Genomic DNA, 140,208 nt, shown 5'->3' on the forward strand with positions numbered 1-140,208 from the left:
GGGCTCCAACCCAGGATTGAACCCGTAGAACCAAATGGGGCTATCTTCTGTATACCACCCCTACCTTGTCACAAATTAACTTTGAACAAGGCACACCTGTTAATTGAAATGCAAGCTAGTTGAGAGAATGCCAAGAGTGTGCAAAGCTGTCATCAAGGCAAAGGTTGGCTACTTTGAAGAATCTCAAATATAAACATATATTTTGATTCGTTTCACACTTTTTGGGTTTCTACATGATTCCATATGTGTTTTTTCATAGTTTTGATGTCTTCACTATTATTCTACATTGTAGAAAATAGTAAAAATGAAGAAAAACCCTTGAATGGGGCTTGAATGTTTTGGTACACTTACTGGAGAACTCATCTTAGTCTTTTAAAGCCATGTGACACAGGAGGTTGGTAGATCCTTAATCGGGGAGGGCGGGCTTGTGGTGATGGGTGGAGCAGAATAAATGGACTGGTATCAAATGCAACATTTCCATGTGTTTGATACCATTCAAGTCACTCCATTCCAGCCATTAATATGAGCCGTCCTCGCCTCTGCAGCCTCCACTGTGTAGTGTACTAAACATCCAAAGGTTTCAAGACTAAAGGCTGGTTTATACCACGTCTATCACATGTCTGTAGACAATTGTAGCAGTGACATCATGTACATTCAATTGTTGTCCGACATTAAACTTGTCATTGCCGCTATGAAAAAGTATAAACACAAAAACGACAGGTTGCATGACATCAGCTGCCTGGTTGTCCAAAATAGCATACCTGGTGTATTTTAACACCAATAAACCGATCAGTTTAAAAATAAAAGTAGTATATGTCAATCTAGCAAACCAGGCAACTAAAACTTTCTAAACAATGTTTTGGTTCACTTCTAGCTTGTTACCTAACTCGTAAAGGTTCAATTATATTCAACTATATGATATAGCTGACAACATCTTAACTTTAGCTCATTTATATTCGATATAAGAGGAAAATAAATTCACAACAAGATGAATATTTACAAATGAATGGCGAGCTAATTACAAAAAATTATTTGCAGTTGTGAGTGTGGTGAGATAAAAGCTGAGCATTATATCAGAGAATTTTAGAACTTGGACACTGTATCGTTGGCCAAATATTATATCCTAATTTGACTTCAGTGCAGGTCATGTTGTTATTCACATTACCTTCTCTGGTATAAAAAAAACACCTTATCAAATAAAATCGAAGTTTATTTGTTACATGCACAGAATACAGAAGGTGTACAGTGAAATTGTTACTTGCATAGTGGATTATTTTGTTTAGACATGTAGCTAGTTAGCTAGCTAGCTCCACTACAGCCCCGCTGATGTTAATGGGGGCCTGTTCGGCCCTCCTTTTCATATAGTCCACAATTAGCCTCTTTGTCTTGCTTATATTGAGGGAGAGAATGGTGTCCTGGCACCACAATGCCAGGTCTCTGACCGCCTCCTGATAGTCTCATCATTGTCGGTGATCAGACCACTGTTGTTTCGTCAGCAAACTTAATGATGGTGTTGGAGTCGTGCTTGGCCACAGTCGTTGGTGAACAGGGAGTACAGGAGGGGACGAAGCACGTGTTGAGGATCACGTGACAGAGATGTTGTTGCCTACCCTTAACACCTGGATGCGGCCAGTCAGGAAGTCCAGGACCCGGGTTGCAGAAGGAGATTGCGTCATCTATGGATCTGGGGCGGTATGCGAATTGGAGTGGGTCTAGGGTTTCCGGTATGATGGTGTTACCCCCCCCCTCTGTTCACTTATTTTGAATTCAATATAAAACCTTCTGTGTTTTCCATAGAAATATCCCAGAACTAGTTTACGTGGATGCGAATAGATTTCCAGAGTTGTGCTTCGTTTCACAGGTGCCACGTATTCATATATTTTTTTTGCCAGGAAGTGACATGCCTTTCAGCGACTGAAATAGGCAGAAAATAGGAGGGACATTCCAGTCTCCAGTGGTGGTGGCTTTGTAATGTAATCTGACACCATGTCATAAACTAAGACCACTCGCTGGCTCAGGAGGCTGAGATTCAAATGTGAGTCAACATTGATAAAACAATTCAAATACATAGACAGTCCCTCAATGGACCTTTAACAGAGAATTATTAAGCAATTATTATGCATGAAATCTGTGTTTCATTGTTAATACATGACGACTGGTATTTAATAAAAAGCAGTATCACTGTATTAAATGTCAAACAGATGACTATTGGCTTACATGTTATGTGTCAATCTAATGACTTTTTAGGGTCTTGCAAGTTAGTGCCTGTCATACGGTGCATTGGTAAAGTGTTCAGACCTCTTCACCTTTTCCACATTTTGTTACAGCCTTATTCTAAAATGGATTGAAATTGTTTTTTCCCCCACCCGTCAATCTACACACAATACCCCATAATGACAAAGCAAAAACAAGTTGTTGTTTTTTTGCACATTTATTTAAAAAATAATCTGAAATATCACATTTACATAAATATTCAGACCCTTTACACTGAACTTTGTTAAAGCACCTTTGGCAGCGATTACAGCCTTGAGTGTTCTTGGGTATGACGCTATAAGCATGGCACACCTGTATTTTGGGAGTTTCTCCCATTCATCTCTGAAGATCCTCTCAAGCTCTGTCAGGTTGGATGGGGAGTGCCGCTGCACTGCTATTTTCAGGTCTCTCCAGAGATGTTGGATCGGGTTCAAGTTTGGGCTCTGGCTGGGCCACTAAAGGCCATTCAGAGACTTGTTCAGAAACCAGTCCTGCGTTGTTTTGGCTGTGTGCTTAGGGTCGTTGTCCTGTTGGAAGGTGAACCTTCGCCCCAGTCTGAGTTCTTGAGCATTCTGGAGAAGGTTTTCATCAAGGTTCTCTGACTGGTCTCCCAGTCCCTGCTGTGGAAAAACATCCCCACAGCATGATGCTGCCACCACCATGCTTCACCGTAGGGATAGTGGTATATCTTGGTTTCATCAGACCAGAGAATCTTGTTTCTCATGGTCTGAGAGTCTTTAGGTGCCTTTTGGCAAACTCCAAGCTGTCATATGCCTTTTACTGAGGAGTGTCTTCTGTCTGGCCACTTTACCATAAAGGCCTGATTGGTGGAGTGCTGCAGAGATGCGCCTCAAACTAATAAACTTTAACAGATGCACAATTGAGAGCATTCTGTCGGGCTGAATCACCGCCTGGTATGGCAACCGCAGGGCTCTCCAGAGGGTGGTGCGGTCTGCACAACGCATCACCGGGGGAAAACTACCTGCCCTCCTACAGCACCTGATGTCACAGGAAGGGCAAAAAGATCATCAAGGACAATCCAGAAGGCGAGGTCAGTACAGGTGCATCAAAGCTGGGACCGAGAGACTAAAAATAGCTTCTATCTCAAGGCCATCAGACTGTTAAACAGCCATCACTAACACAGAGAGGCTGCTGCCTACTTACAGACTTGAAATCATTGGCCACTTTAATAAATGGATCACTAGTCAGTTTAATAATGCAACTTTAATAATGTAATAATAATAATAATATCTCTTTATTACTCCTCCCATATGGTTATACTGTATTTTATACCATCTATTGCATCTCGCCTATGCCGCTCGGTCATTGCTGATCCATATTTATGTGTATATATTCTTATTCCATCCCTTTACTTAGATTTGTGTGTATTAGGTAGTTGTTGTGGAATTGTTAGATTACTTGTTAGATATTGCTGCACTGTCAGAACTAGAAGCACAAGATTTTCGCTACACTCGCAATAACATCTTCTAACCATGTGTATGTGACCAATAACATTCGATTTGAATTTGATTTGATTTGATATGGTTGTCCTTCTGGAATGTTCTCCCATCTCCACAGAGGAACTCTGGAGCTCTTTCAGAGTCACCATCGGATTCTTGGTCACCTCCCTTCCCAAGGCCCTCCTCCCCTAATTGCTCATTTTGGCCAGGTTGCTAGCTCTAGGAAGAGTCTTGGTGGTTCCAAACTTCTTCTATTTGAGACTGATGTAGGCCACATTGTTCTTGGGGACCTCCAATGCTGCAGACATTTCTTGGCACCCTTCCCCAAATCTGTGCCTCAACACAATCCTGTCTCGGAGCTCTAAGGACAATTCCTTCGACCTCATGGCTTGGTTTTTGCTCTAACATGCACTGTCAACTGTGGGACCTTATATAGACAGGTGTGTGCCTTTCCAAATCATGTCGAATCAATTCAATTTACCAATCAAGTTGTAGAATCATCTCAAGAATGATCAATGGAAACAGGATGCACCTGAGCTCAATTTCAAGTCCCATAGCAAATGGTCTGAATACTTATGTAAATAAGGTATTTCTGCTTTTTTGTAAATGAGCAAATGTTTTTTTAAAGCAGGTTTTGCTTTGTCTTTATTGGGTATTGTGTGTAGATTGGTGAGGATATTGTTTTATTTCATCCATTTTAGAATAAGGCTGTAACGTTACAAAATGAGGAAAAAGAGAAACGGTCTCGATGCTTTCCGAATGCACTGTATGTGTTCCCCTTAATCCCCCTTCCCTAATTAGGCCTTAGTGTTAGTTAAATACTCTTCAACTAGTGTAGATAAAGGGGAGGAGAGAGGTTAAATAAGCATTTTTAAGCCTTGAGACAATTGAGACATGCATTGTGTATGTGTTCCGTTCAGAGGGTAAATGGGCAAGACAAAATATTTGAGTGCTTTTGAATACGGTATGTATGGTAGTAGGTGTAGGATGTTTTAAAAAAATGTTTTTTTTTGACCAGCCCACCCAACAAAAATATGGTCTGACCCATCTGGCATTTGCCAGAATTGCCTGATGGCCAATCCTCCCATGCTTGAGAGATGTACATAGAGGAAAGCTCCCTCTCTCTGTATGGATGTGAGGTGCCAGCCAATTAACTTTCACTCAGCATCAAACAGATTCTCGGGTAATGAAATGAGAGACAGAGAGCAGATCGCAGTAGCCCCCACCTTCAACAACAGACCATTTCTTATTGAATTGAAATGAACATTAGACTCCTATTGTCACGCCCTGACCTTAGAGATCCTTTTTATGTCTCTATTTTGGTTTGGTCAGAGCGTGAGTTGGGGTGGGCATTCTATGTTTTCTATTTCTGTGTGTTTGGCCGGGTGTGGTTCTCAATCAGAGGCAGCTGTCTATCGTTGTTTCTGAGAACCACACTTAGGTAGCCTTTTCCCACCTGTGTGGTGTGGATAGTTTTCTGTTTTGTGTTTCTGAACCTGAATCATTTTTTAAATAAAAAACTAACATGAACACTTACCACGCTGCGCTTTGGTCCTCACCTTCTCCATACGACGACTGTTACACCTATCTTAGACTGTATATAATAAACTGGTATTTTTTTCCCTCCCCACTCTCTCTTTCTCCCTCTCATTCATCGTTAGTAAAATAAGCAGAAATAATGATTCGTGAGTGTACATATACATTCATAGAGTCCTGCGACCTGGTTGTATCTGTAAGAGAGAAACAGTGAGATCTGTAAAAGGTGGAGAGTCAATGGGCATTAGTTACTGTGTTTCCTAATCTCAGCACCCCTTAGAGAGTTAGAAAACAGTCATAGAAGAGCCCTACAGCACTTTACATCAATTTAACCAGAGGAGATACATTTATTATTTATGTCAACTTATCCCTTTCACCCAAAACACTGCCACTGGAGACATGATTGTACATATGTCTACCGTTGCATGTGCGAAATTCCACTTTACGTCCCTTTGAATCCCTGCCAAATGTATGTTCTATGCCTGTAGTAAGCTGCAAAGGTCTTGCGTTCTACTTTCGCATTCCCCAAGCGACACTTAAATGTATGAACTGTCACTTACCAGGCATTATCTTTGGTTGGAAAAAGGAGTCAAACGCATATAAAAGGTAAAGTGACAAGGGATGATGTGTTGGCATTTTTATAATTCAATTTATTACACATTGATAAAAATGTCAACATGACTTTTTTCCACTCTTTTATTTAAAGACGTATGCAGAGAATCAGATTCTACAGAGGGCCATATCATAACAAAACCAAACATTTACAGAAGGTATACCTTTCCACCCAATCCAACATAATTACTACCCCATCTCCATCATCGTTTTGGCTTGTATCATACATTATATACCGCAAACACATATCAGTGAGTTGTGGATGTGTTTTACCCCTCACCCATTATATATCTTCAACATTTGTGCTTTAAAAAAAATGAGGTTTTATTTCTAAATTAATAGTTTTTTTTAATGCCTGATAAATAAAAACACAAGAAAACGAAAAAACTCCCACAAGTACCTAACATTGATCAAAGACCCAACTTTGAAAAGCAAGTACTGTCCAGAACAACAGTTCTAAATGGGGGATAACTTGGTCTCCAACATAGGGGATCGGTTTGCGATGCATTTATATACATGTTACAGCTGCTGTATGTGAAAGGAGAAGGGGTTGGAAGCTCATGTTTGCAAATGTGCCACAGATTCCACAGCCAGTGCTCTGAAACAGATACAATGCCTCCCTAAATGAGTATGAAAAAAAATAACAACACTGGTGGAGGTCCACTTTCCACTCTGAATGGCAGGAAGTGTATTTTAGCTGAGGTTTTAATTAGCAAACAATATATAGAAACTCTTCTTTGATTTTGCTATCTTAAAAGCTAAAGGAAAAAGGGAAAAACATTGATTTATCCACTTAGCAATTTATCATCACTGATTATTAGCAAATCCTCAAATATAATTATTCATGTGAACTTAAAATACAGTACTTTTCTGGTTTTTCCATTGACTCCATTTATTGCCATTTAAAAAAAAAAGCCATCAAAGCCATCTCCCCATCAATAGATCGACCTGTACATCAAAAATAAAGAAGAGTAATTCACGATTACCCAGCAGAAATATGGTTAAAAGTCTAAGGATGCATGGTTGATTAAAGAGTTAAGCTTTTTACAAGACCTTGTTCATTTGAAAACACAGGGGTCGGGGAAAGAGGCTAATTAACGTGTTTCAAAGCTGTCCTTGGATAGCACAAAGCTGACTACATAAATGTAAAGGATGCTTCTAATGTGAAAAATGCCTAACAATAGGTTGGTACAAACAATATTTATTATCTTGGGTAGTATTTTTCTATTAAATAGTCATATATGCATTATGTATATTATTTATCCTTTTTTCGTCATGATAGTAAACATCCATACAATAGGTTTAAATTGAAATATCTAAATATTTATATTTATACATTTCACACAGGACTTGTGTGCACTTGCATACTGAAAGCCTTCTATCTCCAGCAACAGATCCTCTCAATCGGTCATAATGCAACCGACTCTCTCCTTCTCCCTCTGGGACGCTCTAACCTTCTCATCCCTGTGCACTGATCTACAATACACACTCGTCAGTCTACACAGTCCAGAGATATCGTCACCACTGCACAATGTCCAGTAGTACAATACCCATTTATTGTAAAAACACCACAACCCATGCCATACAATGCCCCCACCCTCAATTTGGATCATGGTTTTCTGAAAGCAAATTGGGTGCTGACGGCTTGAAAACAAGAGAGACATGAAGCCCGTGACCGTTATTCCAAAGAGTTTTTGGATACCGACGCTGCACATGGAACTATGATTACTGAGGTCAACATAAAGCTATGGATATCACCCCGGAGAATGCAGATTTTTTTTTAAAAGCCCTTGCTAATCGATATTGCTACATTAACATAATTTGAGGACAATTAACTTCAACTTTCCACATCTGAGGAAAAAAATGAAATCAATAAAAAGAAAGCAACAATATTTTTTGAAACATGTTCGGTTTAGTACCCGTTGGGTCTCTCGGAGGAGGGATTGATATCATGCTACAAAAATATAGGTATTCGACACTATCATAGAACTACAAGACATTTCCTGTGTGTAGGACACAGCACTAGCCCCATCACATTTAATGCCTCTGTGTTCTCTCCCATCAACATCAAGCAGCAACAAATGCAGTCAAAAATGAACATTCCCCCGAACGGCATGTGAGACTGAAGGCAGTGTAGCTGGTACTTTCTGAGTGTTGTCTAAAACATCGTCAACAGAAGATGGGAACCACGGCGCCTTCACAGGGTCACGGAAATAGAGCAGGATGTAAAACTTAGTGCCATGAATCAAGGGAGTAGCCAATCCCTAGTTAAACCCTGAAAATGTAAAAGGCACTGCTCTTCACTCTCAATGCATTTGCCACCGCCCGCCCGTTGCAATGCTTACTGCTGGCAGCCCTCTTAGAAAACTAAACAATGCTGCTGACAGTCCTCTGGGCCCTGTAGAAATGACCCTCTAGGGGCTCTTCTATGCCATAGAAACCAGAAACCATAGTAAATAATAATAATAGTGTTCTAAATATAAAATGCATTCCGACATTTAGATTTGACAGTTTTACATTCTTACTCATTTAGTAATTTAGCCCCAGACTTTGACACGTTGTTGTTGTTCGTGTGTACATACCTATGGGATTTAGTTGAATAGATATGAACTTATATTTCAATTATAACCACGGGCAATGTTGACCAGCCATCGGTGGAACACTGACTTGGTAAGGAACTGTCACTTAGGAGTGAACCAGTGAATTACTCTTCATACAAACTTTTTTTTAAATGTTTCATAAACAGTAAAAAAAGAAAGAAAGAAAATGTTCTCTGCCACATGTTGAATATTAATACCCTTTAGTTACACTTTTGCAAAAGCTTAAACGTAATATTGACATCTCTAACACTTGATACTATTTACAATAAAACAAAATAAATTGTATTCATAATGTTGCACATACATGATTGAATCGTTTCTATCCTCTTCCTAAACCCATGAATGAATGACGTTGTTTCCACTGAGACATGTTTTATTGCTATTGCTGAACCCCTATCTTGATTCTTTCAACAAAGGAAATGAACAAACCCCAAAACATCAACGACAGAGAATGGAAGAATATTTGACAGAGATTGCAGGTAGCATTTTGTCATCAAACAAACTAGGCCATCAGTTGATTGGTCTTTGAGAAGAAAAATTCCCAGTCCATGCAAATAAAACACAATTTTCTTTTACAGTGGCAATGATCTAATGCAAAACAACAACTGAACATATATCAGAAAACTAAAACAAAGAATAGATCTTTATAAATTGTTGGGCTATGTGAATTTGTAGAATAGCATTCTCTTGCGTAATATCATGTATTATTTATAGCATATTTTCTTTAGTAGCATAATCTCTCCCTCCCAAAAACAATTCCCATTATAGTCATCACATTGCTCTGATCCTAAAACCTTTTCTCTTTTTTTACATTTTGGAAGGTACAGTATGTGACATTGAAGCAATGTGGCGACTGGGAACTCAACCGGCTTTGGACACCATGTTTTCTGAAAATAAACATTCGGGAAAAAAGAGAAGGGGGGATTGGGATTAGTGGGATCCCGGGGTCATCCCCTGTAACTTGGGCTTTTTATTCAAGTAAGTTGCCCAGTAGACCAGGTTAAAGGTTCCGAAGAGTAACGGGAAGGCTATTCTGGCGATCCTGTCGATCTTGCTGACGCTGTTGAAGGTCTTCTTGGCCTCTGGTGGCTTGGGCTTGGGCTCCTCCTTGGGCTCGGTGGGGGGAGGGGGGGCGCTTTTGGCAATGGTGGCCAAACCAGGGTCCCTGGCAATGTTTGGAGCGAAGGCTGTGGCAGTGGCGGCGGTGTAGGCGGTGGTGTTGTTCTTCTTCAGGAGGGACTCCTTCTTCTTCTTTTGCTGCAAGGAGGGTAAACAAACAGTGCCTTGGATTATCTCACGAGAAACCAACCAACAAAGCACATTGACGAGCTAACAATTCAAACTGGGGACATCCTTTATCGATAAGTATTGATGTCTGATAAAAAAAAAAAACATGGCAAAACAGTGTGTGATAATGGCAAGACATTGTGTAAGAGTTTGTCTAATATTTTGTCTCAATTTTGTTTAGGAGCAGGTAGAGACCACACAGTAATGTACTGTACGTCTAACTGCACCAGAAGACTGCAGGAACTCTAAACTATTCATGTTTTTGTCATGTCCCAAGAATCTCATTTGCATTGAGATGAGTTTGTGACATAAAACTAAACCCTCGCTTGCTGTGCTCCACCGATAATGTAGAAGTAACTGCTCTGGTTTTGGGTGGAATACCCCTGATGATTATGTTTGAGCTTTGCTGTCTTAAAAGCTAGAATCCTTAATTGAAGCAATAACAAAGCTCTCTTCCTGCCCCTCTTTCACTAAAAAAGCTACGGGATGCGGCTGGTGAAATGTAACCACTCTCACATCCACAGACAGCTATTGATGCAAGGACTGACCATCCACGATATCAAATGTATACGTTTTGACGATGCCTGAGGCTATACAGTGTTTCTTTACATTTACGTTGGAGTAAAACAAGCAGATATTGTAGGTTCTGATTGGTTGTACGGAAGTTGAACTAAGCTCACGAGGCTTTTATTCATCATATTCATCAAGAATCAATGGATAACAACTAAAGGATTCTCGGATTAATATATCACAACACATATAATTTATGTGAGATAACACCACTAATACCTTCTCTGGCACCACACTTTTTCCGTCCCAGGCATAGCCCCTCTTTGTGAAATAGTTCACTGTAGCAAACTCAATGAGGGCAGAGAAGACAAAAGCATAGCAGACTGCAATGAACCAGTCCATGGCTGTGGCGTAGGCCACTTTTGGGAGAGAGTTCCTAGCGCTGATACTGAGGGTGGTCATGGTCAGCACAGTTGTCACTCCTGTAGGGACAGAGAGGGAAAATGAGTTACATTCTAGACGAGAATAGATAGACCATGTTCCTGCTGGTTTGGGTTTTACATTGTACGCTAAATAGGCATATTACGTCCTACAACTACACACTCTGTCCAACCTAGTCTAGGATGTGTGGCCATTTCCAAAATGGGGATGTTCTGGTGAGAGTAAAGCACACTGCTGTTGACATATGTAACTTTACGCATCTTGAATCAGTACCAACACAATTGGCCACTGGGTAAAATTGCTTAAATGGACGAAGCATAAGCTACCATTATGTTGGCAGCCCGAGCATAACATTTGATTGGCTGGTCGAAAAGCTTGCCAACTTCTCCAATAGCCTCCCTGATTCCAGCTTCATGCATTACATGAACAATGAGGCTCCAGCCCCAGAACAATAGGAATTATCACGTAAATGCCGGTGGAGGCACATTTATTTTGGATAAAAGCACCAAAAGACATGCGTTTCTTTTTAAGCCTGCATAATACCTGCACACAAAAAGGTTGTATGACTTTAAAAACAGAAAGGCGGTGGGTGTTAAAGCCTACAGGATTATGCAAGGTTGTCGTTCTGTACTGTGGACGGGTTTTGTTAAAGCAGGGGGGCATCTGAGAAGAGAGTAGGGGGGGATCTGAGAAGAGAAGCAGGTCAGGGGATGTCTGTCGGTGCATTGCTCATCCACGCGGACTGCTGCAGATGTTTATACCACAAAACAAAAACAGCCGAGCGGCTTACACAGAGATCTCGGCTGGAGCCAAAGAAGACAATTCAAGGGACAGAATGAGAGGCTGCTTATGAATTAGCCAATATAATATAGTATTCCTCCAACACCATAGTGTTGCAATGCAATGGTACTGGGTGTACAGGTTTAGGGAACGGGCAATGCGCGCCTCGTCGTCATATGTTGATAGACTACTGTGACGTTGTCTCTCCCTGCTCTGCTCTGCTTGGAAGACTTGGTTCACTGAGACTGAAGTGGAAAGATGAGACACACATCAGAGAATCAGCCTGATGCTGTATAGACTGCCACTTTGTGACTACTGCTTCTGGTCTGGACTTTGGTTGTGTGATGTGGTTTCTACACGACCATAAATTGCTACCGTGGGGCAATTTTCCCTCTAAAGCCACGTGGAGACATGAGAAATTGAACTTTGCCAAGTTCGCCACATTAGATTGCACTATATAGATCAACGTTTTTTCTGTGATCGAATCAACATCATATCAGACCCTTTTCAATGCAACAAAACAAAACAAATGTAACTTTGCAAGATTGGGTCTGTGATTTTGCTGCAGGCAGAGCCAGAGCGCAACGGAGTAGAATGATTTTGGTGGGGGTAGCCCACAAGCGGTCTTTCAATCATCGAAGAGTGAATGCGCTTTTCAGTTCAGTTCAGATCAGATCACAGAGCCTTGTGTGTGCGCATTTGTTGATATTCTTTGCTAGTGAGCGAGTTATTAGGCCAGTTATAGATACAGTGCATTTGGAAAGTATTCAGACCCCTTTACGTTTTCAATTTCTTTTTACGTTACAGCCTTGTTCTAAAATGTATTAAATTGTGTTTTTTTTCTCACACTACCCCATCATGACAAAGCAAAAATTGGATTTTAGACATTTTGGCAAAAGCATTAACAATGGAAAACTGAAAGGAAAAAAAAACTTACATAAGTATTCAGACCTTTTATTAAGTACTATGGCAGCAATTACAACCTCAAGTGTTATTGGGTATGACACAACAAGCTTGGCATACCTGTATTTGGGGAGTTTCTCTCATTCTTCTCTGCAGATCTTCTCAAGCTCTGTCCAGTTGGATGGGGAGGGTCGCTGCACAGCTATTTTCAGGTCTCCAGAGATGTTCGTTTGGGTTCAAGTCCAGGCTCTGGCTGGGCCACTCAAGGACATTCAGAGATTTGTCCCGAAGCCAATCCTGCGTTATCTTGGCTGTGTGCTTAGGGTCATTGTCCTGTTGGAAGGTAAAACTTTGCTTCGTTCTGAGGTCCTGAGCGCTCTGGTGCAGGTTTTCACTAAGGATCTTTCTGTACTTTGCTCCGTTCATCTTTCCCTCAATCCTGATTAGTCTCCCAGTCCCTGCTGCTGAAAAACATCCCCACAGCAGGATGTTGCCACCACTATGCTTCACCGTATTCGATGGTGCCAGGTTTCCTCCAGACGTGACCCTAGGCATTCAGGCCAAATAGTCCAATCTTGGTTTGATCAGAACAAATAATAATTTTTCTTATGGACTGAGAGTTCTTTAGGTGCATTTTGGCAAACTCCAAACGGGCTGTCACGTTCTTTTTACTGAGGAGTGGGGAAGTGAGGAGTGAGGAGTGCTGCAGAGATGGTTGTCCTTCTGGAAGGTTCTTCCATCTCCACAGAGGTACTCTGAATCTCCCTGACCAAGGCCCTTCTCCCCTGATTGTTCAGTTTGGCCGGGCGGCCAGCTCTAGAAAGAGTCTTGGTGGTTCCAAACTTCTTCCATTTAAGAATGATGGAGGCCACTGTGGTCTTGGGAACCTTCAATGCTGCAGAAATATTTTGGTAGCCGTCCCCAGATCTGTTTCCTTTGACACAATTCTGTCTCAGAGCTGTACGGATAATTCCTTCAACCTAATAGCTTGGTTTTTGCTCTGATATGCAATGTCAACTGTGGGACCTTATATAGACAGGTGCGTGCCTTTTGAATATACCACAAGTTGTAGAAACATCTCAAGGATGATCAATGGAAACAGGATGCACCTAAGCTCAATTTTGAGTCTCATAGCAAAGGTTCTGAATACTTTTATTTTTAATAAATGTGCAACAGGTCTAAAAACCTGTATTTGATACGTCATTATGGGGTATTGTGTGTAGATTGATGAGAAAAAAAGATGTATAATCCATTTCTGAATAAGGCTGTAACGTAACAAAATGTGGAAAAAGTCACAGGGTCTGAATAGTTTCCAAATGCACTGTAAGTGTAGATCAGTAATGGGGAGTTACTGCTTTCTACCAGAGTATAAAACAGGTAGGCCACATTTGAGTCAGGTAAAAAGCTTATGTCTTAATTAAAGGTGGAGTGTTGTATTTTAAGACAGGCTTGAATATATGCAAATAAGTCAATAGGCAGAGAGGTATCCTACATTGTCACATTATGTGTATGGTAATAACAATTGTTTTTCTTTTGTGAAATGGTTTCTTGCATCATACAAAACAATGCAATGCAATTTAAAGTCACATGTTTAGCCCATGTTGTTACAGACCAAGAAAAAGTATTATTACTATTATTACTATTGTCAAGCCCCCTTCATAATGTCATTTTTTTTTAAATGTAATGTAAGCCTGCATTGAACACCACATACAGTATAGGCTACTGTCAGCTAAATCATATAAATCAAAATCTATTTCCATGTGAAAATGTTCAGGGATTTGTTTATTGTCATGCCTGCTCCCACTCTCCTTCCCTGGCGCTCGAGGTCGCCAGACTGCCCTGCATTACACACTCCTGCCACCATCCTTACACACCTGCTCCCCTCATGAAGCGCGTCAGCATTTCATTACATTCACCTGGACTCACTCACCTGTGTTTATTTCCTCCCCTATATCTGTCTGTTCCTGAGAAGGTCCCCCGCTTCAGCATTAAAGTTCGTATGTCTTTGTATTACCCGGTTCTGACACTGTTCGTGTCCTGTTCCATGTCAGTGCTAAATTAAATGATCAACTCTCTGTACCTGCTTCTCATCTCCAGCGTCGGTTCTTACACTTAGTTGGTTTGTTCATAGGCCTACATTATGCTCAAATAGCCACAATATTCTATTGGCTACTGTCTAAAACTGTAAGTGTACAGCCTCAGTGTTCCCTGTAAAAGCGCAACGGAAGATGCACAACATTTTCACAATGTTTGAGTTTCCGCTCACAAAACCAAAAATTTGCTCACTGCCCCAAAAAATTTCAGGGAACATTACAGGGGAGTCCAGATTATTCTTATTAATTCTATTCCTTTTTAATTTATTTTGGAGAATAGAAGAAATGAAAATAAAATGTATTCTTTAAAGCTAAACTATCCATTTGAACCAACTTCCCTGGTTTTAAACGGCCTATGTGGCATTGATATGAGTCAGAAACAGAAACTCCTGTGCCATTGGAACACAGGAGTGAGGGTTGCAGACAATGGGCCTCTGTACGCCTATGTAGATATTCCATAAAAAATCTGCCGTTTCCAGCCACAATAGTCATTTACAACATTAACAATGTCTACACTGTATGTCTGATCAATCTGATCAAAAACAAGAATATTTCTAAGTGACCCCAAACTTTTGAACGGTAGTGTAAGTCAACACATCGCCAGTGTTATGTTGAAATATCCCTTGGCCCTAAGACCTTTATGGAGTGGGTACTTGCTGATATGTTTGATAGTGTCAACTACTTGAGAATGGAGATGATCAGAACGCACTTGTATCCCAACTGCAACTTGTCAATATTTCAAAACCCATTTGCGAGCATCTTGTGTCGCCCCACGACTTGTTTTGTAAAATGATTCCCAATGAAACACTTCCAAACAGATGCACACTCTGGTAATAGATAGTGAGAAAGTTATAAAAAAAACAAATGGCACCAAAGCGCACACGTCGCCACTCACCAGTGACCTGATTGTGGCCTGGCTGCTCAATGTGCCTGCTAGCTAATAACATTACTTTCTAGCATCATTGAAAAAGTTTAAACTTAGCTCGCTAGCAAGTGATTTTTTGGCACTGATAAACAGCATGTAGCTTGTACTTTATTTACAATAGTTTACCAGCTTACAAATCAGTCAGCATCACTGTGTGGCATGCATACAACTCCATTCGGTGCACAGCAAGTAATGCTTAACTTGGCTCACTAGTACTATATAGTATCACACTCAAATACAGATAACTGCAGCGCCATCTATTTTCTTGGCGACATCTCGTAACATCTTCCTTTGCGCAACACATGCAGATAACTCCTCCTCGACTCATGAACAGGAGAACTGGGTTAGACTCTTGCCAGTGACAACATTACACTGTTAACCAAAACATAAATCTGTATTCTTATTCAGGTACCTTCAATAAGCATGAACTTTAAAGTCAAGAAGCAGACTACCCGTTTTCCTCTTACAAATATAAATGCAAAAAAAATATATATAACGTTTTAGATGAAACAACATATTCTTTGGAGTATCTTATAGGTGGCCTGATATTTGCCTTGGTTCTGGTGTGTCTCAGAGTTATATTTTGAGGAGGTGGGGCTGCTTCCATATCACCAGCCTGTTGTTCACCACCAGCTTGAATGGCGGGTTGGTCCCATGGTCCCCAATCATCCTCATCCATATTTGTTTGATGGTCGTTCGGGGGGATCCTGAGTTGTTCAGTCACTGGCCAAATGTCTTTTCTGTTTCCCCCATATTGTTTCCCATTCACTATTACTTCATCCCTGAGTTGATCAGTGCATATGCCCAGCGTCCAAGTGCTGGCTGAGCTGTTTGAGTGCAGAAGAATCCTTACCGTTTGTCCTTGGACGATGTTGCGCATGTCACAGGTCATGGTGGTGTTTTGCTGTCAGTCCTTTTTGTCGTTTTCTTGGAATTCCATTTTGTACCACTTGGGGTTTGAGAAGTTTTGTCATGGTGGGTAGGATCGTGCGTGTGCATTTGGACATTGAGTAGCTGTACCGGAGAACTGTGAAGTCTCTCTATTGGAGTATTCCGCCATCGCAGCCTTTCATAGGAGCGTTTTAGCCATTTTCACAGCGGATTATGCTTTTCCGTTGCTTTGGCTGTGATACGGTGATGACGTCACATGTTTAAAGTCCCACTCATCAGCAAATGCCCCCAACCCCCCTTCTCATTCTGTGTGGACAATGCCATGTCTGGTGTGGTGTCCGTCAGCTCATCGAGCTCCCAGTAGTCCAAGTAATAATCGACCATGATGAGGTAGTTGCTTTTGTTGACTGTGAGTAAGTCCATCCCGATCTTGGACCATGGGAGGGATTTGGTGGAGGATGAGTGTCTCCTTTTTTTTGTCTCTTCTGGATGGAGTTGCAGGTTGCACATTTGCTCATAAAGATCTACACCCTCTGTCATCCTTTGTCAGAAAACAGCATCACATGCCTTTCTGAGACTGGCCAACTACGCTTCAGTGGCCAGAGTGTATTTTGTGTAGAAAGTTAGCTCGTAACATGTCAGGGATGAATATCACTCCATTTTCTGGGGTAAGCTCCTCTTTGGACGTCCACTGTCTTAGTTGAGATGTTGACATCACTGGTGTGATCCACCTGTTCCAGGTCAGTTGTGGCTAGACCCATAGCGTAGACCATGGCTGGTGTTGTCTGTGCTCTGTGGTTGATTGAGCTGTTCTGGAAAGGAAGTCAACTACACGTAGTTATTTGTATTGTATTTGTATTGCATGTGGAGTTGGTATATTTGTAGCCATAGCAACATTCTCTGCAGTTGCTTGGGTGCTGTGAGTAATAATTTCTTGAAGATCGTCTCAAGCGGTTTGTGGATGCTGTGTATTGTGATGAACTCTCTGCAGTGCAGATACTGGTCAAACTTGTCACATTCAAAAACAATGGAGAGACATTATTTCTCAATCTGTGCATATCTTTGTCCTGTCTGAGTCAATGTTCTGGAGGAAAATTCAACAGGTTGTCCTTTCTGTAGGCATCACACTGCAGTGTGACTTCAGGTTGTAGTATTTGAGCACTGGATGTTGTGTGACTAACTGTTTGATAGTCTTCAACTGCTGCGTCATGTTGTGGTAGCATGTCCATTCAATGTCCTTGTCAGTCAGTCTTCTGAGCAGCTCACACACATCAGATAGGTGGGGCATGAATTTTGCAAGAAAGTTCACAAACCCCAACAGCCGCTGTAGTGACTTGACGTCAGTCATTGTACCCATGTTCTGAATGGCTGTTATTTTCTCTGGGTCAGGGCGAAGGCCCTCTGTGGTGAGAAGATGACCCGTGTATGTCACACTAGGTAGCTTTAACAATAATGTATTTTTGTTCAGCTTCAGGTTGACATCTCTTACTCTACAGGAGAGCTGTAAGGTTTCTGTCATGATCTGCAATCGCCTCTTCGTGTCACCACATCCATAGAGTAGAATGTCATCTGCGATCACGCTCACTCCTTTTAGTCTCTCCAGTACTTCACACTGCCTGCGCTGGTATTCTTCATCTGCTGACTTGCTTCCAAATGGCATTCTCAGCCATCTATACCTGCCTACAGGTGTCCAGAAAGTTGTTAGATCGCTGCTCACTTCATCAACTTTGACTTGCCAATATCCATCTTGGCATCGAGTACTGAGAATACCTTTGTGTTGCATATCTCTGGTAAAAAATCTCTTCTGTTGTGGACATCTGGAAGTAAGATCTCAGTAAGGCTTTGTTGAGTGCACTGGGGTTCATACATATACATAGTTTATCAGGTTTCTCAATGACAACCATGTTGCTGACCCCGTGTTGGCTCTGTGAATTTTGTGATGATGTCTGCATTGTCCATTGAATGTATGGCCTTTTGTGATCCTTTCAATCAGTGGAATAGGTATCCGTCTTGGTTGCTGCTGCACAGGCCGGGCTGCATTGTCGACCTCAAGGTGTAGCTCTCCAGGAAGGCAGCCAAGCCCATCGAACACGTTCTTGTACTTGGAGATGATCTGCTCAGTTGTCATGATGACCTCAGTGGATGTGGTGCTCGGGGTGTCGACGTAATGTAACACATGGCTGTGGTTCAAATGTAGTAGACTGAGTCTTTCACACGTGTCAGCTGACAGCAGAGGAAGCTGGGATGTCTCCATGACCTGAAATTTGATATGAAACGATTTTCCATCATGATCTGCTTTGAGATTGCATTCTCCTGTTGGCTTTATCAGTGTGCCATCATATAGCGCTTGAGTGTAGCCTTGCTACTCTAGGTAGGAGAACTGGATTGGCGTCTTGTATGATTCACTGTAGGTCCCCATAGCTTATGACATTCACTGTTGATTCTGTGTCTAGTTGACATTTAATTGTATGGCTGAGGTCATATGTCAATGGCTCATCACTTAGTGGAGATGGCTAAAAAACCTGTTTGGGATAGGGGGCGGTATTTTCACGTCCGGATGAAAAGCGTGCCCAAAGTAAACTGCCTGCTACTCAGGCCCAGAAGCTAGGATTTGGATAAAAAACACTCTAAGTTTCTAAAACTGTTATCATTATGTCTGTGAGTATAACATAACTTATTTGACAGGCGAAACCCCGAGGACAAACCATCCAGGAAATGTGTTTTTTGAGTTGACTGTGTTTTCAATTATATTCTATGGGAATCTAGATTTCTGAGGCATCTGGTTGCAGTTCCTAGGGTTTCCACTAGATGTCAACAGTCTTTAGAAATTGGTTGATGTTTTTCTTTTGAGTAATGCAGAATTATGGCTGTTCAGACTGAGTGTCGAGTCTAGTGTACTGTTGTGTTTGGGGCGCTCCACTTTCATTTAATCCGCTATTGAATACAGTTTATTCCATCTTAAATTTGATTGATTATTTATGTTTTAAAATACCTAAAGTTGGATTAGGAAAGTTGTTTGAAATGTTTGGACCAAGATTATAGGTAATTTATTAGATAATGTGTAGTCATGTTGGGCGAGTTGGAACCTAATGATGTTCTGAATCAAACAAGCCAAATAATTTGACATTTTGGGGATATAACGACGGAATTAATCGAACAAAAGGACCATTTGGGTCTTTTTTTCGATTAAATCGGTCCATATATAGCCTAGATATCGATCTATGAAGACTGTGTGATCAAGGAAAAAAATATTGTTTTATAACGTAACGTCATTTTTTAAAATTAAAAAAGTCGACGATAAACTTTCACAAAACACTTCGAAATAGTTTTGTAATGCAACTTTAGGTATTAGTAAACGTTAATAAGCGATCAAATTGATCACGAGGTGATGTATATTCTATAGCTGTACGCTGGAAATAATGTCCGGGTAAATCTCAACCAAAATATCCGGTCGGAGACAGGAAGAAAGGCTCTGCCTTGCGTCCGATTGACCAAGAAACAAATCGTAGGCAAATGACAAGCCTGTTGACATCGTGTGGAAGCTGTAGGTAATTGCAACCTCGGCCCCATTTAATGTGGTTCACCTTTATCAATGGGTTGAAGTGGTGCATGGATATATTTTTCCATTTTCAGTGATCAGATTTTCCTGCACTTTTCGATGAAACGCACGTTCTGTTATAGTCACAGCCGTGATTTAACCAGTTTTATAAACGTCTGAGTGTTTTCTATCCACACATACTAATCATATGCATATACTATATTCCTGGCATGAGTAGCAGGGCGCTGAAATGTTGCACGATTTTTAACAGAATCTTCGAAAAAGTAGAGGGTCGACTTAAGAGGTTAACAAGACGTTAAGCTGTATTTTGGTGTATTGCACTTGTGATTGTATGAAAGTTAAATATTTTTAATCGTTTATTTTGAATTTCGCACTCTGCAATTTCACTGGATGTTGTCGAAACGTTCCGCCAGTGGAACAACCTAGCCGTGAAAGGTTTTAAGGTTAATTAACATTTATTTTTGTCTCGTCTTCCACAGAATTTACCTGTGAGATGTACCACATCGCAATGCTGTTTGGCCATTTGATTCATTATCTTCCTCTAATAGATTCAGTTGAGGTTCGTGCTGTTTACAAACTCTGGCAAAATGGTTTTGTTTGCCACATGCTTTACAGGTGACACCATATGCTGGGCATTTGGCTTTGGATGAACTGAACAACAGTAATGACAGTGTAAGTCGTTTGCATTCTATGTTTGTTATTATCCCCTGTAAACTCTGTCTGTTTACAACCATATGTTTGCCGTTTTGATTCTGAATGTCGCTCCCGGGAGGTATAATGTACAGTCTTGGGTTCAATTTTCCTGATTTGCATTTGTGCTTGTTCACTTTAACAACGCATGTCAATGGGTTCTTTGAGCATGTGCACTCACGCAGCTATATCTTTAGTGCCTATGATAAGCCTGTCACGGACTACTTCCTCTCGCAATACGCCAAATTCACGTGTCTGCCAGCTTCCTCAGATTTGCAATGCACTGCTCTGATGTTTCACATTGACTTTGTTGACAAGCATTAAATATGTAACTCTCGTAGATCACGTTCCTGGATGGCTCCAAGTGTTTCTGTAGTGCTTCTATCATTTTTTTTTACAGTCAGTTCTCTCTGCTTCAGGCATATGAAGATGCCTCTGTAAAGAGATGACATTATTTTCCCATCACGGTTAGCAGAGTTGCTATGCGTACTTCTGCTTCCTTTTCATCCAGACCGGTAGCTATCTCATTGTGCTGTAACAAATGTCCAGTTGTTGTATGTATCGCCCTTTATGTCCATAGGCTCACGTACTGAAATTACCGGGTAAGTCATTGTTGTCGTTATTCAAATGTTTTGATGCTGGTTAGCTAGTTTGGACGTCACGTCCTACTATGCGTTTATCCCTGATTAGTCAAGGATATACAGTACCTATTTGGTTCTGAATTCTGACACCATGTTTTGTATGGCGTTGATTCCATACAAAAGCAAGGTAATGTTGACTAGAATGTCTACTTCAGCCTCACTGTGTAGCACGCATACAGCTCCATTCAGTGCATAGTAAGTCATGCCTAACTTGGCTCACAGCGACTAAGACCTCTGCAAAAAAAAACTTGTAAATTAATAACAAGATTTCTTGATTTATCTGAGATTAATTCGGACTATTTTAAGGAAATTATTATTTTGAGGAAGTGGCTATGTTGTTGCTACGGTAACCAATGTTTTTTCTAAACTGTGCGTGCGCCGCCCCGAGACTGCCGCGCAGCTCCCTTGGACTGCTATGCATAAATGTCAGACCACAGAGAGAAGCACAAGATTGAACTTCACTCAACTTTCTAGAGCAGTGGTCACCAGCCGGAAGTAGTCGATCTCTAAGGCATTCCTAGTCGATTGCCAAACATTTCTGTTGAAAAAAAACGATAAAGCCTTTTGTGTCCCAATTTTCTTTTATTGGTCTCGAGCTGTTGGCAGTAGGTGCGCCCGATTCAGCTGCCCTGCATGCCGGGCAGGCAAACTGTTGACATTTTGAACCATTTCATGTGTCTGAAGGTACAAACTCAGCCTTCCTGATGGGCCCAGAGAGCAAATCAAGTGCACTATCGGTCTACCACTGGCAGATCGGATGCCTCAGATGACCATGTCTGCAGTAAATAGCAGGCATAAAAGAAAGCTACAGCAAAATTGATACTGTGAGATTTCAAAATGTTTAAAACCATTACTAGAGAGAGACTGTCAACGAACACAGTGAAGCATTGCTGTATTTATGATTGAGTTCATGTTTAAATTCATACTCAGCACTGCCAACACTTTTATAAGCCATAAAATGCACATTCTTCCTATTTCCACTACAATAAGCAGTGCAGCAGTAATGAATGTTTAGGGAAGTTTATCTATAGGCTTGTGTTGTTGATATTATTAGCGGCTTGGGTCTTTTTTAATATCGAGGAATATTTCACTTTCCCTGTTCATAGGAGTAACAACATGAATTTGTGCATGAGGCTGACATAATCTGGTGCGACTCGAGTTTCGCCATCCGCTGGAAGAGACGGTGTCCCTTTTTGGTCCGTGTCAGTGGAGGAAAGGGAGAGCGGAGGGATGTTGAGAGGTGGACCCTCAGTCTGCTGCTCTCTCCCTCCCCTGAGACTGACCATCAGATGCAGGCAGCATCAGCCCAGTAAAATAAAAAAAGCTCATTATTTAAATGTATGCTAACTCAGCAAATGCTCACTCAGCATTTTGACTCAAAGTGATCTTGACTCAGAAACGGTTGGTGACCACTGTTCTAAAGTTTTCCCTGTTAACACTATTAACATTTCCTTTTACTGTGGCAATTGCGATTGAATCAAGGCAATATTAGCCACTTTCAATGCATCATACCGAAACAAAACTAACTATGCAAGAGATTTTGTTGTAGGCAGAACGCATCGGAGTAGGATTCTATTGCATTGACACGCACTACTCAGCCCGTACTCTACACAGACCAGTGCGGCATAAACAACCAGAGCTGCAGTAAGCTTATATGCAAATAGACCATTTCCATTTATGGATCTGTGCCATTACTTTGAACTGGACTGTGTTTAAAGCATGAGCGGTCATAAGTAGATGTGCTTGTTTTTGAGACCAAAGCGAGAGCTGCATGTAGCCACGTGTGCAATTTTTTTCAAATCCTTTACTAGTTAGTGAGATATTAGCCCAGTTATAGATCATTTGTAGTCAGCAATAGGGGAGTGATTGCTTCCTACAAGAGCACAAAATGTGCACATTTCTAGACATCTTTGAAAAGTGAGTCAGGTAAAGACCTTTTATTTTTGTCTTAAAGGGGCAATGTTATATTTACAGACAGGCTTAAATAAGCTAAGTACTGTAGCATAATTGATTCACAGTACGAATGGTATGGGAATAATAATGCATTTGATTTTGTAAAGTGGTTTCTTGCATCAAACAACACAACAACATTTTCAGTCCCCTTCTTGTCTGAAGGACAAGTGGATAAATAGGTTAATGTCAAGCCCTGCATATTGTTTTCAAAAGTCTCATGGAATGTAGGCCTACATTGAACACCACACATTGGCTGCTAGTGTACGCTGAATGGTAGAACAGCTATTTTCATGTTCAAATGTTATGGGATGCATTTTCTCCATTGTTCTTGACGGTAGGGCACTCTGGTAGGCCAACATTATGATAAAATAGCAACAGTAGCCTACTTGACCACTGTTAAAACTGTAACTTAAGACGGGTACAGCCTCAATGTTCACAGTAAATGTGTGCTGGAAGATGCACAGAATTTTCACAACGTTCAAGGTTGTGCTCAGCGGAACTGTCATCTGCTCAGAGACAAAAAAAAAATTCTGAAGGGAACGTTGACGGTGACACAGGAGGGACAAACCTGGCAGGGTACATAACACCCACATCAAACCACACCGCCAAGACATCTCTCGTTTAGCTTAAGCATTTCTTTATGAGAAATCTTCAAAACGAGGCCAAATCACGAAGTACAGTCGCCCTTTAAACCTTCCTAAGGAATTATTCTAGACTTCGCAGTCTTTTGAGTGAAGTCTTTTGAAAATAATTATATCTGGTGGTGTGGGGCCTTCTGACATATATTTACCACTTAATGACCTTTCCTTGTTACATTAATCAAATTTTTAAATCACAAATCAGACAGAACTCATGCAATCTTAAAGCTATGAAAGCAACTAAGTGAAGCGATTCACTTTCTCCTCCGAGCTCTGGATGTCATTGTTGGCCACCAGCATGAACAGTTCTCTGTTGTTCCCATGATGTTTTTGATGATTCACAGTCCGTCACAACTCCTACACCCTATTCACACACATTCAATGCTGAGACCCTAGTGTTACAGAGAGATCATAATAATAAAAAACTAAAATGTCCCGAAAACATGCATGTTCAAACCTCTCCTCTCCATTTTAGAGGGAACAATACATTTTGCAGATAGGTCTAAAGGGAAAAGGGAAGAGATACCTAGTCAACTGAAATGTGTCTTCCGTATTTAACCCAACCCCTCTGAATCCGAGGTGCATATAGGGTCAAGCCATGTTGCCATTTCTACTATACCAAAGTACCATGACAGCGGTGGAATTTCTTTGAAAGGCCTTACTACCATCAATATTTATTTTCACAATCTTGACAATGAAGCAGTCCTCAGACACTTTCCTTTATTTTAGGGTGTCAAATCAGCTCCATCTTCTATTACTGTCATAAATTGGCGACGTCAAAGGCTCAGACTGTTCGTCGTCTGGCTAGATAGGGCGTTTACAGTAGAAACATCTAGGTAGTGTGAAACGCAGTAGCGCTGACTTCACGTGATCCACCTCAGTCTGCTCATCACTGGCTGTGTTTCCATGCTAGGAGATTTGCCGGGGGTGATTACAAGTTGAGGTCCCCTACATGCCATCCTTTTGTTAGAAGTTCAGCTAGGATCCATAGCCTGCAGGAAAACGCATCACAACTGCATCTCGACGTGCCTTAAGAAGGTTCACAGGGGTTGGTTGGTGGTTGGATGGAAGTACGTATGGGCAGCTGCCTCCCTCCCTCCCTCCCTTCCTTCCTTCCTTCCTTCCTTCCTTCCTTCCTTCCTTCCTTCCTTCCTTCCTTCCTTTCCTTCCTTCCCCACCACACTCTTCTCCAAAGTATCCTGAAGGATCCACTAACATACATAAAGACAGCAAGCTGTGTTGCCATGGAAACATCGCACTGGCTCTAATGTTGTTTCACGTCGTATTTTTTATTTTTTTTTAACCACGAGTGTTATAATCCCAAATGACGTGTGGAATGAAATCAAAGTCATGTGGTAGGCACGGTAGCATTTGCTTATAGAATAGAGAGTGACACGGTTAGGTATTTCTATTTGTTTGTGACTTCAAATAACTGCAGCGAGGGATTCGTTAAAACATGATTTTTGACGCTCGTCTTAAATGACTGTATTGACAAGTTGGACTAATAGACTGCGTGTGGCGGGTGAGTTTTGAAGGCCCTTAATGAACAGAGAAAACCATCTGGAAAGTTCTGGTGGAGTGGAGTGAGTGTTGAGAACACTTCCGCTCAATTGAGCTCTGTGTGCCGAAGCAACTGACACTTGATTTTAACAAGGTTTGCCTCGCACACAGACGGCAGGTAGCAGGGAGGAACATTTTGTAGATAAAGGGTGATAGTGTGGAAAGGTACACTGCAAAAAAAAAAAATGAAATTCAACATTTCAGGTAATGAATGGCAAGGTGGGGCAATGAGACTGTCACACTTTGCTGACTTAGATAGAGAGAGCACTGTAACAAGGAAATCATGGCAAAAAATCAGAACCAGTAAATCAAGTACATCAAATGAAATCTTAAATTAAACTAATATTTAACTCCGGGCCCTCTCCATTCCCCTATCAGAGAAGCCTACTGTGTCAACCTTAAGGCTACTGGTTTATTCATGCCCTTATCAATAACTAAAAACTAATCTGCACATGTCGTACCGTGCCAGTGGCACGCGCCAACCCAGAAGACGTTCAATAGCGATGCTCACATTAAGAGAAGGGAAGAAAAAGAGCTAATCTTCCCGAGCACCGTTGATGTCTGTGAAAGCCACAGACAAATAATAGAGGACTGCGCTCCAAAATGAAATATAATGGAACATACGAATCCATTTTTTCTTTCAGAGCCATACAATCATTATCATATTTGTATGGTTTTTTTTGTTATTTATTGGGATGATAGATAAATAAATAGCAAATCGTTTTTCCACGACAATATCCTGGCTCTGAATTGATCTGCCGTCTTTAATCACAACAATGACAAATAGATAACCCTATGCTGCGTTTTTAAATTGCCAATTTATCTAAAAGGGAGGCTTTGCATTTGCTATACACCGTGTTTGCTCACTCACACGGATCCCCGACATCGGATATCAGCCAGGACGCAATACACATAGCATTTTATGTTAGTTAATATGCTAGCAAATATGTTTTGATGAGACAAATACTACTTACTAATTTCACTAATTATTTCTTAATGTCTTGTACAAGTTACGTTGCAAGAGTTGTGAAGACAGGCTTGTTATAAACGTCTGACAACAAATAAACATGAATTTACTTTTTGTCAACAGCCTAGCGATTAACGTCACAATAAAACATACCAACTGCCACTCACATCATTCATTATGCATTATTTATTATCAATGACATATGCCATTGACCAAGCCTATCTCTTGAAACACGCCCATCTCCTGCCTGAAATAATGAGTACTGTATAGCGAAGTGTAGTGTGTATGAGTTATTTTCTCCCAGAGACAGAAGTACGGTACATGACATGAGGAAGACACACGCTCCAGATAGTGCTGTGCATCTAGGTCAACTTCATTCCCCTACTCCTCATTCTGCCACATGATGAACAGCACCAGGTAGGCTGCGTAACAGCTCCGCATGAACCCTGCAGCAAACACAGTACAGGCTAGGGCTGCTGTTGAAAAATCATCTGCATCACACTCACAAAGACACTTTATTATGTAGCTTGGAAAGCTCCTTTAAATACTCGGCCAAGGGAGACACGGACATCGGCGATGCGCATAGAGAGGAAGAGGTAAAGCAAGGACAGCCCAGCCAACCGCCGCTCTGTTCTGCTAGAGAGCAGCATGCTGCAGACTGACGAACAAGAGCCTTCCTTTTGGACGCTGTTGCATAAGAGCTCAGACACACACACACACACACACACACACACACACACACACACACACACACACACACACACACACACACACACACACACACACACACACACACACGCACACACACACACACACACACACACACACACACACACACACACACACACACACACACACACACACATGCACATCCATGCTCACAGCCACACTCAGCCAACGTAGAACTTGAAATTCCACTGCAGCCAATGTTGAATCAAGAATTAATGCTCCTCTGGCTGGTGCAGTGCTCCAGTATACAGTAGGCTTAGAACTCAGACGGTAATAAGAGGATTCAACCAATCCGGTTTAATACTGACTTTAGGAAACCAACCAATGTGAGTGAGTGTCAGTGTTACTTTTCCTTCGCTTTGATACAAGCTCATTAATTGATGGGCACCAGACCTCTATCAACATTGCTACTACAGTAATTGAATTCAAACTGTTCCCTCTGGTGTGAAGGCCTGCTGTGGTTCGTTAACACTGTGTGGTGACTGTGTACATTGCATGTCAACTGGTTTACATTTGGTATGAAGTAGCAGGGACTCACCGAACACAGTCCTGGCTGGGACGGACTCTCTGTTGAGCCAGAACGACACCTGGGATAGGATTACTGTCATGATGCAGGGCAGGTACGTCTGGATGACAAAATAACCAATCTTCCTCTTCAGATGGAAGTGTGTCGTCATGACAACATACTCTCCTGTTGTCGGGCGGGATGGAGAGAGGTTAAAACAGAGAATTATGCGTGAGAAGTTAGTGTGTCATTTCGAGTCGGAAGGCCACTTGTTAAAGCTCTTGTGCTCCTGTGAATCCTACAAATCCGACCTGATACACAGTAAAGAAATAGTGAGATTGCAGTTTTGACTGCGACATGCTGGAGCTTAGCGCCTGAGACTTTCACTGCACCCTGCAATCACACCTGCAACCCTTGTACATGTGACTATTACACACTCTGGATCTGAATCTGAATCAACACCCCCCCTTTAAAAAAATTTACATGGAAAACATTAGATCCAATCTACAGTAGGTGCTTTGCTGGTCCATAATGTTCAGATGTGAAATAAGACTGTCATAACATACTAGAGAGGAAATCTGTTTGTGGGCTTTGCAGTGGATTGCCATGTTACAAGCATGGTGTTTTATTGCCATTGATATTTATTAGTATTGTTATAGGCCTCATTTATCATCTAACTCAAATCAAATCAATGGTACCTCAGAATTAGCATATACAATTTAATGAGATGGGTATTGTGACTTTCAAACACAGACCAATAAAGAAACAGTAAAGGCTGTCTTAAGCATAGATTTCTATGGTCTTATGCACTACCTCTCTGCCTGCAGCTAAACTCACTGCAAAGGGGTCACCCATTTTACACTGTCACTAATTATGCCATGCAGCATCAATGAACCAAAAAAAAGAGAAATGATGTGATGCCCACAAGGGAAATTACAAATCTGGGACATGTTCTCGAAGTAAACCTACAAATGGAGAGCAGTGGGAATGTTATGCAGCTCTTTGGAGAGAAAGGAGAGGGAGGTTCAGTGTATGAATTATTTTACAAGGGAAACAAACCTGTGCTGGACTGGACAACCCCAGAGTCCACACTTTGCCCCATCAGATCATACTGGTTGAGCCGAGAGCCATCTTCAGCCACCACGACAGACTGGGCTGCCCCTCTCGTCCACACGTACACAACCTCAGCTCTGGTGTAAGCATCTGGCAGGGAGAAGAGAGAGGGGAAGAGAAACAAACAACGTCTCAATCTGACTAACCTTTAAACAGCCAAGTCAGATGTCCTCCCTCCTGGCAAACCATCTGACACGTCAAAGCAATCCACAGTACAGTGTTGCTTCAGCACTGCAGAGGATTTGTACTGCAGAGGAGCCTCATTACTGAAATATTTAGCGAGCCAGTTTAAAGTTGAGGGTTGGTCTTTTATTCATGCTGTGTTATTCTGAACAGACTGACTCGTCATTGTCGGGCTCCTCTCTCTCTCTCTCTCTCTCTCGCTCTCTCTCGCTCTTTCTCTCTATCTTTCTCTACTTTTCAAGGATGTTTTGGGGTCAGAAGACCTGGCAGCCATGAGCACTTGGCACGATGTGCTGAAGGTATGACAGGGAGTCCTGCATCCGATAAACAAAGGTCTCTGCTCTGCCATGCGCCTAGCGAGGCCTAGCTGGGCCTGGGAGGTCAGATCCTGCCTGAGGACAGCTGTAACGTCACTGTCAGCTCGTATCAGGTACGAAAAGCGGGTTTCCGGTCAGAAGGGAACAAGAGAGAGAGAGAGAGAGAGAGAAGGGGAGGAAACACTCACAGCTACCAAACTTCAATGGACAAGCATGGGCGTCCATGGGGAAGTCCTCCAGGTGCATGGGACACTCTGCCCTTACTGTCAGTCTGGAAGGAGGGAGGAAGTGAGGGAATGATACAGAGAGAGAAAAAGAAAGAGAGGGAAAGCCAAAGAGAGAGAAAGAAAGAAATAGAGAAAGGGAGAGATGAGAGTGAGAGACAGAGAGAGAGAGAAAGAGAAACTGGCAGTGAGGGACAATGCTGCAAACCTGCAGCCTTTTCCTGACAACACAGTAAAAAAGGGGAACGTCAACCCACCCATGACCCATCATCCATTCGTCACCTCTACATCGCCACGCCATGAATTAGAACTCACACTGTGTCCAGAATCTGCGTTAAAGGAGGTTTTATGGCCGGCCCCCGTGACCCTCACGTTAGCTCTGTTTTGTGAGCATTGAAAGTTCACGTCCTGGGACCATTATTTATAATGTTTCAGCTCAAATGAAAACCCACAGTGGGCCTCCACTCTACCACTATATTCTACACTACTCGCTCTACTCACTAAAGGCCTTATCTTAGTGCTCCCCACTGCAGTATACAATCTCTTTAAGGATTCATATTTTGCTGGATACCAACAGTATTTTCTAGGGAAGAAACCTTACAATGTACTGGTTTCACGATCACCATGGGACTGGTAGACTTTACGACTATTGTCTTCAGAGAAAATCATGTTCTGCTTCCCAGTAACGATTTCCATTTTCAGTGTTTAAAAATACCTCTTCCTGAATCGAGTGCAACGAAAAACACGTACCTCATCGTGTAGAGCAGAGTTCCCTCCTCGGTGATTCGTAGGAGTTTGTTGGGCATCGTCATGTTGTGGGCCACAGACTTCTTGCCATTGTGAAAGAACGTGTCAGGGGTCCAGATTTTACTGGCCATTAGGTTGTTCAAACGGAGAACAGACATTGGACCTTTGAATTTTAGCCGCTCGTCCTTCCAGCTTTGACGAAAGAACACGTCTATGGTGTATTCCTGTGAGAGAGAAGGCAAGGTCAGGACCCAGGAGAGGTAGGTTGTCGTCCTATATCTGCCAGGCATGTTATTAGACTATATCACTACTTCCTTTCTCTCACTTCCATGTAGCAGAAATGGCCTGTTTTTCCTGCTGGTAACTGTCTTGTCTTGCCAAGGTAGAGGCTTCAACAAAGGCAGGTCTATCTAACTGGCAGAGTGGCTTCCATCTCTCCCTTCCAGCTAGTCCTCATGAATGTGTCGTCAATAAACATGAAGGAAGAAGCACATTGCTCTAGATTTTAGCACACCTCATACAAAACACTGGCGCGATATCTCACTCGAAACATGCACTAGTCGCCATTGGCTAAGAGCAGCTTTTAATTATTTCAGAATGCCTGACGGGAGTTAGCTAGCCAGCGAATTTACAGCGTTCCGGTTCTCTGTTCTTCCCCGGCCGTGAGTTAATTACTGTGAGCGGTAACAGACCTGCAAGGTAATGGAAGTGGACTGGAAAGGGAAATGGTAGCTACTGTAGCTGTTCCTTTTGGCCAGCCCATTCCGTGACTTACTGTGATGTGGCGAGCAGCAGCAAAAACGTGCAGGTCCATATGTTAGAGCATGTACAGTAATAAAATGATAATATGTCAAATACACATGGTTCAAGTGCACCAATGGCAAACCTTCATCAAGATTGTGAGACAATATCAGAGGCAGAGAGAGAGAGAGAGAGAGAGAAAGAAAGAGAGAGAGAGACAGTGTTTCACATACTGTATGTCCCGGGACTTGTTATTTCTGTGTACATTACGCAGAGTCAGATTAGTAATTGTTTTACGCTGATTCATCCACAGTGGTTAAAGAAGACATCTCAACAGAGCAATTATGAACAAATCAATCTCACCACCGCTATTGCCATTCTATCGAGAATATCTCTTCAATATCCCACATGATTTTCAAATGGTAGGTACGCCCACTTTTGGTCAATGAAATTGCGTTTGGAAGCAGGTCGGAGGACAGATAGAACATTCTGAAGGGTAATTTTGCAAAGACGAGTCTGAATCATTTCACTGTCAGTTTATATCTCTGAGTGGGATTATATCAAATCACATTCTCCCGTCATGATTGCCATAGGAAAGGTAATGTCTCTAGCCATAACCATAGTATCTGTTCTCTGTGGTTGAATCCCAAATGGCACCCTATTCCTTATGAAGTGCACTTATTTTGACCAGGGCCAATAGGGATCCATGAAAATGTGTCAAAAAATAGTGCACTAAGTAGGGGTTCTATTTGGGACAGGGACTGGGACTTTACAATCTAGTCCCAAGCACCTGCCAATGCACTCTACATCATGGCCAAATCTAAAGACAAAGGCTACACACGATCCAGAGTCGTTATACCCACATCAATACCAAGCCCTCTCCGCTTGGGTCATATGCCATGCACTAAAAATGGACATACAAATATAATTCCATTCAAGACTAGAAGTTGTATTTATCGCGGAAATGAATGAGCCAATTGGTCTCGTAACATTTCCTCGCTCGTGACCTTTCATTTATGTCGAAAACTAATGGGGCTGATTCAAATGTATAAACATTTTTACCTTTGAAACCACATCAAAATAGGTTAAGGGGAGAACATGGACACAGAACTGGTGACATTTCAGAGAGGGGAATAACAGAGAGGAAAGACGGGCATACCATGTCATGGTCCGAGACGGGCCCAATACTCGTCACGAAAATGTCAGTCTTGACTTCAGTTACACGCTCTGTTGAACCAAGAAATTAGGAGAGTGAGTGTCGATCAGGGCTCCTCATTAGCTCTAACTAGCACGTAATCCTGGGGAGCATTGCCCTTTGATCGTATCAATCCCTAATTTTCACAGAGCCCCCTTCCAAAATGACACCTTTACAATCCTGATTTTGAGGTCAATAACCATTTCTGCTGTTCTCCATGTCAGTGTCAGGACCATTACCTGGGGACTGATGCAATCTCTTCATGAATTTTCAAATCTCTTGGCTGAGATCAAATTTCACCTGGTCTGACATATGTTGAGTACCTTCATCTGTACAGCATTATGTTTTGAAGTGGAAAATGGAAACATGATTTACATCAGGAATGGTGTCCATCATAATGTTTAATTTCTCTCCATTTGCCACTGAAAATGTAATATTCCCTTGCCTGTTTGCCTCCACACAATCAATTCCATAAGAATACCCTTCACGTTCCAGTAGGTCTAGATGTCTCTCCATTACTCTGTCAAGTTGAGTCGAATATAGAGCAGAATACACAAGAACTGTCGGGCACAGTGCACTTCCCATGAAAAGTGCCAACACTACCCAAGGTCCCAATGAGAATATCTACACCATACACTATTTCTCAAAATAATTAGTTGAGTTATTCACCAAGGAGCTTTATTTTCATGTTAAAAAGATACTTGCTCTTGATATCATGCTTCTAAGGAAGGAGCGAGCAGTAAATCGCCCTCCTGTAGATTCCACTGATATGACTGCAAAGGCAGAAGAAGAAAGAAAGACATGAGGATGTGACGATAAGCGAATGAAATGCTGATTTACTTTTCATCAAGCAGGACAAAGGACTCCAGCCGTCCTTTTTGTATGTGTTCTGGAGTGCTATCATCCAATTAATGGTATTGGCAAACGACCATTAGTAAACCTTCAGGGTGGTGCAATCTCGTGCCAACAATTCCAAAATAAGACAACAAAGGATTCCCGAAAATCAGCAGCTGTAAAGGTAATTTACCGCATGCAATAACCATGTTATTGAATAAATCCAAGTAGCTCATCATCACCCTTTTATCTCCTACCAGCTCTAACTTGAGAATGTTATGAGTTGGTGAGAAACCATTGTACAGTACTGTACCTCCCAACCCTGGTCTGAGACGATTGTCATAGCCATCCAGGAGACGGTCTAGGATCCGGGTGAACACTGTAGTGTTGTCTTTCTGCTCATCCGTCTGGCCATTCTGTCCAGAGCTGACAAAAAGGAAGAGTCATTTTGGACAGTGAATTCAGTAAATTGATGCAGGAGGGTTGGAGCTGAATCCCAGCGGAGCAACTGCTCTTGATCCTCTAAAATCGACTTCCTCGGAGGAAACAGAATTTTTATAAAGCCATGTGAATGTGAGAAATACGTTTATTTGATCCACAGGGCATGACATTGTACACATGCAGAACTCATAATGCATTACACCGTAATGTGGCCTATTAACAGCAAAGGACTAATTGAGTATGCTCTTTGAGCAACATGAAACTAAATGATTAAGGCAAACTCAGAAGACTCGCAATCAGTAAAACGTGCGAACGCAGTAAACATCACCACTCATTAATATTTCAACACAGTAATCAGTAGCAATACAGATTTAATCATGCTGTGTAAATTTGTATTTTATCAACGGGAGGTGTGGATGGAGAGAGAAATGGTCGGCATTGGAAGGGGTGGGAGAGATTTCTTCTCCCCCTCAAAATAATCACAGGAAAGCCTTAATCATAAATAATCGTTTGCCTCTAAGCAATCATCTTCCTTTTTTTTTTTCAGCCCAATCGCAGACCACACTGGTTTGATTGCATGCTAAATAAACTGTCCCCAGTGTTTGGGAACAAACTCTGCTCAGAACACAGCTCCAAGGAGAAGGGAAGGTCAGCAAAGATTAGTTAGCATGGACCGTTGGATGGGAAGGTGGGGAATCTGAAGTAACGAGTAGCAAGAGGAGTCAACAGAACAGCTGAGAGGATGTGCATGCAGGCAGCCACAAATGAGGGAGAGAGATAGAGAGAGTGAATGAGGGGGGGGGGGGGGGGGGGAGAGGGGAGAGGCTTATCACACGGCTTTAAATGTGATTCTTCTCAATAAGGACATTCTACTCACTGCAGAAATAATATAGTTAAAATGACATCAGCACACCATTCATTACCACATAGGTGATTTGTTCAAATGCCACTTCCTGCTAAAATGACTTTTATGGAATCTAAATAATATTAAGAACTTTGATAAATTACGGAATATGACACACATTGGGCGTCAAAAAGTCTTACTGATGGCAATTCCACGGTCAACTTTTTGGGTAAAACTTGAAGATATGGCAAAGCCTTCCTTGCCTTAGCTCAAAGATGATAGACTGAGTAGACACAACATGCCGAAGGTTTTCGATTTACCACAGAGATACAGTACATTCCAACAGATAAGTTCATTATATCCTCCTTACAAAAAAAAAAACACAACAGCAAATGCGCAAGGATGCCTCAGAGTGCTTTCAAGTGAGCAATAATTAAAATGCACTTGACATAGGGTATATTTGGAAATGGGGGGTGAAGGAGGGGAACGGCAGAGGGATGGGTGCAGATAACCAGAGAGCAATGGACTGGATGTTTATGAGCTGACTGGGGCGACTTCCTCATAAAACATTGTACACCATCCCCATCTACAGGTGATCTGAACAGCAACAGTGCTACTCACTGCTGCAGCCCCTGCTTGCCTGCCTGTCCACAAACTCAGGAGCTCTCTTTCTCTCTCTCTCTCTAGACCTTCTTCAAAACACTATAGTTACCCCATTATCTCTCCATCCACAACACAAATGTGCGCACAACTGATTACTGCACCTGTTTAAAAACCCTCCCAAGAATTGTGTCTGAATTCTAGAGGTAAATACAGTGAATTGCTAGCTAATAATTACACTGCAGTTTATGGGGACAGTTGTAAGGTAGAGTAATCAGGGGAGGTGTTTATTGGCTAAATGGGCCATCCTTGAAGTAGGGCAGTTAAAATACATTCAACTCACGGTTGATTACTGGGGAGAATGTCACAGCTCACGGAAAATAAATCCTTAAAATGGCAATTTCATTAGACTGATGAGATATGCATGCATGTTCAACTACATATTCTAGCTACAAACATGTTCTTGAGCATATAAACGGTGGTGTTTCCTCTAACTGCACATACGACAGTAACCAGGACGCAAAAGACCAAAATATCTCAATAAATAACCATTTAAGTCAACTTCAGTGAATGGCTCTGACAGTTCAACCCAATCATTTAGGCTTGCAGAATAGCAAGACCCAACATTACTCATGTAAGAGTTGAGCATCTTTATGCTTATCTAGGCATATACGGCTTCATTGGTATTTGCATGATTTTGGTTCAACGTCAAACTTCTTCAAAGTTTATCCTAGGACTGGATTAGTATTGAGGTGCTCACACAAATGTCTGGCATTTCAATGGCAGGACTAATAGTGTGACAATCACATTTCAGAACCACATATTGCTGTCATCTCTCATCCCATCACACTGTGGTACTGAGTGGTGTGGTCAGGGCACATACCCCATCTGTATTCCCAAGTGTGACTTTCTATATTGGACTACCCTCTAGCTAAAGTATGTCACTTGAAACACATACATCATTTGAATGAACGACAGAACATCTGAGACATGCGCTTCTCTACGTTGGTTAAATATTCAGTGTTGTCCCATGTGGCTGCTGAGCCAATGGAAACTTTAACACAGTAATTGCTATTTTGGGCAAATCAGCCCCAGCTCGTGTTCACCTCGTATTACCTCATTGCAATTACAGTGTGGAGTCGTGAAGTGATGGCCTAATTACTGCCATCCTAGTGACTTAGGCGCAAAGGAAGAATATGGTCAGCTGGCGAAACTTGATCATTACATTGTTTTCTCGCAGACTGTCAGTGAGGGATGTTCTCCAACATGACACGACGGCACATCACAAAATCAATTCTAATTCCGCTCTGTTGGGGACTTGAGAGACGAATACATTTGTATTGTACCTAGACCATAGAACAAAACACTGATTCTCCGTCCCGGGTCAAATCTAGCTCAGCTAATGTTTTGTCGGTGTGGTCGCCCACCTTACCTTTTCCCACAAAGCACATTGGCCATCAGCAAACAGGCCCACACACATAGTATGACCGTTCCTGTCCGTCCACCCATGGTTGGAGAATGGTTGGTCACTGAAGGAGGAAGAAAACAACACATTTTAAAATACAACAGTAGGCTACCATTGACAGGAATGGCTCAAAAGACAATCAAAGAAGACACAATTGAGGAGTTGAGGGATCCTCAAACCAAAACGATCCAGGAGAATAAGAGGCAGGCAACGTTCTACTAAGACCAGCCATTCCCAATCACTATGTTGTATATTTTGGTTTATATTAGTGCCCAACTTTTGCAAACACGCAACAAAAAAAAACGAATTACATTAAGATATGGTGATGGGTCGAACCTCAAAGCACTATATGTTTCACAAGTTAGCCAACCTGAACTGCATCTGCTCATATGTCATGATTCAGTCCCACTATTTATTATACTTCATATAACTGCCTAAAAAGAAACACAGTGAGAGCGCGTCTGAATGAATTTGATACATTGGAGGCGATGTATCCGTTGCTTCAAACAGGACTACGTTCCATTACGAAGAATATATTTCGCGTGATCCGACGACACACATTACGCACGCATATTGCGATAAATAATTGCGAAAAATAATCAAACACGTTACCGGTTACACAGTCTTGTTTGTCGTGTGTTATCCTGACACTAGTATTATAGCTTACTCATAGCCTGCAATTGAAACGCGGCCGTACCGCAATATTTAACCAAATCCTCTTATATTCACCCATTTTCACCTTATCCAACATCGTCATGTCAACCCAGTTTCAGATGATGTTAAGAGGTAGGCTACGTTATTGCGTTATACAAAGACAATTGTTTGCCAGATGCCCGTTTAACTGAACCCAGAAAAAAATATATAACAACGTTTCCAACAACAGCAATGAATTACCCACGAAAAATACGCTGTAATCAATAGCTACACCATTATGCCACAAACGACTACAATAACCTGTCAATAAAACATACGTAGAAAAACTGCGCCTGTTACTCGCTTCAATTCCTCCAAGGTGCACTTGAATATGCTGAGAACGAAGCTGTGCAAAGGACGTGCAATGTTCTGTTAAAATTCCGTTAGTATGACAATGATTTGATAAAGCAGGGATAATGCAGTTTAGCGTAAAAATCCCATACAACCACACTTTCTAAATCATTCCGTTGAAATGCATCCGCAGTATAAATACATTGAGTTCAGGGAGATATTTAGCATGCAACTGGCATTTCTCAAGGCTCATCTTAAACATGACCAGGAGTCTAATTCAATTCGTGCGTGGTGAGTAGCCTATTAAGCAACTGTATGATTCTATATTCGGTGCTCTGTCCAGTGCTGAAACAACCTCGACAAAAACATAAAATATCATACCACAGCAAATGCCCTCTTAAATAGTCTTAATTTTCAATAGCAAACTCCACGTCCTCCACTCCCCGATCGTTGCAACTCCTCTACCATTCTGCCTCTGTTAGGCTGAACACAACTCACTGCAGTTCTAAACGCAAGTCAAAATCCCCCGACCTCCTTCTGCACTGATAAAGACAAGCAAAATGAAAAACGATTAATTCACTTACAGCGATACACCAGAGAAATTCGAGGCTGTCGTGTCCTCAAACTTTTATGTACATCTTTTTTTTTTACACGGATTCAATGAGAAAAATCCTCAAAGATCTCAGATCTACTGCCGAATTTGAGCTTGAGGCTGGAGAAACGGCTGCTGACGATGCTGAGTATGCGCAGGTCTCGCGCACTATTCATTGGCGTGGGGGGTTAAACTCTTCTCAGTCCCCAACAAATTGGTAATCTAACTACAAAATCGACTGTAAATACTGATATTGCAGCCAAATAAAGCTTTACTTTACCAGGACAATAGTGATATGTCCCTCGGTAAACCGGATGTGAAATAGGCTGTGACTTCATGCCAGGGCAATTTTATTTTAGAATGGAAGGTGGTACCACTCTCTCATCTAAAGACCAATCCGCCCATTTTTTTTATATGCAGCACAATTTAACTTCACTGCTGTCGACTTAATCTCTTTTCAGTGGCTGCAAAATTAAATCCTCTTACATTTTCAACTGGCTCACTTGTTTGCCCCTCTTTCTCTCTGACTGATGTTTGATGTTTTCCTATATAAACTGCGTTTTATATTTATTGAATGGATAGGCTATATCAACTGGCACGACATTCCTCTATGACCAAAACGAATATCTCCAATCGATTATTACATGTTTATCACATAGCCTATCAATGAAGACACTCAAGGCATATAATAAATAACACATTCATACATGAATAGGTTACATTCTTCCCAAAATTGAATAGGTTACATTCCTCCCATCGTTCCCTCACCCGATAGATTTGATGAGACGAGCCACAACGAAATCACCTTGAATCACTCACTCACTGTACCCTGAAAGTCCAGGATTCGCATCGAGACAACATGACCGCCTGTGTTTACAGCCAAATATTATGCTGCTATTGCCTGCACTCCACGACTGAACACAGACAGTGCTGGAAAAGCAGAGCTGTGCTGTGCATCTGCAAAAACCGCCTGATGAAATCAAGCGTATATTTTTGTAGTCATCTGTGTATTTCAAATTAAACTACAAACCAGAAGACATTTTAATCATGATGGGACATGTAATAACTCACAATTGATGTAGTCGGTTTGTTGCCCTTATCTACGCATAATACACACTGATATCATGTGTTTGCTTTATTACGTTTACAACAGACTACGATGACATCTAGACTACTCGTCCTTCTTGCACAAATCCTAACTCCTCAATGCAATACTAACACTGAATTGTATTTACCAGACTACGGTATCTCTGACCCATGCTGTGCATCTGCAAAAACCGCATGATTAAACCAAGGGTATTATTCGTCTTGTCTGAAATGGAACAGGGTTTATGTGTTGAGTTATGCATACTTAATATAGTGTATGAATGAGTTATGGAAGACGTCATAGACTATATATGCATCGGTATTCAGTAAGGTTTCTGTCGCCCCTCGATCCTCATTCTCACTCTCTCCCTGTCCGTCTGTCTTGTGCTCTACACAGACAGTGAGGTTGCCTAGCCCACGTGCATATTTCTACCCGTTACTCAAAAGGAAACGCCGAATAATTCATGTCATTGTAATGTATGTAATATATTCCCAGACATGCTTCTTCACTGTCCAATGACATGAAAACGGACACTGCGAGTTGGTTCGCTTGTGTGGCCACGCGCGTGCGCGTTCATGCATGTGTGTTCGCACGTGTCCAGTTATCGAAATTACACACGAACACATTTAATGCAATTCTCATTGCAATTCTCTACTCATTTCGCCATGGACTGGAGATAAATGTTTGCATTTTTAAAGCACATTTCCTGCAATTCTACACATTTACCAATAATGGAGGTCGGGGTCCCTGGGCACATAACCTAAAAAATGTTAGCTGATGTGGCTAAAAGAGTGACTGTCAGTGACTGACATAACAAGTGAAAAACTGTGATCCACAACCAAATTACGAAATTGGTATTCTACTATACCTCCATCCCCCCCCCAAAAGGACAATATCTGAGAGTTGCCCTACTTTCCTTCAGTGCAAGTGAGGGAGAGGGTCTGTGGTGTCGTGTAGTGTGGAGATGTAGGGCTAAACATCAAAGAGATGGACGATAGTCATTTGTGTAACTGCCTTGTTTGATGTGCAGGTTATAAGGATATAATCACTGCTTCTAAAGTAATGTTTTGAATCAAAAAGTACATTAGATTTGCTGGCAGTTTATGGGTCACCATTTACATTGACTTTTATTTTCTGTTTTCATATTCCATGTCGATGAGCCTACAGTTGCCCAGTGAAATGTGTCATCTTTCTTTGCTGTTTTTTTTTTTGTTTTGATTTTTGAATGACTACCTCATCTCTGTACCCCACACATACAATTATCTGTAAGGTCCATCAGTCGAGCAGTGGATTTCAAACACAGATTCAACCACAAAGACCATGGAGGTTTTCCAATGACTCGCAAAAAAATCAATACACCCAGTCACTACACTTCCTAACTCAGTTGCTGGAGAGGAAGGAAACCGCTTAGGGAGTTCACCATAAGGTCAATGGTGACTTTAAAACAGTTACAGAGTTTAATTAATGTCGGTGATAGTAGAAAACTGAGGATGGAGCAACAGCATTGTGGTTACTCCACAAAACTAAACGCATTGATAGAGTGAAAAGAAGGAAGCTTGTACATAATTAAAAAATACAAAGTGCTATGTTTGGGGAAAATCCAATACAACACATTACTGAGTACCACTCTCCATAGTTTCAAGCATAGTGGTTGCTGCATCATGTTATGGATATGCTTATTATTGTTAAGGACTGGAGTTTTTTAGGATAAAAAAGAAACGGAATGGAGCTAAGAACAGGCAAAATCCTAGAGGAAAACCTGGTTCAGTCTGCTTCCCCCAGACACAGGGAGATGAATTCACCTTTCAGCAGGACAATAACCCAAAACACAAGGTCAAATCTACACTGGAGTTGCTTACCTAGCCTATAAGACAGTGAATGTTCCTAAACTACAATTGTGACTTAAATCTACTAGAAAATCTATGGCAAGACGTGTAAATGGTTGTCTAGCAATGATCAACAAACATTTTGGCAGAGCTTTAATAATTTTGAAAATAATAATGGGCAAATATTGTACAATCCAGGTGTGCAAAGCTCTTACAGACTTACCCAGAAAGACACACAGCTGTAATTGCTGCCAAACACATGTATTAAAGAATACTTATGTAAGTTAGATATTTCTGTTTTTCATTTAACAAATTTGCTAACCCTTCCCCTAACCCTAACTTTAACCCTTTTAGCTAACCCTTCCCCTAACCCTAACCTTAACCCTTTTAGCTAACCCTTCCCCTAACCCTAACCTTAACCCTTTTAGCTAACCCTTCCCTAACCCTAACTTTAACCCTTTTAGCTAACCCTTCCCCTAACCCTAACCTTAACCCTTTTAGCTAACCCTTCCCCTAACCCTAACCTTAACCCTTTTAGCTAACCCTTCCCTTAACCATAACATGAACCCTTTTAGCTAAACCTTCCCCTAACCCTAACCCTTTTAGCTAAACCTTCCCCTCACCCTAACCTTAATCCTTTTAGCTAAACCTAAACCTAACCCTAACCTTAACCCTTTTAGCTAACCCTTCCCCTAACCCTAACTTTAACCCTTTTTAGCTAAACCTTCCCCTAACCATAACCTTAACCCTTTTAGCTAACCCTTCCCCTAACCCTAACCTTAACCCTTTTTGCTAACCCTTCCCTCAACCATAACATGAACCCTTTTAGATCATTCCTAAACTTAACCCTCATTTCTGAAAACATGTTTTCAATTTGTCATTATGAAGTGTTATGTGTAGACTGGTAGCACAACAAAATGTGGAATAAGTCAAGGGGTATGAATACTTCCTGACCGTACTGTGCATTCCCCACAAGGATTGTATACAGCATAGTAACAAAACATCACCTTCACTATCAATCAATATCCATATATGTGTGTGTGTGTGTGTGTGTGTGTGTGTGTGTGTGTGTGTGTGTGTGTGTGTGTGTGTGTGTGTGTGTGTGTGTGTGTGTGTGTGTGTGTGTGTGAGTGAGTACATGATGCACCTGTCTTTGTGTGTCTGTCTGTGTGTGTTTGTGTGTATGAGTGAGTGAGTGCATGATGCACCTGTCTTTGTGTGTGTGTGTGTGTCTGCGGCACGGCGATTGGTACCAAAATCTCACATTTGGACTCATCATACCAAAGGACAGATTTCCACCGGTCTAATGTCCATTGCTCATGTTTCTTGGCCCTAACAAGTCTCTTCATCCTATCGGTGTCCTTTAGTATTGGTTTCTTGGCAGAAGTTCTACCATGAAGGCCTGATTCATGCAGTCTCCTCTGAACAGTTGATGTTGAGATGTGTCTGTTATTTGAACTCTGAAGCATTTATTTGGGCTGCAATTTCTGAGGCTGGTAACTCTAATGAACTTACCCTATACAACAGAGGTAACTCTGGGTCTTACTTTCCTGTGGCGGTCCTCATGAGAGATAGTTTCATCATTGCGCTTGAAGGTCTTTGCGAACTACATTTGGAGAAACTTTTGAAATTCTGGAAATTTTTAACACATTGACTGACCTTCATGTTTTAAATGAATGATGGACTGTCATTTCATTTTGCTTATTTGAGCTGTTCTTGACAAAATATGGACTTGGTATTTTACTAAATAGGGCTATATTTGGTATACCCCCTTACCTTGTCACGACACAACTGATTGGCTCAAACGCATTAAGAAGGAAAGAAATTCACTATTTAACTTTTAACAAGGCACACCTGTTAAATTAAATGTATTCCAGGTGACTACCTCATGAAGCTGGTTGAGAGAATGCCAAGAGTGTGCAAAGCTGTCATCAAGTCAAAAGGTGATTACTTTGAAGAATCTCCAATATAAAATCTATGTTGATTTGTTTAACACTTTTTTTGCATACCACATCATTCCATATCTGTAATTTCATAGAATAAAACTATTAGTATACTATGTAGAAAATAGTAAAAATAAAGAAAAACCCTGGAATGAGTATGTGTCCAAACGTTTTACTGGTGCTGTAATACACATTGTAATTTGTAACATATCATAGGAAATGGGTGATGAACATTCACAAATTAATTACATACCATACAAAATGTATTAACGTGTCATACTAAATTGAGCTTCTCGGATTTACATACAGAATAATACCAAATGCTCCGAGTCCAGGTTGGCTGTGAAGGAAGGGGTTCCCACAGCACAATTACTCTGGGCTTCAGCCAAAAGCTAACATTGCCTGTGACTCCACAGTGAGGCAGAAGGAAGTGTCAGTTGGGATATTTTTTAAAAATTTGAAATCATTCTAAGTCATTAGGGTCATAATGTTCCATCTCGGTGACTCAATGCCAAGTTTTGCAGGCCGGGTTGCAGTGCAAAACAATGGTGCAAGCTACTCCAAACACACTGCTGGCCTGAGCTATCGATCAATAATGCGGTACATATGCATTCATATGTTTCGTTAATCTGATTTATGTTTTGTCTTCTCTCTGCTGAATATACTGCATAAGGCTGCAGTGGATAATATATCACCATCCTCAAGATGCTATATTGGAACTTGTATATTTGTAACTGAGTAATATGTTCAACATCAAATTGTGAAGGCTTCGAAATGGCATGAAATGAAAACCGCAACCGACCTGCGACGGAAGAGGGCTGATTGTACAGACTAACAGTAAAGCATTGCGTTATGTTGTGTGCCTAGGGAGTGCAGGCAGACGGCACAATGCACCCAGTCTGCAATTTACATAACACTGATTATAACCAAGAGATTTACCAAAGCGCAACAGTTTGGCTCAGGCATTAAAACCTCCACTGGCCATCTGTTCCTCCTCTTGTTTGTTTTCTTTCAAATACTTTCTCTACAGAATAACTTTTATTTGAACAACAACGTTAGTTTCAAAACTCCAGATAATTAAAAGTAGCAGTTACCGTGCCTTCAGAAAGTATTCACACCCCTTGACTTTTAGCATTTTTTTTTGTGCTACAAAATGGGATTAAAATGTATTTAATTGTCATTTCTTTTGTCAACGATTTACTCAAAATACTCTGTATGTCAAAATGTAAGAAAAAAAATTATATATGAAAAATAAAATACTTTTATTTCTTTATTAGATAATTATTCAACCCCCTGAGTCAATACACATTAGAATCACCTTTGGCAGCGATTACAGCAGTGAAATATTTCTGGGTAAGTCTTTAAGTGCTCACCCTCTCTGACGCTCGAGGGCGCCAGGCTGCCTTTCATTACGTAAACCTGTCACCATCATTGTGTGCATAAGCACTCATTGGACTGACCTGGACTCCTTCATGTTTTGATTGCCTTCCCTACATCTGTCTGTTTACTCTGTTTCCGTTTCCCCTGTCCAGATGCTGTCTGTATTCTGTTCCTGTCGGTGGTTATTAAATGTTCACTCCCTATACCTGTTTCTCGTCTCCAGCGTTGATCCTTACAGAATACTGACACCCCTATACGAAGCATCAGGGAGGTCCTTGATTTTTTGTTTTGTTGGGGATTTCGGGTCCGGGTGCCGCCGCCGATGGAAACGGTGGTGCCTCAGCTGGCTCGAGAGGTTTCCTTTCCCCGGTTGGGTCTGCAGGCTCCCACCCCACGTTATGCCTCAGCCAGCCAATTAACCTCCCATGCCTCAGCCAGATCGCCAGACTCCCACACCTCAGCCGGATTGCCAGACTCCCACACCTTAGCCGGATTGCCAGACTCCCACGCCTCTGCCAGCTCGTTGGGATTCTATGCCCCAGCTGGCTTGTCCAGTGCCCATGCCTCGGGCCGACCTTATAAAGGGGGGTTACTGTCACACCTTCTGCCTTCTCCCGCTCTCCCTCTATGGCGCACGGGGGCGCGAGGCTGCCTTTCATTACGCACACCTGTCACCATCATTACGTGCACTAGTGCTCATTGGACTCACCTGGACTCCACGTTTTGATTGACTTCCCTATATCTGTCTGTGTCCTCTGTTTCATCCCCATGTCAGCATTGTTGTCATTTCCGTTTCCCCTGTCCAGATGCTGTCCGTATTCTGTTCCTATCCATGGTTATTAAATGTCACTCCCTGTACCTGCTTCTCGTCTCCAGCATCAAACCTTACACTAAGAGCTTTACACACCTGGATTGTACAATATTTGCACATTATTATTTTTAAATTCTTCAAGCTCTGTCAAGTATGTTGTTGATCATTGCTAGATAGCAATTTTCAAGTCTTGCCATAGATGTTCAATTTAAATCAAAACTGTAACTTGTCCACTTAGGAACATTCACTGTCTTCTAGGTCAGCAACTCCAGTGTAGATTTGGCCTTGTGTTTTAGGCTATTGTCATGCTGAAAGGTGAATTTGTGTTTTTTGGATTGCAGACTGAACCAGGCTTTCCTCAAGGATTTTGCCTGCGCTTAACTCTATCCCGTTTCTTTATATCATAAATAAACTCCTGAGTCTTTGACAAAGACAATCATACCCATAACATGATGCAGCCACCACCATGGTTGAAAATGTGAAGAGTGGTACTCAGTGATCTGTTACGTTGTATTTTCCCAAATCATAAAACTTTGTATTCAGGACATACTGTAAAGTTAATTTATTCGCCACATTTCTTTCAGTTTTAAAATAGTTCCTTATTGCAAACAGGATGTTTTGTACAAGCTTTTTTATTTTCACTCAATTAGGTTAGTTTTATTTTACCAGGCAAATCACTCAAGAACAAATACTTATTTACAATGACGGCCTACCCCAGGACCAATTTTACACCGCCCAATAACAGTCGGATGTGATACAGCCTGGATTTGAACTAGGGGCTGTAGTGGTGCCTCTTGCACTGAAATGCAGTGCCTTAGACCACTGTGCCACTCGGGAGCCCACTTGTGAGTATTGTGGAGTAACTACAATGTTGTTTATCCATCCTGTTTTCTCCTATCACAGCCATTCAACTCTGTAACTTTTATAAAGTCACCATTGATCTCATGGTGAAATCCCTGAGCAGTTTCCTTCCTCTCCAGCAACTGAGTTAGGTAGAGTGTATTTGAATTGACTGGGTGTATTGATACACCATCCAAATTCAATGTCAGCTTTTTTTCTATCTATCAATGGGTTCCCTTTTCACGAGGCATTGGAAAACCTTCCTGGTCTTTGTGGTTGAATCTGTGTTCGAAATTCACTGCGACTGAGGGACCTTACAGATGATTATACTGTATGTGAGGGGTACAGAGATGAGGTAGTCATTCAAAATGAATGTTAAACACAAATTGAGTCCCACAAAGTGAGTCCACACAAAGTGTGTCCATGTAACTTATTATGTGACTTATTAAAACCTCTCAAGGATCTGCCCCTTTTTTTAAATTTTCACCCAAATTAATATACTGCCTGTAGCTCAGGACCGGAAGCAATAATATGCATATTCTTGGTACCATTTGAAAGGAACCACTTTGAACTTTGTGGAAATGTGAAAATAATGTAGGAGAATATAACATATTTGATCTGGTAAAAGAAAAAACAGCCATGAAAAAGACTGCAAGAGAAAGGCCATAATGTATTATGCAAGAGAAAGGTCATAATGTATTATTGCAGTCCATGTATAATTTAGATATTTGGCCACTAGAAGGCAGCAGTATATGTGCAAAGATTTAGACTGATCCAATGAACCATTGTATTTCCGTTCAAACTTTTGTATCAAGACTGCCCAAATATGCCTAATTGGTTTATTAATAACTTTTTAAGTTCATAACTGTGCACTCCCCTCAAACAATAGCATGGTATCATTTCACTGTAAAACTACTGTAAATTGGACAGTGCAGTTAGATTAAGAAGAATTTAAACTTTCTGCCAATATCAGATATGTATATGTCCTGGGAAATGTTCTTGTTACTTACGACCTCATGCTAATCGTATTAGCCTCCGTTAGAGATCCTTAAGAGGTTATTAACTTATTATCTTTTTACTCCTGAACCTATTTCGGCTTGCAATAACAAAGGGGTTGAATTCTTATTAACTCAAGCCATTTCAGCTTTACATTTTCAATTCTACAAGTTTCGTAAAAAACATAACTCCAGTTTGACATTATGGGGTATTGATTGTAGACCAGTGCCAAAACATCTCAATTTAATACATTTTAAACTCAGGCTGTAACACAACAAAATGTGGAGAAAGTCAAGGGGTGTGAATGCCTTCTGAAGGCACTGTATATATTTATATTTCGGACTGACATTGCTCGTTCTGATATTTCTTAATTCCTTTCTTTTTATTTTGGGGATTTGTGTGTCTTTTTTTGTATAGTTTTTTGTTGTTGTTGTTGTTGGTCAAATATAAAATAAAAAATGAAGGACAACCCAGGGAGAGTGAGTCTATCCCTCCTAGAGTTTCCATAATGTGCCTGTTTTGAACTCACTGTAATTCAAAGTGTATGTGCTTCGCATTCTGCATATGGTTAGTTTGATAGTCCTGTAAATATTTACTGCGTAGTTGTTGACCTTTCTCTCTGTGACGAAGGCCGATCATTTATTGCCATGGATACTGTAGATATTTCGGTTACTTAGACATCCCACGAGCCCAATAAACTCCAAAGACACTTTGCTTGTAAGCATTAGCTTCCTCCCTCTCTCTCTCTCTCTCTCTCTCTCTCTCTCTCTCTCTCTCTCTCTCTCTCTCTCTCTCTCTCATATATTCAATAGGAAGTATTTACAGGTTAGAATATGGATATTAAAGGCTCGTAAATTCCACTTCCCCTCCTCAGGCTGAAGAAATACAGAAATGATCGGGCTGTACCATTAACTATGACGTCTTTATGGAGTGACAGTAACCGTCGAACCAATCCCAAAAATAAAGAGGAAGGAGGGTGTAGGAGAAGGTGGAAGAGAGCGAAAGAGGTACATCTCTGATTGTTAGCACTGTAATTAAACACTGAAAAGGTAACATTATCAACAGATCAACACTGTCAGACAAGACTGTCTCTATTTCTGGAAGAAGTGCAGGAGTGTGTGTGTGTGTGTGTGTGTGCTGAACACACGGTAACACACAGTTACTATGCCCCCGCTCACATGTCCCAGTCTCTCATTAGATCCAATCATATGACTGTTGAGCCGAGAGCTCCCGTTCTGGCTGATCTGCCACCAATACTTATCCGTCTCATATCTCATCAATCCCATGGGCCTGACACACACCCACACAGGGACTACTTCATGACTACTTCACACCCACACAGGGACTACTCCATGACAACTTCACACCCACACAGGGACTACTTAATTCGGGCACAGAAAGGTTTTTCACGCTCAACAGTTTCCTGTGTGTCACAAGAATGGTCCTCCACCTAAAAGACATCCATGAACGGCAGGCCAGTGGTCAAAAATGGGTCATTATAAGAGGACAGGAATTGTGCAGAGCAACAGACAGGCTTCATTTGGTCAACTGACAGTCCAGTACAACATTGGTGCCCAAAGACCCATAAAAGAATGCACAACTCGTCCTACCTTGACACAAATGGGGTATGGCAACTGACGACCTTACAGAGTTCCACTTTTTTTCTGCAAAAAAAACAAGAAACCGCTGTTTCAGCAGGCCGAGGAACGAAAACACTGGACATGGGAGAATTGGAAAAACATTGCCTGGTCTGATGAATCACATTTTAAAAATGTTTTACGATGATATGAGGACTAGGGTAGGGAGAAAAACATGAGCACCATACATGCATCCATCATGCCGTGCGTCAACATTGCAAGATTGTGGCGGTGGTGTGATGGTGTGGGGTGTGGTTTCATGGCACACATTGGGCCCCTTGATAAACGTGAAGCAACGTTTGAATGCCACAGGATATCTGAACATCATTGCCAATCAGGTGCATCCCTTCATGGCAGCAGTGTATGCATCTGCAAATGGATTTTCTCAGCAGGATAATGCCCCATGCCATAATGCTAGGATTGTCCAGAAATGCTTCCACGAACATGACACCTTCCTGCAGTGGCCTGACCAGTCACCAGATCTCAAACCAAATAAGCATCTATGGGATGAGATGGAACAAGCTATTCAGGGTGGAGATACACTACCAGCCAACTGTGGGAAGCATTGGAATCAACATGGACAGCATCCTTACACCCTGATGAATTTATTAAGATGCTCTGAGGGCAAAAGGGGGTGCCACTCAATATTAGGAAGGTGTTCGTAATGTTTTGTACCCACAGTGAATTCCCGTCAGTGAATATGATTGCTTTTCTGAGATGAAATACTGTGTGGTTTCAAAACAAGTTTGAGTTTCTCTTTACTCTTTACTTTTTTAGCTCTGTCCTTATGAAACTATTTTGCAAACGGCTCTCTCCAAATAGACCCTCCAACTGACACCTATATCACACACACACGCACACCTGCACACGCACACACACAGTCATTTATTTTGTGCAATCAAGAGAGTACCTCTAGTGACCACAGGGTGTCTGAAGGGCTTGGGTTGTGGTGTGTGGAGGGAGGGTGCTGTCCATGGTTCTGACATCTATCAACACTCTCAGGCCAGACTGCTACTCCTCTCTTCCTCTCCCTCCTCCTCTAGGTGAGATGGGCCAGGGCAGGTGGAGGTGCTGAAGCATCCCTCTCCATTGCCTTTCTCCCTGGGGGAACCTCATTGGCAGTCCTCCCAGGGTCTGAGTAAGCCAACAGACATACTCCCTGAGATCTGTGTCGGCAATAGAAGCAGCAAGACGATTTAGAGTCTAAGTCCTCTGCCACGCTTTAAGACAAAAGAACAGGCTGTTCTAATGTAAAGGATAAGGATAATAAAGGATAATGGCACCACAACAGGTGGCTGTGGTTTGGGTCTTGTTGTGTTTCGAGCAGGTGCCAGGAATATTCTGAGTCACAGACTGTTTTAACTTGAGTGAACTGGTGCATTTAAACGTTTCTTGAATCTTCTTATGATACATAAACATCTGGATGTACTGAAACATGACTCTCTCGTTCTATCTCTCACGACTGCAGAGAGTTTACAATAGTAGGGTGTCGGTCAGCACTTCTTGTTGTTTTCATAAAGTAGAGGTTCCATGAAAAGTTCTCAGGAACAGCATGAGAGGGCCCAATCTATTTTAAACACTGTCATTTTCAGCCGCACAAATAGATTCAAACAGGTACAAATGAACTAACACAACGAGAGAGCCGAGGTGGGAGACTTTCAGCTCAGAAATTTCAGCTCATAAAACGTCTGGCACATTTTGAAGAGTGGTAATTTCAGAAATAGTGTGCACTAAAAATACCACTTGCCAGCCAATCAGACACAGACCCTTCAAATTGGATGGGTGTCTGGTCAGGTCCACACCGCACTTGCATCAATCATCATCACCCAACTGACTGTGGGGTGACCAGCGGGCGCTACCTCCTGACCATGAGCCACAGGGCCTCTCTGCATTCCCCGAGCACTGCTACATGGTTCCCTCACCAAGCCCCCACTCATTTACACAATCCCCCTCCACAGCTTGTTTAACATGATGAATGAATGGCAGCGAGCCAACATGGTGGAGAGAGAGAGAGGGACCTGTGTAATGGAGGGTGAGAGTTAGAGCAGATGTTAGGACATGCAGGAGAGGAATTGAGCTTGGTCTCCTGTCTCTCTCACTGCAGGAGAGGAATTGAGCTTGGTCTCCTGTCTCTCTCACTGCAGGAGAGGAATTGAGCTTGGTCTCCTGCCTCTCTCACAACAGGAGAGGGATTGATCTTGGTCTCCTGTCTCTCTCACTGCAGGAGAGGAATTGAGCTTGGTCTCCTGCCTCTCTCACAGCAGGAGAGGGATTGAGCTTGGTCTCCTGCCTCTCTCACCGCAGGCGAGGGATTGAGCTTGGTGTCCTGCCTCTCTCACTGCAGGAGAGGGATTGAACTTGGACTCCTGCCTCTCACCACAGGAGAGTGATAGAGCTTGGTCTCTTGCCTCTCTCACTGCAGGAGAGGGATTGAGCTTGGTCTCCTGTCTCTCTCACTGCAGGAGAGGAATTGAGCTTGGTCTCCTGCCTCTCTCACAACAGGAGAGGGATTGATCTTGGTCTCCTGCCTCTCTCACTGCAGGAGAGGAATTGAGCTTGGTCTCCTGCCTCTCTCACAGCAGGAGAGGGATTGAGCTTGGTCTCCTGCCTCTCTCACAACAGGAGAGGGATTGATCTTGGTCTCCTGCCTCTCTCACCGCAGGCGAGGGATTGAGCTTGGTGTCCTGCCTCTCTCACCGCAGGAGTGGAACTGAGCTTGGACTCCTGCCTCTCACCACAGGAGAGTGATAGAGCTTGGTTTCCTACCTCTCTCACTGCAGGAGAGGAATTGAGCTTGGTCTCCTGCCTCTCTCACAGCAGGAGAGGGATTGAGCTTGGTCTCCTGCCTCTCTCACAACAGGAGAGGGATTGATCTTGGTCTCCTGCCTCTCTCACCGCAGGCGAGGGATTGAGCTTGGTGTCCTGCCTCTCTCACTGCAGGAGAGGGATTGAACTTGGACTCCTGCCTCTCACCACAGGAGAGTGATAGAGCTTGGTCTCTTGCCTCTCTCACTGCAGGAGAGGGATTGAGCTTGGTCTCCTGTCTCTCTCACTGCAGGAGAGGGATTGAGCTTGGTCTCCTGCCTCTCTCACAACAGGAGAGGGATTGATATTGGTCTCCTGCCTCTCTCACCGCAGGCGAGGGATTGAGCTTGGTGTCCTGCCTCTCTCACCGCAGGAGTGGAATTGAGCTTGGACTCCTACCTCTCTCAATGCAGGAGAGGGATTGAGCTTGGTCTCCTACCTCTCTCACTGCAGTAGAGGGATTGAACTTGGTCTCTTGCCTCTCTCACTGCAGGAGAGGGATTGAGCTTGGTCTCTTGCCTCTCTCACAACAGGAGAGGGATTGATCTTGGTCTCCTGTCTCTCTCACTGCAGGAGAGGGATTGAGCTTGGTCTCCTGCCTCTCTCACTGCAGGAGAGGGATTGAGCTTGGTCTCCTGCCTCTCTCACCCCGCAGGAGAGGGATTGTGCTTGGTCTCCTGCTGTCTCTCTCACCGCAGGAGAGGGATTGAGCTTGGTCTCCCCTCTCACCCTCTAATTATTTTCATAGTGCCCCCCCCTCTCCTCTTTTTTTTGGACTGTATTTACTAAATCCTCCCTCTTATTTATCTATCCTACTCTCCCTTTATTACCCTCTCTCATCTCTTTTCTCTCCCTCTCCCCCCTCTAACTCTGTCTTTCCTCTGTGCCTCCCTCATCCCCTGTTTCCCTCTTCGGCCCAGATTGTCTGCCTCATACACAGTGACATGCCCTCTAGTGTGCACTGTGCAATGCCTTCACTCAGGGTAGGAGCAGAGCACTGGGGAGTTCAGGACTGACAGCATGATAAGGTTGTATGCGCTAGCAGCTTGGAATCATACTGTATGCAACTATGTCACACACAGACGAGTAGACAAAACCTTATCTTAATGTGCTGTTTTAATCAGATCTTCTGTATGTACCTTCTCTAATTTACAGAACTTTCACATACATAGTTCATCCTTTTTTCAGAATATCATGCATGAAGTACTTGTCCACCCACTAGTATAATGTGTGTGTAACACAATGATATATTGTGCTCTGAATCTCCAGAATGATTGATTCAGCTAACCTCCATGCCATAATGTATCAGTATTCCATGTGTTAAGTGTGAGCTTACAGAAAAAATAACTGCTTTTCTATTTGTAGTTAAAAGGGCAGCATTTCCTGCTGTTTACTGGGATCCATCAGTGGGTGGTACAAAAAGCAATTCTGTGCATATAGCCCTGATCAAATGCTACCAGTCATAGACAACCTTAGTGACAATTGCAGACAGATGTTTTCTACCATCTACTGTACAAACAGACAACACCGACAAAGGGTCCGGAGGCCCTGAAGGGGACCAGGCAGTAAATGATTTCAACCAACAAAACGAATCTGGACTATGAGCAATAAATGTCCGTTTTTGGAGCATCATTTTCTTCAACGATCATACTTGAGTAAGCATCTGGCCCTCTACATTTGCATTAGTCGATAGTTAGATTTCCTTCCAATTAGAGACGTGTTTCCGTCAAATTGATAAAAGGCTGCCCGTGATGACTTAGTGCACATGAAAAGGACTTTTTGCAGTTAAAAAAAATACAAGTTAAATGGGTTTCTTTCCCATTTTCAACAAAAATTGTTGCGTTATTTAGCAAATGTGCTCACTCTGGTCTTGGCACGTGTGCTCTAGCCAACAGCTCGCAGATATAGTGAGGGTGCCCCCACCACGCTGCACCTTGGTCCTATTCATTCAACGGCCGTGACCGGAGCACCACATTAGAATATATTTTTGCCATCGCGGGCCAGAATCTTATTACAGGATTATACATCATGTATATGACTGTGTAAACAAATATATCTACTATAAATCACATCCGGATAAGCTATTTATTTTACTTTTTTAACACAGAAAAAAAAACACATCCATGTTCTCCTTTTGGTCGGTATTTTCATTATTAAACATGCAATGAACGACACAGAAGGAAAAATACGCTGTGCATTCAGCACCATGGACAGAACTCTTGTTAATGGGTATGCACAAAAACACAAGAAAGAGAGAGAGAGCTCAACATTACATTTAAACTACTCAATCAGTGTGAGGAGTGAAGTCTCTGATGGGCATTGACTAGAGCAGGACGTCAGGCATAGTTTCTGACGTTGCTATGGGCAGGATTGCTGAGAGGTGAGAATCAGTAAGAGTTGATCTGTGCCTTGACTTGCTATATTTCATCACTGAAAATGTCTGTTCACATACATATGTTGACCCAAACAGTACAAACCTCTTCTGAGCATGACTCCTAAATCTTTGAAAAATGGTGTTCATCGAGAGATGTATAGAACCTTTTCATTGTTCTGAATAGTTCTCTAATCACTGCATCAGACTGAAGATCGATAAGCTCAAGTTGCAGGTCAGGTCAGGTCAGTGTGAGCGTTATCCACATTGAAGAGGAAAGGAGAGGAAACCAACAGCCTGTCATTTTCCAACACTTTGAAATCCTCAAAAGAACGAGAACTCACTGTTCAAAGCACGCAGCAGTGATATATACTTCTCCCGCTGGTCATCTGATAGGCAACAGACTAGTAGTGTCGGAAGGTGGACGAGATTGTTGGCTTTTACTTGGAGTGTCAGGAGGAGTCATTTTCCCTTGTAGGCTTTGACCAGGCTGTACATCTGATGTGCAAAAAGGCCCTTCCCTTGTAGTTTGGAATTCAGTTCATTCATGAGGGCCATGATGTCCAAGGTGAAGGCAAAATCAGCCAACCATTCTTTATCTTGCAGTTGAGGGAAATCCACATATTTTCCTTTCATTTGTCTCCGACTTCAGGTCCCACACCATTTATTCCCCAAACTCAGCAATCTCCTGTTTGTGTGGTAGAGGAGATCTGCGTGACCCGACTCTGTCTGTTGTTTACAGATTTTGCTCTTATGACGTTTACCACTTTAGTGACTGTATCCACAACAAATCAAATCGAATCACGTTTTTTTTGCTCACATTCACATGGTTAGCAGATGTTAATTTGAGTGTAGCGAAATACTTGTGCTTTTCGTTCCGACCGTGCAGTAATATCTAACATGCAATCCAACAATTTCACAACAACTACCTAGTACACACAAGTGTAAAGGAATGAATAAGAATATGTACATATAAATACATGGATGAGCGATGCCCAAATGGCATAGGCTAGATGCGGTAGATGGTATAGAGTACAGTATATACATTTGAGAGGAGCAATGTAAGGTACGTAAACATTATATAAAGTGGCATTGTTTAAAGTGACTAGTGATACATTTATTACATCCAAAGTTGTATTATTAAAGTGGCTAGAGATTTGAGTCAATGTTAGTGATGGATGTTCAACAGTTTGATGGCGTTGAGATAGAAGCTGTTTGTCAGTCTCTCGGTCCCAGCTTTGATGCACCTGTACTGACCTCGCTTCTGGATGATAGCGGGGTGAACAGGCAGTGGCTCGGATGTTTGTTGTCTGTGATGATCTTTTTGGCCTTCCTGTGAGATTGGGTGCTGTAGGTGTCCTGGAGGGCAGGTAGTTTGCCAGTGATGCGTTGTGCAGACCTCACTACCCTATGGAGAGCCTTACAGTTGTGGGCAGAACAGTTGCTGTGCCAGGCGGTGATATCAAATCAAATCAAATCAAATCAAATGTATTTATATAGCCCTTCGTACATCAGCTGATATCTCAAAGTGCTGTACAGAAACCCAGCCTAAAACCCCAAACAGCAAGCAATGCAGGTGTAGAAGCACGGTGCCTAGGAAAAACTCCCTAGAAAGGCCAAAACCTAGGAAGAAACCTAGAGAGGAACCAGGCTATGTGGGGTGGCCAGTCCTCTTCTGGCTGTGCCGGGTGGAGATTATAACAGAACATGGCCAAGATGTTCAAATGTTCATAAATGACCAGCATGGTCCAATAATAATAAGGCAGAACAGTTGAAACTGGAGCAGCAGCACGGCCAGGTGGACTGGGGACAGCAAGGAATCATCATGTCAGGTAGTCCTGGGGCATGGTCCTAGGGCTCAGGTCCTCTCAGAGAGAGAAAGAAAGAGAGAAAGAGAGAATTCGAGAGAACACATGTGGGGTGGCCAGTCCTCTTCTGGCTGTGCCGGGTGGAGATTATAACAGACCATGGCCAAGATGTTCAAATGTTCATAAATGACCAGCATGGTCGAATAATAATAAGGCAGAACAGTTGAAACTGGAACAGCAGCACGGCCAGGTGGACTGGGGACAGCAAGGAGTCATCATGTCAGGTAATCCTGGGGCATGGTCCTAGGGCTTAGGTCCTCCGAGAGAGTGTTTTTGGTGACAAGCCAAATTTCTTCAGCCTCCTGAGGTTGAAGAGGCACTTCTGTTTCTTCTTCACCACGCTGTCTGTGTGGGTGGACCATTTCAGTTTGTCCGTGATGTGTACGCCGAGGAACTTAAATTTTTTGACCTTCACCACTACTGTCCCATTGATGTGGATAGGGGGGTGCTCCCTCTGCTGTTTCCTGATGTCCACGATCATCTCCTTGGTTTTGTTGACGTTGAGTGTGAGGTTATTTTCCTGACACCACTCTCCGAGGGCCTTCACCTCCTCCCTGTAGACCATCTCGTCGTTGTTGGTAATCAAGCCTACCACTGTAGTGTCGTCTGCAAACTTGATGATTGAGTTGGAGTCGAGCATGGTCATGCAGTCGTGGGTGAACAGGGAGTACAGGAGAGGGCTGAGAACGCACCCTTCTGGGGCCCCAGTGTTGAGGATCAGTGGGGTGGACATGTTGCTTCCTACCCTCACCACCTGGGGACGGCCCATCAGAAAGTCCAGGACCCAGTTGCACAGGGCGGGGTCGAGACCCAGGGTACTATAGTGTTAAATGCTGAGCTGTAGTCGATGAACAGCATTCTTACATAGGTTTTTCTCTCGTCCAGATGGGTTAGGGCAGTGTGCAATGTGATTGCGATTGCATCGTCTGTGGACCTATTGGGGCGGTAAGCAAATTGGAGTGGGTCTAGTGTGTCAGGTAGGATGGAGGTGATATGATCGTTGACTAGTCTCTCAAAACACTTCATGATGACGGAAGTGAGTGCTACAGGGCGATAGTCGTTTAGCTCAGTTACCTTAGCTTTCTTGGGAACAGGAACATCAGACTGCGATAGGGATTGATTGAATATGTCCATAAACACACCAGCCAGCTGGTCTGCGCATGCTCTGAGGACACGGCTAGGGATGCCGTCTGGGCCGGCAGCCTTGCGAGGGTTAACACGTTTAAATGTTTTACTCACATTGGCTGCAGTGAAGGAGAGCCCGCAGGTTTTGGTAGCGGGCCGTGTCAGTGGCACTGTATTGTCCTCAAAGCGAGCAAAGAAGGTGTTTAGTTTGTCTGGGAGCAAGACGTCGGTGTCCGCGACGGGGCTGGTTTTACTTTCCGTAATCCATGATTGACTATAGACCCTGCCACATATTGAATATATTGTGTATGAGCCGTTGAATTGCGACTCTACTTTGTCTCTGTACTGACGCTTAGCTTGTTTGATTGCCTTGCGGAGGGAATAGCTACACTGTTTGTATTCGGTCATGTTTCCAGTCGCCTTGCCATGATTAAAAGCAGTGGTTCACGCTTTCAGTTTTGCATGAATGCTTCCATCAATCCACGGTTTCTAGTTGGGGAAGGTTTTAATAGTCACCGTTTATACATCATCACCGATGCACTTGCAAATAAACTTGCTCACCGAATCAGCGTATACATCAATGTTTTTGTCATGGCTCATTTTCTATAACACATTTACAGAGCACCTTCTGATGAATAATTCAATGCAGGAAAATACATTTCTGATCTGGGTTCAGCTCAACTACCTGATCTTGTATCCCTTTCAAAAGGCCAATGTTTTTTTCCTGTCAAGTTTGGGCACCCATCAGTGGTCATGCTGGATAACTTTTCAAAACTCAGTCCCAGCTTTGCCACACACTTATTAACCTCCTCCAATAAATGTTTTCCTGTGGTTGTGCTCTTCATTGATTGCACTGAAGAAAGCTGGGGTTATGCCTCGTAAGAATATCAACAACTGTGCTGTGTCACGTGCATCATTGCTCTCATCCAGGGCCAATGAGAAATAGGTGAAATCCTTTACCCTGTCTTTCAACTGTTGTTCCATATTCTCTGCAATGTCCTTAACACGCCATGTCACTGTTCGGCTTGACAGGGAAAAACCTTCAAACAACTTTTTCTTGTCGGGGCAAGGTATTCTATTAAATTTTTTTTGTAGAATTCGCCCTCAGCGAATGGCTTAATATGTTTAGCAATTTTGTGAGACAGAACATAGCTAGCTCTCACAATTCCGTCATTTGCTGAATGCAGTTTTGTGAAAAGTCTTTGCTGCTTTTGCAACAGAGAAAGCAACTATTTTGGTGCACTTGCCCTCTGCTCATAAAACGTGCTCCTATATTTCTCTGCATGCTTCGTCTGGAAGTGTTGGGACAAGTTGGGACAGCATTCTCTGATACCTCAATAAAGAAATATTTCGACGCCACTCTTTCTTGAACATCCAACATTCATTGTCTACTTTCCTTTTCTTTTAAATCTTTGAAAAACAAATTTTTGCGCAACGTCTAGCTAGCTATTATTTGTAACTGTGACGTGTTTCTCAGCCTGTCAGTCACCGTCTGTCATCATGCAATTGTTATTTATAAGTGCCTTGAAAATAAATGTTCCACAAGCGGTGTGAAATCATGACAAAGGCGAGTATTCACTGGGCTTTTAATTTGAAAACCTTTTTCAAAACATTACTATCGCAAATTCTTTATACGATCTGAGTATGATTCCCGAGAGCCATATTGAATCAAGTCGTGGGCCGCATACGGCCCCTAGGCGGACCCTTGCCCGGCATGAGAGTAATTGTCATTCCTCTTCATTTGTTCTGTTGTATTGTTGTGACAGGTTAAGGTTAAAATCTAATAGTTGTGTAGCTTCAATGAGGCTAACAGAGGTGTATGAGTTTCTCAAAAACCTCTGCATATCTTAAAGTTGGAATACTTACCAATACTTACCACTTTATTACTACAGTGCCTTCAGAAAGTATTCATACCCCTTAACCTACTCCACATTTTGTTGTGTTACAGCCTGAACTCAAAATGGATTCAAAATAGTTTTTTTATCACCCATCTAAACACACAAAACCCCATACTGTGAAACATGTTTTTAGAAATGTTAGCAAATTTATTGAAAGTGACATGTAGAAACATCTAATTTACATAAGTATTCACACCCCTGAGCTGTGAGTCTTTCTGGGTAAGTCTCTAAGAGCTTTACACACCTGAATGATATAATATTTACAGATTATGTTTTAAATTCTTCAAGCTCTGATAGCCATTTTCAAGTATTGCCATCGATTTTCAAGCTGATTTAGGTCAAAACTGTAACTAGGGCACTCAGGAACATTCAATGTTGTCTTGGTGAGCAACTCCAGTGACGATATGGTCTTATGTTTCAGGTTATTTTCCTGCTGAAAAGTGAATTTGTCTCCCGGTGTCTGTTGGAAAGCAGACTGAACCACGTTTTCCTCTTGGATTTTGTCCTTAGCTCTATTCCATTTATTTTTATCCCACCCCAAAAAACTCCCTAGTCCTTGCCGATGACAAGCATACTCATAACATGATGAAGCCACTACCATGCTTGTAAATGTGAAGAGTGGTACTCAGTGATATCTTCAAATCAAATCAAATGCTTACTTACAGGCTCTAACCAATAGTGCAAAAAAGGTGTTAGGTGAACAATAGGTAGGTAAAGAAATAAAAACAACAGTAAAAAAGAGGCTATATACAGTAGCGAGGCTATAAAATAAAAGTGTTGGATTTGCCCCAAACATAACACTTTGTATTCGGGACATAAAGCTAATTTGCAGTTTTACTTTAGTGCCTTATTGCAAACAGGATGCATGTTTTGGAATATTTTTATTCTGTACAGGCTTCCTTCTTTTCACTCTGTCATTTAGGTTAGTATTGTGGAATAACTACAATGTTGTTGATCGACCCTCAGTTTTCTCCTATCACAGCTGTTAAACTCTCTAACTCTTTTAAAGTCAACAATGGTCTCATGGTAAAATCCCTGAGCGGTTTCTTTCCTCTCCAGCAACTGAGTTAGGAAGGACACCTGTATCATTGTAGTGACTGGGTGTATTGATACACCATCCAAAGTGTAATTACTACCTTCAAAATGCTCAAAGGGATATTCAATACCTGCTTTTTTTTTGTGAAAAAATTCAAGCAGTGTGAATACTTTCTGAAGTCACTCTATATGTAATCAGCAATGTTAATATTATAAATATTATATTACAATATGTAATATGCATAAATATCAAAACATTTTTTTTAATATGCACTGCACAATCTTAACTGAGGGGATTTAATGTATTTTATTCAACAAGGAAAAGGGGCTTTGCAGGGCTGGATTCCGTTTCAGTTTACTTCCATTCAGCCTTCTCCACACAACGGTCAATCTATGCAATGCGCTCCACTGACCTTCCTCGGACATCCTAACAGTGAGACAGGGAAGACTTTATATAAGCACTCCATTATCGTCACTGGGCTGCACAAAGCAATCAGGTGCTGTTGCAGCGAGAAATTGCCCATAAAAACGTTCAGACGCCAAACACTTTAGCCACGCACCCAACTCGTGCCTTAAACCCAAGGGGACGCTCCTGCACCTCTCATTAGTATAGGCTCTAACCATGCTGTTCAAACTGTCATCAATCTTCCACTTAAGATATGTAAAAGGAAAGCAACAAAAAATCTAAGCAAGTCAACCACTCTTTGCTGTCTGGATCTGTGTGCAGCATCTATCTACCCTCCCAGTGGCCACATAAATTATGTAATGTTTATTGTAATCTACTATTACAATCTACCATCTGTCATGTTCCATACTGTTTGGACCTACAGCACATCATTAACTTGACTCTACCCTCCTCCGTCAGTTATTGTTACGTTTGAGTGATTACTCGTAGAATGCAGCCATTCAGTCATAATCTGTGCCTTGTGGGCCAGTAAACTGCTTGCTTGTGGATATTGCACAAGTGTTTGACTTTTGTATTACCCCCACTAACCTCCCAGGCCATCTTGTTGGTGTTATGGTGTCAGAGGAGAGATGAGAAAGAGGCGTAAAGGTTTGAGGCTGGATCAAAACAAAAGGTGCAGCACTAGACCGTTTTCACTGGGTCATGGATGATCCAATAATCTGACAGTTTACATGTATGGTAGGAGGTCCTAAACATGATGGTTTTCTTCACATTCCCTTCCCATATACACTGACTGTATAAAACATTAGGACCACCTTCCCTTTTGCTCTCAGAACAGCCTCAATTCTTCGGGGTATGGACTCGACAAGGTGTTGAAAGCCTTCCACAGGGATGCTGGCCCATGTTGACTTCAACGCTTCCCACGGTTGTGTCAAGTTGGCTGGATGTCCTTTGGATGGTGGACCATTCTTGAAACACACAGGAAACGGTTGAGCTTGAAAAAACTAACAGTGTTGCAGTTCTTGAAAACACTCAAAACGGCACTTACTGCCACACCCCGTTCAAATCTTTTGTCTTGCCCGTTCACCCTCTGAATGGAACACTTACACATTCCAAGTCTCAATTGTCTCAAGGCTTAAAAATCCTTCTTCAACCTGTCTCTTCCTCTTCATCTACGCTGATTGAAGTGAATTTAACAATTTACATTAATAAGGGATCATTGCTTTCACCTGGATTCACCTGGCCAGTCTATGTCATGGAAAGCGGAGGTGTTCCTAATGTTTTGTCCACTCAGTGTATATCTGCAATATTAACTGCACTCTCATTGTATTTAATCGCCGCCTGGAAACACAGACCCTAAAAGAGATAAGGCCTCTTGAATGGACAGCAGCGAATCAGATCGCTCTGGCGATCAATAAAATGATCCGCTTTTAATGAGCCCCTCGTTGCTGCAGGACACTGGTTGCCCCCAATACTCGTCACAGGCCCCAGGCCCCCGGCCAAGACACCTGGTTTGGCGGTGAGTCATCAATGCCGATCACTTCAAGTCATCCCTTGATTATCTCCACATGCTAAAAGGAGCCTGGGGGCCCAGATGCATAAAGCACAACTTCTGCCCTTTAACTACAGCGTAGCGGAGAAGATCGGAGTGGCAACACAGCATACTGCCGCCTGGTTGGATCCAGCTCTCTCTCTGGATCCCAGAAAAGCACAACTGTTGCCATGGCATGAGAAGAGCTTTTAATCATAAGCTGGAAAGCAAGGCCTCCCACCATGTGTGTATGAGTACCTCACATACACATACAGAGTGGTTCCATGCTAAACATTAACCATCTATGCTTGCAGGGCCACGTGGCGCTAAATGCTAACCATCTAGCTTGTGGGGCCGTGTGGCGCCCATCCCCACTGGGTACTGCTGTGAGCTACGCTCCACCGGCCCCATGGCAGTGCAGGATCCTAGAGTCCTGGAGCAACAGAGGTCACATGGTAGACCATTAGGCATGCATATGACACATTGATTTCTGACTAAAAGGGATTTGATTGTTCATGAAAATATATAATAACTGAACCAGCTAATATAGTCAGTCACTTGTTGTGCAAGTATTAAGTGCTAGGCAATTATGAAAATGGTTGCCCCATTACCTCTACGAGAGACAACAGACAGATCCCGGGGGAGAGTCACCTTGTACCTCACCTCTACCCTGCCAGGTTAATTGCCCCCTCGTGGATTTATAGGCATTTACCTGAGAATACTTCTAAGAGCAATGGCTACGATACAGTACACTCTCTCTCGGCTTTGTTTACTTTAAATTAGGCCACAATACACACCCACCAGGTTATTTTGGTTCTCACAGCAAAACAGGGAGGATTTCTCAATGAGGATAAGGCCAAGGTAGCTAATACTGTAGGTAGGTTCAGTGGGTTCAGAGGTGCAGAGGCTATTCATCCTACAGGACCTCTAGTCTTCTGCATACAGCATATCTATCCTCACTATATAGTAATGGGGGGTTGATATCAGACATCACTGTGTGGGACACACCAGCCTCTTCAATCCACAGCTGAATCCCCCCCCCCCCTCTTACCATCATAACTGTAAGGGAGTGTGAAGCAATGGAGCCCATCGAACACGGCCATTTGTCACTGACTTGAGTTGATTTTCGACTGTGCCTCGTGAGAGTTTTAATCAGAACATGCTGTTCTATGTAATACATTAAAACAGGAATTATTTTGTCTCATCAAACGGAACTCGTGCACCAACTATAATTGTTGATAGCTTAGCAAGAGCACATACAGCGATGTGATGAACACGACTGGCCTATTTAAGATGTGTGATTTAGGATGACATGCATCAACACCGACTCCAACTCTTAGTGTGTGGAAGTTCAGTTTCAACAAAGACACAGAGGCAGAATTTAGCTTCGCAGACATTAACCCACGAGGTTGAGCATCTCTGAGCAGAAATTGAATGGTTGATCCATCCACAGACGATATAGTGGTCATTCCGTCATATATTGGAATAGACTGAAATACAATTGAGTCAAAATCTGTCTCAAAGGCTCCACACGTTATTGGTGTTAATTATTTGAGCAGATTTGCAGTCATGTTTTTCAAGCACCAGCTTGGCATTTCAGGCACGAGAGAGTGGGAGTTCTGCATCTATGCTTCTTTTATTCATTCATCCTTCTCTTTCTACCTACCTTTCTCTCTAATTCTCTGCTGGCTCACCCTCCCATCTTCTCTTTAGCTCTGACAGTGTCAGAGATGTTGATGGATCCAACTGCATGTGACAGTCTGACATATGAGTGAATACGATGGGCCTAATATGGTGCCCTCTGACAAGCCTGTGGAAAACATCGTAATACTCAGTGTGATGGAGCCTGAGACACAACAGCAGTCTGCCTCCCATCCACACCACTGATTATGCCTCTGTGCCTGACTGTGTGTGTGTGTGTGTGTGTGTGTGTGTGTGTGGGGGGGTGTGTGTGTGTGTGTGTGTGTGTGTGGGGGGGGGTCAGGGTTTCTTTTGGGGTTGGGGTCCGGGATGATCATGTCTTCTCTCTTTGCTCTGTATCCACCTACACATATCAGTGTGGCTCCAGAAGGCACAGCAGCACTCCTTACAACTAAAAGTTCCCCTACTTTAGCAAAAGTTCACCTCAAAAACAGAAAGCAGACACAAAAATGCCATTCCCTCATCCGACTGCATATGTAGTGCCTACGAGAAGACCTGTGTGTGTGTAAGGGATATGCTGAGCCTGTGCAGAGCAGAGGAGGAGGTGTAGTAGGAGGAAACAGGCAGTGCACCAATAGGTGGCACTCTACCCTTTTTTGACCAGAGAGGAGGGTGACCCAGTGCTTTGGAGCGCATGGGCGTCCTGTGGTCTGGACCAGAGGACAAGTGAAATGAGGAAATCTCTCTCTCGTACCCGCTCACACTCCTCTGCCCTGCGGCTTCTTTCAGGATGTTGGGACAGAGGAGATAGGAGACGGGGGCTTCTTTTACAGTAAGAACAGCCCCGCCACACTACCGTCATGAATGAAAAATACATACGCCTGAGATGTACTACACTGGTTTATGTTCATCTCAATTTCTCAATCTCCAGTTCGGTTACTTTGTTTCATTCCTACTAAAAGGGCTGAAGGGACATATTCTTGGCTTGCCACATTACCCATCCCATAAACAACTGTACAATACATTTCTATCTGACTGGTTGAAAGGGATGTTTCATCATGTCATACATCATGTTTTGCGATGTGGGTTGTGCATTTGACAAGGAAAGAAACACTCAAAACATATTTTGACTTTATTCAACATGTTAATATACACACAATCCCGAGGGAAAGTATTGAGGAGATTGTTAGTAAAACGACAATGTCTAAACACCAAAATATTGTTTTCTATGGCAATAAAAACGGTCTCCGAGGGAAAATAAAAACAAGTGGATTTTAATGTGCTAAATAGAGAATATAATGATATATAACGCCTTCCAAAAGTGTCCAGATCCTTTTGGATTACTTCACATTTTATTGTGATACAAAGTGGGATTAAAAATGCATTTAATTGCCATTTTTTTTACGTCAAGAATCTATACTAAATACCCTGTAATGTCATAGTGGAAGAACATTTCTTTTTATTTTTTTATTAAGAACGAGATTCAACTACAAAGACCAGGGAGCATTTTGAAAGCCTCATAAAGAAGGGCAGTGATTGGTAGATGGGTAACAATAACAAATCAGACGTTGAATATCTCTTTAAGCATGTTCAAGTTAATTATGCTGTGGCTGATGTATTAAACCACCCAGACACATCAAAGATACAGTCGTCCTTCTGAATTGAGCTGCGGGACAGGAATGAAACTGCTCAGGAAAGTTACCACGAGGCCATTGGTGATTTTAGAAACAGCTACAGAGTTCAATGGCTGTGATGGGAGAAAACTGAGGATGGATCTACATTGTAGTGACTCCATAATCATTATCTAAATGACAAAGTGAAAAGAAGAGTGCAGAGCATTCAAACAAAACGTGCATGGGAAAGGGGGATACCTAGTCAGTTGTACATCTGAATGCATTCAACTCATTTGTGTCTCCCGTATTTAACCCAGCCCATCTGAATCAGAGAGGTGCAGAGGTGTACTGCCTTAATCAACATCCAAATCATCGGCACCCAGGGAACAGTGGGTTAACTGCCTTGCTCCGGGGCAGAATGACATATTTGTACCTTGTCAGCTTGGGGGTTTGATCCAGCAACTTGTTGGTTACTGGCCCAACGCTCCTACTCGCCAGGCTACCTGTCATATGCAACAAGGTACTAAAGGTAATACTGCAAAAGAAAACACAGCAGAGGAATACTTTTCAAAGCCTTGTGTTTGGGGCAAATCCAAACACAACACATCATTGAGTAACTGCCTCCTTATTTTGGTGTCGGCAAATACTGGGGAGGTTATCATGAGAAAACGAAAGGGGAGAGAGCTAAGCACAGGCAAGATCCTAGAGGAACATCCTCCTGTTTCAAAATCCTTCTGTTTCAGTCTGCTCTACACCAGACTGGGAAAGGAATTGAACCTTTCAGCAGGACAATAGCAATAACAACGAAAGGCCAAATCTACCCTGTAGTTGCTTAACAAGAAGACAGTGAATGTTCCTGAGTGGCCAAGTTACAGTTTTGACTTAAATCTGCTTGAAAATCTATGGCAAAACTGGAAATTTGCTGTCTAACCATGATCCCCAACATCTTGACAGAGCTTGAAGAATTTATAAAATAATAATGGGGAAATATTGCACAATCCAGGTGTGCAAAGCCCTTACAGACTTACCCAAGTAGCCTCGATGCCAAAGGTTTATCGAACAATTATTTACTCAGGGAGCTGAATGCTTCTGCAACGACTATATTTGAGTTATTTCATGTTTATTCATCTAGAATTCGTCTTTCACTTTGACATTAGAGTATTTTGTGCAGATTGCTGACAAAAAAAGTATAATTAATCCAAATTTTATCCCACTTTTGTAACACAATACAATGTGAAGAAATCCAATGGGTCTGAATGCTTTTGCAAGGCACTGTATATACAAAAGCTGCAATACATTTCAGATCAGTACAAATAATTAACATAATAGCCATACATCAAGCAGGATATTTAAGACAGGAAAATAAAAATATAAATCTATAACTACAGTAATCATGAAATATTCACATATGCACAAAGACCAACGTGTTACCATATTGCTGCTTCATTTTCACATTTCACATTTGCTTAGCCTGTGAATAAAAGCTAGCAAATAACAGTGGTTAGGAATCAATGTGACTCATGCCTGTAGTGAAATACGATATTGAGGGGGCGGTAGATGTCATGGTCTTCGATACACAAAACCCCAACACTCCAAACCCCTAACAAGGACACTGAAGGGTCACAGGTCATGCTAATGCTTGTCCCCCAAAGAGACCAGTACGTTTGCCATAAGCAGGCAGGTTGAGGTTGGAGAAAAACAATACAGCCCCCTCCATCTTCCTTTTCCATTTAATTAAACTAAATAACCAACTCAATAGGGCTATACAGTCAGAGCTATACATCAGCCACTCCTCTGCCTCTTCCTTTAGGTTCAGCCAGTCTTATTCAGAGGCAACTGTCAAGAGGTCCCTTCCAGGGCCTGCCAGTGTAGTCCGAGCTGAAATGTTGTGTGTCCTCAGACTCCACATCAAAAGCAGAGAAGGAAGGTTCAATTTGAAGGCAGTCCATCTAGTTTTCCTTCGCCAAAAAAATATCACTACATTATCTGGGGGAACATGGAAAGAAATGCGGAAAGGTGTAACGGACCAGAGTAATATTAATGGACTTTATCATAAAATGAAAAAGTCAAACAGATGCTTGATGGTGCTGATACGTGTGTTGATAAAGCTGCAGTATGTGCTGCAGAGAGAGAGAGAGAGGCAGCCAGTGGAAAGACAGTCATGAATAACCAATAAACACACACATACATATATGAACGTGGGACATATTTAGATGGCGCTACTCTGTGGATTTAATCATTTACCTCTCTTTTAATTGGAAATAGTGCATAATTATATGTAAATCCAGACCGAAGTTAATGAATGCATTTGGCATGGTGCATAATTGCGTGTGAGAGGATGCAGTTCTAAATGAAATGTAAATCTGTCATTTAATTAATAATTGCCAACCACAAACCACCTTAGCATTCTTTCATGTCCAATAACGACAGACACAATTACGTAAAAGTGCAAAAATAGAAAACATTAAAACAAACAACAACACTGACATTAAATAATATATCCATTGAATGAGAGGCGGGCTGTTGCCAGGGAACTATATTTGTATTCTCTGATACGCCAAACATAGCCAAGTAAAGTTAGCAAGGAGAGAATATTGTGAATTCATTAAAGTCCAGGGTTTAGTTTGAGTTGGTGGATGCCAACAAATACAGGCCTTGTGATTGATCTTTGACCTACGTGGAGAGACCGATGATCCTTGCATTTATTTGGATTTGACTGTCTTAACAAGATTGGCCCTGTAAATGTGTGTGTGTCTTTGGGTGTGTGTCTTTTGAGTAGCTCTGAATATTCAAATGTATGTGAGGAACCAAGAACAACTCTTTGACGATTTGGCTTCATCAAAGAAATGTTTCATGAGAGGAGTGAAAATAAGCCAGTGAACCGAAAACCGAGAGCGATTGCAAAGTTTAAATTGGGGGGGAGACAGTCAGTCAGAGTGGAGGCAGTGCACAGTACTCCCCTCAGGTGTGTTTTTCCAGTACTATCCAGGGTAGACGCAGCCAGGCCGAGTATTGTTTCACACAGACGAAGTGACTCCGCTACCTCCAGTCCTGTGACAGACACTCGCTACTTTTAGGAAAGTCCCTCTGTTTCAGACAGGGACCGGGAAGGGGCAGAACACTTGAAAGAGAAGTGCCAATGCACATCGTTTCTCTTCAGGGGGAAGACGCAGCGGGGTGTGTGTGAGAGAAAGAGATTGAGTACCTGTTTGAAATAGACCGAGAGCCCTGGCCCATGAGCTATGATAAAACTTGAGCTCCCAGGTCAACAGTTGGCAGAGCACTTCAAATCAGTCACACACTGAAAGTAAAAAACAAAAAACACAATGTACAGAGGCAGCATCAAAAAGAAAACCTTGGCAAGCTTCTCTGTCATCTATCCAAACGGTGAGTGTCCTTGTGTTTGTGTGTGTGTGTGTGTGTGTGTGTGTGTGTGTGTGTGTGTGTGTGTGTGTGTGGTGTGTGTGTGCGTGCGTGCGTGCGTGCGTGCGTGCGTGTGTGTGTGTGTGTGTGTGCACATGTGCATCCGTGTGAGATCAGTGAGAGGGCTCACTCCAGGACGGCGCTCACACGCTGTCTCTGCAACAAAGAAAAAAGGAGAGAATATAAGAACCCAGGAGCGTGCGGTTATAACTACAGTCCAGTTAACAGAGATATTGCTGTGTGTGTGTAGTAGAGGGTGTACTGAGGGGGTTGGAGAATGCTTATGGGCAACATGTGACACATTTTGAAAAGAAATAAAGCTCTGCTGTCATCTTGTGAACGCAGGAGGGAGATGGAGTGTGTATTAGCACACACAAACAGCCCAGCAGCCAGCCAGCAGTGTGAACCACCATACTGAAGGAGTTCTAATTTCATTCCCTCCCAGGGTTGGCATGCAGGGCCCTTATTATTTCAATCAATCCCTTGCTCATGGGCTGTCGACAAAGACCTTGCAAAACTAGTCCACCTCTTTAATTCCTTTCCTGGGAAAGACTGCCAGGTATTCCACACCTACGCCTCCTCTGTCTATGTGTCAAACCGAGGGATTATTCGGAGCGAGCTCTCAGCCATCCTCAACCGTGTAGTACTGCATTTGGTGTTATCAAGAATGCCTGTTTCCGGTTTCCTATAGGTGTGTGTGTGTGTGTGAAATGTAATCAGAACCACAACTCTATTGATCTGTGTGGACAACAGCACTAGGAAGGAATAGATCCCTTTGTATTGTCTTAGATGACTTTTTTTGCAAAACCACTGACTAATCAAGATAAGGGGATGCTGTGCCAAGCACGATGTCCATTTTAAAAGGAATATGGAATAGGAATATCTCATAAAAGAGATGGGAAATTGAATTCACCCTGACAACCCTGAAGACTTTCGCAGTGAGCAGTCATGGCAAACTATTTGCTAGCGTACATGGATCTATAAATATTCATACTTCTCTGCCTGAATAAACACACAGACATGCATGAAAACACACACGCATGTAGCATGCACGGAAATACACACAAACGCACGCAGGCACGCGCACACACACGTAGGGTCAATACTTCTCCCCTGGGGCTATAAAGACAAATATGTCAAATGAGGATTACAGTTTTACTGGCCCCTTATATTATCTGCCTGAGATGCAGTAATGTAATGATCATTAAACTGAAGCTATAGCAAAGGCCTGTGCTAGAAAACAGGAATTTAATTAGAAATTAGATTTTGTGGTTTTGTTTTATGAGAGACCAGGAAAGAGCTATTTTTCAAGTCTGGAATAAAGAAAGCTTATTGCCTATAGTTAGCTTTAGCTTCCACATGACATGTGCAGTGAGCACTGGGCTCACAGAAGCCCTTTGCAGCAAATGTGTTTCCTTGATGTCTGGACTAGATGGCCCTATTCATTAAAAAGCCACACAAGGCAGGTCTAGTCTGGGTACCAGTATTTTTAGCTAACATTCCACTCCTTGTCACTCCATGTCATTGCCAAAGCTCCTCAGCATTTACAGCAGAGTTGCTCATTGGTTGTTGGAAATAACATTCATATTTTACTGTAAGCAAGGGAAATGGTTGTATTTTGATGCCTAAAATCAAAGCAAAGAGGTTTTGTGGTTGCAATTGCAGTATTTATATAGTTTGAGAATTTAGATTGGCATTTGCAACTTTTGACAGACTGGTTTCATTTGGGGAAAAAAACAAAAATGGTTGCTTATCAACCGTATACCAACTTATTCTGTGGAGAGAAAAAAAGTGTGCCAATATTTCATTAATCGTTGTGAATGGACAATAGCTGTGAGGGTTATCGAATCAGGATCAATTCCTCTGTTATCCTCTGTTGATCATTGTAAGACAGTCTTACCATAGATGTTCAAGCCAATATAAGACAAAACTGTAACTAGGTCACTCAGGAACATTTACTGCTGTCTTGGTACTGGAGTGAATATTTGGTCTTGTGTTTTAGGTAATTGTCTTGCTGAAAGGTGAATTTGTCTCCCAGTGTCTGTTGGAAAGCAGAAGGAACCTTTGCCTCTAGGATTTTGCCTGTGCTTAGCTCTATTCCATTTATTTTTATCCCAGAAAACTCCCTTGCTGATGACAAGCATACCCAACATGTTTTAAAATACGAAGAGTGGAACTCAATGATGTGTTGGGTTGGATCTGCCCCAAACATAACGCTTTGTGTTCCGGACAAAAAGAGAATTTCCTTTGCCACATTGTTTGCAGTTTAACTTTAGTGCCTTGTTTCAGACAAATCAAATCAAATCACATTTTATTAGTCAGTTACGCATATTTTGCAGATGTTATTGCAGGTACAGTGAAATGCTGTCTAGCTCCAACAGTGCGGTAATAACTAACAATACAAAACGATACACACAAATCCCCAAAATAAAAAGAAAGGAATTAAGCAATATCAGAACGATCTATGTCAGAATATAAATACATACAGTGCCTTCCGAAAGTATTCACACCCCTTGACTTGATCCATATTTTGTTGTGCTACAGCCTGAATTTAAAATGGATTAAATTGAGATTGTGTGTCACTGGCCGACACACAATACCCCAGAACGTCAAAGTGGAATTATGTTTTTGAAATGAAAAGCTGAAATGTCATTAGTCAATAAATGGTCAACCCCTTTGTTTATAGCAAGCCTAAATTAGTTCAGGAGTAAAAATGTGCTTTAAATTCACATAATAAGTTGTTTCACTTTGTCATTTATGTAAGTTCTGTGGAGTAACTACAATGTTGTTGATCCATCCGCAGCTATCTCCTATCGCAGCCATTAAAACCAGTCAAATGTAACAAAATGTAATCTATGTAATCCCCCAAATAAATGATTTATCATGAGAGGGCCATAAACAATAACTTGTAATGCTGCATACCCCGAGAAAAGGTACAAATCAACCCTTCTTGGAAAAAAATACAATTTGCTGAGATGTAGTCCCGTTTGAGGACACAAGCTCAAGTACACAGTAATAATATGATACAAATATGAAAATATTAAATATTTTATACAATGTATTTCATATTCAACAAACTGTATGAATAAGGCTTAGAATTACTTTAGTTGTCATGACTTGCCCTTTTGGGTGAGGATCACAGGCACCAGATCCCCCCCCCTCATCCCATCCCATCCCATCCCCCTTCTCTATCTCTCTCTCTCTCCCACCACAGTTTTACGACGGTCATAAATACCTGCAGCAAAACTCTCTCGCCCACTCTTTCAGATATGGAAGTTAGATCCCTTTGTTACCACAGAGAGAGAGACGCTGCAGTACGGTAACATCAAAGGTTGAATAATGAAACAATATTTCTGTAATCCAAACATTTGGAAGGGACCGTGAGTAATTAAAGAACAATCATGTCAAATTCATTACTAATTTGTGAGGTAACTAAGGATAGTAGAACAACATAATTGTATCTCTGAATGTGTATTTTTCCCAGTGATCAGATTCACATCTAAATGTTGCGGAACGTATATGATTAAATATGAAACTATTTGTGAGAAGATGAAATGTGATGTTAGCCTCCTAAATTAAATAATTGTCATTCATATAAAGTCTTAACCAGTCAGTGACCACATCCACGTGAGCACAGACATTATGTCGGCGTCATGCAACACACCCTTTTCCCAGAGTACCCAAAACCAGTACCCAGAGTACCCAAAACCAGTACCCAGAAATTAACATTAGTCCAGAAAGCGGAAGGATGAGAGTCCCCACATTGAAATAGCTACCACTCGATAGACCAGCGGGACCGACAGTGTGAGCTGGAAGGTACGAAATGCTTAGACACTCTGAAACTTTCAACAAAGAAGAAGAAAATCTCTATCGACCAAAGAGTATGGAGCTGTAGCTACATGTTGAAATGGTCGGCAATTTAAATGGCTACCACTCTATAGACCAGTTACGCGCAGCACCAACTAAATACATTACAAATGGTTAAGAAAACTACAAAACTAAAGACTACACATTCACAGTCTGCAGCTGTATATGTAAAATATCTAGGAAAATCGACCAAAGACGAGAGAAGAACATATCCCTAACAAATGAACATTGGTACGTCTGACGTATCCATTATAACTGACACTCTGAGAAATCTGAGAAGCTCCAGCTACAAAAGATATTGTGACTTCTGGGGAACACAACCAGAGACTTTTGATGAATTACTCTCCACAGAAAATGGACCGGGTGGTTTAAACAGAGAGAGACGACAAGACATACAAGCGTAAATATGAACATTGCAATTCTTTTTGAATGAGAGGCCGTTCAGGTGCAAAGTATTAGCATTTATATCAACCGTATGTAGTGAGTCCATTCTGTCTTTCCCGCTCTTTATCTGTCCCCAACCTTTCCATTGTCTACCAAGCCATCATATTGGGTTAGTTCATAAGGGACTTTTCATTGACTTATACGTAGCAATCAATGTGGAAGCTATTCTGTTTGTGTGTTCATTTAATTCTGTGTGATTATTTAGTTACTTATTAAATAAATAATTAAGCCTATTTGTACATCGCTGGTTCGTGCAGATATCCAAGGATTTTGCGACATTCAGAATGAGACTGAAGGTAAATAACAATTAAATAATGACTGATTGATGACTGAAACGTGAGATATCTTTATATCTTTATATATCTTTATATCTTTTGTTAAATGTGGTCCTTCTGTGGCTCAGTTGGTAGAGCATGGCGCTTGTAACGCCAGGGTAGTGGGTTCGGTTCCCAGGACCACCCATACGTAGAATGTATGCACACATGACTGTAAGTCGCTTTGGATAAAAGCGTCAGCTAAATGGCATATATTTTGTTATATATATTAAATACACTTTTTCCGTTGTGCCCCAAGATTGCTAATGAGTTCATTGTTACGACGATTAATTTAATCATCGTAATAGTTAAACATAGTTAATTGATAAAATAATTGTCATCACATTAATGAACATAGTTGTGTTATACTTTGATTATACTAAATTTAGAAAGCATATAAGATTGCACCTTTCTAATAACTGTAAAATGCACAAATGTGCACATTTTCTAAAGGTCTCTCTTGATCAAAACATCTGACCCCATCGAGGGAAAGTGTTTTTGATTTAAATCTATTAATTATTTTAGATGAATGGCTAATAGATCTCTGAATGTGATATAGTGATGAAACCACTCTCTCCTGCTGCACTACAATATAGTGAATGCAGACATGTGGTTTGTCAGTGCCTGTGATGTAGGGTTCAGCCAGAAGTTGATGGACAGTCAGAAGAGCAAATGAAATGGTAGAAGGGACATCCCAGCTTCCAGTGGTTTCAGATTTCACATCCTACGTCATGTGGGAACCAGGAGTATCGCTCAACGCAAGCCATTTCAATTTATGGTGTCCACAGATCTACAAGCAAAACACTTGTTCGGAACCAGTACCAGAACCACGCAGGTCCCTTTACATCTAAGAGGTTTTAAACTCTGTAACTGTTTTAATATCACCATTGGCTTCATGGTGAAATCCCTGAGTGGTTTCCTTCATCTCCGGCAACTGAGTTAGGAAGGACGTCTGTATCTTTGTAGTGACTGGGTGTATTGATAAACCATCCAGAGTGTAATTAACAAATGCACCATGCTCAAAGGGATATTCAATGTCATTTTTTTACCCATTTACTAATAGGTGCCCTTCTTTGTGAACCACTGGACAACATCCCTGGTCTTTTTGGTTGACTTTGTGTTTGAAATTCCCTGCTCGACTGAGGGACCTTACAGGTAATTGTGTGTGGGGTACAGAGATGGGGTAGTCATTTAAAAAATCATGTCAAAAACACAGAGTGAGTCCGTGCAACTTATTGTGTGACTTGTTAAGCACATTTTGTATTCTGAATTTATTTAGGTCTCTGACAACAAAAGGGTTGAATACTTATTGACTGAAGACATTTCAGTTTTTCCTTTTTTATTCATTTGTAAACATTTCTAAAAACACAATTTCACTTTGACATTGTGGAGTATTGTGTAAATTCAATTAACTTTAAATAACACAAAAAATGCGGAATAAGTACTTTTTTTTAAATTGCCTTTATTTAACCAGATAGACTGTTGAGAAAAAGTTCTATGACCTGGCCAAGATAAAGCCAAGCAGTGCGACAAAAACAACAAGACAGAGTTACACATGGGATAAACAAACATACAGTCAATAACACTATCGAAATGTCTGTATACTGTGTGTGCAAATGAAGTAAGGAGGTAAGGCAATAAATGGGCCATCGTGGTGAAATAATTACAATTTAGCATTAACACTGGAGTGATAGATGTGCAGATGATGATGTGCAAGTATAGATACTGTGGTGCAAAAGAGCAAAAATAAATAACAATATGGGGATGAGGTAGTTGGGTGGGCTATTTACAGATGGGCTGTGTACAGGTGCAGTGATCATCAGTAAGCTGCTTTGACAGCTGATGCTTAAAGTTATTGAAGGAGATATGTCTCCAGCTTCAGTGATTTTTGCAATTCGTTCCAGTCATTGGCAGCAGAGAACTGGAAGGAAAGGCGGTCAGAGGGGGAGTTGGCTTTGGGGATGACCAGTGAAATATACCTGCTGGAGCGTGTGATACGGGTGGGTGCTGCTATGGTGAAAAGTGAGCTGAGAAAAGGCGGGGTTTTACCTAGCAAAGACTGGAGCCAGCGGGTTTGGCGACGAGTATGAAGCGAGGGCCAGACAACGAGAGCATACAGGTCGCAGTGGTGGGTAGTATATGGGGCTTTGGTGACTAAATGTATGCCACTGTGATAGACTACATCTAATTTGTTGAGTAGAGTGTTGAAGGCTATTTTGTAAATGACATTTCCAAAGTCAAGGATCGGTAGGATAGTCAGTTTTACGAGAGGGTATGTTTAGCAGCTTGAGTGAGGGAGGCTTTGTTCCAAAATAGGAAGCCGATTCTAGATTTAATTTTGGATTGAGAATACCTAATGTTAGTCTGGAAGGAGAGTTTACAGTCTAACTAGACACCTAGGTATTTGTAGTTGTCCACATATTCTAAGAACCGTTGGGCGGGTGCAGGCAGCGATCAGTTGAAGAGCATGCATTTAGTTTAACTAGCATTTAAGAGCAGTTGGAGGCCACGGAAGGAGTGTTGTATGGCATTGAAGCTCGTCTGGAGGTTTGTTAACACAGCGTCCAAAGAAGGGCCAGAAGTATACAGAATGGTGTCGTCTGCGCAGAGGTGGATCAGAGAATCACCGGCAGCAATAGCGACATCATTGATATATAAAGAGAAAAGAGTCTGCCTGAGAATTGAACCCTTTGGCACTCCGATAGAGACTGCCAGAGGTCCGGACAACAGGCCCTCCGATTTGTCACACTGAACTCTATCTGAGAAGTAGTTGGTGAACCAGGTGAGGCAGTCACTTGGGAAACCACGGATGTTGAGTCTGCCAATAAGAATGCAGTGATTGACAGAGTCGAAAGCCTTGGCCGGGTCAATGTGGTTATGATATCGTTTAGGACCATGAGCATGGCTGAGGTGCACCCATGACCAGCTTGGAAACCAAATTGCATACCGGAGAAGGTACGGTGGGATTCGAAATGGTCGGTGGTCTGTTTGTTAACTTGGCTTTCGAAGACTAGAAAGACAGGGCAGGATGGATATAGGTCTCTAACAGTTTGGGTCTAGAGTTTGAAGAGGGGGATGACCACGGCAGCTTTCCGGTCTTTAGGGATCTCAGACGATACGAAAGAGGGGTTGAACAGGCTAGTAATAGGGGTTGCAACAATAATAATAATTTTAGAACGAGAGGGTTGTCTAGCCCAGTGGATTTGTAGGGGTCCAGATTTTGCAGCTCTTTCAGAACATCAGCTATCTAGATTTGGGTGAAGGATAAGCGGGGGGCTTGGGCAAGTTGCAGCAGGGGGTGCAGAGCTGTTGACCGGGGAAGTGGTAGCCAGATCGAAAGCATGGCCAGCCGCAGAAAAATGCTGAATTGAAATTTTCGATTATCAGTGGTGAGAGTGTTTCCTAGCCTCAGTACAATGGGCAGCTGGGAGGAGGAGCTCTTATTCTCCATGGGCTTTACAGTGTTCCAAAACGTTTTGGAATTTGTGCTACAGCATGCAAATTTCTGTTTGAAAAAGCTAGCCTTTGCTTTCCTACCTGACTGTGTATATTGGTTCCTAACTTCCCTGAAAAGATGCATGTCGCGGGGTCTATTCGATGCTAATGCAGTACACCACAGGATGTTTTGGAGTGAACCAAGGGCTATATCTGTTCTCAGTTCTACATTTTTTGATGTGGCATGCTTATTTAAGATGGTGAGGAAAGCACTTTTAAAGAATAACCAGGCATCCTCTTGATCATTTGTGTGAGATTGAGGGCATCTAGCTTAGATTGTAGGACGGCCGGGGTGTTAAGCATATCCCAGTTTAGGTCACCTAACAGTACGAACTCTGAAGATAAATCAATGGGTTATAACACTGAAGGCACTATATACCACTTTGTCCTGTGGTTCTGCTCCTCTAAAGGGTCTTTCTTCCTGCTCCTCTTCATCAGGACTTTTGTCATGAAATATTTCTGCATTCAATTTGGAAGCAAGCATCTACGGAAAAAGCTATTTATTTCCCATAAATTAAAAAGGAGGCTTTCAAGAGATGAGAAAGAAATGTGGGTTAGGATGGATGTACAGCACCCAGTGCCAAAGGTTAGGTTAGTGGGTGGTAGCACATGGAAAATCGTACAGTGTAATACAGATTTATAAAAAGAGAGATGAAAGCTTACAGTGGCTGGCACTTGGGGAATGAACCATGCACACACTATTCACACATCCTGAGAGCCTGACTTCAATGGCTCCTCCACTGGTTATTGTTCTATTTTTGATCACGGTGCTTCCGAGCCCCCTTGGCTTTCACAACGCTGCGTACAGTATGTAGCTAACTGCTTGGTCGCTTACAGTCTGCAGTATATCAATCAATAGCAACCGTTAAGGAAATGTCAGAAACCCAAGTCAGCTCTTGACACCTCTCATCACTGTCATGAAATCTGACTTCTCTCACAAGGCCTGAGGCACCTTACATTTATATTCAATGGAGAAAAAAACACGCTATACAAAACAGGCTTGCTCTCAGTAAAGCAAGAGAACACCCAGGGTAAATGGCTGGTGTCGAGCCACTGGTGGTTCTAAAGCTGTCCCGAAGTCGTGTAACAGTGCATTGTTAAATTAGAAAGACTCAAACACCATCATTGTGTAGTAAAACCATGAAAAGTAGTGCACCTATGCAGAGATCTGTTTTTGGAGGATATTTGAATATAATAATAAGAAGAAATAATAAGAATCTATTACATTTATACAACATAACATCAACGTGCATTAAAAAAAATACAAACCAAATAGTAAAAACATAAAAATGGACACAACTAGAGCAACTGACACAAAGAACACAGCCTGACGCTACAAGGGACAAGAACACCAAGGAGCATAGCTATCAACAGAAACCTTCCGAAAGAGAAAGGTCTTTAGGCCTGCTTTTAAGAGTCTGTGATGCCCAGAGGTCTGTGATGCCTTCAGGTGGGGATCCTGCAGGAGAGGGGGTGCTGGGGGGGGGTTGCCAATAAGTAGAGCCTCAGTTTTGCTGATGTTCAGTTTAATTAACTTTTGAGAGATCCATGTAAACACAACGTAAATGTTATGATACACCAAATGCATTTCAAAACAGAATGGAATTACTCTGAAAGTGGTTCTTCAATCTGAACAATTGTTGTGAAAACACTTTTTGGTGCCTCAAGTGCGTTTAAAAGGCAGCATCAAGACATACAAACAGTGACCAATTCAGACTTGAGATAAATAAACAGAACATGGAATCAATAAAATATATACTTAAGTCATGTTAAATCAACTCATCTCAAGTCTGGAATGGGCCTAGGGAGAATATGTTCTGTGAAACTCCACCTTTATTATCGAGTGGCGCCGGCAGAAATGGCAGCAGTTTTACGGGCGCCCAACCAATTGTGCTATTATGTGTTTTATTGTTGCGTTATTTGTAACTTATTTTGTACATAATGTTTCTGCAACCTTATCTTACGGCAGAAAAGAGCTTCTGGATATCAGGACAGCGATCACTCACCTCGGATTAGACAAAGGTTTTTTCTACAACAAGCAAGACGCACAGGACATTCTCCAAACATCCGGCAGGGCCGACATCCCCGTTATTTGCAAGAGGAAGCGACGCAGGTACAGAGGATGAAGAGCCGGATGCCTTGTCAGGACCCTCAGAAGGCGATACTACTCGCCAACGTGCAATCATTGGACAATAAATTAGACGAGGTACGATCACGAATATCCTACCAACAGGACAACAAAAACTGTAATATCTGTAATAATATTTCACGGAATTGTGGCTGAATGATGACATGGATATTCCGCTAGCGGGATATACTGTACGCCTCACTGGCAAGATAGAACAGCACACTCCGTCCGGTAAGACAAGGGGGGGGGCGGTCTGTGCATATTTGTAAACTACAGCTGGTGCACGAAATCTAAGGAAGCCTCTAGATTTTGCTCGCCTGAAGTATAGTATATTGTGATAAATTGCAGACAACACTACTTGCCTAGAGAGTTCTCAGCTATAATTTTCGTGGCTGTTTATTTACCACCACAGACAGATGCTGGCACTAAGACGGCACTCAGTCAGCTGTATAAGTAAATAGGCAAACACTCACCCAGAGGCGGCGCTTCTAGTGGCCGGAAACTTTAATGCAGGGAAACTTAAATCAGTTCTATCAAATATCTATCGAAATGTTAAATGTGCAACCAGAGGGAAAATAATTCTAGATCAGGTGTACTCCACACAAAGACACGCGTACAAAGCTCTCCCTCGCCCTCCATTTGGTAAATCTGACCACAACTCTATCCTCCGGATTCCTGCTTACAAGCAAAAATTAAAGCAGGAAGCACCATTGACTCGGTCTATAAAAAAGTGGTCAGATGAAGCAGGTGCTAAACTACAGGACTGTTTTGCTATCACAGACTGGAACATATTCCGGGATTCTTCCAATGACATTGAGGAATACACCACATCAGTCACTGGCTTTATCAATAAGTGCATTAAGGACGTCATCTCCACAGTGTACTGTAAGCTTACAAGAAATCCTGCTATACCCTGCGATAAACCATGAAACAGGCAAAGTGTCAATACAGGACTAAGATTAAATCAAACTACACTGGCTCCGATGCTTGTTTTATGTGGCAGGGCTTGCAGACTATTACAGACTACAAAGGGAAGCACAACCACCCAGTGACACGAGCCTACCAGATGAGCTAAATCACTTCTATGCTCGCTTCGCGGCAAGCAACACTGAGGCATGCATGAGAGCATCAGCTGTTCCGGACGACTGTGTGATCACGCTCTCCGTAGACGACGTAAGACCTTTAAACAGGTTAACATACACAAGGCTGCGTGGCCAGACGGATTACCAGGACGTGTGCTCAGGGCATGTGCTGACCAACTAGCAGGTGTCTTCACTGACATTTTCAACATGTCCCTGATTGAGTCTGTAATACCAACATGTTTCAAGCAGACCACCATAGTCCCTGTGCCCTAGAACACAAAGGCAACCTGCCTAAATGACCACAGACCCGTAGCAATCATGTCCATAGCCATGAAGTGCTTTGAAAGGCTGATAATGGCTCACACCAACATCATTATCCCGGAAACCCTAGACCCACTCCAATTTGAATATCGCCCAAACAGATCCACAGATGATGCTATCTCTATTGCACTCCACACTGCCCTTTCCCACCTGGACAAAAGGAACACTTATGTGAGAATGCTATTCATTGACTCCAGCTCAGCATTCAATACCATAGTACCCTCAAAGCTCATCACTAAGCTAAGGATCCTGGGACGAAACACCTCCCTCTGCAACTGGATCTTGGACTTCCTGATGGGCCGCCCCCAGGTGGTGAGGGTAGGTAGCAACACATCTGCCACGCTGATCCTCAACACTGGAGCTCCCCAGGGGTGAGTGCTCAGTGTCCTCCTAAACTCCCTGTTCACCCACGACTGCATGGACAGGCCCGACTCCAACACCATCATTAAGTTTGCATATGACACAACAGTGGTAGGCCTGATCACTGACAACGATGAGACAGCCTATAGGGAGGAGGTCAGAGACCTGGCCGGGTGGTGCCAGAATAACAACCTATCCCTCAACGTAACCAAGACTAAGGAGATGATTGTGGACTACAGGAAAAGGAGGACCGAGCAAGCCGCCATTCTCATCGATTGTAGTGGAGCAAGTTCCTTGGTGTCCACAGCAACAACAAACTAGAATGGTCCAAACACACCAAGACAGTCGTGAAGAGGGCACGACATAGCCTATTCCCCCTTAGGAAACTAAAAAGATTTGGAATGGGTCCTGAGATCCTCAAAAGGTTATACAGTTGCAACATCGAGAGCATCCTGACCGGTTGCATCACTTCCTGGTACAGCAATTGCTCGGCCTCTGACCGCAAGGCACTACAGAGGGTAGTGCGTACGGCCCAGTACATCACTGGGGCTAAGCTGCGTGCCATCCAGGACATCTACACCAGGCGGTGTCAGAGGAAGGCCCTAAAAATTGTAAAAGATCCCAGCCACCCCAGTCATAGACTCTTCTCTCTACTACCGCATGGCAAGCGGTACCGGAGTGGCAAGTCTAAAGGCTTCTCAACAGTTTTTACCCCCAAGCCATAAGACTCCTGAACAGGTAATCAAATGGCTACCCAGACTATTTGCATTGTGTGCCTCCCCCAACCCCTATTTTACGCTGCTGTCATTTTAACTATACATTCATTTACATACTACCTCAATTGGCCCGACCAACAAGTGCTCCCGCACATTGGCTAATTGTGTCCCGCCACCCACCACCTGCCAACCCCTCTTTTACGCCACTGATACTCTCTGTTCATCATATATGCATAGTCACATGCACATACTACCTCAATCAGCCTGACTAACCGATGACTGTATATAGCTTCGCTACTGTTATTTTCAACTGTCTTTTAACTCTTGTTTTATTTTTGGCACTATTGGTTAGAGCCTGCAAGTAAGCATTTCACTATAAGGTCGGTTGTACCTGTTGTATTCTGTGCACGTGACAAATAAAATTTGATCTGATTTGAAAGTTGGACACGTTGAAGCAGGAATTGAAGGACCCACTCAACCACACAGCCAGGTACCGTATGAGAAACGTAGGCCCCCATAATCAGAAGACAAATGTTTCGATTAAAACCAAACTGTGAACTTTGTGCTGCAGTACTGTTCAGAATTCCCCCAGTTTGAGGCATGGAGGTGGAGAGAGGGCATTCGTGGCAGGTGTGCCCTCTAGCAAACTTTATGCCTGCTCTAGCATTGGCCTATCACACCAGATGTTTTTATGTTCTACTATTGACCATTAATATTGTTGTCATATTGCTATATTTGCATAGCTTAATCATGTATACATTTTGTATATTGCATATTGCCATTGATATGTTAAAATAATTGTATACTCATATTGCAAAGTATTAATATTACAGCATTTGAGAACCTAATTATGTATTTAATGTCAAAAAAATAAACAAGTGGCGCTTATATTTGTCCTGTTTCACACGTGTACAAGTTTGTGGTGTAAAATGGAAATGTGTTTCTTGCATATCCCACTCCCCCTGAAGGTGGGGTCCCAGCCAGGGATCAGTCATTATTCAAAGGAACCCTGGAGAAATTAGGTTTAAGCGCCTTGCTCAAGGGCAGATCAACAGATTTTTCACCTCTGGGATTCAAACCTTTTGATTGCTGGCCCAACGCTCTTACCGCTAGGCTATCTGCCACCCTCCATACTATGATTATTGCTTATTATTTCTCTGTCTCATGGCCATAAATCAGGTAAGGTCTAGCCAATGAAGCCTTGAAGGGATGTAAGACAGCTGTATGTCAATATACCCCGATGCACACTCTTGGAGTCATATTTCAACTTTGATGGTAAAGAGAGAACTGCAGATATTAATTAGGCCAGAACCAACACCAGGTTTGTGTCACACTTCCATAACTTATGATCTCCCATCGGCCATTGAGGGTGAGAATGACCAACTTCCTCTTGGTTAAACAAATGTGATGCCATTCAAGGTGTGTTATTTTCTTCTTATGTTACACACAGCACTACGTGGTTATTTGAAGCGCTTGCTCATAGTGTGCTACGATGAATGTGGTGGGTTCATTAAGAAGTCTATCGACAATGTCATCCCCACAGTGACCGTACGTACATATCCCAACCAGAAGCCATGTATTACGTGCAACATCCGCATAGAGCTAAAGGCTAGAGCTGCCACTTTCAAAGAGCAGGACACTAATCCGGATGCTTATGTGACATCCCACTACCTTCCGATGATCCCTCTGATGAACCAACAAACAGGCAAAGCATCATTACAGTACTGAGATCCAATCCTACTACACCAGCTCTCACGCTCATCAGATGTGGCAGGTCTTGCAAACTATCACAAATTACAAAGGGAAACCTAGCCACGAGCTGCCCAGTGACACAAGCCTATCAGAAATGCCTTCTATGCTCGCTTCAAGGAACGCAACACTAACTCATGCGTGAGAGCACCAGCTATTCCAGATGACTGTGTGATCACCCTCTCCGTAGTCAATGTGAGTAAGACCTTTAATGTCACAAATCCCATTTCCTGAGTCAGTTTTTTGCCTGTGTTCTGTCCTGGAGTGTTTCTTCCGGCGTCCTGGAACGCACCCTGTCTGGTTGCCGGGCAATGTTGGGAGTGATTACCCGCACCTGTATCCCATCAGCTATCTGAACACCTGGTCCTGATCATCATCTCTCCTCCTCATAAGCCCGGACCTGACATCCATTCCCTGCCGGATCGTTAGCCATGAACAGTATGTTGTGCCATAGCATCAGCCTCAAGTTGGATAGAATTTGTTTTGTTGTTTTTACGTATTGCTTGCCTTAAACTTACCTCCGTTTGTTCTGTCTTCAGTTACTCACCCGGATCATTTACCCCATTCCCGCCTGGTCGTTGGAGGATTCCGCTACCCCATTGGATCCACCTATTTACTCCCATCAACTCACCACCGCTGCCCGCTACGCCACCTGGATATATCTACCCATTCACATTCACTTGTAAATAAATACTCACCTTCTTCCTACTCTCCTTGTCCTGGTCTGCTTCTGGGTTTGATTTTGAAAAAACGTGACATTTAAACAGGTTAACATTCACGGCCGCATGGAAAGACAGATTACCAGGACGCGTACTCAGAGCATGTGCTGACCAGCTGGCAAGTGTCTTCTTTGACATGTTCAACCTCTCCCTGACTCAGTCAAGCAGATCTCCATAGTCACTGTGCCCAATAATACCAAGGTAACCAGTCTAAATGACTGTCCCACCCTGGGCACTCACATCTGTAGCCATGAAATGCTTTGAAAGGCTGGTCATGGCTCACATCAACACCATCATCCCAGACACCCTGGACCCACTCCAATTTGCATACCGCCCCAACAGATCCACAGATGAGGTGATCTCTATTGCACTCTATAAGCCATTTCCCACTTGGACAAAAGGAACACCTATGTGAGAATGCTGTTCACTGACTACAGATCAGTGTTCAACACCGTAGTTATCTCCAAGCTCATCACTAAGTTAAGGACCCTGGGTATTTTGGGAAAATTAAGGCATGGATGCATTTTTCAACCATTTTCCATTTTAGAAAATGGCATACGTAAGGGCTTTGATTCAAGTCAAACAAATGGAAAAGGCGTCTTAGAAAACATCTACTGTACCATAAAAAGTCTTAAAATATATAAGAAATGCATCAAGATGTATTGTAAAAACCCCTACCAACTATATTTGCCTACTGTAAGGGAGTGAACGTTATTTATAATAGGGGTTACATGGAGCGCACTTCTTTGTCCTGTAAGCATTACATTGCTACGTGGGAATTTTGATAGCGCACAGGCCATAAGGTTGTTATTCGAAAAGCATCATATTCGCATGTCCTAGGAAAAATGGCCTTTTATAAACATTTCATGTAATTCTACCTCATTTTACTAATGGTGGGATCTATTTTTAATACCACACAAATAATCAAATTTACCGACTAAGACTGGACAGAGATATGTGTTCATCTTATAATTTCTCCAATGCCAAATCAGACTGTCTTGTTTGCATCAAAACTGTCCCTGTTCGCAAATAATTAGGAACCTGAGCATGGTACTTTCAGAAGTTATGCCTACGTTTTCACCCCAGACAGAGTAGGCCTTCCGACGCAGAAAAATGTAAGCTTTAACTGCTAGCTACTCTTCTTCCGTGGCTTAACCCAATGAGAGGTCACAAATGTTTCCCTAAAATCTGTTTGAGTTTAAACATCTTCTATTGTGCAGAAAGTGAAGAGGCAGAATACGATTACTTCCCAAGCAAAGTCCGACTCTGAATGTCAAAGAAACAAAACAATGATATTCCCAGATGCATCGGAGTCACATCTTTCCCACGTATTTTACAGCTTGCATGAAGCATCGCGGACCAAAGCGCAGTCACAGATCCCTTTATATAATCGGATCCCTTTTATTTTCTTAACCTTTCTGGCGCAGGCGTTCCGACAGCGACCCTCCTCCACAACATCCTGTGAAATTGCAGAGAGCCAAATTCAAAATACAGAAATAGTCAAAAACAAACATTCATGAAAAATACAAGTGTTATACATCGGCTTAAAGATGAACTTCTTGTTAATCCAGCCGCTTTGTCAGATTTAAAAAAGGCTTTACGGCGATTATCTGTGGACAGCGCCCGGCTTACAAAAGCATACAAACATTTTACAACCAAGTAAAGGAATTACAAAAGTCAGAAATGGCGATAAAATGAATCACTTACCTTTGAAGATCTTCATATGGTTGCAGTCACAAGAGTCCCATCTACAAAATAAATGTTTGTTTTGTTTGATAAAATACCTCTTTATATCCCCAAAACTCTGTTTTGTTGGTGGGTTTTGTTCAGTAATCCACTGGCTCAAAGGCGGTCACAACATGCAGACGAATACGTCCTAATAGTACCGGTAAAGTTCGTCAAAACATGTCAAAAGATGTTTATAATTAATCCTCAGGTTGTCAGTTGTCTAAATAATCTATAATATTTCAACCGGACAATAATTCAATAGAAAGAAAAAACAATGAAGGATGCGCATTCGTTCACCCGTGCAAACCAGCACTGCATGATTCTACAGTCCACTGAGAGAAAGGTCTCATTCTTCTTCATTATTCAGAAAACAAGCCTGAAACAATGTCTAAAGACTGTTGACATCAAGTGGAAGTCATAGGAACTGCAATCTGGGCCCTAACCTATTTGATACTAAATAAGCATTCAGTTGAAGATACCCACATCAAAAAATTCCCACTTCTTGGATGGATTTTCCTCAGGTTTTCACCTGCCATATCAGTTATGTTATACTCACAGACATTATTCATTATTTTCACAGTTTTGGAAACTTTAGAGTGTTTTCTATCAAAATCTACCAATTATATGCATATGGGCCTGAGTAATAGGCAGTTTGGGCATAAGAATGAGAATCTCAGCCATCGAAATACTGCCCAAGCCATATTAACAATCTAACAATGTCTTTTTGTAATTTTCTTTAATTAAAAAGTAGACCTATGGCATCCTCTCTCATACCCCCTTAATTCGAGTTTTAACCTAAAAACCCTTCACTGACACAGAGGTAGGCTACAACAAGGTAGGGTGAAGGAATTCACCAACACATATATGGATATAGCAAATGCCTATAGCTTAATTTCATCTATCAAACAGGTATGCCTACCTCTTACTTCTCATATAGGAAGAAATAGACTCGAACACAAAGCACTCTTGTTGTTAAGTAAAGTCAAATTAAAATGAAGACTGTTGAAATGAATTATACCTACTCGAATATGCCTACCTTCAGCACCATGAGCTGTCCAATTCCGATTGATTGTGCCATGGTTGCTGCTTGAAGTTTTAGCACCACAAGTTGTGAGGTCAATAGCTCTGATAAATACATAATGGGCAAGAAACATATTGTTTTTCATAAAAATCAATTATAGTAATGGCAAGCTATCAAAGTTGACCTTCTCATCTTCGCACTCACCTTCTCAAATTGAACAGAGCATAGGTTACAGGCTCGTCTGTGCGCAAGCATTTTTGGACTAGGCCTAATCAAAAATGATTTTTGGAAGACTTTCCTCCTGAACTTACACTTAGCCCTATACAGCACAGACATTGGTTAAGCAGCCTTAAACATTTTTTTTGATCAGCGAGAGCAGAGCAGAGCACGCCAGGACTGAATGAAATATCCATTGCAGTGTGTAATGCAGCCTATATTTAATTACACCATCCCAGTAGCTACCTTAGAAATATAACTTTGATCTGTGCTTCTCTGAGCATGCTCTTCGTAGCCTATAGGCTATGGACAATTTGATTGAGATCACACTAAATAGCCTACAGGCGCAATTCATATTGCACGCCCAGCGGAGAATCATGAGATGAGGGGCGGCATTGGGCACACATCGATTTATAGCCTAATAAGCAACTAATTCTAAAACTGAGAAATATTGACATTTCATCAAATACAAATTACATGATCCTCCCCTGGAATAGATTTGAAAAAGCATGACCATCCCCCATTTCAATCCATACATACATTTAAGAAACACTGCCCAGTGCCTGGTAATTCACTAACCAAAAACCCACACATCTTTATTTTCTAATTTCTCTTCCTCAAAAGGGAGGATAATGAATGTTCACAAAAGTAACAGCTAAATGTACACCTACCAATTAGTTATATTGTTTTTACAGTAGGGGGTGTTTGTTGTGATTCAAACGCGTCCTTCTTTCACCAAATTGGAATTACTGCAAATGAATTGGATACAATGGGAAATCATAGTAGTCACAAACCACCTCCTACTGTCCTCCCTTCCACTGGCATAATGTTATGCTCAGATAATAACTGTTTTCTATCTCTTTATGTCTTCTGGTGGTCAAAGCAAGAGTGTGAAAACAGTCTGGACAAGCCTTCTCTCTCTCTCGCTCTCTGCCTCTCCCTTCTCTCTCTCCAGTTAATGTTACCTCTCCCAGCTCTCACTGACACCGACCCATGAGCCTCCTCTCTTTCCATTTACTGTAACCAGCATCCACACCCACTGAGCACCGACCGACACCGTACTCTCAAAGAGTGCAGTGTATAAAGTCAGAACATCTGCTGTCTCAGCCACTGCCTGTCACCAAGGGAGTACCCCAAGGCTCGATCCTCGGCCCCACACTCCCCCCACCGGTGTGATTACTACTGTACCTCTGAGGGCTTAGAGCTTGAGGTAGTCACCTCATACAAGTACTTGGGAGTATGGCTAGATGGTACACTGTCCTACTCTCAGCACATATCAAAGCTGCAGGCTAAGGTTAAATCTAGACATGGTTTCCTCTATCTTAATCACTCCTCTTTCACCCCAGCTGCCAAACTAAACCCGATTCAGATGACCATCCTACCCATGCTAGATTACAGAGATGTCATTTATAGATCAGCAGGTAAGGGTGCTCTCAAGCGGCTAGATCTTACTGACGGTTGTTGCTGCTTCGTTTGATGTATTGTTGTTTCACCTTCTTGCCTTTGTGCTGTTGTCTGTGCCCAATAATGTTTGCACCATGTTTTGTTCTGCTACCATGTTGTGCTGCTGCCATTTTGTGTTGCTACCATGTTGTTGTCATGTGGTGTTGCTATCATGCTGTGTTGTTGTCTTAGGTTTCTCTTCATGTAGTGTTGTGGTGTCTCTCTTGTCGTGATGTGTGTTTTGTCCTATATTTACATTTTTAATCCCAGCCCCCGTCCCCACAGGAGGCCTTTTGCCTTTTGGTAGGCCATCATTGTAAATAAGAATTTGTTCTTAACAGACTTGCCTAGTTGAATAAAGGTTAAACAAAATGTAAATAAAATAATCAGAGTGATTATTCCACAAATAGACAGGTATTTTCCTTTCCACGGTAGAAAGATCTTAACTCTTTTTGCCAACTTTCTTTTAAAATGCACTGCAGTGAGATCATTTCTTTCTTTTGGGATATGAATACCCTGGGTATGTCCACTTCACCGTCAGACCATTTTATTGGTAAACTACACAGTAATATAAAAGTTGTATATTTTAGTGATTCAATATGTAAGATAGTACACTGATTGTTATTTGGTTGTAATCCATAAAGGTTAGAAAAAGTATGTATATCATCTATGAGGCTGTGGATCAAAAAATATTTGGCACACAGTACCAACCAAAAGTTTGGACACACCTACTTAGTCAAGGGTTTTTATTTATTTGACTATGTTCTACATTGTAGAATAATAGTGAAGACATCAAAACTATGAAATAACACAAATGGAATCATGTAGTAACCAAAAAAGTGTTAAACAAATCAAAATATATTTTTGCATTTGAGATTCTTCAAAGTAGCCACCCTTTGTCTTGATGACAGCTTTGCACACTCTTGGCATTCTCACAACCAGCTTCACGAGGTAGTCACCTGGAATGCATTTCAATTAACAGGTGTGTCTTGGTAAAAGTTGCAAAGAAAAAGCCATATCTCAGACTGGCCAATAAAAATAAAAGATTAAGATTGTCAAAAGAACACAGACACAGGATAGAGGAACTCTGCCTAGAAGGACAGCATCCCAGAGTCTCCTCTTCACTGTTGAAGTTGACACTGTTGTTTTGCGGGTACTATTTAATGAATCTGCCAGTTGAGGACTTGTGAGGCGTCTGTTTCTCAAACTAGACACTCTAATGTACTTGTTCTCTTGCTCAGATATGCACCGGGGCCTCCCACTCCTCATTCTATTCTAGTTAGAGACAGTTCTGTGCAGGGAGTAGTACACAGCGTTGTACGAGATCTTCAGTTTCTTGACAATTTCTCCCATGGAATAGCCTTCATTCCTCAGAACAAGAATAGACTGACGAGTTTCAGAAGAAATTGATTTGTTTCTGGAACCCATAAAAAAATTCTGGCCATTTTGAGCCTGTAATCAAACCCACAAATGCTGATGCTCCAGACACTCAACTCGTCTAAAGAAGGCCAGTTGTATTGCTTCTTTAATCAGAACAACAGTTTCAGCTGTGCTGACATAATTGCAAAACGGTTGTAAAATGATAAACTTGGATTAGCGAACACAACCTGCCATTGGAACACAGGAGTAATGGTTGCTGATAATGGGCCCCATTACGCCTATGTAGATATTCCATCAAAAATCAGCTGTTTCCAGCTATAATAGTCATTGTTAATGTTGTAAATGTCTACACTGTATTTCTGATCAATTAGATGTTATTTTAATGGACTTTGTTTTTGCTTTTCTTTCAAAAACAAGGACATTTCTAAGTGACCCCAAACTTGTGGTGGTGTATATACAGTATATATATATTTTTAATTCTAAAAGCACAGTTGCACCCCTGACGAGAGCTACACGTGTCCCTTTAAGTTTATTCACCTTGAAGAGTGGGTACAGAATTTTGTGCCCTTCTGGAACTTTCCTTCGGGAACTGATCATCCATTACTATTTTCGTGCCAGTGAGTCTTTTGCCCAAGCTTTTAACCATTTTTTTATTTTATTTTTTACCCCTTTTTCTCCCCAATTTTGTTTTATCATGTTGGTAGTTACAGTCTTGTCTCTGCAACTCCAGTACGGACTCGGGAGAGGCGAAGGTTGAGAGCCGTGCATCCTCCGAAACACAAAGCAAACAAGACGCACTGCTTCTTGACACAATGCCCACTTAACCCAGAAGCCAGCCGCACCAACGTGTCGAACGGTCCCTACACCTGGCCCTATGGGACAGGATATCCCTGCTGGCCAAGCCCTCCCCTAACCCGGACGACGCTGGGCCAATTGTGCACTGCCCCATGGGTCTCCCAATCGCGGCCAACCGTACCTGGACTCGAACCCAGAGGCTCTAGTGGCACAGTTAGCACTACGATGCAGTGCCCTAGACCACTGCACCACTCGGGAGGCCCCCGAATATTTTATCTTAAAGAATGCAAATTTGACATCTTTGAATCTTAATTTGAAGCAGATATTTAAGCGTTTTCGGGAAACGTGGTCACATAAAAAAACAGAGAGATTTTACCATAATTCTCTTACCAAAACATAGCGTCTGCACAGTTCTTCCAGTAAATGTGTTTTGTGAAATGTTCTGTGTAAATTGTTAAAAGTAGTTATTATGCATAGATTTGAATGGTTTGTTAAACTTTGTAATCAGTGGTTTTTGTTTAGGATACATGCTAAAGGGAAAAGTCAGCGTAATTCCATTATCCCTCTTCATCATGTGGCCCTGTCTTCCTGGCTTCTCTATTTTTATATAATATGATAGGACATTTTAACAGTGGTCCTTCACCAGTTCCAATAATATGATATAAAACTGAAACTATTAGCACATGGATTCTACATGCATTTCACAATGAGAGGGATCCAGAACAGCTAATATGACTACCTACAGGTCATCCTGCTATAATAGATTCTATTGTACTTCTTCCATCAAATTGGCCTACCTGAACATACCGTCTACATGAAATTGCTACACACTATCTTTTTTCGCCATCATTTACAGCAAGCCTCCAAACATTTACAGTAGCCACTAGAAAACGTATCGCCTCTACCTTGTCATCTCCATGGTGTCCTTGGTAAGATAGACGATCCAGTAGACTAGGTTGAAGGCCCCGAACGACAGAGGGAAGAGGATGCGTGAGTACTTGTCTATGATGCTGGTGCCTGTTAGTAAGTTGTTGGACGGCACGGCTGAGCCTTGCTGGAGGAAGGCCTGGGCATTCACTGGAGGGTTAGGGAACACCTCCGCTGGCCTCTCAAAGTGAGGCGTAGAGTTCACCCTCTTCTTCAGCATACTGCTGGCGTCCTGTATGGCGCACAAACACAAAGGTGGGTGGAAGGGGTGAGTGAAAGAACAGGTCTGCACAGTAAATCTATGACCAGCACATCAGTAAGACATCGGCAATTAAGATTAAAATAGGAAATCAACTGTTTTTTGTTGTTGTTGGCATAACGCAGTTTTAATTGAATCCATTTCCTGTAGCAACACGGCGGTGTATGCCATGTGCACAAAGTCATAAAAGATATTGTCATTGATGCATTCATCAATACAACATTTGGTATTTAATAGGGGTCCTTCTGTAGCTCAGTTGGTAGAGCATGGCGCTTGTAACGCCAGGGTAGTGGGTTTGATCCCCGGGACCACCCATACGTAGAATGTATGCACACATGACTGTGAGTCGCTTTGGATAAAAGCGTCAGCTAAATGGCATATATATATATATATATATAAATAGTATTTGGCTACTGTGGTGCTGCAGAGTGAATGGACCAGGGACTGAGGCACAGTTGGGCGGTGTGGAGTGGGGAGCAGGTACTGAGGCAGGGTTGTGAGGGGTGCTGTGGGGTAGAGTGGGGGTGCTGGCACAGGTTTAACTGGCTTCCATCACAGAGCAGGTTGGAGCTGAAAATGTCAGCTGCTGGATGCTGTGCGAGTCCAACGGAGGTGAGAAATCAGGCAGGGATCATGCGGCTCGCACTGCTTTAATATCGCAGCTATTTCTGAAATGACAACAGGCTTGAATTCTCTGCTGGCTCTCAGGCTCAAATCCCACAATGATCAGAGCAAATTCTTATACAGTAGATATACTATATAACATTGTTTTGCATACTGAATTAGTATCGCTAGAGCTTGACGGAAGACCTCATGAAATGTAAATACTGTGTGACATTGTCTTGTTTTCATGGGATGAAAAATGCAGGATTAATAGTGCAACATAATACACAGCTTATTCTATCAATTTGGCTTGTGTGGAAGTCATCACAAGTGTCCTGTCTTTAATTCAATTTCACCAATCAGGTGAACAAATGGAATGTTAGCATGCTGACACACATTTAAATCCGTGTATAATATAATAATGCCTTAGTGTTCAGCTAAGGAAGAGCTGGTAGACTCAGTCAATACCTTATCCAGTCAAAAACCAGTCAACATCTTATCCAGTCAACAACCAGTAAACCAGTCATAAATAGTGAACATCTTATCCAGTCAACAACCAGTAAACCAGTCATAAACAGTCAACATCTTATCCAGGTCATTTAGATTTGGCTGCCTTTTATAATAATTTAAAGAGATAGCAATTCAAAATGGTGACAGATGGTCCGATAGAGCTCCTCTCAGTTTGACTATTTACTCATTTTGTTATGTGAAAAACCTACATGTCGGCCTTCATGTATTTGGTGCAGTCACCTAATAATAGTATCTCTCCCACAGAAGCACAAAGCATTGGGCTTGCCTTTCCCCTCCAGCATGAAGGTTTCTTCTGAGCCTGTAATGATCTGCCTGGATATTCCCTTCATCTATCCCTCTTACATAATCTGCAGCAACCGCGTTCATGAAGCCACTGGCTGTCTCTTCTCGTCAAACGCTCTTGTTATCATAGACTAGGAGCGGGGGTTGAGAGGGACATAGAGAATGGGAGGAAAGGGAAAGGGAGGGAGAAGTGTAAAACGAGGAGGAAGGAGGGAGAAGGGGGTGGATTACCGAAGAGGACTCCCCGTCACTCCTCCCGGCCTCTGCAGCCTCCTGGGCTGCCTTGACGGCGGCCACCTTGCGGAGCTCCCGGTTGGCCTGCAGCGTGGAGAAGTAGTTGACTGCTGCAAACTCGATGAGGGCTGAGAAAACGAAGGCGAAACATACGGCAATAAACCAGTCCATGGCCGTGGCGTAGGAAACTTTGGGCAGAGAGTGGCGGGCGCTGATGCTGAGTGTGGTCATGGTTAGCACAGTGGTAATGCCTGGGATATACAGGGCACATAGAGAGATTTTAGACAGAGATACTGGATCGAGGATACATTTGGTTGTCTATCTCCCAGAGCCCCAGGGTTGACTGGCTGGGCTTCCAGGGTACCAGGCCAATCATCTTGTTGAGTGGTGATTTCAGGGCAAGGAGTGGAGTGAAGGGGGTTGGAGGGTCTGACAAGCAACCATCCAGTGGTTTGCATTAAAGAAGTTTAATGTGAACACACATGAGCTTACATGCAATGAAATAGCTTAAGGGGAAATGGTTGTCTATTCAAGCATGTCATTTGGCCTGAAAATGGTTCTTTCTATGAACCCAATAGATCAAATCTTATCATATATTTTCAGAGAATGAAATTATTTCTGCTGTAATTCTCATGACACTGATCTAACATTACTGAACATTTTGAGCAAAAATAGTGTCTCGAGTTCATCAGATTAGGCTGTCTCGTTAATAATAACTGAAGATACTGTAACTTCATCAATAGCAACCTACAAAATGAAGATTAGCGTTGCATTACAGTGCATAAAATCCTCAGAGCCCATTCATAATTTAGATGGTAATTGATGCCCTACTTCGCCAGAGGGTGAATTTGTGGGCATGATGTTTAATCTCTAGCCTCATTTTCACACAAGTTCACACTACTCAACCACTAACCTTGCTCCTACATTCAGAAATGCATTTGTGTCCAAATTCAATGCTAAACAGTGCACTTAGTCTTTACTGTCCTTTGGATGGAGGGTCACAATTGTGCACATTGGTATCTGAGACGTAGACATTATATATATTGATAAGTAATGATACCTGTAGCGCTATAAAATATTCAGCCTGGAAACTTGAGTAAACAAGTGGCCAGCAAAATGTAAAAAAGTCCAATCTTTCTTACTTTAGGAAAATCAATAGTTCACCCATTATGTCAAATGTATTCACTTCACCAATAGCGAGAGTCATACACGATAACAAATTCACCAACGGAACGGTAGGGTTTTCAAAGTAACACTGTGTACTCTCAGCATGATCTATTGATCCTGAGAGGCAGCAACCAAAAACATGGCTTAGTTTACTCACCCACAGCTTAGCCTTAACATCATTGCGTGCAAACACAGGAGTGGTAGGGCCTGTGGTAATACAGTATGTTCCTACGGTAACAGCATGCCTAAATCAACTTTAAGTCAGGCAATTTAGGCATGCTCTTTGGAGACATGGTATCACAGGACTCGATTAGGGCACGCAACTATGGTAACACTAAGCTTAAGCTGAGGAAACTAAGCCATGTTTTGGGTTGCTGATTCTCACGATCAATAGATGACACTGCTATTTATCCATATAAATGAGGTCAACTTTCATTTGGGTCAACTTTTAGTATTCCGGTTATGTCTTGGACACAAATCCATTTGAAATCACAGCAAGGTATTTCTTACGTCGCTCTAAAAGCAGAGGAGGGTTGGGGTGGATGAAGTTTGTCATACCAGCCACAGTGTTTACTGTTCATGGGACGGCCTGTTTTTAGTGATGATGATGATGATAGTTCCAGAGCAGCACAACTTCCTTAGGTTAGAGTTAGACACATGGTGATCAATCGGATGCGGATTGGAATGAGATGCCGGGGTAGTGTAGTTTCATCTCAGGGAGACAATGGATGATTGAGCTGCAAAGCAGGCCTGGAGGAGCAGGAGAGTAATGATGATGAGAAGGATGGGACACATGAATTGATGAAGGCTTACATGGAACAAGTTTACAGGGAAAAAGAGCAATAGCAGTCCCAATCCTGGATAATGAAGAGAGTGTAGAAAGGCTGTCCTGTCCACAGATTATATGAAGCAATTTACTGTGCTATACAGTACGCATAAAAGCCTTCTGAAATACTTTCTCCTGGTATTAGATAAGGTTCATTGGAATGCCAAGTGACTTCACCGACAGGACTATCTAGACTTGCAGGAAATCACCCTCCTGTCTCCTCATAACATTGGGAAGAGACTGAACATATTCATAGACTACCAAAGTTGTAATAAACTACTTAACCTGTATATCAAAATAAATTGATTGCGAATTTGAATCTGTACAAGCTTTGTCAGAATGGAGTTGCTGATTTCTAGTGGTTCACTGCAAGTTATGTTTCAAGGGAGTACAAATAAATTGCCATTGATTGAGAGTGTTAAGTAATATTATGGCCAGGCACCTCATCTGGGGAAGGGCTACTATGGAAATTGATTGGCTGCATTTATTTCTATTCGCAAATTGGATCTTGTTGACGATAACAACGACAATAGCAACAAACAGGCAAAGCAGTTGTGCCTCAATCCCCGTTGCATGTAACGTGGCAACAGATATCTGAGCAAGGAATAAATAACACTGTGGAGATTCACAAATACAAACAGATGCGCGGATACAATGTGTCCATGGTAATAAATCTCATCACATTTCTTCAAAGTGAGTTTGAATCGCTGGCCTCACACTATCGACGTCATTATTAATTCGCATAAGGGACATGCTCTATACTGGTCCATTAACAGGGTACAGCTATAATTTAGCAGAGATTGTTTTCATTAAGCTAAAACTGTCGACAACAAAAAAGGTCCATTGGCCACTGCCCTGCTATGCTCTTAACAATGACATATTTACACAGTTCATTTGCTCAGGGGGGCATGTAGAGAGCATTTAAGTGGATGTAATCATGTTTCACTGCATTTAAGCACTGCTTCAGCGCTGAAAGCCAGTACAGAACTCTTGATAAAGTTAGCTGCAGTGCCAACTCTCTATAAAAAAAACCCACCAATGGCCAACACTGCCTGTCAAACTCATGCACTTGGTAATGATCACACTGAGGAAGAGGGATATGGGAGAAATCGTGTCAGTAAAAAAAAATGCTGAGGAGGCCAGAGAAAGAGAGAGAGAGGGAAGAAGAGGAGGAGGAAGAAAATGAAGGAGAAAGACAGGAGAAAGAAATGAGGAGCCTGAGGCATCCGTGCGCTCTTATAGGCTAAAAGCAAGGTACGAATTAGGCCCACTCAATTAAGTCTGCGAGACTTCAGCTCGGGGGACTTTCAGCTCTTCCAGAGTCACAACAACAATGGCTCGTGTGCTTTAGTCCTGATGGAGTGCTTCTGCATAGCTCTCTATCTCTCTCTTTCTCCTTCTGCACCTGCCAGTGCATTACTACAACCTATTTAGCTACTGCACTCAAACAAAAATGCTGGGTTTAAAACAACCCAATTTTGGTTATTTGGTAACCCAGCGCTGAGTAAATATTGGACAGAACACACGTTGGGTTATTGTGACCCAGCCATTCGGGTTGTTTGGATTACCCAACATGGGTTAATTTAAACATAATTTGGGTTTTTATTCACTTTCGTGCTGGGTTGACCCAGCAGCTGGGTCTTTTTAATGTAATCCATAGGCTCTTAAGGAACACTTGTGTAAGCCTCATTAAAGCTACAAACGTGTCAGTGTTTAACCTTAAAATTTGATGACAATAAACAGAACAGATGAACCGGAATGACATTTACTCTCACGGGTAGCCCAAAATAACTTCCTGAAAGTCACACCACTGCTAAGCCACACCTCCAGTCTTCTGATCTGACACACTGGGTCATATCTCAATACCACATATCATCAACAACCCAACCTTGCTCTTTTTATAGAAAACAACCCAACTAAGTGACCCAATACCTGCAACCCAGCAGTTGGGTCATCCAAACAACCCAGCATTTTCTTTTGTGTGGCTTCTCGCTGTGCCCCATATTACGGTTGTCATGTTGTTGTGTCACCAAAGCATTCAAATACATTGGATTTACAGAAGCAATTTACAGTCTCTTAATCGTAGCATTTTGGAACGCAAAAACAAACCGTGTAAACCGTGAAGATAAAGCCTGTCATTCTTGGGTTTGGGGAAAATCCAATATGTTTATGCAACAGCCTCCTAAAGGACACACCATGTTCACACTAAAAACACTCCAATATCTTCACAGCGCTCCCCCGCAACTGTGTGAAATGAAAGCAGTGGGATGTGGGAGGTTAATGACTTTCCGCATATGTGCGTTTCACGTGGGGCCCAACTTGAAACACGTACTAATGATTGATATCTTTCGCTTCTGTGTGGGATTTTCAAAAATGCTGACGAGCTTCCAGAGAGAGCCATAATCTACAAAGGCCAGTAGCCACTACTCCTTGCTCGCGAAAATGTAACTGAGGAAATTCAAATTGAACATCGAAAGGATGGCAAATTAAACTTAGGAGCTCCATGCTTCCGAGGCTAGAGGCTGAAACAAGTGTCGCATGATGTAATGGGAACAAGCGGAATCTGCAAGTCCTCGGAACGAGTCCAAGTAAACAGCATCACCCCCCCCAACCCTCTCGGTATGACTGATTTCAAAGTAGGAGTTATTTACTATTAATTCTGCTCCACCACTTTGGAGGAAATAAATATAATGAGGTAGAAGGTCTGAGAGCTACCATGCGACTGTGCTGCCTTTTATCTCGAGCACCACTCCACTAAGTGAAGCACTCCATAGAATGCAGACCATTACCAAGTTCTGCCAAGACAGAACATTAAAATACTATATCCTCACCTAATCTACATAAAAGGATACCGAATGGATCATGTAATGAGTGGTGAATTGGTATAATGCACCTTTGTTCTTTTGTTACGTTAAAGTGGCTCTATTGTGTCACTCCAAAGGAACTCCAACTCATAATGGGACCTTCAGGGGTGACCTTGCAACATGTAAGCATGGTGGACAACCCAGTGGAGACATGGAGGGAGTAAAGGTGGCGATCAGGAGGAGGCCTACCAAATACAGTTCGAGCAGGGACAGATTCCTTATTGATCCAAAAAGAGACCTGAGCCAGGATCACCGTCATGATACAGGGAATGTATGTCTGGATCAAGAAGAAGCCCATCTTCCTTTGCAGGTGGAAGTGAACAGTCATGATTACATATTCACCTGTCAGGAAACAAATGGAATTTATGTCTGTGTGGCGCAGAGTTTCTAACAGGCAACATTGTTAAATCAGAAAATCACTGGGCACAATACTGATTTGTGTTACAGACAACAGATCAGACAGTGAGTATCACAGGGGGAGACATCATGCATACAGTACATGCATACAGTAGCACCTGTCAAATACCCCACATTGAATGTGTACCAAAAAAGCAAAGATTCAGATGAAAATTCCATTTAGAATGTACTAATGTCTTTAGATTGGAATCCTGCAAAGCCATATGCATACAGGATGCATACAGTTAGTTAGCTTAGTTATCTTTTTAGGCCTATTTCTGTAAGCAATACTTAAGCATAGAGTGAATGAACACATTCTTACCTGTGTTGGATTTTAACCTCTCACTGGACACTGTCTGTCCTATTAGATCGTACTGTAGCAAGCTGGAGGACTCCTCTGGTACTTCCACAGAGAACAGTGGTCCTTTTTTCCATGTGTACACAATTTCACTCATGGGGTAGGCATCTGGACAGCAGAAATAAAAGATTCTGTAGTCAGTATGTGATCACCAGCTCTTCTGGTTGAACCATCTGTCTGACTAAGGCTTATCAAGACAACTCACAACTACCAAACTTGAGAGGACAGGCATGGCCGTCCATGGGGAAGTTCATCAGTCGCATGGGACACTCCGCATTTATAGTCAATCTGCAATGGAATGGCAAAGAGTATTGGACACACTGTATGTACAGTAGTTACGCTCACCTATGATCATGTATAACTAAATCACACCCGCATACAGTGGGGTAGTACCATATTTTCAAAACAAAGCAATACTCATAGAAATGCGCCTGGTTAAGTATGCGTATAATGCACAGACAGCTCAACCATACCCATGTGTTCTAATGAGACTCAGATTGTCCAGTAGAACAGAGAGTACTACGTAGGTCTATCCTGGACCTGGATGGCTGTGTGACTCATTAGTACCTCATGGTGTAGAGGATAGTTCCGTTCTGCATGATGCGGAACAGCTTGTTGGGAGTGGTCATGTTGTGAGAGATGGACCTCTTGCCATTCCGGAAGAATGTGTCTGGCGTCCAGATCTTGCTGACCATGAGGTTGTTGAGGCGCAGAATCTCGATGGGGCCCTCGAATTTCAACCTCTCGTCAATCCACGTTTGACGGAAGAATACATCCATGGTGTACTCCTACAACATGGTGGTTTGGAAGTCAAATCAGCAATCATGTTCATATACAGCATATTTGACTGTGATATGTATTCATCTACTGTATCTATCTTAAGATGAATGGACTAGTCACTTTTATAAGAGCATCTGCTAAATGACTAAAATGTCAAATGTAACTGTTTTACATACAGATCTCATATTCCAGCATTGATTCGTTTTATCTAAATCTATGATGTGTACAGTTCTTTATTCAAAATGTAGTTGTTTGTTACATTTGACCGTGTAAAACCTAGCAGTACTACTTATTTATCTGAGAGTGAGGCAGATGTATATAGCGTTTTGCAAAAAACTACGATTATTTGTCTCTGAAATGAAACCATCAAGTGATAGATTTTAAACAAATACATGTCTGTCATTGAACAACCCCATGCCATGATTAGATAGTGGAAAAACAAAACCAATCTCTTTCATATGTTCTTTTAAACAATAAAAGTTCATTTACCAACATTTCAGAAAATGGATATATAGTGTTTGGGGGGAAAAGAAGTCATATTTTAAAGTATCCCCTCTGTGTTGTTTGTGATCTGTTTAATTACTGTTCATATCCATATTTCTCAACTCCTCTATATGAAAACAAATGACTGAAGATCCAAACGGTAACCATGGATATGACTTTTTCAATCCGGGAATGCTTTTTGACAAAATGGATGGCTTTACTGCTCTGAAGGGTCTTATCTATACTGCCTGTAGGATGGCTACTAATGTATCACATGGTATAGTGGGTAAAGGAAATAAAACGATCAGCAGGCTCGGGACCCTCACTGGCAGAGATTGTCAACCAGATTAAAATCCCTAAGCTGCACTAATGACATTCTGCCCAAATGCCAGAATAATATGGCTGGTAGGAACATGACTTGAGACTGTGGAGGGACATTCTAGGACTGAGAGCAACAAGCAATTATCTGTCTGCAATAACACAAGTGTGTATTGAAATATCCATAAATTGCCATTACTCTGGAGTCTTGTGTTATAGAAATGGACTGGATAAAGTAGTACTGCGGCCACATACCATCTCAACATCTGACACTGGACCAAAGCTGGTTACAAAGATGTCTGTTTTGACCTCGGTAACTGGACCTACAAAGATAAGTGTTGGTTTGGCATAAGACAAAGCCAAATAAACATACCTCTTCAATCTAAAAACAAAAGGAAGCATGTCAATCTAAAAACAAAAGGAAGCACGTAAAATATCGACAAGATAAAAACGATGTTATTGTTAATGATATCCCATTGCCAGTTTACATTTACTAGACCTGTGGAGGTGTTGGATATCTCACAAGTCAGCACAATAACATCCCTTAGTAGGATTGGCCCAATGTGAGAAAGACACCCTAAGTGGGTAAATAAATTGTCTGGACACTCGAGGGCACACATTTGAGTTATAGTAAGTGCACCAAAAGCAGCTTCCAACGATCGGATAGTAACCAAGAATTGGGGTATATCCGGAACATAAGTGCCTCAGCACAGTGGAAAGTACAACTTTATCTACTGAGTGAGAAGACTGGAATTTAACACCTTTAAAAACAACCTGTTCGAATTTTAAAATATGCATTACTGTACCTCCAAATCCAGGTCGCAGTCTGTTGTCATATCCATCCAGTAATCTATCCAATATACGCGTAATGTTATCCAAATAGATATTCCCATCAATCTCGGTCGATTTCGGATTATTTCCCCAAACATTGCTCACACTGTAAACAAAGTACATCTTCATTATCTGTCGCCTTATTCTATTCGGTGCAACTTGTTACTGCATCAAAGTTGCATAATTTACATCGATCAACATCCTAACATGCGTAAAGTCGGAGAAGAATAGTTACTTGTACTCACCAGGACAGAAAAAAGAAAGTGAAAACGAAAGCCATGCCTCATAAACACTTCACAGCCTAAAAGCCCTGGTCAACTGTTATAATTTGCATATTCCATCATTTAAAACCATTATAAAACACCGATCACGCGGCTTAGTGTAAAAAGCAAAGGCATTTGCGCCAGTCCTGCTCTTCTTCTCCAGTGCGGTTGCGCCTCATCTGACTCGCTCAGTTGAAAAACTAAAGAGTTTTAAGAGACTGAAGAGCAGGGACGGAGGGCATTGAAAATAATCGAATAAGGCATTATGGGACATTAGAAGGAAGAAATCAACTGATAGTTTTTTGGCGGGGAATTAGCAAGGACCGGTTTGGAGATTTGGAAAAGGCTCAAATGTCCTGCTGCAAGAGATTACACCAGAGATGGTTTAAATGATTGTGGTGGAGAGCATTCTACAGATGTTAATTCATAACAAAGTTGAGGAGATAAAGCATCAATACTCATTGCCTGTTGACCTTGGACATGTCAAACAGCTTTTCAGTCTGTTCATGCTTGCTCAAATATTCTGCATGTCAGCATGTGTTAACAAATACAAAATAAAGGAGAAAAGCCTAGGATGGTGGTGGTGGTGGTGGTGGTGGTGGTGGTGGTGGTGGTGGCAAGGCAGGAGTAGGAGTAGGAGGTTTGCTGTCTCACTCAACTCTTGCTGACCTGGAGTGACATTGTCCAAATTTCAAATTTGACTGTTACAAAAAAAAAAGTATTACTTGTGTTATACCACTTAGATAGAATCATAGTTGTATGGACACATTGATTCTGACAAGTACAGTAACAACGGATCTCATTTCAAATAGGAAATAGGGGAATATTTCATACAGCGCAAAGACAAATGGGAGAGAAAAGTGCTTTGTGCAGTCAAATATGATATGCTATTTTGTTCAAATAAGTTCTCTGCCACAGTCTCTACTTTGATTTTCTATTAATATTTGATTCATATTTTGTGCTTATCTTCTACAGTGTTAGTCTGAACAAAACATGGCAGACAACTTTTAATTGTAACTTTTACATATCCTTTAAATGAAGGGTATAACATATTCACCATATTTATAATTTATCTAACGGAGACACATGTTTTCTAAAAATTAAAAAAAGTGTGAAAAGTGTTATAAATGATTTATGCAATGATATCCCACAATCATAGTGTTATTGTACTCAATATGTAAGTTATATAATGTTATAAATGCACTTTGAACAGTGTACACCCACCTCATCTCCTTCAAGATGTGGTGCAGTGGGTAACGCTGTGTCTACGTTTTAGAAAATGTGTTAAATGTAGGCGGTCAAGGGAATAGTCATGAAAATATACACTGAGTGTACAAAACATCAGGAACATCTTTCTAATATTGAGTTGCACCGCCCTTTGCCCTCAGAACAGCCTCAACTTGTCGGGGCATGATAATGATTGCGGTTCTGTGTAGCTCAGTTGTTAGAGCATGATGCTTCCAATGTCAAGGTTGTGGGTTCGTATCCCATAGAGGGCTGGCAGTAGGAAAAATGATGCACTGTCAGTTGCTCTGGATGACAACATCTGTAAAAAAAGAAAGATGGGAGCAGTGGTTGAATTAACATTATAGTAAACATTACTGTGTAATATGATTCATTGAGCATTAATGGAAGCCATGCTCTGAGCCAAGATGCCCTTTAGGAAGGGAGCTTATTTCACTGGTGTGAATCTGCTTGGCATGCTATGTAATGCCACCATTGAAATGACACAGGGCCATTACCCTAATCCACCTCCATGGCAGTGAGGTTTAAGCACCGTGCAATGGGCACAGCATTATTCATCACATGAGCCGTGCCATCCATTATGGGAATAGGGGTCCGTTCAGAAGGCAATACAGCAGGGGCTTCAACCACAGATCATTAAGAAGACCATGACCATCACATCTCTGTTGAAGCGGCCGAGGTGTGCTCCCTGACTGACACACACACACACACGCACACAAATCCATGATGGTGTCCCAGAGTGCACTGATGCAGAGATAGATATGGTGATTTTTAAGCTTTGCTGTTCTTTGGAGCATCATCTATGTCATAAAGTGCCAAATGGTCAAAGATAGTGCCGCTGAAAGGCATTTTGGCCCACAAGTGGAGCCTAATTGCTAATATTCCAGATACAACATATCCTACTCTGGGAAGCATTCGTTCTGGTTCATTCCATTCAATATGCAGTGTTTGAATTAAAGGTATCTCTGGATCGTTGAACAGATCACTTGAATCTTAAGAGTTGAACTGCGTACATGTTAATAATGATAATAATGGATTATATTAACATTGTGCATTATACAGCTCTCAAAGCACTTCATATTGCGCAGGGGTAACTTGAGGGCTAACTACACTCATAACCAATGTGTATTTCTGTAGACATTTTGAGCCAGGATATCACACACATCAACGGTGAGGGTTTTCCATTCCATTTTTTAAGATACAAATATTTTACATGACTTGTGTCATAACTGAGTCACTCCAGAGATGACAAAACTAAACTTGATTAAGCCCCTGACGACGTCTGAGTGTTCGCAAATAACCCTTGATTTTCAAGTATTATAATTCAATCAAGCAGCTTTCTCAGTGCCTTGCAGTTACTTGCTTCACAGAAACCTTTTTCTAACTCCCTGACCTTTGTAAAAGAGACCTTTACCAAATTGCCTGAGAAACTAGAACATTTGGTACTTTGTTTTGGTCAGTACAACAACTTCTGGGCATACTCAGCATCTCCAGCAGAAAAAAAGCACATTTTATTTATGCAATGAAATGTTATTGTTCATAATTGTGCATTGACATGGAATGAAGGAAAGTTGACTTTATTCACCCCACCAACTTTAGTAGTGTACATTTCAACAGCATGGTCAGCAACACAACTCCCAATAGACCCTTGTAAGGCAACCAACTGCAATTGAAACTTCAGCTCTATGGACAGTGGCATAATCCTACCAGACCTAGGTAAGGCAGTCTTAAAACTTCAGCACCATGGACAGCAGCAGAAGGTTAGCTAATGCTGTGGTGTACTAAGAGGCAGTCAAAGCATTTCATGATAATTTTAAAAAAGCTAGTAAAAGATCAGGCTGACGAGCAGGCCCTCCTCCACTAAAATACAGACACCAGCTTGTGACCCAGTGAATGTCCTATTTTACAGCCAGCTGATCTGGGACATGTTGTTGTCATTGAGTGTCAGTCTCTTTCAATACTAATTATATCCCCTGTTTACTGCATAACCTCTTTAGTTATTAACATCAACTCTGGGTAAACACCAGATTACAACATTTCTCTAATTCTATGAGATCAATGTCTACTTTTAATCCAAGTTTGTATTCAATGACATATTAGTCAAAATGTATAAAGTAAATGTGTTTAATACTTCTGTAGCAATTCTGTAGTGCTGTGTTATATTTAACATACCGCCAACAGTGGATGTGGCAATTCTGCTTTATTATACAGTATCTATGGTAACGGCTCGCTGTTACAAAAAAAGAAACTCAGTGAGTCAAGTCAAAGTCAGAGAGCCTGCAGAGGTGGTGTGGGTGGGCAGTGGTTGTTCTGAGGTAAGCCGAGCAGGGCTCATCTGTGAGGGGGCAGAGACGGGGGGGGGGGAAGAGGAGACATAGGAGGAGTGAGGAGCAGATGTTGACATGAGGGTCTCACGTGGGAGGTCTGCTGGTGGAAGAGCTCCAGTTACTCCGTTGGAATCTCCATATTTGAAGCCAAGACACCAAAAGGCACTGTTTGGCAAGGTCGCTCGGATATTCTTCCCAACTGTGGCTGAAAGCTGACACTCACCCCAAGACACTCACCCCAAGACACTCACCCCAAGACACTCACCCCAAGACACTCACCCCAAGACACTCACCCCAAGACACTCACCCCAAGACACTCACCCCAAGACACTCACCCCAAGACACTCACCCCAGATTTGGCGACGGTGTCCATTGTCGTGTCGCGTAAAAGGGCGCTGTGACCTTGAGAAACAGCAGGTGGCGCCTCCTCCTGTTGGTGGCAGTTAATGAGGCATAGAGGATGGCCGATGGTCTCTGTTTTTACTGGTTATCTACAGTTTCAAAACGTAGCTCACTCTTGGCATTGGCAAGGAAACTGTATATAGTCATAGCCAAAGCAACCTGGTGTCACAGTGGGGGGAAACCACATGTCTGCTGAAGAACACAAACAAATGTAAAGATTGGCGTTATAATTTCCATTTTGGAGCAGCTATGACATATTGTATGTACATTATAGATATTAAAAAAAAAACGTTTGACGTCAATAACTTAAGTTCTTCAAATGATTTCACAACAACTTTAGAGACAGCATGTAAATGTATAATATACAGTTTATGCTACTCTATGCCGTGTATCTTTTGGCACGAGAAACAGTTCTGAGAAACATCAAGTTCATGTTGCTTTGGAAATCAGACGTTGTTTAATGAGTCAGCTATGATCGGTCCTTCGAGTACCAGATGTCCTTTTTGAGTTTTTTGTGCTTTGATTATCTGTTTTAAATTGGCAAAGCTCTTTGATTTCATCACTATAAGACAGACTACTTTGACGAAACATCTTGGCGAGAGAGGCATCGTTAAAATGTACCTTTCAGGGCCGTTTCATTGTGTACCTCTATTTAACCTTTTACTTCAAAGGGCTAAAGTCAAAGGTCACACAGAGTGATTCTTGGTAGTCTTAAACTAATATAATTTGAAACAAAAGTATATACCTCACACACATGGTTCTGGACAACAACAAAAAAAAGAAAACACCTGTCCCATGTCAGATATAGAGTTGAAATGTATTCCATTTTGAGATTGCCTCCCAATATTACACTTTATATACACACCACAGAAGACTGAAATATAACAAAAAGTTTGACATAGAAACACCCGATTGTCATAAAAAAAATATATATATATATATATTAATTTGGAAATTCAGAAAAATTTGAATAACATTCCACCCAAGAGGCCAAATGGGGTGCTTTTGGTCATTGACTGCAAGAAAGGGCTACTCGACACTGTAAGTGCAGTCATCACAAAAACTGTTCATTGTGGTGGAAAACAATGTGATTGCAATGTTGATACATGACGCACTGTACGTACTACAGGTATATACACCAAACATCAAAATTATAATCCAAAAGATGGGTTTTGAAAAACTATGCCTCAAAAGATATGAGTCCCATCTTGCTTCAATGTGCCACCCCGGCATCCTGCCACGTCGCCATCTCACTTTGGTACCTGGCCATGTCAGACGTCCACAGGGGGCCTATACACAGATCTGTGACCAGGTGCAAACTCCCCACATTAGGTTTATCAAAGATAATCCAGTCTGTCCACACATATGGATACTGCTTTCAATAATCATGTGATGATGTTGTTTTCAGGTATTACACCTTATGTAGGCTATTGTGTGTGTGTGCGTGAATACACCCCTGGTTAGAATGAATAGTCTGCAAAGAATGCTATTGTAATTTCATAGCTAGCTAATAATTAAAAAGATGAAACCTATTGTGCTCCAATTTACAATAAATTGCTTGCTCCTGAGTAGGTACATCGTAATTACAAGTGTATCCTTTGCAACAGCAATGTACTTACATAACATTTGATTCAATATACAACACATGGAATTAACTTCAGCAAGTGGATCTGTAAACACACAGTCCATGTTCCATTGTGTAACAACCTATACTGATAAACAGTAATTATATAGCAGTTCCTAAGAAATAATATTGTTGTAGTTAGGCAACACATGCTAGGTATAGAGGCAACACAGGCTAGGTATAGAGGCAACACTATGTGTGTGTGCGTGAAAACAATATGTGTGTGTGTTATGTGTGCGTGCGTGCATATGTAGTGCATGTGTGTACGTGCGTATAATTTTGCTTTGAGTAGACTGAGGGATGCACTCAGTGTCCTTCCCAAGCTATTTCTCTATTATGCAGATGTGGAATCATAATTTGATCACCCTGTTGCAGGAGAACTTTCCTGCAATGCAGGAAATTGAAAACTTTGAGCGTATTTAAAGATTTAAAAAGGCTTCTGAAATTTGTCATTTACACTTAGACATTTTAAATGTGATTTTCCCTTACGAAAAATGCATCAACACCCGTAAAAAATGTCCATTAATAATAATTATAATCCACATAATAATTCTAATTTCCTGTTGCTGCAGGCTTATTTTCCAGCTGTACGGTAGCCAAAAACTGTCTCAAATGAAGATCCTACATCGGTATACGTTTCCTTTCATCTGAAACGTAATATTAAATCAGACACCAGAGACAACAAAAATGACATTGACTTCAGTAAGGAGATACTTGTTATACTTTGTCAACACTCAAGTAAAAAGAAGAACTCCAACACCATGTAACTTTAGTATTTATCATTTTCAAATGAGTCCGGGAATGTGTCTGTACATTATTTTTACGACTAAAGTACAGCATTTCAGTATTCAGTATTTGAACTTTGACCTTTCCAGTGTATTAGTTTAACCGGCAAACATAGCACATCACAGAGTGTGTACCATTGTGAGAGGACTGCTAATGTTTACTTTCTTCCTCTTTTTCCTTGCTTGTGGTAACAGTGCGACCCAAAGTCGTGGCAGATGATACGCTTGTGGTGTGCTATCTGTGTCCACAGGCTCTCTGCACAAACAGGCTCGACTGGCCTCTCTCTCCATCAATACCCTTCATGCCAGCAAACAAACCCTGTACTTAAACACAGCCGAAAACGCTGTATTCCAATACATGGTGTGATGCAGTTTGACTGGAGATGAGGGAGAAAATATGACTAGTGTTTGATTATGAAGAGTCCGTAACCTATCAGTCACTTGTAAAACCTATGCTCTTCAGTCTTTGTGCTGAGAGGAAGTCTGTTTGACCTTGGAGAGGAAACACGTGAAAATAAACTCTCTGAAAGCAACATGATCAAGTGTTGAATACTTGAGACGTTATTAAGAAGTGTAGAGCAAATTAACAATTATTAGAAGGGGTAGTGGCTGAGACAGGTGTTTATGTGCATTCATGATGGATAACAAACGACAGATGAGTGAATGAATGAACTAGTGACAATTTAACAAACCATTTTTATTGTATTGTGCATGGTGTGTTTTTATGTATCTGATGTAAACCACAATGGAAGCCAAATACACATGTCAGTTTTTAGCAAATGGACAATAAAGCTTTTGAATTTGACCTTGTTGTTTATTTACAGGTTTGTCCACTGAGGCCTATGGTTTTAATGACAGATGTTCTAATGGTTATTTGTCTAACTGAGGGAAGAGTTTCTCTCTCTCTCTACATGGTCTAATTACAATCTCAGAAAAACTGGGCTATTCAGCTACTTTCCAAAAACATAATCTCATGCATAGCAAATCAAGTAACCAGGCTACAAGTAAACCGATATGAAACAAAATATACCCCAAGAAGGGACTTCAACATTCAATTGTCCAATAATGTCCACTAATATCATGTTGATGTAGGTCTACACATGTGGCAGCTAGTAGCTCAATGATCCACATCTCAATTGTGGGTTGTTAAGGAATGACAGATGAGAGGGATGTTGATTAATTGTGACTATTGTCCAGGGGTCTCGTGCGCTCTCTGCCCAGTGCCGTGCGCCATTGCATTTGTATTCCACCAACGCTTGTCCACTTTTACAAAGTGGCATATGTCAGTTTCAGGAGTGGGTAGCGCTTTATTCGAAATGTATAGCATACTTGCTATTGTTCATGTATTCTATCGGCCTCGAGGCGCATTATTGACGCAAGAGCAATAGCGAGTGGTAATGAAACCAATTTGAACACGCCTATGCAAGTTTGCGTCAAAACCCCGAACCTGTAGGAGAGGTGCAATGGGTGAAATTGATTGGGAAGTTGAGTCATGTCATAAAAACTTTGTGGAGCATCCCACCTTGAAAGAGAGAGAGAGAGCGCAAGCGAGCGAGCACATCCAGCCCAGCGCATGGGTAGCCTAATTTCTAATTCCAAACTGGCGTCGACTATTTCACGAATGTTCTGACATTATAGGTTTATATAGCCTATACATGTTGTGTTCGAATGATTTCAATCTAGGTCTACATATTCTGAATATTGATCAATTCCATATGTTCCGTCGCTGCCCTGCCCCTCTAAACGCACCACTAACAAATAATCCGATTATTAGCTATTACCGCTCATCATTCTGCGCCTCAAAACATCCTGGATCACGCGCACTCTGAGCTGCAGCTACGAACGTTCTCTCTCTCTCTCTCGCCCGTAAAAGAGAGAAAACGTGAGGCGAAAGATAAGAGAAAGTGTGAAGCTTCAGCTCAGAGTGCGCGCATATTATGTACACACACACACACACACAGTTAAATAGTTGTGCCTCCCAATGTTCTGTCGAAGCATGCAACAACCACAAATCTGTTGAAGCACACATTGATGTTAGATAAAAAGTAGCCGATGCAACATCTCATCCTAATTGCTAATGTTTTAGTTTTTAAACATTCCTTCAAAGTGGAATAAAACACAGATATGCACGGAAAATAAGAACGTAACGTGTTATCTATATTACGTTTGTTTCACACGTTTTAGAAAATCATGAAGGGCGAGTGAGATCCATCCGTTTGCCTCTAACTAACTTGTAGGCTTCGCTTGCCCATTAAAACATTTTCTCTGGCAGGGAAATTGCTCTTACCACCAGCATCAGCAGCCACTGCTTCTTGATGTTGTGGTAAGAAATGCGCATGCGTCCCACACTGGAATTACTGCACTGGCCAGAATAAGTTGGATCTCGTCTGTCTTCACTGAAATCCAAAATCATATCAAAACTATGGCGGTGTTGAAAATAAGAAAAATGAGCTGCTTTGGGGTTTGGACCTTTCCTGTAATAGTGGCAGTGGTCTGTGCGCAAAGGTAAGTGGTCAGTTTAGATGCTCTTCATTTTGTATGTCTGTGCTTTACACTGTACTATAGAAAAACTGTAGAAAACAGTTAAATAATACCTTCAGAAGCCTGTAAATATAATAACGTATTCCTTCTCTTTCTCTAGTGTCAATGACCCTAGCAATATGTCAATCGTAAAAGAAACTGTGGATAGACTGTTGAAAGGATATGACATTCGCTTGAGGCCGGATTTCGGAGGTAATTGAAATCATTTAATACAAACTCTAATTGACGTTTCTGTTGTCAGCCCTATAACACCCAGTTGTTGCTCTAATTGGGTGGATCGCGCAAATCCCTTCTCATTTTATAAAAGTTAAACGCACATAGTTTACCCACCGGTTGTCCAGGTAGCCTATAGATACATTTGGCCACCTCGTTCCACATGTGCTAAACGACACGGATTTAGGAACACTTTATAACACAATACCAGAAGGGGATTTTACATTGTAGGCTCAATCGACGATACACATTTTGACTGTAGTGTCATGAAACGTGATTTTCAATTCCCCAACCCAGTGTTATATCTCGGCAATTTGTGTCTTGCCGAGGCTACCTTACGAACGCGCTCATCTCTCTATTCAGGTGTAAAAGCGGTCGACATAGGTACACACTTTCAATTTCCTCGGAATCACTTAGACGAAATAAACACCATGCACGGTGTTTTGCGATGGACATCAAAGGCACCGTGCGCACCTGTTTTTTTTAAATGCCCATATTGTTTCGTGTTATCTGGCTGACAGCAAGTCAATGAATGATTGCTCTCGAGTGTTGATGGCACGCAGTTGCTATAATTCAAAGCGTTATCACACATTTGTGGTTTATGGTATTCCTTTTATAAACCCCCCAAAATAATGAAATGGTTAACATTACGGTCCGTTTTGTTGATTTGTTGCAGGTCCCCCTGTGGGAGTGGGGATGAATATAGACATAGCCAGCATAGACATGGTATCTGAAGTCAATATGGTAAGTACTCGATTATCACCCTCTCCTAATGATGTGTGGGTATTGCTCTGATATTCCACGCACGGTCTTTCCCAAAGGAAACCCCCCAGCGCACTGAACGGAATAGGCTACCAGTCTAACCGATGCTATCAAAAAATATTTCGTCTTCTGCTTTGATCTGCTGGATATTGTCAATACGCCTACGGTGATTGCTTGCATAATAGGGTAGGAACAATCCAAAAACCTTCAGAAGTCATCTCAACGGAAACAACCCATTTTACTACGACTATCGACGTTTTTAAATTCACACCTATAGGCCTACAATGTTGTTGCTAATCCACCCATAACAGAGTTTCACAACTGTGATTTTTTTCTGAAAACATGTTTCAGGTTGTATAACCTGAATTTCAATTTATGTCAGTTGATTATGGAAGCTCCTGCCTTATGGGATGAACACAAGGGGTTGGTTGACATGTCACTTACCTGTGTTTGAGCAGAGTGAACAAGGTGGTTTGAGTCTTTGTAATGTGTTTACATGTAGTGGTAGCCTGGAAATACTAATGTTTCAAGGAATTTACGAAGTGCATACTGCTGGAGACAAGTTTTGCTTCATGCAAGAGCATCCCCTAGTGCTACTTAGTCAGAACTGCACATCAATGTAAAGGGTGACAGGTTTTCCAGGCTTTGACTGAGAGGAAAGGTCCCTCCACCAAACCCTTGGGTATGTTTTGGATAGAAAACCGTGGCTATGCTTCCAGTCATATGGTCCTGTAGCTCAGTTGGTAGAGCATGGCGCTTGTAACGCCAGGGTAGTGGGTTCGATCCCCGGGACCACCCATACGTAGAATGTATGCACACATGACTGTAAGTCGCTTTGGATAAAAGCGTCTGCTAAATGGCATATATTATTATTATTATATTATTATCATATCAATATCTCTGCTAATCTCTGCTATTAGTGTGTTCTCAGTTGTGTTGTCATTTCTCAGATTTGACACGTGTTACGAGAACACATACGCTTCCATTGTTGTAGACCAATAAGGCCTTTTTTTTTACAAGACAATGAAACTGCTATTATTATTATAAATATAAATAATATTATTAATGCATGTATTGAGATTTACTGCTGACTTCGCGTACAATGACTGCATTTGTGATGAAATAGCAGACACATACAAAGGACTAGCTTTGCTCAGGTACATTTCGACTCTACTGGTTGTTGAAATGATGTTTTCCAGTGTTAATGGGACTCATCGTGATACGAGGTTAAGAGCACACAATTGACTGTTTTCGGGCACAAATACCCATAGGCTTTAGTTTAAACTGTTGTCATCATAGTCATCCCCCACACCAACTGTAATGCCAGTTGGTTTTATTGTATAAAAGAAGATGTATGATTTACAAGATGTTACTCGTGGAAGTTGCCCCTGTCATCCATATTAGCATGCATTTGCATGATGTCAGAAGGAAAGCCAGAGAGAGTAAACAGATAGATCACTTAGTCTTAGTGCCCTCCGCATTTCAATTTGTCTGGCTCTGACTCCTGCATGCCTTCATCCAGATTAAACAGTGCTTTTCACTGTGTAGCCACAAAGCGAGTGGCCAACACACCATGAACTGAAGGTTACGTCATGGCAGGCAGCTTGCCTGTGGCAATGTGGACGACCCCCTATGTGATGACAAGACGTTGGCCTTTGTTATGCGTCTGCATGTTTAATCTCCACCTGGGTTATTGTTTTAGACAATGATTTGACCTTTAATGCTTTCAACAAATATGCTCAGCGACTATTATCACATTGCGCTAATCCACAAAGCCGGAAGTAGAAATAGGAGAGGGATTGTGCTCATCCAAAAAGTTTTTAATATTTTTTTTTTATAATATCTTTTTTAAATCAATACTTTTAAGTCAAATGATCAGTATAATATTGTCAGAAATAGTACCGCAATATGTAACTGTATACATTTTCCCCCCATCACTAGTCTGTGGTGCCTCCTCTTTTATCTCAGCTCCCCCAACCTTTTAGCTCCTCTTAAAATCATCGATGGGATACGGATGGTTTCTTCTTCTGTTTAGATCCAGGCCACGTAGTTGGTTGAATGCATAAGCCTCACTACTTCCCCAGAGAAGCCCACATAGTGGACTGGAAGGAGGGGATGGGACAGTAGTGTTTCCTAATGGAACCCTTTTAACAAGAGGCTGAGTGAGGGTGACGTTTTTTTAAGTCTACCGACAACTCATCCTCTCCCACCACTCCTCCACTGTACTCCAGCAGCTCCATGTCTTTAGCAGCTCCTCTACCTGCCTCGGACAATGTTAACTCATTAGAGCCAGGGAAGGGAGCTCCGTGGTGATGTGCTTGGTCTGTGGAACAAAGGCCCCAGGTGCCGTCTGTCCTCTGGTTTGAATTCGCCGTGGTTACTGAGTCACCTAACGTACGTTGATCCAGCGTGCCAGGTATATAATGGGCCTGTGTTTGAATGCACATTCCCCGAAAAGGTCTTCTGCTCCTGGATGTTCTTCCATCCAGAGCCCTGGGAGGAGAGAAAAGGTTAGATGTGAGGCTGGGCGAAGTAAACCCTTGGCGTCAGGCCTGGTGTGCGAGAAAGTGTCCTAACATTAACAACCTGCTATTTGGAGAGGCAGTGTCCATTAGGTTGGAGGGAAGGTCATGCACCTAATGTTGCTTGGGGTTCATATGATTCAGAGATAGACACACACATAATACAAATGTAATAGAGCAACTTCAACTCCATGGTGCTAGTTCATCTTTTTTCATCATAGAATCTACTGCAGTGTTTTCCTAAATTTAAACTTGTTTCTTTCTCTATTTCTTTCTTTCTTTCTTTCTTTCTTTCTTTCTTTCTTTCTTTCTTTCTTTCTCTCTTTCTTTCTTTCTTTCTTTCTTTCTTTCTTTCTTTCTTTCTTTCTTTCTTTCTTTCTTTCTTTCTTTCTTTCTTTCTTTCTTTCTTCCTAGTTGAGTAATATTACTGTTGAATGAGCCATTTTATTGTAAAAGCTATGCCAACAGAGTCCTCGGGGAAAGAAATACTCTGTGTTGAGGATGAGACAAAACTTCTTCTCCTATTCCAAAAATCAGAAATACCATTATTGATGTAGACAAAGGTCAAGAGGAGCTTATTGATTGCTGGAGAAGGTGCTCAGAATGCAGAGCCCTCCATTTTGAAACTCAACACAGTCGATTCATGGCAGCTGTGGAGATCAAGATATCACAGACATATCTGCAGGAAACTGTGAAGAACAGACTGTGCTGTATCAAAGGATTACTATACTGTATGATTAAGTGATTGAGAGATACAACGTGGAGCAAAATCTACCCAAGGCGTGTTTATGTTGGCATAGTTGGACACATTTATTGCAATAAGTTTCAAATATTGTAGTCTGAGTGTTCCTGAGGTGACACATGAAGCTGAAAGGGGAGAGTGGGTTAAGTTGAACCAAAGGGTTAATTGAGCCACCCATTGTTTCTAAGCAACCATACAAAACATGAATCATGTCAGCAAGTGTTTAGGAAGAGGTCATCATTTCATGCAGTCGGTAAAGGAAGAAACCAAATCAAATGAATATATTGTGTTAGAGTTTCCATGATTCTGGTATCTAAACCAAAGTAGGTCATTTACAGATTGTTCTATACATCAGTTGGGTTCTTTATAATGTTCAATATGAGGTCCTACATCTAGCATGATAGTGTAGCTGTGTGGGCTAATATAGTCAAAATGTTTGTCTTAGGATAAATCGAGCCATTGCTCAAGAGGTAAAGTTGAGCCAATTGTTGAGCCAATAGCAAGTTGAGCAAATTGAGGTGTTTTCTACCCAGGTGTAATGCAAGGCCTTATCGCTGGCTGGGATATGAGGTAACACCAGGTCCTGGCCTATGTTTAAAAAATGACAAATTGTTACAAAGCATTTGTTAGGTGTTAAACTATGTGTTAAACTATGCTTAAAATGATTCAAATAGAAAGAGTGATTGTGATTGTTTTGAATTGTGTTTGGGAAATCACGATAGACATGGTTTTAAAAAGATAGGGGTAATATTTCATTCAGTACAGAAATTTGGAGGCGCCTCAACTTGCCCTGTCCCATTGGCTCAATTTACCCCAATTTACCCCTAAGTTGTGCCAAGAGACCACTTTGTCCCTTGACAAGCTATGTATTCAAAACTGTGATGTTAATTTCTTTGGACAAGCTATGTTTTCAAAACTGTAACTGAGTATTTCCAGGGATACACAACATCCTGAAATACACTGAGTGTACAAAACATTAGGAAGTCCTTCCTAATATTGAGTTGCATCCCCTTTTGCTCTCAGAACAGCCTCAATTCATCGGGACATGGACGCGTTCCACAGGGATGCTGGCCCATGTTGACTCCAATGCTTCCCACAGTTGTGTCAACATGGATGAAGGTCCTTTGAATGGTGTACCATTCTTGATACACACGGGAAACTGTCGAGTGTGAAAAACCCAGCTGCATTGCAGTTCTCGACACACTGAAACTGGTGTGCCTGGCACCTAGTACCATACCTCGTTCAAAGGCACTTAAATCCATTCACAATCTGAATGGCCCACATACACAATGTCTCAATTGTCTCGAGGCTTAAAAATCCTTCTTTAAACCTGTCTCCTCCCCTTCATCTACACTGATGGAACTGGATTTAACTATTTATATACATATGGGATCAGAGCTTTCACCTGGATTCACCTGGTCAGTCTATGTCATGAAAAGAGCAGGGGTTCTTAATGTTTTATACACTCAGTGTATATGTAGATATATTTCTTCGAAATAATACTATAATTCCCTTGATGGGGTGATGCCGAATATAGAAAATGGCTTAATTTACCCCAGTGTCCCCTAGGTTTCATGATGCTTGTATCTAAACCAAAGTAGATCGTTATAAGATTGTTTTGTACATCAGTTATGTACAATATAAGCTACAGTATGATGTCCTAAACTTAGTATGAAAGTGCATATTTCTAACTCTGTGGGCTAATGTAGTCAAAATGTTTGTCTTGGGGTAAGTTGAGGTTATGGCCATTGGGGTATGTTGAGCCAATGTCCACCATACCCCATACAAATAATGAATACATTTTGTCAGTTTTGTCAGTCTCATACGCATAGTATTTTAGCAATGTGTCATGCACATGAACTCAAGTGCATTTTTATTGTTACAGAGCAGATAGTATTGTGCCTCGTGTATACACACTTAAAACAGGTTCTTGAGAGAGTAGCCAAGGAAGTGAGAGAAGGGAAGACGTCCATTTGAGCAGCAGTAATGGATGAAGACATAGACTGAATGACACTGAAGCGGTACATTGACAAAGAAGAAAACTAACATGAACCTGTCCGAAAGAGAGGCTCTGACAGAGTAGCAGAGACACACAAGGTCTTACCTGATGTCACGGAGTCTGAGCTTGCTAAACATATCAATAATCTCGCGGGCCAGTTTAATGGGCTTAGTAGCCTCAAATGCAGAGAACCTGCCTACTATTTGGCACATTGAGACAACATCCCTGTCCCAGACACCTGGTCATGAAATGGAAGGGTAAGTGATATTGAACAGAGAGATCTATATCTGAATGTGGGCATACAGTTAAGATATACAATATACCACACCCCCCATTCCATTTAACTTTGACCAGCACCAGCACAGGACTAGTCAGTATTCGACGTACATCCATGTCTGGGGACATCGGGAGATGACGTGGAAATGGGCCTCTAGGGACAATAGTGAGCACTGTTGGTTTTGCTAGGGCATTGTGGAAGGGGATGGTGGATGACTGTAAGCGTCTGCCTCTCCTTCTAAAGGTTGCATGTTGTCTCTGGTTCCAAACATTCTGAGTTAATGCCTAACCTTTACGAATGCATGAGTTAATATTCCCCTAAGGTTAGTTAGCATATATTAACTAGCTTAGCGCAGTAATGTGTGTGAAATTTTCCCCTGAGAAATGACAGCGCTAAGTACTGGACAAAATGCAATAGATGTTATCTCCCTAAGGGATGTAGAAGACATTTCAAACTAGATGCTGTTGTAAAGTGCTATGTATGGCGGGGAAACCAATCTTGTCATTTTAATAGATTTGAGATACAATGAAATAATAGATGCCACGCATGTTGATGCTGGATCATCCATCCTGGCTGGGCGAGTCTGTGCCCTGGAAATAGGACACACATGTATACAATCTCACGAAGCCATCCTTTCAAATCCTGGCTCATTGACGTGACTAAGCGAGCAAATCCCGATCTTCACAGGCTAGTGTATAGCTAATTGTTTGTCAAGCAGTGTCTTTTAGAAATGAACAAGTAAGTGGAAGAGCAGTTTCACAGAAAGGCCAAATAGATTTGGCTTCTTTCCCCTTAATCTATTCGATTAACATTCTTCATGTGATTAGCAGGTAACCTTGCCTGAGACATGACATACATTTTTCACCTACGGCCGTTGAAAGTCGTAATAATACTAAGTAATCCTTTATACTGCAACATGCAAAAACCGAAACTGCCATGAATTACATTTCCTGGAAAACATTTTTTTTGTTTTTTTTCATTAGTCAGGCTTTGCCATGTGGCCTGTTACATGGCAAATTGTTTCATTTTCCGTTCAGTTGCCCAGTAATGGTCTCATGGGTCCCTTTCACTCAAAAGCCTTTGACCTATTTAACCTGCCTGTTCCAACTGACAGCCATGGGAACTAACTGCTCTGGGCCCATCAACAAACAGAGTACAGACACAGGCAGACCCACTGGCTTTGTATACATTGCATATGCTCGGTTCATGCATCATTCAGGGACCAAGTACCTGTGGAGGGAATTCACAAGAGAGTGTGGTTAGACACCAGAGATCAACAGCAACGCATACTGCCTTCTACATAATTCATTGTGTACGTCCCTGTAGAGTTCGGGATCAATTGTATATCCAGTCATACGCCTAATATTACATTTACTAAGAAAGTAGAATATCAATTAGATTGTTTATATGTATGCTAATAATGAGTTGACTATCAATGCAAAATGTGAAGGACATATTGATGATGGCGGTGGTGATGGTAATGGTGAGAATTGGTTCCTTGCCTTTTTGGATGTGTGGCTGATGAACATGACTGGCGTGGAGACGACAAACGTTTTAGATAATTTCACGCGCTTACATCTCGCTCTCCAAGGTCTGTGGCTGCTCTAGGCACTGTTGTTTTCTAGTGATGTTGTGATCAACAAACGACAGTGGTCTTGATGTCAATACTCTCTGGAGTGTGTATTCTCAGGAGCCTTGGTGATGATAGAACAAGAATGGCCCACTGCCTCTGTGTATTCCAGACATGGTTCTCAGGGGAACTTCTGTTCCGCATACGCTGTGTTTGACTCAGAGAAAACTATTTTGCTGATTGTGTCGAAAAGACACTGGACTCATACATTAATTGAAAAGTGAAATTGAAACCAATTTGCTGACTTCCTCATTATGTGAAACTCAGGGGAGAGTCAATTATGGGTCTCTTACGTAATAATCTCTGTGGTTATATTACCCTCCACATACTGCTATATTAACTTTTTGTACGGTGAGGCTCTTGCATGTTCGGTATGACAATGTTGAAGATTACCCTCTGCGCCTTACCTAATTAATTCTAGTGAAGTGCATTATTACTGGATACACTGAGTGTACAAAACGTTAGGAACACCTTACTAACATTGAGCTGCACACCATTTTTCCATCAGCGCAGCCTCAATTCGTTGGGGCAGGGACTACAAGGTTTTGAAAAGCGTTCCATAGGGATGCTGGCCATGTTGACTCCAATGCTTTCTACAGTTGTGTCCAGTTGGCTGGATGTCCTTTGGGTGGTGGACCATTCTTGATACACACTGGAAACTATAGAGTGTGAAAAACCAAGCAGCGTTGCAATTCTTGACACAAACTGGTGCACCTGGCGCCAACTACTGTACCATACCCCAATCAAAGACATTTCAATATTTTGTCTTGCACATTCACCCTCCCAATGGCACACATACACAATCCATGTCTCAATTGTCTCACGGCTTAAAAATTCTTCTTTAACCTGTCTCCTTCCCATCTACACCGATTGACATGGATTTAACAAGTGACATCAATAAGGGATCATAGCTTTCACCTAGATTCACTTCGTCAGTCTTATGTTATGGAAAGAGCAGGTGTTCCTAATGTTTTGTACACTGTACACTTCATGTGGCAGCTTAAGTGAGTGGGTGGGGAGTTCCTGTCTGTTACAACCCATAACGCTGCCATGTTGATTTTTTACCAGCGAAGAGACATGTGGCGGGCCATGTCACATGACCATCTCCTCCATTACACAAATGAGTCACAAGCTAAGGGGAGCTTTGTCATGTTTAGTCAGCCAGTAATTGTCTTAATGGCTGCCTCTGAGCTTTGATATGCCCATTTTTAATTTCAGCAACTTTGCAATAAAGCGATAAACCTCTTCCATGTACATGCAGCACGCCCTCTTTCATTATTAAAGTTAATGAAACAAATGGCGGCAGGTTCCATTTAAAAGGCAAAATTGCGGTTCAGATTGGAAATGTTAGTGTTTTTAATCATTTGCCTTAGTGGATTAATTGCGTTGGTTGGAGATTCCAGCACACACAGGCTTTCAGCAAGCACTGTTCTTGAAATCTGTTTGAAAGCAAATGAGGTCATCCTGTGTTTCTATCTCGACCCTCACTCTCATCCTACAACTTTTTTTTTTGGAATTAATCTTATAGAACAAGGTATTGACAGTCTTTCCGGACACACAGACACATGTGGCTGTTGTGTTTTGTCCTTCTAGGACCATACTGTAACACCTAATTGCTTTTGCACTTTGTCTGCATCTTTTATTTGATTGGCTGGATTTAGAAACACTGGGTTAATACAATTGTCAGTCACATATGATGTCACACATGAACTAAATCATCAAACATTCATCATTTTTTCGGGCACCCTTGGTGTATGTAAGTGGCCACGTTATTGCCACATAAGTTAACAATGGCATTCTGCTTTTAATTAGACGGATCAAGAGGGGTATTCCACAGTTAAACTGGAGCATACATATTAATGTCCCGAGCACCAATGGCAGTAAGTTCACACTGCAGACTCAACAGGACCTTACCAACTTGACTTCTAATGGTTGGAGGCTCCCACTTGTCTGCTCTGCTCAAAAAGGCCTGTCATGGCTCATTAGAAGTGCAGGCTGTCATATCCACTGTACAGTACAGTGTGTGTGGCAGGAGTATCCTTATACAGTGCAGCACCAGAGGTCCACCTGCTTGCCCATTACAGTCATGTGACTTGTGACTAGTGTTGCACACACTGTTAGTATTGGGGGCCACTAAAACTTTTGGTGTACCTCTTGTTGGTCCTACAGTGCCTTGCAAAATATTCATCCCCCTTGGCATTTTTCCTGTTTTGTTGCATTATAACCTGCAATTTAAATGGATTTTTAATCAAATGGACAAACACAAAATAGTCCAAATTGGTGAAGTGAAAAAAAAATATGTATTCACCCCCTTTGCTATGAAGCCCCTAATTATGATCTGGTGCAACCAATTGCCTTCAGAAGTCATAATTAGTTAAACAAAGTCCACCAATATGCAAACTAAATGTCACATGATCTGTCACATGATCTCAGTATACAGTTGAAGTTGGAAGTTTACATACACCTTAGCCAAATACATTTAAACTCGGTTTTTCACAATAAATGACATTTAATCATAGTAAAAAATCCCTGTCTTAGGTCAGTTAGGATCACCACTTTATTTTAAGAATGTGAAATGTCAGAATAATAGTAGAGAGAATTATTTAGTTCAGCTTTTATTTCTTTCATCACATTCCCAGTGGTTCAGAAGCTTACATGCACTCAATTAGTACTTGGTAGCATTGCATTTATATTGTTTAACTTGGGTCAAACATTTCAGGTAGCCTTCCACAAGCTTCCCACAATAAGTTGGTGGAATTTTGGCCCATTCCTCCTGACAGAGCTGGTGTAACTGAGTCAGGTTTGTAGGCCTCCTTGCTCGCACACACCTTTTCAGTTCTGCCCACAAATGTTCTATAGGATTGAGGTTGGGGCTTTGTGATGGCCACTCCAATACCTTGACTTTGTTGTCCCTAAGCCATTTTGCCACAACTTTGGAAGTATGCTTGGGGTCATTATCCATTTGGAAGACCCATTTGCGACCAAGCTTTAACTTCCTGACCAATGGCCAAACAGTTCTATTTTTGTTTCATCAGACCAGAGGACATTTCTCCAAACAGTACAATCTTTGTCCCCATGTGGAGTTGCAAACCATAGTCTGGCTTTTTTCTGGCTGTTTTGGAACAGTGGCTTCTTCCTTGCTGAGCGGCCTTTCGGGTTATGTCGATATAGGACTTATTTTACTGTGGATATAGATACTTTTGTACCTATTTCCTCCATCATCTCCAGCACAAAGTCCTTTGCTGTTGTTCTGGGATTGATTTGCACTTCACACCAAAGTACGTTAATCTCTAGGAGACAGAATGCGTCTCCTTCCTGAGCGGTATGACGGCTGCGTAGTCCTATGGTGTTAATACTTGCATACTATTGTTTGTACAGATGAACGTGGTAATTTGGAAATTGCTCTCAAGGATGAACCAGACGTGTGGAGGTCTACAATTGTTTTTCAGAGGTCTTGGCTTATTTCTTTTGATTTTCCCATGATGTCAAGCAAAGAGGCACTGTGTTTGAAGATAGGCCTTGAAATACATCCACAGGTACACCTCCAATTAACTCAAATGATGTCAATTAGCCTATCAGAAGCTTCTACCATGACATCATATTCTGGAATTTTCCAAGCTGTTTAAAGGCACAGTCAACTTAGTGTATGTAAACTTCTGACTCACTGGCATTGTGATACAGACAGATTATTTCACTTATAATTCACTGTAAACAATTGTTGGAAAAATTGCTTGTCATGCACAAATTAGATGCCCTAACCGACTTGCCAATACTATAGTTTGTTAACTTCTCTAAGATAAGGGGGCAGTATTTGGAATTTTGGATGAAAAGCATTCCCAAATTCAAATGCCTGCTACTCATCCCCAGAAGATAAGATATGCATATTATTAGTATATTAGGATAGAAAACACTCTGAAGTTTCTAAAATAGTTTGAATCATGTCTGTGAGTATAACAGAACTTATGTAGCAGGCGCAACCCCGAGGACAAACCATTAAATATTTATTTTTTTGAGGTCACTCTCTTTTCAATGGGGTTTCCTTGGGAATCCAGATTTCAAAGGAACTTGCTTGCAGTTCCTACCGCTTCCACTGGATGTCATCAGTCTTTAGAAATTGGTAGAGGTTATTCCTTTGTGTAATGAAGAAGTATGGCCATCTTGAACAAGGGTCACTTCATGTGTACTGTTTGATAGAGGCGCATGACCAGAAAACTAGCTTCAGTTTTTTTTCTTTCTGTATTGACCACGGATCATTCCGTAAAAAATACCTAAAGTTGTATTACAAAAGTAGTTTGAAATGTAAAGTCTACAGGTTACCTTTGAGATATTTTGTAGTCACGTTTCGCAAGTTGGAACCAGTGTTTTTCTGGATCAAACGTGCCAAATAAATGGACATTTTGGATGTATATGGACAGAATTAATTGAACAAAAGGACCATTTATGATGTTTATGGTACATATTGGAGTGCCAACAGAAGAAGCTCGTCAAAGGTAAGGCATGGTTTATATTTTTATTTCTGCGTTTTGTTTCACGCCGTGCAGGGTTGAAATATGTTTTCTCTCTTTTGTTTATGGAGGTTATATCCTCAGATAATAGCATCGTTTGCTTTCGCCGAAAAGCCTTTTTGAAATCTGACATGTTGGCTGGATTCACAACACTTGTAGCTCTCTAATTTGGTATCTTACATGTGTGATTTCATGAAAGTTTGATTTTTTTGAAATTTATTTTAATTTAGCGCTCTGCATTTTCTCTGGCTTTTGGCCAAGTGGGACGCTACCATCCCACATATCCCAGAGAGGTTAACAAGATATTTGTAGAGTGGTTGAAAAATGAGTTTTAATGACTCCAACCTAAGTGTATGTAAACTTCCGAATTCAACTGTATATATACATGTTCTGTAAGGCTCCAGAGTCTGCAACACCACTAAGCAATGGGCACCAACAAGCAAGTTGCACCATGAAGACCAAGGAGCTCTCCAAACAGGCCACAAAGTTGTGGAGAAGTACAGATCAGGGTTGGATTATAAAAAAATATCTGCCCACCAAAACTAATGGACCAGGCAAGGAGGGTATTAATCCGAGGCAACAAAGAGACCAAAGATAACCCTGAAGGAGCTGCAATGCTCCAACAGCGGAGATTGGAGTATCTGTCCATAGTACCACTTTAAGCCATACACTCCACACAGCTGGGCTTTACAGAAGAGTGGTCAGAAAATAAGCTAACACGCTTGGTGTTCACCAAAAGGCATGTGGGAGACTCTCCAAACATATGGAAGAAGGTACTCAGGGTGATGAGAGCTTTTTGGCCATCAAGGAAAACGCTATGACGCAAATCCAACACCTCTCATCACCCTGAGAATGCCATCCCCACAATGACACATGGTAGTGGCAGCATTATGCTGTGGGGAAGGTTTTCATCGGCAGGGACTGGGAAGCTTGTCAGAATTGAAGGAATGATGGATAGTGCAAAATACAGGGAAATTCTTGAGGGAAACCTGTTTCAGTCTTTCAGAGTTTTGAGTCTGGGACAGAGGTTCACCTTCCAGCTGGACAATGACCCTTTAGCATACTGCTAAAGCAACACTTGAGTGGTTTAAGGGGAAATATTTAAATGTCCTGGAATGGCCTAGTCAAAGCCCTGACCTCAGTCCAATTGAGAATCTGTGGTTTGTCTGAAAGATTGCTGTACGCCAGCGGAACCCATCCAACTTGAAGGAGATGGAGCAGTTTTGCCTTGACGAATGGACAAAAATCCCGGTGGCTAGATGTGCCAAGCTTATAGAGACATACCCCAAGAAACTTGCAGCTGTATTGCTGCAAAAGGTGGCTCTACAAAGTATTGACTTTGGGAGGTGAATAGTTATGCACGCTCAACGTTTCCGTTTTTTTTGTCTTATTTCTTGTTTGTTTCACAATAAAAAATATTTTGCATCTTCAAAGAGGTAGGCATTTTGTACAAATCAAATTATATAAATCCCCCCCAAAATATATTTTAATTCCAGGTTCTAGGGTAACAAAATAGTAAAAATGCCAAGGGGGATGAATACTTTCGCAAGTCACTGTATTTGGGACTTTGAAGAGGCTGCTATGGAGAATCTGCCAAGACGTGAGCCTAGTTAACTAGCATGTGTTAAAAAGTGTGACTTAGCTGTGCTCCTACCTTGGCTATAGATGATAATGGCTGTCATTATCAGTCACTATTATCAGGCATGTGAACATGGGAATTATTTTTCTCTCGCTTGCATTTAGACAGGCGGATTGAAATATATAATGTCTGTCAATCAATTAACATTTGTTCATAGAACTTCAACCTGCTCTAGAATCACTTTTGATAAACCCTGGCTCCAGCCAGTCTCAATGTCAATTCCCTAAGCCTGTGTGCTGAGGTAGTTGGGCTGGAGTTGAGTGAGACTTTATAGTACCAGAATCAAACCTGTTCTTCGCCAGTAAGACTCACGTCTGCTGAATCATGCTTCTCTGCCAAGTTTCTACACTGTCTGTACAAGTTCTTTCATTTTTTTTGTTGCTTTCTCAAAGACTTATGCATCACTTATCCGCCACAGTCTGCACATCCTAATTGCTCTCGCTCTCACCCTCCTCCACATCACATACATCCTGTCTTGTTTATCATGCATTGCTTGCTGTACCTCCTCTGCAATCTCTCCTTCCCACTCCACCTCTCAGTTTTTGCCCCATGCTCACGCCACGTCTCTCCTTTCCCCTCTCTATCTCTCGTTCTCTCTCTCACCACCTCATTCCCTCCACTCTTGATATGTCTTTGATGAGAACCAGCTGAAAAGCCTTGGATTCACAGCTGTAAAAATCAGCTTGGCCCTAGAACTTATTTCAGGGCTCATTTTTGGAAAACCACTGAAAGTATTGGAAGTTGTTTTGAAACCCAGCAAAAAACAAACAGGTTTTACAGCATTTTGTACCCAAGAAATGTGTAAGGATGATAAACGAATTCCTATGGGGCGTACCCATGGTTACAAAGTGTGAGATTGGCCTAGCTGGGGGAAGTGGGTGAGCAGAAGAGGGTGCCGAGCCTTAAGGGAACACAGACAGTCTGACAGAGTGCTGCTATTACCGTATACTGGATAGGCACCTTCCATAGCCTAGCATAGCATGGCTGGGGGGACTCTAGCTGAGCTATACCCTCATGCTCATTTAACAGCAATCACACACACAGTGACAAACACTAATGATTTACTGCTTACACTGTTATTAATGATGCAGATATTGCTTATCATGCAATTAGGGATAGTGCTCCAAATGTCAAGGGAAGGCAGGCATGTAATGAATTCCCTGTGGTTAGACTACAGTAGTTATGCACTGATTCAGTGGTGTCGTCGACAGTGAACAATGAGCCGGCATGTATAGCCTTCAGGCCATAGCCGCAGCCCTATGCACTTTACACATAGGCTGCTGCATCTTGTCTGCGTGTCACAGGGAAGCGTTGGGCATTGACAACATATTGTCTTCTGCCGCTCGTTGTGGAGCGATAATCTCCCCACCTGTTCTTTCACAGCGTTCGAAAAATGGCCGACGCAACGGATGAGGCGGAGTGACAAATGAAAGTGGGTTTAATCGCCGCCAGTGCTACTCTCTGTGTGCTGTCCGGGATGCAGCATGCACGGAGCTTGCGCTATTTATTTATTTTTTTAGTGGTCACATGTGGCTGTCTCATGTGGCTGTCTCGTGGTGCTGTCTCTCTGTCACTGATGGGCCCAGCTGGACGTTGGGCAAAGGACACTGAACACTGTGCTCTCCTATCTGATGTGAATATTGTGCACTGGGAAATGAACACACAAACCTAGATTTGTCTCTGATAGATAAATAGCTGAGTGGCAATTATATGTGGATGTGTGACTGATGTATTTCTGTTCACCTTACTACACAGTACACATATAGCACTGTAGTGATGCAAGATCAATACCTCCACTAGAACATATCAAAAGCCAATCAACTCTGACTCTGGATAAGTCTCAAAAGGTTCTAACCGTAAAAAGCTGAAGCTGGAATAAGAAATGCTCTGCAGTGAGCTACTGGCCTGTCCCGCGACCTTCGTGGTGAGGAGCAGAGATAGCCACTCCACTCCACTCCACTGACACCGTGTACGATTAGAAGATGAATCAAGCTACGTCTACAGGCTTGAGTGTGAAGGAGCCGCTCACAGTTATTTCATATATGAAGTGTCAGCGCCGTGTGCCTGTGACTGGACGGCGAGTCATTTCAGCAAGCCACAGTGTGAGGTACAGAGGTGAGAATAGGTGTCGCTGCTCATGCTGACTAGAGACGGAGTGTCATCATTCTGCTCTCCCAATGCATCATGTCATCGAGGACTCTAATTGGCTATCCTGCAAGCTACAGTATATCTGTTCGCTTTTTCCCCTCACTGAGCTTTATCTGAGAAAATAATTGAGAAAAGTATAGCGAGTTGTCAGTGGTCAAACATACTGTATCGAAAGAGACTTGTCAAATCACTGTGTTGCTCTTCAGCAGGGATGATTGCATTTAATGAGAAGCCCTGTAACCATGGAAGATCTTAGACAATTCAGCTTAAGAACTCAGATTTAAACCAAAAATACTGGGCTCACTGTCTCTCCTCCCTGTGCTGTCTCGCTGCCTCGCATAAGAGTTCCCGCAGAGAGGAAAGAGAGGAAAATTAACCCAAGAACAAGTGAGGTGCTTTCTAGGCCAAGCGGTTTGCATCAGCAGTTATGCTAAAGCTGATCCCCAAAAACAATTCCTGAGCTTTTAATTATGCAGGCTGACAACAGTGGCTAAGGGAGCTAACTAAAAGGAGGGGAAACAGAGGGTGGCATGAAGGGAGGAGGATTAGTGGGTGCATGTCAGGGTTGCCCGATGCCCGTCTTCATTATTCCCTTCCCTTCATTCCGAGGAGGATGTGGGCTGTTGCATGTGGGAGCGGACGGATTTCTGCCTCCTCTCGCTCTCACTCTCTCTCTTTCACTCTCTCTCTCTCTCTGAAATACCCACTGTAACATCCCAGATTGAATTCAGTGGGATGGGAAATACAGAGAAATGCAAGGAGAACAACAGGGTTTATTTCACGTAATGGATTAAATTCAGGGAACTGGATGTTGTTGAAAGGGGTAGTCAATTTTATATCCTCTATGTATTACGGTTTGCCAGCAAAAATCCAGCATGCGTGGGGCATTATTCCCCCTGAAATATTCTCAGCCAGTGTACTTGTGTTGTAGTCAAATGAAGCCCCATCTGACAACTACATGTCCAGTTCTGCTCGATCACATGCAACAGTGTGTATTCCCCTCCAAAGTATCAGTATAGATAGATATAATTCTGTTCAAAAACATGTTTCGAAATTCAGCCTCCGCTCCCAGATTGAGATTTGAGTACTCGAATGTGAACACAAGTATTTGATATTGTATATGCTGTATCAATAAAAACAATTTGAATAAATATACATTTGTTGTATATTGCGTGCCCCTCAGTTTTATGTCATTGGTGTTATCGTCTTGAAAATCACGTCAATTACAATACAAGGACCTTGAGCATACTCTACCGTGGCAAACTGTTATTGGAGTAGGGGTCTATATTAAAGAAAATTATTAGCTAATTACATCCTTCTAGTTTGTCATACATTTGAGGCTTCAATTGTTAATTTGGGGTGTCTAAATCCAAAGTGTCACTTGGTGTTAGTCAATTTAAGTGAAGGGAAATAACATTGTGAGCAAAATAATTAATCTTATCACTTTAGTCAATTATTTTGAAAGAATTGATGACCTTTCATTGAAGCATTTGTGGCCTCTATTTCAGATCCTGATTTACATAACATTTCTCATTGGCGTTACCATCATTGGTGTTACTACTACAACTGGTAGCACAAGTTATCATAATGGTAAAAAATATTTCAAGTTGTTAAGCTACCATATTAGTTGATTTAGATTTTATTCAAATACATTTAAATAAATGCAAATCTAGAAAAATGTAATTCATTTTTCCCAAAATGCCATACCCAAATGCCACCATAACTCAAGAACGATCCTTCTCCCAGTTTGGCTTGAAATATGCTTGTGAGGAAAGATTCAATCTCTCTCAGAAATAACATGACTCCTTGGATATCCCAAAATGATTTAAAGTCATTAACCTGTTAGGGATCATGCGAATTTTCGCAGCTTTTTGTTAAAAATCGCGCAACATTTCAAAGTCCTGCTACTCATGCCAGGAATATAGTATATGCATATGATAAGTATGTGTGTATAGAAAACACTCTGAAGTCTCTAAAACTGGTTAAATCGTGTCTGTGGCTATAACATAACGTGTTTAGGAGTAAAAATCCCTCGAAAAACTGTTCACCAAAAACACAAAAAAAAGATCAATCCGCCAGTCAATGTATTGTTTAAGCTACCATATCAGTTGATTTATAATGCGAAGATGTACCCAAATACATTGAAATAAATACCCCCCCCACACACATACACACACTCTCCTGTAATTCACACCAAGTGAGAGGAGGTATTGCTTATTTAAGTGTGTCCCTGGTCAAGGATGTACGTGCAAGCCTCCACACTGACTGACAATTGTGGGTCGGGAACAGCAGGAGGCTTTTTCCAAGAGGAGAACTCGCTTCCTGAATTGTGGTTGCCTGACATCGATCTCTAAATGTCAATGTATTACATGATCTCATTGTTGACAATATGAGGATTTGGGTATGTTTTCGCTACACTACTGCAATAGCAATACGGCTGCTTCTCAGACCTACATAATGCATGAGGAATTGAGACTCCTCGCTCTGTTTGCTTAGAATATATTATTTTCTGTGTGGTGGAGTCAGAGGAATTTGAAAGGCTATGGAAAGGCAGAAGCTTGGCAGAACAAGCCTCTGAAACATACAACACATACAACCCTGTCACATTCGTCATATGAAGGAGACCAAGGTGCAGCGTCGTATGCGCACATTCTTCTTTACTTAACGAATGAATACTCAACAAAATAACAAACCGTAATGCTAATATGAGTAGTGCAGACAGGCAACTAAACATAGAACAAGAACCCACAAACACAAAAGGGAAAATGGCCACCTAAATACTGTATAATCCCCAATTGGAGACAATGATAAACAGCTGACTGATTGGGAACCATATCAGTCCTTTGACTGATATATACCTAGACCTACAAAACGCCTAAACATACAAAAACCCTAGACAATACAAAAACTAGCATGCCCACCCTCGTCACACCCTGACCTAACCTAAATATAAAGATAACAGAGATATTAAAGGTCAGAGCGTGACATACCCACACTCAGCCATACACACAGCGGCACTAAGCTCCATACTAACTCTGACACACACTTACTCACACACAGCATGCGCGCACAAACGTAGGCTCGTGACTACGCCAATGCCCGTGCACACACATACACAGACACACACACACACACATCAACACACGCACACGGAGGAAGAGGATGAGAGGCAAGTAAGTGGGAGAAATGGCATCGAGAGAAAGAGACTCATCTCTAATGTTAGACTGGTTTACATTCTGACGTCCACGGCTGAGATAGAAACTCTTGTCAACTTCCCCTCTTCCCCTCGAGCTAAAAAGAGCCCTAATAATCTTATCCCCTCTTCCGATGCCTCCCTATACAGATAAATTGCCACTCAAGTCAACGTCATTCTGGGACACAAAAAGGCCTGCAGATGCACCAATCATATCAAATAAATTGCATACAGTCAATTAACTGCACTGATGCCAACCACGGAGCTATTGGCTTGTGCTCGGGGATCACAAAAAGGGCTGCCTGAATTCATTTCCCCTTCACAAGCCCGGAATGTTATGTCCGGGACAAGCTAAATAATGAAGGAGTAGAGAGGACCGAGAGAGAGTGGACGGCATTTACGCTATACAGCCCAAGAGATAGTGCCCCATTGAAACGCTCATCAACTCTCCAACAGGCTATACTTAGGAAATGATGAGCAAAAGACAAAATGATGACAAACCCTGTAAGAGGTTTAGTCCTCAGAGAAGAACAATGCCCTCTGGGAAATCCAATCATCCAACCAGAAAATGCTTTTTTGTTGCTTGAGTCTCAGTATCTGAGGAGTGAAAACTCCTGTAAATGAACATGACACACCCTGCATTGAGACTGCTGTGCCTGTTTACTGGCTGCTATGCCATTTCTAGACATTGTAATTTGTCGTGGTTGGTTTCTCCACTTTCACCCTGTCATACAAAAGCAACATTTTTATTGTTTTTTTTATTTCACAGGGCACTGGAGCAAAATATGGCATTCCATTTCAGATATGATTTGCAGTGTGGACAAGCTGTTCAAAGGATTCTACATATACCCAGATACAAGTATCCCAGAGTACTGGGTGGATAGATACGTTATACTGCTGTGGGTATACATCTGTTGTCTATTACTAGGAAACGTTTTGTAGCAGTGCTGTATACTGTGGGTAGGCTATGTGAGTGGAACAAGGGATACGTCTTTTCTGAGAGATTTTCCAGTGACTGAAGTGGGTTAACATCAGACCGTACTGTGGACACCTGGTTGAATGCTGGGTGGATCAGGTCTTTCTCACTCAATCTATTCAAAAGACAGGAGGAAAGTGTGAAGTTGCTTCAGGCGTCAGCAGACTTCTGCTGCCATTCCGCACGAGGCATTCCAGTTCAGCTCTTGTCGTAAACTCTTTAAAGCCATCTTGCACCTTCTAATAGGGCCCAACACCGGCTGCGTTTTATGGATAGAGTAGCTTACTCGGCGGCATTTGTTCAGTAGTAATGATCAGGTGTGTTCACAGGCTTGCTGTGAAAGTGTCAGGACATTTATTTGTTAAATTATTCAACAGAGGCACGTGGATGGACGCAAGAGGCGCCTCCTCAGAGATTGAGATGGAAAGTCACAGAGGGAAGAGGGGGAAGGAGATATAAAGAAAGAAAGGAGGGAGGGGAGGTTGAAAGTGTGGCGAGACAAAAAGCAATTTGCATCACTGCTCCACTGAGCTTTCCTTACCTTTCATATTCCATCCCTTCCAGCAAACACACCACTGCCATTGAAATTGATAACTCACTTCAAAGGGTAGTGGGTGATGAGGAAGCAGAAATATAACCTATAGTCGCCCCCCCCAACCAACCCGCTCCCCCCACCACCATCCCGCACTGCCTCGGTCCACTCAGGTTGGGGGACTGGTTACTGGGGCTGAATAGTAACGGAAAGGTGGCCTTGTTGCATGCTCTGCCCAGGCCCTGCTATTGCCACTGCCAGGATACATTTGATAGGAGCCCGCCTAGTGAGGCAGCATCTCTAACCTGAGGCTGTGTTTTATCCACAAATCGTGCCTGCAGCGTTTTTGGCCCAACATGGGTCAGTCATGCCAGGACTACTCAGCATGTTTTTTTTGTTTTAGTCAGTGTTGTTTTCAATCTCTGTGTGTATCGCAAACTAAAGACATGCAATGGCATGGAGAAAGGATATATCTGAAATACCATTTCCCGCGATAAGGAACAAGGTTATACAATGGATACAAAATGTGGACACGTGATTATTCCCTGTTGAATATAGTATTGCTAATGAATCCTTACTTTCCTGTCAGCAGCTGAGTAATTGCACAACACTCTTTGGTACTCAGACCTGACCAATGTTTCAGCACATCTCTTCAGTTAGCATTCTGTGAAAGCCTCTTAGGCTGCAGTGGCACTTGCCCAGAGTCTGAGAAGGAGAAAAGGGATTTTGGAAACTTTCAAAAGGTAGAAAGAAAATGAAACCTTTAGATCTACCTTAATAATGCATAGTCATAATCTAGGTTTTGATGGGGGGGAGGTTTGGTTTTGTGACTGCGATAAGTGGCCAAACTGAGCCATTGGATGCAGATAATTTGTTAAATGGATTTGTTAATACGAAGCCAACAGCTGTGGAAGAGGTTGGAGAAAAATAATTACTCTATTGTCGTCCTCACTGGCAGCCCAGCTCTCATAAATCTAGCCGTCTCTTTTTCTCTCCCCTGACTTAGATTACTTAGTGATGCTCATTACCACTGGTGTTATGACAGACTCCTCCACACGGACACTGGCTAGCACTGCGATTCTGTTGATTCTCAGCAGCAGTTCCCCATCACCCTCTCCTCTCCTTACAGAGAGATGGAGGCTATAACACACCTTTGAGGAGCTCCATGTTTTGCTCCATGTTTTACTCCAGTCCCAGTAACTTTGGCACAGTGGCCCATTAGCAAGCCTTCCCTATCAGGTGAAGCTGGTTCAAGACAATAGCAGCAATGGGATGACAAGGGGGACTCTCTATCCCTCTGCATAACAAGCCACAGCCATTAATGCAGTCTTTATTCAAGTGTGGCATCTGTCCAAACTTTGGACAGCTGTGAAAACTCCTCTGTGTGAAAACAGGAAAAGCCTCCCACAGGAAATGCCTACAGTGATGATCTAATCGCTAACGAAAACATGCTTCAAATTGCACGAGATTTCATAATGATGTGAATACTGCGGGTATAGATGATAGTAGGCTTTATTGGCAAATTGGCAGTCAGACTGAATTGTACAGTACACACATTTACAATCATAGATAATAATGATAATAATAAAATAGTAATCGTAAATTGCAGGTGTAATCCTTCTGCCAGGCGAGAACAGATGCAGTTTACTCTTACCCCAAGGGACTATTCCCCAGACACGCACAGTGAGCAGTCATGGCAAACTATTTGTTATCGTACATGGATCTATACATGTTCATATTTCTCTGCCTGAATAAACACACACATGTAACGTCCATGGAGACACACACGGTTGCACACACAAACACGTAAACACATATACACACAAGCACACACACACTCTCTCTCTCTCACGCACACACTCCACTCTGTTCCTATCATCTTCTATCTCTTCTACTCTATGACTTTCATAGTGAATACTGTGGTACTTCTAACAAGTTATTTTGCCAATGTTGGTACTGTGGTCTACCAAATGCAGACTCTAGTGACAGCATCAATACATACAATACTCACAATAGTTCACCGTGGAGTGTTGTGTACACAGTACATGGACCACAGACAGATTGATATGATAGATCAGTGTAACCAAAGCCAAAGGGAGAGCTCATACTACAATGCACCACGGCCTTGAGACTTTCTCATCAGAAAGAGAGAAGGACCCCATGCCTAGTAGATGCTACAGATATACTACCTTAATTTGACTAGTTTCTCACAACATTCAAATAATCCTGCAGTAAAATGACATTATTTATTATGTGGATTATAATGAATGGACATTTATTGTCGGGGGTGATTCATGTTTTGTTAGGGCAAATCAAGTTTTACATTTTTTTAGAGGAAACGACAAGGTTATGAAGCCTTTTTAAACATTGAATACACTACAAGTTAGCATTTCCTGTTGTGCAGGAAAATGATTTGCGACGACAGAGTGATCAAATTAAGATAGCACATCTGTACATATCCTCAACCACCACTAACCAACAGCAGACTAAACGGTTTCTCAATTTCCTGTGCCCACACTTACCTTCTGTCTGGAGTGTTAACATAGGGGACTCGGCAGCCTAGTTACTTAGTCTTGGAGCAGCAGTTGATTCGTCAGAGGATCAGGTGCAAAAATAGATTCAATTTATTTGAAAATAATTAGCGGGACACCTGTTGACAACATCCGGTGAAATTGGAGGGTGCGCAATTCAAATAAATAATCGTAATATTAAACATGTATGAACATACAAGTATCTTATATCGGTTAAAATCTTCAATTCTTGTTAATCTAACTGCATTGTCCGATTTACAATAGGCTTTACAGCGAAAGCATACCATGCAATTGTTTGAGGACCGCACCGCACATCCACATATTTTTCAACCAGCACAGGTTTCATAAAATCACAAATAGCGATTAAATAATCACCTACTTTGTGAAAATATTCCTCTGTCTGCTATCCCAAGGGTCCCAGCTACAACATGCATGGTCGTTTTGTTAGATAAAATCTTTCTTTATATCCCAAAAAGTCTCTTTAGTTGGCGCCATCGATTTGAGTAATCCACTCGTTCAACATGCAGACAAAGGAATCCAAAAAAGCTACCCCTAAACTTTGTTAAAACAAGTCAAACTACATTTATATTCAATGCTCAGGTACCCTAAAATGTAAATAAACTGTAATATTTCATACAGAAATAAGTATTTTCAATAGAAAGTCAAATTAGAACCCATAGCTTTCTTTTGAAAAAAAAAAGAAAATCAGTTTGGCTTTTCTTTGGATTTTCGGCTACCATATCAATTGTGTTGTAGTCTCATACATTATTTTAACATTTCTATCCAATGATACCAATCATATACATATCCTGGCTTCTGGGCCGGAGTAACATGCAGTTTACTTTGGGCATGTCAGTAAGGCGGAAATTCTGAAAAAAAGACCCTGGCCCTAAGAAGTCAGTGCAGGTGATGAAGAAGACTGGATACAGAGGTTATTTACTAAATACAAATGCAGGAAAATAATTTAAAAAACGCATTATGTAAAATGTTCTTCCCATGTTTAATGAGCTGAAATGAAAGATCCCAGAAATGTTCCATAAGCACAAAAACCTTATTTCTCTCAAATGTTGTGCACAAATGTGTTTACATCCCTGTTAGTGAGCATTTCACCTTTGCCAAGATAATCCATTCACCTGACAGGTGTGGCATGTCAAGAAGTGGATTATACAGCATGAGTATTACACAGGTGCACTGTGTGTGCTGGGGACAATAAAAGGCCACTCGAAAATGTACGACACAATGCCACAGATGTCTCAAGTTTTGAGGGATCATGCAATTGGCATGCTGACTGCAGGAATTTCCACCAGAGCTGTTTCCAGGCAATTTCATGTAAATTACTCTACCAAAAGCCAACAACGTAATTTTTGAGAAGATAACCCATGGCCTCACAACCGCAAACTATGGGTAAGGGCGTCGTGTGGGCGAGCGTTTTGCTGATGTCACCGTTATGAACAGACTGTCGTGTCCCATGGTGGTGGTGGTGTTATGGTATGGGCAGGCATAAGCTACGAACAATGAACATCGTGACATTGTCGTGACATTCATCCAACCCCATCACCTCATGTTTCAGCATGATAATGCACAGCCCCATGTCACAAGGATCTGTACATAATTCCTGGAAGCTGAAAATGTCCCAGTTCTTCCATGGCCTGCATACTCACCAGACATGTCACCCATTGAGCATGAATGAATGACAGCGTGTTCTAGTTTCCGCCAACATCCAGGAACTTCACACAGCCTTTGAAGGGAAGTGAGAAAACATTCCACAGGCCAGAATCAACAGCCTGATCAACTCTATGCGAACGAGGTGTGTCTTGCTGAATGAACAAGCCTTTTCTACTCAACCCAAAAGCTCTTTTAAGAGCTCAGTGTCGCTGCTCCACCAGTATTGCTGTGCTTAGGCCTCCCAGATCCCCCGGAATGCCCTAGCTACTCCATCCTTTCTTTAAATGAGAGGGAGCAGCGGTGGGCATTTTTCAGGGTAGACTTCGCTCTAGAAGACGCCATGACTGTGTTTGCCTCAGATTCTGAGGCGTTATATGACAACGGTGCCTCGACGAGGATGTTGGGAAGTGTTTGGGTTTTTCTCCGGAAAATCCACCCTACTGACCGAGGCTGAAATTACCCCCATCCCTAGGGAGAGCAAGGGGAATTTCACATCCTTGGGCGAGGAGGAGACGGGCTCTGAGTTTTCAGCAGCCCCCTACTACGCAACGGCCTCTCTGCGCTCTGACTTTACAGGGCTCATTGAGCGGGCTGCGAGCCGTCTGGAGATTACATTGCCCCCCGATTCCCTCCAACCCGGAAGTGGATATGATGGTGGGCGGCCCATACTCAAGACCAAGAAGTACGACCGTGCCTTTGACACTGGCGAGACCCTCGCTCTGAAATTACGTGGAGGGTGCATGGGGTCACCTTTAACGGTCAGAGTGTCAGAGAACGTGGACACCCCATTCGTCAAGAGATGCTGGTACATCCTCGTCACAGGAAGTTTCTGCATTTCGCCTTCCAAGGAGTGGCTTACGAGTAAGCGAGTATGCCATTCGGGTACGCCCTGGAACCCCACACCTTTTCCAAATGCGTGGAGGCGGCGTTGGTACCGTTGCGTCGTCAAGGGATAAGGCTATTAGCCCACCTAGACGACCTACTGGTTCTCGCCCCATCAGCAGAGCTGGCGATCGCACACACGACACAGAGAGTGATTCATAATATATAATAATATATGCCATTTAGCAGACGCTTTTATCCAAAGCGACTTACAGTCATTCATCTCACACATCTGGGGTTCACTGTGAATTGGGAAAGAGCCCAGTCATCAGATTGTCTATCTGGGTTTACAGCTAGACACTGTGACTATGAAGACTCAAGTTTCAGATCCTCGACGGGCTGCCTTGTTGCTAGCCCTACGAAGGTTTCATCCGAATTACACGATGACAGCGCATTCCGTCATGACACTCTTGGGTCTCATGTCATCTACCTACCGTGGTTCCGCTGGGACTTCTGCACATGTGCAGAACACAGTGATGGTTTGCCAAACTACGACTGAACCCAGTGAGTCACCGTCATTGGTTGTTGGTGGTTCCCCTCTCGCTCATAGCGGACCTGAACTATTGGAGAGACCCGTGCGTTTTGACACAAGGGTTCCCAATAGGCAAAGTGTCTTCCTACATTCCAGTGTTTACAGATGCTTGTCTAACTGGATGGGGAGGGACATATCAAGCTCGGGCAATCGAAGGTGTGTGGCCTCCCTCGGGACGCCACATCAACCTGCTGGAGTTGGAGACCGTTCTTCTAGTTCTGACTTACTTCATGTCTACCCTATGGGGTCATGGCGTGCTGGTGTGGTGCTGCTGCTGGTGACACCTGAACCACAGTAGCCTACATAAATCGCCAAGGAGAAGTCACTGCACTCCACCGGCTGGCGGAGGAATTGTGGCTGTGGAGCCCCCTATGGTTCTCCCTATGAGCCCAGGAGAAACCACTTCTAGGGATAGATGCCTTTGCTCACCAACCATTGCCGGATGTTTTCCTGGACGCTGTCAACATTTCTCCTACTGCTAGCCAGCGTGTGAATCATATTGATAGCGTCCGATCGCCCAGGGGCCCAGTGGTACGCGGAGATGACTCAAATGTTGGTTGCACCATCATGGCCCATTCCGCATCGAGAGAACGCGATGTCTCAGGCGGGTGGCATAATAGTGCAATTGCCTCTAATCGGTCAACCACTGAGAGTCTGGCCCCTGAGGGACAGATTAGAGCGCCATGGGTTATCTGATTCAGTAATCAGAACCATACAGGGCTTGGGTGCCAGTTCCACATCCAGGATGTATGCCAGCAGATGGAACATATTTCCACAATGGTGTGCCACAGAGAATGTGGACCCCGTGTGCTGTCAGGTTGAGAGCGTACTCTCATTCCTACAGTTCATGTTTGACATCAGCGCTCACCCGCCACCGTTAAGGTGTTCGCGGCAGCGATTTCATCTTGTCGTGAGGGGTTTGGCAGAGACACCGTCTTCAGCCACCCTCTAGTGAAACGGTTTCTATTGGGAACGCGGCGGCTTAGGCCAATGCCTAGAGCAATGCTGCCCGAGTGGGATTTAACTTTGGTACTCGAGGCGCTCTGCGAGACGCCTTTTGAGCCATTAAATCAAATCCCCCTCAAGATGCTCTCTCTGAAGACGGCACTGTTGGTTGCTTTGACATCGGCCAAGCGCGTCAGTGATTGGTGTGCTTTTTCGACGACTGGCTTGCCATCAATGGTGATCTGAGCAGAGCGGTGTTATGTCCTAACCCAGAATTTATGCCGACGGTTATTAAAAGCTCATATAGGTCATGGACCGTTGAGCTGTGGGTCTTCTCCCCCCCTCCCCACGCGGAGCGGAGAGAGGAGAGGCTTCATCGCATGTGCCCGGTGCAGCGATGATTAGGTCATCACCTCAGCTGTTTGTGTGTCACGGTGCTCGTACACATGGTGGACCACTTTCAGAACAGCAGCTGTCTCATTGGCATTGCGAAGCCATCGAGGCGGTTTATGAGGCGGCAGGGCAACCACTGCCTCAGGGAGTAAGAGCCCACTCCACTCGTGGAGTAGCGGCGTCTACGGCCCTTTTCAGAGGAACATGGGTAGAGGATATTTGTGCAGCGGCGTCGTGGTCGTCACCATCTCCTTTTATCCGGTTCTACCTTCTAGACATGTCTTCTAACTCGCTAGCTCGTTCTGTACTCGACGTGGCTGATGGGAGAACATGAGTTACGGGAAAAGATGCAGGACCGTTGGGCGTGGTTCCCATTAGGTCCGTTCTTTTTTCAAGGAGAGAGACATGTGACATTGTCTGTCAGTACAGTAGAGTATATGTCTTGACTGCCCACCAGTGTTTCACTGTGTTGGTGTAGAGTGATGAGGGAAATAGTACTGTAACTGGTATTACTGTAGTATTAGACCGGTCACTAACATAGATGATACCTCAATATTCCATCCATCTGCTGAGTCAGATTAGTATGACCCATATTCTGTTATCTGCCCACGAATCATTGGTTTTGGCCTACGGATTGACTGTGGCGGATTACACACTGAGAAATCAGTGAGTATGTTTTTTAAAAATTGGTTCAGCCTGCACTCAGCATTGCTGATGGGAGGGGTAGAACTAAGGTGACAAACCCAGGACCAATGGACAGGGTTTCCATCAGGTCTGCTTTTTTGCATTAGAATGACTACATGACAAGACTCCTGGCTGAGGGTGTGGTGCAGTAGAGTCACATGTTATGTCCTGCCCAAAAGTCAATGACTGTCTATAACGGATTAGGGGTATAGTTCTATAACTGGTATTACGGTACTATTAGACCAATCTTTAACATTGACAAAATATTGAAGTATCATCTATCTGCTTGTACAGATTAGTATGGCTCATATTCTGTGTATTTGCCCACTAGTCATTGGTGAATGCCTCCAGGCTGAGTAGGGTGGATAAGACCGAGGATGCAGTATGTTGTGACACAGTGTTTACACAGTATGTTTACAGTACTGCGGGATGTGGTCGCAGCCATAGCTGAGCCCGACCTTTTCATTCATTTTGAAAGTGTTAGGGTCGGCACGGAGTACATTTCTGGGCATTGCGTTCCGCCTTAAACCACTAGGAGCAGAGCTCCACGAAGTAGAACGGTAGTTACCGGAGTTATAACTCCAGTTCTATGAGTGGAGCGGAGCCCCATAGGGCTTAAGACCCTGCCGACCCCCAGTCTTGCTGAAGATCATTTCTAGGGAGGCCGATTCAGGGGAAGAGTCCCCTTATATATGGACACCTGTACTCCTATTGGCTACACGTGTGTGTGTAAAGGTATAAAAAATAGAACTAGAGTTTCAAATCCGGTAACTATCGGATTTGTTAGCGTATCTGTGAACAACACAGTGCATATCTGTATTCCCAGGCATGTGAAATCCATAGATTAGGGCTTAATGAATTCCTTTCAATTGACTGATTTCCTCATATGAACTGTAACTCAGGAAAATCATTGAGATTGTTGCATGTTTCCCCTTACAAAAAAAAAACAGATTTCAGTTTTGAAACTGCAGTCAAAATGCAGTAACTGCAGTCGACTGTGGTATTTTGGACGTAGTAATTGCAGTGTATTGCAGCTGAACTGCAGTTATACTGCACTCCGTCTGCAGTTATACTGCAAAATTACTGAAGTAAAAAAAAAGGTTACTTTGGACACGGTATTTGCGGCACACTGCGGCAATACTGCACTCTGACTGCAATCTTTTTCGTAAGGGGCTTTTATATTTTTGTTCAGTATATAAAACTCACACAGCTGAGTAGGTGCCTATATACTGGCAGATCTTTGTCACAGAATGTTACCTCATAAGCAGCCTCTCTGAATGATACAAATATATTCCCTAAACCATTAGCACCTAGACCAGGTATTATTTGTCTTTTCAATAGACAGTGTTAATTCATACAACTCACAGGCAATACTATTGATCAATTGACATAACAATGACCAACAATTAACACTTTATTGAATATAAATACGTAATTTCACATAAACATAAACATTTTTGATAAGCAGTAAAAACACCCTTAGCCGGAAAAGGAAATAGAAACATTTCAAAATGATGAAAGTTACAACCAGACTCTCTGCCGTTTGTTTTTGAATGTTATGATGC

The 140,208-nt window shown here is 42.0% G+C and overlaps 3 protein-coding genes across 8 annotated transcripts in view; 1 reads left to right on the forward strand and 2 right to left on the reverse strand.

Moving 5' to 3' along the window:
* Positions 1-5,874: 5,874 nt before the first annotated feature.
* Positions 5,875-38,744, reverse strand: LOC118390877 (gamma-aminobutyric acid receptor subunit alpha-1-like). 4 transcript variants are annotated; one of them, XM_052457612.1, is made up of 10 exons: positions 38,582-38,744; positions 36,205-36,301; positions 33,201-33,313; positions 32,018-32,085; positions 30,121-30,341; positions 29,335-29,417; positions 28,593-28,736; positions 27,567-27,719; positions 10,538-10,740; positions 5,875-9,718 (listed from the first exon to the last, which is right to left on the reverse strand). In XM_052457612.1, exons 2-10 carry the CDS (start codon positions 36,279-36,281, stop codon positions 9,392-9,394), a joined length of 1,389 nt encoding a protein of 462 aa, XP_052313572.1. In that variant the 5' UTR covers positions 36,282-36,301; positions 38,582-38,744; the 3' UTR covers positions 5,875-9,391. The 4 variants fall into 4 exon arrangements, with proteins under 4 accessions (XP_052313572.1, XP_035637483.2, XP_052313574.1 ...); XM_035781590.2 differs by lacking the exon at positions 38,582-38,744 and adding an exon at positions 37,806-38,138; XM_052457614.1 differs by lacking the exon at positions 38,582-38,744 and adding an exon at positions 37,603-37,758.
* A 25,383-nt stretch (positions 38,745-64,127) lies between these two features.
* LOC118390878 (gamma-aminobutyric acid receptor subunit alpha-6-like) lies at positions 64,128-101,204 on the reverse strand. 3 transcript variants are annotated; one of them, XM_035781591.2, is made up of 10 exons: positions 100,932-101,200; positions 100,662-100,792; positions 100,111-100,178; positions 98,842-99,062; positions 98,480-98,562; positions 98,239-98,382; positions 97,710-97,862; positions 92,661-92,914; positions 90,733-90,986; positions 64,128-68,205 (listed from the first exon to the last, which is right to left on the reverse strand). In XM_035781591.2, the coding sequence occupies exons 1-10, from the start codon at positions 100,964-100,966 to the stop codon at positions 68,193-68,195; spliced, it is 1,356 nt and encodes a 451-aa protein (XP_035637484.1). In that variant the 5' UTR covers positions 100,967-101,200; the 3' UTR covers positions 64,128-68,192. The 3 variants fall into 3 exon arrangements, with proteins under 3 accessions (XP_035637484.1, XP_035637487.1, XP_035637486.1); XM_035781594.2 differs by lacking the exon at positions 97,710-97,862 and having other exon boundaries at positions 100,932-101,204; XM_035781593.2 differs by lacking the exons at positions 100,111-100,178; positions 100,932-101,200 and having other exon boundaries at positions 100,662-100,775.
* Positions 101,205-109,686: 8,482 nt separating this feature from the next.
* The window catches only part of LOC118391647 (gamma-aminobutyric acid receptor subunit beta-2), an 81,811-nt gene continuing 51,289 nt past the window's right edge, over positions 109,687-140,208 (forward strand). The window contains exons 1-3 of the mRNA XM_035783162.1: positions 109,687-109,837; positions 109,974-110,065; positions 110,763-110,830. Of these exons, the coding sequence (XP_035639055.1) occupies positions 109,755-109,837; positions 109,974-110,065; positions 110,763-110,830 (243 nt within the window). The 5' untranslated portion in view covers positions 109,687-109,754. The remainder of the gene's footprint in view (positions 109,838-109,973; positions 110,066-110,762; positions 110,831-140,208) is intronic.

The sequence above is a fragment of the Oncorhynchus keta genome, chromosome 12 (genome assembly GCF_023373465.1).
Source record: "Oncorhynchus keta strain PuntledgeMale-10-30-2019 chromosome 12, Oket_V2, whole genome shotgun sequence".
Taxonomy (NCBI): Eukaryota; Metazoa; Chordata; class Actinopteri; order Salmoniformes; family Salmonidae; genus Oncorhynchus; species Oncorhynchus keta.

What these genes read in the sequence shown, in the direction of transcription:
- LOC118390877 (XM_052457612.1), bottom strand. Translation starts at nt 36,281, where the DNA reads ATGGGTGGACGGACAGGAACGGTCATACTATGTGTGTGGGCCTGTTTG. An exon ending in CCGTCTCGGACCATGACATG is followed by an intron (nt 30,342 to 32,017) that starts GTATGCCCGTCT and finishes TCTCTCTCACAG; the next exon opens with GAATACACCATAGACGTGTT. An exon ending in GGTTGTCCAGTCCAGCACAG is followed by an intron (nt 27,720 to 28,592) that starts GTTTGTTTCCCT and finishes GCCCGACAACAG; the next exon opens with GAGAGTATGTTGTCATGACG.
- LOC118390878 (XM_035781591.2), bottom strand. Translation starts at nt 100,966, where the DNA reads ATGGCTTTCGTTTTCACTTTCTTTTTTCTGTCCTG. An exon ending in ACTTTCTTTTTTCTGTCCTG is followed by an intron (nt 100,793 to 100,931) that starts GTGAGTACAAGT and finishes CTTTGTTTACAG; the next exon opens with TGTGAGCAATGTTTGGGGAA. An exon ending in GAGGTTAAAATCCAACACAG is followed by an intron (nt 97,863 to 98,238) that starts GTAAGAATGTGT and finishes GTTTCCTGACAG; the next exon opens with GTGAATATGTAATCATGACT.